Source organism: Apium graveolens, chromosome 9, assembly GCF_009905375.1.
Source record: "Apium graveolens cultivar Ventura chromosome 9, ASM990537v1, whole genome shotgun sequence".
NCBI lineage: Eukaryota > Viridiplantae > Streptophyta > Magnoliopsida > Apiales > Apiaceae > Apium > Apium graveolens.
Genome location: NC_133655.1, coordinates 221,436,273 through 221,580,451, shown reverse-complemented (window position 1 = coordinate 221,580,451; position 144,179 = coordinate 221,436,273). Strand labels below are relative to the sequence as shown.

Genomic DNA, 144,179 nt, shown 5'->3' with positions numbered 1-144,179 from the left:
TGTAGGGAAACAGAAAGAATCTTTGGTACTTGGATAGTGGTTGTTCAAGACACATGACTGGTGATTCTACCCTGCTCACAGAGTTCAAGGAGAGAGCTGACCCGAGTATTACTTTTGGAGATGACAGCAAGGGTTATACTGTGGGATATGGCTTGATTTCAAAGGACAATGTCATCATTGAGGAGGTTGCCTTAGTGGATGGTCTCAAACACAACTTGTTGAGTATCAGCCAACTTTGCGATAAAGGCAATTCAGTAACCTTCAACTCAGAAGCCTGTTTGTGACTAACAAAAGGAGCAACAAAGTGGTTCTCACTGGTGTGAGGAAAGGAAATGTGTACCTAGATGATTTCAACTCATCTAATGCAGAATCTATTACTCGTCTTCTCAGTAAAGCAAGTCAGGATAAAAGTTGGCTATGGCACAGGAAGCTATCCCATCTAAACTTCAAGACCATGAATGAGCTAGTAAAGAAAGAACTGGTTAGAGGCATTCCTCTAGTGGAGTTTTCTAAGGATGGATTGTGTGATGCCTGCCAAAAGGGAAAGCAGATCAAAGCATCATTCAGAAAGAAACTTGATTCAACAATTAAAGAACCTTTGCAACTGCTACACATAGATTTATTTGGACCAGTCAATGTGTTGTCCATCTCAAGAAAAAGATTTTTCCTAGTAATTTTAGATGATTTCTCAAAGTTCACCTGAACATATTTCCTAAAGTCTAAAGATGAGGCTAGTGAAATCATCATCAATCACATAAGGCAAGTCAATAATCATCCTGATTTCAAGGTTAGAAGAATCTGGAGTGACAATGGAACTGAGTGTTGGGAACCACGGACTTAGGGTGTTACTACGTTTTACGATAAAGATTACGAAAAGAGGATTACCTTGTTAATGGTTGATTCCACGCTCTTCTATTGTATTCCCAAATTCCCTTGAGCGAAGTGTAGCCTCCGTCTTCTCAACTTATCCTCTCTTCTTGCTCCTTGGTGGCTACAATATGTTTTCACACAATTCCAAGCAAGAAGAGAATAAAAATATATATAGGCTACAATAGGGACCATGGATAATTAGGTTGGGCCTTCTAATTACATCTTGAGCCTAGCCCAATGTAATTAAATATTAATTCAATCCACTAAAGAATTGCACTACCTTTTCTAATACCGTAATTTAATTAATTCGGTTCCAATATTATTTGCTTATTAAATTCCCCATATTTAAAATATCATATGTCCATTAATTAAATAAATTACTAATAATTTATTTAATTAATATCTTTTATCCTTGATCATCCACTCAACCTTTATTTAATTATGCCAGAATAAATTCCACCTGCAGGGTTTCACATAATTAAATCTTTTTGAGCTTTCAAGGGGACATCATTAACCCGAATATTATCAGGACATGGATTCCTTCAATAAATAATATCCACCATGTATATAATTCCATCACCCAAAATATAATGATATAATTCAAAAGAATTATTTCATATATAAATCAAAGCATGTAAATAATATACACATGTCAATTACTATTTCCGGATTAAGAACCTAAGCATTAATAATAACATAGAATCTTAGTTCTCCTTCTTAATCAGTATTAAGGGAACAATTCTAAATTTGATCCTGTTCAATATACACAAAGTATACTAGTATTATTTATTAGTCAATATAAACTAATCTAAATAATACTACAGCCATACCAGTGGATTGTCCAACACCACCTGTGCTGTGAACCTTATTATATTATATAACCGTATTTAACAATCTAATATTCTGTATCCCATTTGATACTAGATTGTTCACAATATATAATATTAGACAACATATAAACATTCAAATGATTCTCAAATAAACTGGCCAGAAATAAATGTACATACTTCAAATAAATATTTTCAGTATACACTAACAATCTCCCACTTATACTCAAAATATTCTATGTGTACATCAGTGTTTATTTAATCCACTATTACATAAAAATCTATGTGTCCATCCATCTGACTCCTATCGCTTCCACATGCTTATCAAAAACCTTGGTTGGCAAGCTCTTTGTGAAAGGATCTGCTCGGTTGTCTTTTGATGATATGTGAGCCACAACTATATCCCCTCGCTTTATGATTCCTCGTATGAGATGATACTTACGTTCAATATGTTTAGCTGCTTTGTGGTCTCGCGGTTCCTTTGAATTTGCCACATCACCAGTATTATCACAATACATCGTCAAGCTCCTAGGCAAATTAGGTACCACATCTAAGTCCAAAAAGAAGTTCCTGATCCATACAACCTCCTTGGCAGCCTCAGAGGCCGCCACGTACTCGGCCTCCATGATGGAGTCTGCAATGCATTTCTGCTTTACACTCCTCCATATAACGGCTCCACCTCCCAAAGTAAAAACATATCCCGAGGTTGATTTCCTCTTATCCCTATCTGATTGGAAATCTGAATCAGTATATCCCAAAGGAAATAGATCTGAGGCCTTGTAAATTAACATATACTCCTTAGTCCTTCTCAGGTACTTGAGTATAGTTTTTACTGCACTCCAATGTTCCTGACCTGGGTTCGACTGATATCTACTAACCATGCCTACAGCAAAGCAGATGTCAGGCCTCGTACATAACATAGCATACATTAAGCTTCCACATGCTGAAGCATAAGGAACTACTTTCATGCTCTCTATATCCTTAGGTGTCGAAGGACACTGCTTCTTAGATAGAGCAACTCCATGCTTAAAAGGTAGAAAACCTTTCTTGGAGTTCTGCATGTTAAAACGAGCTAATACTTCATCAATGTAGGGCTCTTGAGATAAAGCCAACATCCTTTTCTTGCGATCCCTTATAACTTTGATCCCAAGGATGTATGCCGCTTCACCTAAGTCCTTCATGTCAAATTGTTTAAACAACCATGCCTTTACTGATGACAACATCTCAACATTATTTCCAATGAGTAAAATATCATCTACATATAGTACTAGAAAAACCACTGCATTACCTTCACTTCTCTTATACACGCACGATTCGCTTGGACTTTGATCAAATCCATATGACCGGACTGCCTGATCAAAACGAATATTCAAGTCACTAGAAGCTTGTTTAAGTCCATAAATAGACCTCTTAAGCTTACATACCAGATGCTCTTGGCCTTCCTTAATGAATCCTTTTGGTTGCTGCATATAGATGGTTTCTTCAAGACTTCCATTAAGAAAAGCTGTCTTGACATCCATTTGCCAAATCTCATAATCGAGATGAGCTGCTATAGATAAAAGAATACGGATTGACTTAAGCATGACTACCGGTGAAAAGGTTTCCTCATAATCGATACCTTCTTTCTGAGTATACCCTTTTGCAACAAGTCTTGCTTTCCAGGCTTTCACCTTTTTATCTAATCCCCTCTTTTTCTTGTAGATCCACTTACATCCAATAGGTTTTATACCTTTGGGTGGTTCCACGAGCTCCCAGACCTGATTAGAATACATTGATTCTATCTCAGATTCCATCGCCTTTTACCAAAGATCTGCATCTTTGTCTTATGCCGCCTCTTCGTATGTACGGGGATCATCATCATGTTCACCAGAGACCAAGTCTGAAGAATCACCCAAAAACATGAATCTATCAGGCTCTTGAACAACCCTCCCACTACGACGAGGCACTGGTGCGGTATTAGTGATAGGTTGTACATTATATTATGGTTGTTCTACTTGTACTACAGCTTCATGGGTATTATTTGTCCCTCCCACTAGTTCCTCTAAAACGACACTACTCATGGGTTTGTGATTCATTATATATTCCTCCTCTAAGAATCTTGCATTGGTGCTAACAATGACATCCCGATTCTTCGGACTATAAAATAAATATCCTTTCGTTCCCATGGGGTAGCCTACAAACAACCTTACTTCTGTACGAGATTCTAACTTAGTCGCGTTCTTGTTCAGCACATGTACTGGACAACCCCATATTCGAATATGTCTTAGACTCGGTTTATCCCCGGTCCACAATTCTAAGGGGGTTTTAGGAACCGACTTAGAAGGTACTAAGTTCAGAAGATAAGCTGCTGTCTCTAAGGCATGTCCCCAAAATGAGTTGGGTAAATCCGAATAACTCATCATCGATCTAACACTCTCTAAAAGAGTCCGGTTCCTTCTCTCTGCTACACCGTTCTGCTGGGGTGTGCCTGGTGCAGTTAACTGGGATTCTATCACATTTTCTGATAAATATTCCCTAAATTCTCCAAGCAAGTATTCGCCACCACGATCTGATCGTATTGACTTGATACTTTTATTAAGCCGCTTCTCCGTTTTAGCTTTGTACTCTTAGAACTTATCAAAGCACTCAGACTTACGGTGCAACAAATAAACGTACCCATATCTAGAATAATCATCAATGAAAGTGACGAAATATTCATAACCACCTCTTGCTTGGATATTCATGGGTCCACATAAATCAGAGTGAACCAATGCTAACAGTTGTTTGGCTCTATTCCCTTTTGCCTTGAAAGGCCTATTAGTCATTTTACCTTCCAAGCAGGATTCACAAACTGGAAATGGCTCCACTGCCAATGAGCTTAAAGGCCCGTCTACTACCAGTCTTTGAATCCTCCTCAAGTTAATATGACCTAATCTTAAGTGCCAAAGATATGTTTGGTTCAAACTAGAAGGTTCCTTTCTTTTAGTAGAGTTAGAAGATGTGTTGTTCAATTCCCTAAATTGCAGTTGCAGTGCAGGTTGACTAGGATTAATTATATACAAATTGTCTTGCAATGTACCAGAACATATAATTCGTTTATTCATCATAATAGAAACATTACGATCCAAACAAACATTATAACCATCCAAAGCAAGTTTAGAAACCGAAATTAAATTCCTTCTAAAAGAAGGTACATAAAGACAATTGTTCAAAACCAAAATCCTATCAGAACCAAAAGATAAATGAATAACTCCTACTGCAACTACTGCTACTTTCGTAGCATCTCCCATGAACACGTATATCTCACCATCTCTAAGCATTCTGGATAGTTGGAACCCCTGCATAGAATTACAAACATGATCAGTGGCTCCTGTATCTACACACCAAGTGCTCGTAGATATAGCCGCTATAAATGTTTCTATAACTAGAGAAAGAGACATACCAATATTGTTTGTCTTCTTAGGAAGAGGACAATCCTGTTTCCAGTGACCTGACTGTTTGCATCTGAAGCACTTTCCCTTAGGCTTTTCCACACCACCCTGAACTCCCACTGCCTTCACAGCTTTCTGTGTCTGAGCCTTTTTCTTCTTCTTAATACCTTTCGGCTTAGAGGAAGAACCTTTCTCAGCCACATTCACTTGAACACTCTGCCGAAATAATCCTTCAGCTGCCTGAAGTTCTGTCAGCAGTTCCGCGAGACTATACTGCCTCTTGTTCATGTTGTAATTCAAGCGGAACTGCTCAAAACTCTTGGACAAGCTCATAAGGATAATGTCAATCTGGGTTTCCCCGTCAAGTTCAGCACCAAAGATCTCTATCTCATTCAGATGCGACATCATCTTGAGAACATGATCCCTTACAAGTGTGCCTTCAGCCATCTGAGTGTTCATTAAAGCCTTCATGGCTACTTGCCTAGCAGCCCTATTCTGATCTCCAAAAAGTTCTTTGAGATTAAAGAGCATATCCGAAGCAGTGGCCATAGACTGATGCTGATACTGCAAAACACCCGACATTGCTGCCAGAATGTAACATCGCGACATCTCATCAGCCTTAATCTATCGTTTATAATACTCTTTCTCATCTTCAGGAGCATTAGCAGCAGGCTGTTCAGGCTTGGGTTCATAAGTGTAAAACTTGTACTCCTCAGCAGTCAACACAATGTCCAAATTTCGTTTCAATTCAATATAGTTAGGTCCGGTAAGTTTGTTATCCTTTAGTATGGTGAATAGTGGATTAAAACCCATTTTATCCTGAGAATCATGCATAAAAACATCACATAGATAAGGGTGCATTAATTATTAAGATCTAAATTATTAAAATTTAATGCACTAACATCTAAACACCATAAGCTTCTGGTACGCCACGATGTGTGACATGTATACCACCTAATTTTGTTTAAATGTTACTTCGGTCCTATTACTAAACAATATGCCACATTGGGGTGGACTATATTATTTTTCATAGGTAAGTGTATTCCATCATCAAATCTTAAATTATTCGAAATCTATGGAACTTGGTACGCCACGATGGGTGGCGTGTATACCTTCCAATATTCGTAATTTTGCCTTGAATAGAATAATTCAATTCAATATTCATCAATGGTTTGATTTCCAGGTAGTGGAGGAGTCACATCGGTCTCGCTTAAAACCCACAGCCTTACAAGTTCGATGAACCCGTTTTTGACAAAATCGCCCCAAATCAGAAATAAAGAAAATCCGTATTTATTCCTTTCAAAATTTATTAATTTAAGAAGTTTGTTCTAGTAATTTCTATAACATTCTAGACACCACAAATTACATGCCAAGATGGGTGACGTATATATAATTTATATTCGTCTTTATGTTAAATTACCTACAACCAATAATGGAGACCATGGGATTTAATTTCATATTAATTCCCTCTCCCACTTAGATTTTTTTTATTAAAATTGAGGAATTTTAAAATTAAATGGGGCCCTATGTTGTTATAATTATGTCTAATCATGCATTCAAAATACACACATAATTTTAGCAACATATAACATTTAATTAAAGCAATAAATAAATTTTATGTCCATGTCGTCCTAATTAAGTTAAACATACAATTTTAAAAGAATTACACACATAATTAACGACACACATAATTAATAAATTAAAGCAATAATTAAAATTTAATGGAAAAAATTAAAATAAATTTTCCACTATTATGACCCTTGAAAAAAAATCCAGCTCTAAAAAAAAAATCTGCCCCAAGCGCGCCCCGACGCCCCCAGCAGCCCCAGTAGTCCCAGCTGCCGCAGCAGCCCCAGCAGCCGCAGTAGCCCCAACAGCCCCAGCAGCCCCAGCAGCAGCCCCAGCAGTCCCAGCTGCTGCAGCGGCCGCAGCGCGCGCGCCTGTTGCTTTTCTGTGAGTTTTGTTTTGATTTTGTTCGATCCAAACATCAACAGCAGCCTCTTGTAATCGCACAGCGGAACAAAAAACTACCGGAATTGATTTCTGATCGCACATAACTATTACAAAATACCCGGAACAATTACAAAAAAAATTAGATCTAATACAAAACTAATTTTGTAAAATCTATTCTAACACGATCAACCCTCGTGTAAATTACAACCACGATTAAACCACGTGGAAACCAAAACAAAAATTAACCACGATTAAACCACGTGGGATCCAAACACATAATTAAAATATACATGGCCATAATAGTGGATTAACAACCTGCATCAAAACCAATACAAGCAAAACACTATATACACGCATATATAATTACGACATGGACATTATATCATAAAACGTAGAACCCATTACCAGGCTCTTGATACCAATTGTTGGGAACCACGGACTTAGGGTGTTACTACGTTTTACGATAAAGATTACGAAAAGAGGATTACCTTGTTAATGGTTGATTCCACGCTCTTCTATTGTATTCCCAAATTCCCTTGAGCGAAGTGTGGCCTCTGTCTTCTCAAGTTATCCTCTCTTCTTGCTCCTTGGTGGCTACAATATGTTTTCACACAATTCCAAGCAAGAAGAGAATAAGAATATATATAGGCTACAATAGGGACCATGGATAATTAGGTTGGGCCTTCTAATTACATCTTGAGCCTAGCCCAATGTAATTAAATATTAATTCAATCCACTAAAGAATTAATATTTGCACTACCTTTCCTAATACCGTAATTTAATTAATTCGGTTCCAATATTATTTGCTTATTAAATTCCCCATATTTAAAATATCATATGTCCATTAATTAAATAAATTACTGATAATTTATTTAATTAATATCTTTTATCCTTGATCATCCACTCAACCTTTATTTAATTATGCCAGAATAAATTCCACCTGCAGGGTTTCACATAATTAAATCTTTTTGAGCTTTCAAGGGGACATCATTAACCCGAATATTATCAGGACATGGATTCCTTCAATAAATAATATCCACCATGTATATAATTCCATCACCCAAAATATAATGATATAATTCAAAAGAATTATTTCATATATAAATCAAAGCATGTAAATAATATACACGTGTCAATTACTATTTCCGGATTAAGAACCTAAGCATTAATAATAACATAGAATCTTAGTTCTCCTTCTTAATCAGTATTAAGGGAACAATTCTAAATTTGATCCTGTTCAATATACACAAAGTATACTAGTAATATTTATTAGTCAATATAAACTAATCTAAATAATACTACAGCCATACCAGTGGATTGTCCAACACCACCTGTGCTGTGAACCTTATTATATTATATAACCGTATTTAACAATCTAATATTCTGTATCCCATTTGATACTAGATTGTTCACAATATATAATATTAGACAACATGTAAACATTCAAATGATTCTCAAATAAACTGGCCAGAAATAAATGTACATACTTCAAATAAATATTTTTATTATACACTAACACTGAGTTCAAGAATTCTGTCATGAGAGCATTTTGTGAGGAAAATGAGATTCTGCATGAGTTTTCAGCAGCAAGAACTCCACAACAGAATGGAGTAGTGGAAAGGAAGAATAGATCACTTATTGAAGCTGCCAAGACAATGCTTGAAGAATCTAAACTGCCAACATATTTCTGGGCTGAAGCTGTAAATACTGCATGCTACACTCATAATATTTCCCTGGTTAATCAAGCAAGATGCATGAGTCCCTATCAATTGTTCAAGAACAAGAAGCCAACTCTAAATTTTCTTCATGTCTTTGGCTGCAAATGCTATATTCTGAGAAATCAAACTGATCAAAATGGGAAGTTTGATGTTAAAGCAGATGAAGCAATTTTTTTTGGATATGCTGTTGGTAAAGCATATAGAGTCTACAATCTAAGAACCAACATTGTTGTGGAATCAATACATGTTGTGTTTGATGATAAAAAGATTGAAGGACTGCAAGATGGAGACTACCATGAGAGCCTAAAATTTAACAATATGGAGATGGTTAGTGATGACAGTGATGATGAAAGTGATCCAAAACAGTATCAAAGGATAATGCAGAAAAATCCACTACCAATGAAGCACAAAACTCAACATCTGTCGAGTTGCATAATGCTTCATCCGTCGGGAGATAACCAGCTTCATCCGTCGGTACTCTAAATTCATCATCCGTCGGGTTATCAAGAGAAGCTGGAAATCAGAATAGATCACCTATAGAAAGTTCCCCTTTCTCAAATCAAAGATCCACAAACTCAGGGGGAGTTTCTAACAATCAAAACTCAATCACACATCAAGACAACAATGATGCCTCTTCATCTAGAGCTAATCTACCTCAACAAAGGAAATGGTCAAAAGATCACCCATTTGAGCTCATAATTGGTGATGTTTCTTCTAGAGTTCAAACCAGGAGAGCAACTCAAGAAGAATGTCTATACAACAGCTTTCTTTTCAAGGAAGAACCAAAGAAGGTAGAAGAAGCTTTGTTGGGTCCTGATTGGATTTTAGCTATGCAGGAGGAGCTAAACCAATTTGAAAGGAATAATGTATGGAAGCTGGTGCCCAAGCCTAAAGGAAAGATTCCAATATACACTAAATGGGTATTCAGAAACAAGATGGATGAGAATGGCATAATAGTCAGGAACAAAGCCAGATTGGTTGCTAAGGGTTATTGTCAACAAGAAGGAATATATTTTGATGAAACATTTGCTTCTGTTGTAAGACTTGAGTGCCTTTCTGAATGGAGATTTGGAGGAGGAAGTCTATGTCAGTCAACCTCCCGGTTTTGAAGATCCAAATTTTCTAGAACATGTCTATTATCTTTTGAAAGCACTTTATGGATTGAAGCAAGCACCTAGAGCCTGGTATGACACCTTATCAAAGTTCCTTTTAGAAAATCATTTCAAAAGAGGTACTGTAGATAAAACTTTATTCTTTAGAAATGTTAATGGCTCTAGTATACTTGTTCAAATTTATGTAGATGACATTATTTTTGGCTCTACAGATGAGAAACTTTGCAAAAAGTTTGCCAAATTGATGCAAAGTAAGTATGAAATGAGTATGATGGGAGAACTAACTTACTTTCTTGGTTTGCAAGTTAAGAAAGTTAGTGATGGAATATTTATTAGTCAAACTAAATATATTTTTAATCTTTTAAAGAAGTTTGATCTAATGGATTGCACATCTGCAAAAACTCCCATGGCCACTGCAACTAAACTTGAATTAAACACTACCGAAAAGTCTGTGGATATTTCAAGTTATAGGGGCATGGTTGGCTCATTTCTGTACTTAATAGCTAGTAGACCAGATATACTATTTGCTATATGTTTATATGCTAGATTTCAGGCTGATCCTAGAGAATCTCACTTAGTAGCTATTAAGAGAATTTTCAGATATCTCAAGGGAACACCAAAACTTGGCATTTGGTACCATGGAGATTCTGGTTTTGATCTAACTGGTTATTCAGATGCAGATTATGCAGGTTGTAGAATTGATAGAAAAAGTACAAAATGAACCTGTCAATTTCTAGGAAACAAGCTTGTGTCCTGGTTCAGTAAAAAGCAAAATTCAGTTTCTACTTCTACAGCTGAATACATTGCTGCTGGCAGTTGCTGTGCATAAATTTTATGGATGAAAAATCAATTGCTAGATTATGGTCTGCAAGTTAAAAGGATTCCTATTTTCTGTAATAACACAAGTGCAATTGCCATCACTGAAAATCCAGTACAACATTCAAGGACAAAGCACATAGACATCAAGTACCACTTCATAATGGAACATGTAATGAATGGTACTAAGGAACTACATTTTGTTCCAAGTGAGAAGCAGCTTGCAGATATTTTTACCAAACCATTGGATGAATCCACCTTTTCAAGGTTGGTAAGTGAATTAGGTATGCTCAATTATTCTTAAATCTTTATGAGATAATTTGCAAGTTGTAATGCAGCCAGAAATTTAATTGATTTTTCAGTCTTGGATGAAATTTTGGCTAAGTCAAAATTTACATCTCGACGGATGATCTTTATCCATCGAGTTTGATCATCCGTCGGTATACAATTTGCTAATAAAAATCAATTATTTTTTTGAAATATTTTATGACTCGACGGATAACAGTTTATACTCATCCGTTGAATTGTCTTAATCTTAACCGTTAATTCCCTGAACATTATCCATCGAGTATACTTACAGTTTGTAAGCATAACACGACGGATAATGGGTGGAATTTTTACAATTTATTTTTAAACGGCTATTATAGGCAATTTTCATTGGTTACTTTATTTTAATTTATTATTTTTAATAGTTATTTTTGAGATAGTATAAAAGCTTATTTCATTTTTATTGCTTTTCTTTTATCATTCTCAAATCAACTGCTCCAATTTCTTTCTCTTTCAAAGCACTTACTCTCTCTCTTCAAGCTCTTATTCTCTAACAATGGCGCCCGTTGTCAAGATTATGTCTCAAACTGGGTTTATTTATGAGAAGAACAATTTCACTGCACTAGTAAACAAGGAGATTCAGCAATCTGGTGACTATCACAAGATGATGGACTTTGTGAAGAATTGCAAGCTTAGCTATGCCATGCTGGAATCACCCACGCTCTTTTGTGAAGTTGTTGAAGAGATGTGGACCACTGCTAGATACAACTCAACAGATAAGACAATCAGACTCACCAATAAAGGTAAGGAATTCTGTATCACTAGTGATGTTATAAAAGCATGTTTCAAGATTCCTGATAATACAGTGACCTCACCACACACTGACACTGACATAATCAATATGCTTAATTCCATGAACTATGCTCTTTCTACTTCTAAGTTAAGTGACATTAGGAGATTGGGTCTTAGGAAATAATGGAGTTTTATGTGTGATGTAGTGACAAAGGTCTTTTCAGGTAAAATCAGTAATTTTGATTCAGTCAATATCTCGGTGCTTAACATGCTCTACATGCTAGTTACAGATAGGTTCTATAAGTTTAGTGACCTTGTTTTATTTGAGTTGGGATTCAAACTAGGAGAATTAAATAAGAGATGTAAGAATGTGTATTATGCTAGATTCTTTATGATGTTAGCTAACCACCTCTCTGAGGGAGTTGTGCTTGAGAACCCTAACAACAAATTAGATTGTTGGGTTCAAGAGAGGAGGATCATTGCAGATTTGAACAGGGCCAGTCATCACAAGGAGGTGTGATAAGTGGCATTTTATACCACTTAGAACGTCTTAAAATGGCTTAAATTGGTGTCTTGAAATCAAGTATTTTGTGTATTTGATGCGTTTTTCTAGTGTTTATGCATTTCAGGGTATTAGTTGCATTTCGGGGGAGGAATCATCAAGAATAAGCCTTGGCATGTGTTCACCATTGCGAAAGGAAAGAAAGGGCAGATTACGGTGAAGAAACGGAGCAAAATCAGATTTTTTCCAGTAGAGGTCTGAGCGCCCGCTCAGCATTGCTGAGCGGCCGTGCAGCAAGCTGAGCGCCCGCTCAGCTATGCTGAGCGGCCGCGCAGGGTCGGGAAAAAAGATATATTATTTAAGGACTTCTACTTCTGTTTGGTTTCCACTTCTATGTAATCTGAGTTTTATGGGACTATTATATAAGTAGATTTGAGACGTTTTTCACAAGGAGGGATTGAAGAAGATCGTGTTTTTACGCAAGGAGCGAAAGAGATAAGGAAGAAGACCGATTTAGCATACTGCAACGAAGAGGAAGCATATCTTCTTGTGATTCTTGTTTCGTTGTAACGTTGGATGATAGTTTTCTTGCTTTGAACTTATTTACTCTTGTGACGTACTCTGTTTTAATATAATTAGTTTAGTTATTATTTTCTTGTGTTTGTTTATCATAATTTTATATGAACCCATGATGACGATAAGTGCTATTATGGGCTAATCATGATCATGGGGTTGCAACGGATTTATTATGGAATTCTTTAGTTAATTGTTTAATACTTTAGTGTGTGATGATTGTATGATATCTAGTATTGGTTGTGCGTAGTCATCTTATGTGCGTCGCGAACATATAAGATAGGGTGTTAATCTCTTGTGAAGCGACGGTGGATCTTGAGATTTAGAACTTGCCATACTAGCATAGGTTCATGTACGTTGTATATGATTAGTGGGTAACTCTAACAGTTTTATTTGCCCTATGTAATCAAAATGAATAACTTGTGCTTAAATCGTTGTGTTGTCAATTTCCGTAGACATATAGGAACTCAACATAATTGATGACTATTCAACTTCTATCTTAATTGTGGATGCTTGGTAGAATGGTATTAGTACAATGAAAGTTGGCTTTTATCAGTTTCGTGTTATTCGATTAATATCATCACTGTCACATGCTAAAGGTAATAACAATGACTATTGAAGGAAGTAATAATGAAATTGTGATCTCATGAGGGTTTTATTATTGATAAATTGAAGTGTTAGTTAAGTGATTAATTAAGTAGTTAATTGTAGTTAATATTTAATCAACAATTTTAAGTGTTAGTGTCTTAACATTGAGAAGTAATCATACATTGGTGAGTGAGTTTAATTAGACAATAATTTAGTCGGAGTCTCTGTGGGAACGAACTAGAAAGTATTCTATATTACTTGCGAACGCGTATACTTGCGTGAATATTAGTGCGTGATTTCGCCCTAACAAGTTTTTGGCGCCGCTGCTGGGGACTCGGCGTATTTGTTTAGTTTATGTACTTACCATCATTGGTCATTAGGACTCAGTGATTAGGACGTAGTAGTTAATTAAGATTTTCGGTTGTGTTTCAGGTACTTTAGCAAGCGTTTATGCAAACTCGTTCTCGTTCTCGCAAGAGGACTTTAGATACAGCTGAGGAGACAGACGAAGTTCTTGATATTCCGGAGAAGTTAGATTTTGAGGATTCGGATTCAGGAACTGAGCAGAAAGAACCAGTAAACATGGGAGATCGTATTGTTCAAGCTGATCCAGCTCTTATGGATTTTTCTCGGCCTAAAATTGATGACATTCAGTCAAGCATCCTTCATCCGGCTATTCAAGCTAACACCTTTGAAATCAAGCCGGGCACTATTCAGATGGCGCAAAATTCTGTTTCTTTTGGAGGAGTGGCAACTGAAGACCCCAACATGCACATACGGAATTTTGTCGAGATCTGCAGCACTTTTAAGTACAATGGCGTGACTGATGAGGCTATCAAGTTGAGGCTTTTCCCATTCTCACTGAGGGACAAGGCTAAAGACTGGTTACATTCTGAACCAGCTGGGTCCATCACTACGTGGCAAGATCTTGCGCAAAAGTTTCTGGTGAAGTTTTATCCGATGGCAAAGACTGCTGCTATGAGGAGTGCTCTTACTCAGTTTGTGCAGCAACCTACAGAATCTATGTGCGAGGCTTGGGAACGCTACAAGGAAATGTTGAGAAAATGTCCACATCATGGAATGCCGGATTGGATGGTGATCACTGGTTTCTATAATGGTTTGGGGGCCCAATCTCGGCCCATGCTTGATGCAGCAGCTGGAGGCGCCTTATGGGCTAAAAGCTATACTGAGGCGTATAATCTTATAGAGACGATGACTGTAAATGAGCATCAAAACCCAACTCAGAGAATGACGTCAGGCAAGGTAGCAGGTATTCTGGAAGTTGATGCAGCCACCGCTATTGCAGCCCAGCTCCAAGCGCTATCAATGAAGGTTGATTCTCTGGCTACATATGGAGTTAATCAAATAGCTATGGTTTGTGAGCTTTGTGCAGGTTCTCATGCTACGGATCAGTGTTCTCTTGTCAACGAATCTGTTCAGTATGTGAATAACTATCAGCGACAACAGCAGCCTGTGCCAGTAACCTATCATCCTAACAACAGAAATCATCCAAATTTCAGCTGGGGAAATAATCAGAATGCTATTCAGCCACCATATCAGCAAGGAGTGAGTAAACAGTTTAACCCACCTGGATTCCAGCAACCACAGCAGTATGCTACAAGGCAATCATATCCTCAACAGGGAAGTACAGCTGCACCTACTAGTGCTGATTTTGAGGAACTTAAGCTGTTATGCAAGAGTCAGGCGGTTTCTATCAAGACCTTGGAAAATCAAATCGGTCAATTAGCCAATGCAGTGCTCAATCGTCAACCTGGCACCCTTTCCAGTGACACGGAAGTACCAGGCAGGAAGGAAGCTAAAGAGCAAGTCAAGGCTATTACCTTAAGGTCTGGAAAAGTTGCTGATGCTGAAAAGGCAAAAGAAGGAGAAGCTGAAATTAGAGATGAAGAATCTAAGCAAAAGGAGAAAGCGGCGGAACCAAGGAAGACTACTGTTGAACACACTCTGCCTGAGGCTAATACAGAGGAGAAACAGCTCTATCCTCCACCACCTTTTCCTAAGAGATTGCAGCAACAAAAGCTGGATAGACAGTTCGGGAAGTTTCTGGAGGTGTTCAAGAAACTTCACATCAATATACCTTTCGCTGAGGTTCTGGAGCAAATGCCTAGTTATGCGAAGTTTATGAAGACTATTCTTTCAAGGAAGGTGAAACTGGATGACCTTGAAACCGTTGCTCTCACGGAAGAATGCAGCGCTGTTCTGCAGCAAAAGTTACCACCAAAACTGAAAGATCCAGGAAGCTTCACCATACCTTGCACCATTGGCAATCTGACTTTTGACAAGTGCCTTTGTGATTTGGGAGCAAGCATTAATCTGATGCCGTTGTCGATCTTTAAAAAGCTGGATCTGCCTGATCCAAAACCCACATACATGTCGCTACTATTGGCTGATCGTTCCATTACTTACCCAAGGGGCATAGTGGAGGATGTGCTCATCAAGGTGGATAAGCTCTTCTTTCCTGCAGATTTTGTTATTCTGGATTTTGAGGAAGATAAGAAGATTTCCATAATCTTGGGAAGGCCTTTCTTGGCTACTGGCCGTACCTTGATAGATATGCAAAAAGGTGAACTTACTATGCGGGTACAAGATCAGGATGTGACCTTCAACGTATTCAAGGCAATGAAATTCCCTACAGAAGATGAGGAGTGCTTAAAAGTGGATGTGATTGATTCTGCGGTTACTTCGGAACTCGATCGCATGCTAATGTCTGATGCATTGGAAAAGGCCTTAGTGGGGGATTTTGACAGCGATGATGAAGATGGCAACGAGCAATTACAATATCTGAACACTTCTCCCTAGAAGCGAAAGCTGGACATACCGTTTGAATCTCTTGGTACTTCTGACCTTAAGAATGCTGAAGGAAAGCTCAAACCATCAATAGAGGAAGCACCTACCTTGGAGCTCAAGCCATTACCTGAACACTTGAGGTATGCTTTTTTAGGTAATTCATCTACGTTACCTGTTATTATTTCATCTGACCTTTCAGGTAGTGAGGAAGACAAGCTCTTAAAGATTTTGAGAGAACTCAAATCGGCTATTGGATGGACCATAGCAGACATCAAGGGGATAAGTCCTTCATATTGTATGCATAAAATTCTGCTAGAGGAAGGTAGTAAGCCAACTGTGGAACAACAGCGAAGACTGAATCCTATCATGAAGGAGGTGGTGAAGAAAGAAATTCTGAAATGGCTAGATGCAGGCATCATTTATCCTATTTCTGACAGCTCGTGGGTGAGCCCCGTACAATGTGTACCTAAGAAAGGAGGTATCACTGTGGTCGCAAATGAAAAGAATGAGCTCATCCCCACTCGAACAGTTACAGGATGGAGAGTATGCATGGATTATAGAAAATTGAACAAAGCCACAAGGAAGGATCACTTCCCTCTTCCATTTATTGATCAGATGCTTGACAGGTTGGTGGGTCATGAGTATTTTTGTCTTCTGGATGGTTATTCAGGGTATAATCAGATTTGTATTGCACCAGAGGATCAGGAAAAGACTACCTTCACTTGTCCATTTGGCACATTTGCTTTTCGCAGAATTTCGTTTGGGTTATGTGGCGCCCCGACCACTTTTCAGAGATGTATGATGGCTATATTCTCTGACATGATTGGAAATAATGTCGAAGTGTTCATGGACGACTTCTCCGTCTTTGGACATTCATATGATGAATGTTTGAATAATCTGCGCGCCGTACTCAAAAGATGCGTGGAAACTAATTTGGTGCTCAATTGGGAGAAATGTCATTTTATGGCGCGTGAAGACATTATTCTTGGGCATAAGGTCTCTAACAAGGGTCTGGAGGTGGACAAGGCCAAGGTGGGAGTCATTGAAAATCTTCCCCCACCTAATTCTGTGAAAGGAATCCGTAGTTTTCTCGGTCATGCGGGTTTTTATCGGCGATTCATCAAGGACTTTTCAAAGATATCTAAGCCGTTGTGCAATTTGCTTGAGAAAGATGTGCTTTTCAAATTTGATGATGAATGTTTGGTAGCATTCGAGACTCTCAAGAAGAGTTTGATCACTGCACCAGTTATTACAGCACCAGATTGGACAGAACCGTTTGAGATGATGTGTGATGCGAGTGATTATGCGGTAGGTGCAGTTCTGGGACAGCGCAAGAAAAATCTCTTCCATGTGGTCTACTATGCAAGTAAGACTTTAAATGGGGCCCAATTGAACTACACCACTACTGAGAAGGAGCTTTTAGCTATAGTCTTTGGTTTCGAGAAATTTCGATCTTATCTACTTGGTACGAAAGTAACAGTATTCACTGATCATGCGGCTATTCGCTATCTAGTTTCCAAGAAGGATTCGAAGCCGAGACTCATTCGTTGGGTGCTTTTACTTCAGGAATTTGAGTTAGAGATCAAGGATAGGAAAGGTACTGAGAATCAAGTAGCTGACCATCTCTCTAGGTTGGAGAATCACGATTCTACTTCACAAGATAGGATGTTAATCAATGAATCTTTTCCGGATGAGCAGTTGTTCACAGTTCAGGAGGAAGAACCATGGTTTGCAGATATTGTAAACTATCTCGTCAGCAATGTAATGCCTCCTAATTTAACATCCGCTCAAAAGAAGAAGTTTCTGCATGAGGTGAAGTGGTATATGTGGGATGAACCATATTTGTTTAGGCAGGGAGCTGACCAGATCATCAGGAGATGTATCCCGTTCTGTGAGACGGAGGGGATATTACGAGACTGCCATTCCACGATTTATGGTGGACACTATGGTGGTGAGAAGACGGCAGCTCGTATTCTGCAAGCAGGTTTTTTTTGGCCTACTTTGTTCAAGGATGCTCATCAGTTTGTTTTAAGGTGTGATCGTTGCCAAAGAGTGGGAAATTTGACAAAGAAGAATGAGATGCCATTAAATGTGATGCTTGAAGTCGAGGTCTTTGATGTTTGGGGAATCGATTTCATGGGGCCTTTTATCTCGTCTTGCAATAATCAATACATCTTGCTGGCAGTCGATTATGTCTCAAAATGGGTAGAAGTTAAAGCTTTACCGACAAATGATGCAAAGGCAGTGCTAAATTTTCTTCATAAGCAAATTTTCACAAGGTTTGGAACACCTCGGGTAATCATAAGTGATGAAGGATCGCATTTCTGCAACCGTAAGTTCACTTCTATGATGCAGCGTTATAATGTGAATTATCGAGTAGCTACTGCCTATCATCCGCAAACAAATGGTCAAGCGGAAGTGTCTAACAGAGAGATAAAGCGCATTCTAGAGAAGGTTGTTTGATGTCAAGGAAGGATTGGTCTTTAAAGCTCGATGAAGCTGTTTGGGATTACAGAACAGCATACAAAACTCCACTTGGTATGTCACCGTTTCAGTTGGTGTACGGTAAGGGATGTCATCTACCTGCGGAGCTTGAGCATAAGGCTTACTGGGCATTGAAGAAGTTGAACCTGGATTTAGATGCAGCTGGTAAGAAAAGAATGCTTCAGCTTAATGAACTTGATGAATTTCGACTTCAAGCGTACGAGAATAACAAAATGTATAAGGAAAAGGTGAAGAGGTGGCACGATAGGAAGCTACATCCTAAGTTATTTGTGCCAGGGCAACAAGTTCTCTTATTCAACTCTCGGCTCTGACTTTTTCCTGGGAAGTTGAAATCAAGGCGGTCTGGACCTTTTATTGTCAAAACTGTGTTTCCACATGGAGCGGTGGAAATTTTTGAGAATGATCCGGACCAAGCATTCAAGGTTAACGGTCAGCGGTTGAAGCACTACCATGGGGACATGGGAAACCGAGAAGTGGTTAGTGCCATTTTGTTGACTACTTGAGAAGGGTACAAAACGTCAAGCTAATGACGAAAAAGAAGCGCTGGTGGGAGGCAACCCATGATTTGTTGTTACAGGAACCCTTAGAAGTTAATAACCTATCCAAAAACACAAAAAAAATCAGAAAACAGGGGCTGGAATTTTTTTTTTCCAGTGACCCCCTGAGCGCCCGCTCAGCATTGCTGAGCGACCGCTCAGCAAGCTGAGCGCCCGCTCAGCTTTGCTGAGCGACCGCGCAGCAAGCTGAGCGCCCGCTCAGCTTTGCTGAGTGACCGCGCAGCAAGCTGAGCGCCCGCTTAGCTTTGCTGAGCGACCGCTCAGGGGTCGAGTACCAGAATTTTTTTTACAGTTCAGAAAAAAAAACAGTTGTAGCCCATAAACCCACGATTTGTTCCAACTACCCCATCATTTTAACCCTTAAGTCCCAAACCCTAATCTAATCCACACCCTATATATACATACACCTATCCTACATATCTCCCATAAAATTCCTACACTTAAACTCTCTCCCAAACACCAAAACTCAGTTCTTACATATTTTTTTTCATGAATCAATGGCACCCAAGAGAGCACGCACTATTGACAGCAGCAGCACTGTTCCTACTGCTGATTCATCGAGGGGTACTGCTGCAAGGCCTCGGTTAACTGACAGAGCTGCGGAGAAGGAGTACACTAGGCTTTTGGGGAAGCCGATTTTCAAGGAGAGAGGGTTTTTACCATCTGGGAGGGATGGTGAGTTGCTGCCCATGATTGCAGAGAAGGGGTGGATAGCTTTCTGCGAGTCGCCCGAAGCAGTGCCGATGAGTGTGGTTCGCGAGTTCTATGCGAACGCGAAGGCCGAAAAGAATGGGTTTTCTGTGGTCCGAGGGCTGACAGTTGATTATCACCCTGCGGCGATTCGCCGTGTGATTGGACAACGAGAGAGGAAGCCCGAGGAGGAGAACCGGAATGAAAAGACTGCTGAGGACTTTGACTTGGATTTGATTTGTACGACTCTCTGTCGACCGGGCACGGTTTGGACCTTCAGGACCGGCACTAATGAGTATCGTCACTTTCCGGCGATCGCCATGAACAGGTATGCCCGTGCATGGAATGCATTTATTTGTGCTAATATTTTGCCTTTTTCGCATGCACACGAGGTCACAGTTGAGAGAGCACGGTTGTTGTGGGGAATTCTGAATGAGGAGTACTATGTGGACCTTGGTGAGTTCATCTACCAAGGAATTCTGAAGTTTTTGAGGGGGGCGAAGCATATGAACATCCCTTATGCATCCACGGTTACGAAGCTATGCCAAGCAGTGGGAGTGAACTGGCCGGCTCATGAGCAGTTACAGTTGCCGGCAGCTCCGATTGATTCTGGCACTCTGAATGGGATGCAGGAGTGGACCGGTGGTGAGCCTGAGGAGCATGGACTGGGTTATCATCTTCCAGGAGGGCGTCCAGCACGAGGTGCTACTATGGCTAGGCCAGGGCGTGATGAGGCTGGTTCTTCGAGAGCTCCGGAGGGTGCTGGGTTGGCTGATGCTCAGTATAGGAGGCTTTCACGGCGGATGGATGCCATGTATGAGACGCAGAGCAGGTTTGCTCAGGAGCTCACCCTTGCGTTAGGGACTGCTTTTCGGGGCCTTGGAGCTAATAGCCAGTGGCCAGTTTTTGGTGAGGACTCTGCATACCCGCCGCCTGATACTCCACCCACTGAGGGTGATGATGATGACTCCGAGTAGGTATACCCTGTGTTCCTTTCTACTACCTTCACTGAGGACAGTGAAGATTTTAAGTTTGGGGGTGGTAGTCAAGGAATATTGTGTGTGTATCATATAGCTGCATATTCATGATAGTTTAGTTCATATAGTTGCATAATTTATGCCATATAGTTTCTTTTTTGTTATGTATGTCATGTAGCTCATGCATTTACCATGATCCCTTTTGTAATGATTTATCGACTGAATTGTGATATTGATGCGAGTGTAGTGATAGCATTAAAGTGATATTAAGTCGTGTAGGTTGATATGCATGCTAGAAACACTTGTAATTCCACTAAGTCTTAGAGAATGCGTAAGGGCTAGATTGTTGTTAGGATTTGGTTGTTTTCGAGGTCAATCTACTTATTATGCTTAGAATTCGATAATAGGTTCTTAGTGATAAAGGCATGAAAAAGAAAAAAAAAATTTGGAGAAAAAAAATGGAATTTGTTGCTAGTTGTGGCTAGGCGTCAAATGGCTAGTAGCCGGCTCGCATATGGTGCGAGTAGTCTAGGGTTGAGCAAGATGGAGCGAAACGCACTTGCTCAGAAGTTATTACTAAAAAAAAGAAAAAAAAAGGAAAAAAAATTAGTTTATGCATAATTGATCTAGAGTGGGCTCTTTGGTATTCGAGTTATTAAGTTCTTAGGGGACTCTGTGCCTAGTGACCTAAGGCTTTTAGATTCTGGGATCCGCTAACCTAACGCTCGTTACATGGATACCATTGTATAAGTCTTTTGTGGACCTCACTCATTGCACGGTCAAATAAGCATTTGAGTTGTGAATAAAAAGCACGATTCCGTAATAAGCTCCAGAATTCTTGTAGTGTTGTATATCACTTTGTGCCTAGAATTTTTTATTCTTTGTATAATCATTGGATTGCCTTGAGGATAGTCTAGTCATAATAATTGGTCTAGTTCCGAAGCATATCTGTTAAGCATTTGCACACACCACGTTTCTGGCTGTATGTCCGTTTGCATGAGTTTATTGATCTTTAGTTGTGTAACTGCATTCGTTGAGATGTTGCAATTTGGTTGGTTAATCGTAGTAAGGGGGATCGCTGCATTTTCATATAGATTGCATTCATGCATGTTTTTTTATTTGTTTTTGAGTCTGTGACGCTTGAGGACAAGCATCGATTTAAGTTTGAGGGTGTGATAAGTGGCATTTTATACCACTTAGAACGTCTTAAAATGGCTTAAATTGGTGTCTTGAAATCAAGTATTTTGTGTATTTGATGCGTTTTTCTAGTGTTTATGCATTTCAGGGTATTAGTTGCATTTCGGGGGAGGAATCATCAAGAATAAGCCTTGGCATGTGTTCACCATTGCGAAAGGAAAGAAATGGGCAGATTACGGCGAAGAAACGGAGCAAAATCAGATTTTTTCCAGTAGAGGTCTGAGCGCCCGCTCAGCATTGCTGAGCGGCCGTGCAGCAAGCTTAGCACCCACTCAGCTATGCTGAGCGGCCGCGCAGGGTCGGGAAAAAAGATATATTATTTCAGGACTTCTACTTCTGTTTGGTTTCCACTTCTATGAAATCTGAGTTTTATGGGACTATTATATAAGTAGATTTGAGACGTTTTTCACAAGGGGGGATTGAAGAAGATCGTGTTTTTATGCAAGGAGCGAAGGAGATAAGGAAGAAGACCGATTTAGCACACTGCAACAAAGAGGAAGCATATCTTCTTGTGATTCTTGTTTCGTTGTAACGTTGGATGATAGTTTTCTTACTTTGAACTTATTTACTCTTGTGACGTACTCTGTTTTAATATAATTAGTTTAGTTATTATTTTCTTGTGTTTGTTTATCATGATTTCATATGAACCCATGATGACGATAAGTGCTATTATGGGCTAATCATGATCATGGGGTTGCAACAGATTTATTATGGAATTCTTTAGTTAATTGTTTAATACTTTAGTGTGTGATGATTGTATGATATCTAGTATTGGTTGTGCGTAGTCGTCTTATGTGCGTCGCGAACATATAAGATAGGGTGTTAATCTCTTGTGAAGCGACGGTGGATCTTGAGATTTAGAACTTGCCATACTAGCATAGGTTCATGTACGTTGTATATGATTAGTGGGTAACTCTAACAGTTTTATTTGCCCTATGTAATCAAAAGGAATAACTTGTGCTTAAATTGTTGTGTTGTCAATTTCTGTAGACATATAGGAACTCAACATAATTGATGACTATTCAACTTCTATCTTAATTGTGGATGCTTGGTAGAATGGTATTAGTACAATGAAAGTTGGCTTTTATCAGTTTCGTGTTATTCGATTAATATCATCACTGTCACATGCTAAAGGTAATAACAATGGCTATTGAAGGAAGTAATAATTAAGTTGTGATCTCATGAGTGTTTTATTATTGATAAATTGAAGTGTTAGTTAAGTGATTAATTAAGTAGTTAATTGTAGTTAATATTTAATCAACAATTTTAAGTGTTAGTGTCTTAACATTGAGAAGTAATCATACATTGGTGAGTGAGTTTAATTAGACAATAATTTAGTCAGAGTCTCTGTGGGAACGAACTAGAAAGTATTCTATATTACTTGCGAACGCGTATACTTGCGTGAATATTAGTGCGTGATTTCGCCCTAACAAGGTGCCACTGTTCTATTTCCCTGCAATGGAAGCACCTCAGGTAAGTGAGGTAAGTTCATCTATCCCTGCTATTCCAACCTCACAAGTTTTTTTGAGTTCCAGTGTAGCTATGACAACTGTGTCAATAACCCAACAGTTGCCTACCTAAGCTACCAAACCAGCAAAAATTTCTAAATCCAAATCAAAGAAAACCCCCTCTGGTATCTCTCAAAAGATGCCAGTTGCAAAATCCACCAAAACCAAAGAGGGGAGTGTGCAGGTGGGTAAGGAAGGTGAGGGAAGGGATGAACATAAAAGAAACCCTAAGGATAAGGATGGAGAGTTGAGTGGTTCCCAGCCTAGCCACACTACAGTTTCCCAACAAACTGTAGTGCTTAAAAAGGATGAAAGCTCATTTCTAGTTACATCCTCCCAAAAGGATGTAGCTATTGAACAAAGCTCTCAACCAAGAGCACATGTCAAGAGGTTTAGGGACACAAGCTCACCCCAAACTTATGCCAGAAAGAAGAAATCTAAAACCCTTGGGGATGCACAGGGTACACACACTGTGCAAACTGGTGCTAAAGACACAGTCACTGCACCTTCACAAATTCAGTTTGATGTGGCTCCAATAAATGTGGAGACACGACCAAAATCTTTAGTAATAGAAGCACCTAAAACACCAAACCCACCCACAAACTCTCTGGATGTGGATATGATAAACACATCAATTCCTGATTTCCCTTCTTTAACTTTGTTGGGGAAGCCAAAATCTAGTGCAAGTGAGCATCATCTTTTAGATGATTTGTTGGCTCACTTGCCAATTCCTTCAGGAACTGTTGAATCATCTGTGCCCAAAATATCATCAATCAGCACAGAGTCCATAATAGTTTCTATTCCAAGTTCATTCATTTATACTCTCTCGATGGATATTGCTCATCCGTCGAGTAGTGACTATATCCCGACGGATAAGCTTAACAGCAGTTATCCGTCGATTAGCAAAATCACTAACCCGATGGATATTCCTTATCCGTCGAGTGTCTTTGCACCACCTCAAACTTCATTTATTTCAAGTGTAGAAGAATTAGTGGTTGTACAGTCACTATTAGATTGAGAGAGAAAAGTGTTTTGAGTGAGAGTCTGGGTTGCTCCCAGGAAAAAGGAGAGGAAATGAGTGAAACTATGCAGTCCATTTCTTCAGGACTGGAAAAAGAGAGTGAGAGGAGTCCCACCTTAGATGGTGAAGGTGAGGGTGTGAGGGCGGGGAGCCAGGGTGAGACCCTGATGCAACAAAAGAGAGAAAACGAGAGAAATGCAAGTACTGGAGCTATAAGGATGTATGTCATTGCTAGTGAGTCAATGAATATCTAGGATGTAGACAGAGAGGGACTATCTCAGCAACCTCAAGCTGTTATAGATTCCACCTTCCTTGATGCTGAGGCATTTACTCACCCTGTTCCAGCTTATCAACTTCTAGCTGAACAGGGCAATGACAATGCAGAAAGGATGCTCAATCTGGTGCATACCACACAGTCTATGCTAAGAGCTAAGGATGCCATCACAGCTTTTCCCTCTACAGCTGGTGATGTGGATTATGAGACTGGTGGTTCAGCTGATTTCTTTGGTGATGGAAGTGGGGATAGTGAAGATGAAGCAATGGACATAGGGGGAGAATTAGGTTCCAGTTCAAGATCAGGTATGCCATCATGGGCATTTTCAAAGCACTGCGATGAGCACTACTTCAAGATAACCCTGATCCAACTAATCAATCAGACAAATACTGCTCTTCAAACCACTACAAATGCCAGCACCAAGAAGCTCCTTCAGGCACATCTAGCCTCTCCGCAACTTCAACAAATTCAAGGCTTCCAACATGCTAAGGATGTAAACACCATCAAGGGTGATATTGAGGAGATGAAGAAGGCCATTTCAGAAAAGATGGATTCTAAGATTCCAGAAGCTATAATGGTTGACATCAAGAGGAATTAAGGAAAAATTCTGATCTTCCAACCAAGATAGATGCCTTGGATACAAGAATGTCAGCCATGGAAGCATCTTTAACAGCCATTCATCTTCATCAAGTCCAACAGACAGATTTACTTCAAAAACTGGTTGCTGCTCAAACCTCCTCCTCTGCTCAACTTGATGATAACAAAAAGGGGGAGAAAGGACCAAGTGAGGGGGAGAGGCTTCAAATTCAAATCAGTAATGTAATTATGCCTTCAATTACTATCTCAAAGCCACAAGTTACATACATTATAGATCTGATAAATGCAGCAGCAGCCAACATTAGAGCAGCTGAAATGAAGCAGTTGAAACCAATCAACTGGGAGAAGATTGATGAGGATATACAAAGGAAATTTGGGCTAGTAAAGAAGCCAGAAAAGTCAGCCATCCATCACTCTCAAATCAAGCAGATTTCTGTGAATGAGATGAGCATGAACTATCTGGAAAGGGGACAGTCATCCTGCATCAAATCTCCAAAGGATGAAATAATTCTGAAACCAAGGGTGAACTATCCAAAATCATCATTGAAGAACCATTTGGATACTGGGTATGAGACACCTAAGCCTGATGAGAAGAAACTTCTGTCAAGGTCAATTGCCTTCTACAAGGATCCTGTTGATTTAGCTTTAAAAAGAAGAATTGCTAAAGTTTTCAGGAATGGGAAAGAAATCTGTGTGGTAGCTGGACATCCTCAATTTGCTCAGGCAAAGAGAGAAGAAAAGGCAAGATTGAAGCAAGAAAAGAAGCAAGCTATTCTAGATGCTAAAAAGGCTAAGCAAAAGAAAGAGAAAACTGCTATCTTGGCCAAGCTACAAGCTGTGAAACCAACACAACAGATTCCTTCTCAGCCATATGGAATCACTGAATCTCAAGACCCACAGAAACAAGTTCAACAAGAACAGAAGAAATCTCTAAGAATCAAGGAATTGGCTAAAAGAACCAAAAGGAAAGTGGACATTGTTGATAAGGAATTGGAGAATGAGTTTCCCAAGGAATCCACTCAAGCATCAAAACCCTCTGTGGTATTTGAAGATATCAAGATGGTGGATCCTTACATGAACATTCATAGTGAACCTATTGTGCCTAAGGATGAACCAATAGAATGTGAGAACATACCAATTCCTGACTTCAATTTGCAAATCCTTAACAAGACAAAGAGAACAAAGTCAAGAGCAGTCAAGAAAGTGAAGTTGTCACCTCTCAAATCCAAATCTTTAGTCAAAGCTCAATCTAAAGTTAATAAGGGAGATTAAATGTACTTGTGTGACATCAAGGATTTATTTGATCTAAATCTCTATCTAGATGAACTAGAAGAAGTAAGAGGGATTGATGCATACAGAAACCTACCTGAAATGCTAGTTTTCAAGTACAAGGGAGGAAAGGAGATTCAATGGCCACTTCACAGGATCCTTCAAGAAAGCCAATATGTACTAATTAAGGCTTATTCATCATTCAAGAAGAATTTTGGGTTCAATGTCACTGCAAGAAGATTGGTTCTAAAGAAGATTGAAGAACTAAGGAGTGTTAGAGCTAAAGATGCACTCTCAAAGACTCTAATTATCCCTTACACAGGGAGAAGAGTGCATTTAAGGCCCTACTGGTTGATGGAGTTCATGGATGATAAAGGAGTGAGAAGATTTTTCAGATTAGAAGACCAACTGAGCATCTCTAGCAATGAAACTCTCTTGAAAATGCAAGAAAAGCTAAATCTCTCAGAATCTGATGAACTGGAATTCCACAGACAGCTCCAAAATCAGATTGAAGAAAACAACAGAAAGCTTGGAAAGAGATCCAGACCTTCAAGGAACTAGATAAATCTGCTCAGGCTAGAGGAGCATCTTGAAAATGACTGTGAGCAAAACTTTGTACATTTTGTTAATTGAAACACTTTACAGTTTTATCTATCTACTTTCAAAGTTATATTTTTAGGGTGTTTTGCTATCATCGAGTATCTCTTAATTTATGGCTATAATTCCAGTAGACATAAATTGGGGGAGATTGTTGTGTATATGTTGTGAACTTGATGATTTCATTAACAAAACACCTTGGTAGATTTTATTTAGTGAAAATGTAGCACTCGACGGATGAGGATTATAGTCCCGAAGGATGACTCAATATAGTCTCGAAGGATGATGATTTATTATCCATCGAGTGAGTAGCTTATGTAACAATAAGTCTGTTGCACATTTCTGCATACACATTGTTTAGAATATATAGTAGTACTTAAGTCATGTTGACTTTAACTAGATATGAAGAATAGGTTGATTAATTGTACATAGATGATGTCTTATAATTCTACATAAATAAAATAAAGTCTAGTGCCTGATTGCTACCCGACAGATAAACAACAATGAATTCGACGGATGATCAACAACCCGACGGATAATTAACTCGACGGATGATCATGAACCCGACAGATAAAGAATTCAAATATCTGTTGACAGTGACAACACAGTCACATGCGTCGAGTGTATGCAAATGGAATGTGGTAGCCTATTCAACTGGGTTTTCGAGAACAAAGAAGCATTGCCATTTTCATGCTATTATGAAGATATTCAAAGATGTTGTAATAGAGTAATGAAGTATCATTGTAATAGACTCGATAGTTTTTGTTTTATTATCTTGTCTTATTGCTTTGTAGTCTTGGTGATATATAAACCAAGAAGCAGCATATAGAACAACCAACAAAATAAACTAAGCAACCAAGAGAGAAACATTTGTAAGCTGAATTCTCGGTATTTCTCTGTATTCTTAGTTGTTCATTTTGTAAGCAGCTGTGAGCTTTTTGCATACAGAGTTCTCTCGATATATATTATATATTTCTGGTGGAATCATTCAAATCCACCAGAAAGTTTTTAAAGACTCTTGTTTTTAATTACTTGTGTTTTAATTCATTTTAAGTGATTATTCCGCATTCTGCTAATCAATTCACACTGATATATATAATTGAGTTAGGACAATCTTTATTCAAGGAAAAGTTTCAAGAATTCCATTCAACCCCCCCTTCTGTAATTCTTTTATATTGTTAAGGGACTAACACTCTGAATTTGGAATTTCGGGATCAAAACTTGGACCAGCAGCATCCATCACCATGTTATACATCAGGTTATCATTATCTCTTCCACCTTTTCTATTCGAGTAATGTGGGGAGGATTGCTCTCCCCTTTGTATGGCTCTCCATGTCGATCCCACACATAATAATCTCTTACAAACCCTTTCTTCATTAAATGCAATTTTACTGTCTCCACATTTCAGAATTTTCCATTCTCACACTTGAAATATGGATACTGAATATTTGTCCCATTCATAGACTCTTCTCAAGATATAACATATTCCATAAAGCTTTCCAAGTTATTTATAAACGCCGAAGTTAAATATCCTCCACTATCAATTCTTTGATACATCCAACCTCGATCCATTTTTAACTTTTCAATAACCTAAAAAACATTCATAAATAAAATATTTATACATGTACGTATTTCATTTTTTAAAAAGTGAGCATGAAATAAAAAAGGCCGTCGCCTGTTTATAGAATTGGGCCTAGTGATACATAAACAATATTTATTTAATCTAAATATGAATCAGACTTACACAACCATAGCCCAATCTCCCCTCCAAAAACTTGCTAAACTGAGTTTTTTATAAAAATAAAGTTAAAATTGAATAGCACATCACTGATGAGTAGAGTAACGTTAACAACATAAAAAACATGTGTACTACTATATTAAAAAATCAGGAAACTACCATTATCATCTATACATGCAAGCATAAATATATTTTGACAAATGACCTTGGGGGCGAGACATATATAAACAAAGACTTAGATTACAAAACTTAGGACATGACAAAAATATGTAATTAAAATTAATTACAAGCTAAAATACATAATGTAAAGAAAATATTTACTATTCAAGAATCTCAAAACACAAGTTAATTAATGAAAATAATAAAATGAAACTTACCTTAATATTTTACAAAGAGATCTGTCGTGTTAATTGCTTAGGAGATTTTGAAGAAGATGAGAAAAGTGTATGAAGTATTTTGATACTTGAATAAAAGGTTAGGAAATCAGAGAAGCAGCTCAACTACTTCTTTTACTAACGGGTAGGTTGTTAAAATTAAATGTGAGGCTTGCATTTAATAACGGAATAATAACGGATGTAATTTTAATCGATCTAGTTTTGTAACGACTTAGCAACGTATTACTAATGGAACATATTCCGTTTCATTAGCAAATATCTGATGATATTCCGTTGGCAATTCGTTACTAATTCGTTGCAATTTCGTTACTATTTCATTAGAAAATATCTGATGGTAATCAGTTAACAATTCTGTTGATAGACCTTTGATAGATTTGCGCAGGTCTTTTCCTGCTTATTTTGCCAACAAAATTTTCCATTAGTAGATATCTATTAATGTTTCGTTGGGCATTCGTTACTATTGTTTTGATTTTCAATACAGTGCATTCTGTTAGTAATTTGTTACTAATTTGCAACATAATGTTTTCCGTTATAAAATTCTATTGGCATTATTAGAAACTCTTGTTGTGTCTCCTCCCAGTACTCAAAAGATAATTTTAGGGGCGAGGCCGTGAGAGTAAGGATATGATTGAGTTCCAAACCCTGAAATCATGTTAAGTTAATTCCAAAACCTCAAAATGTTACAAGGATGATATAATATGATTTTGCATTATATCTTTATCAAACATCCTAAAATCTCAAACAGAAACCTATGTACAGGTTAATCAAAATAAACACAATACTTTTCAAATTAATATCGCAAGTTCAATGAAATTTTACTCACAAAATGGAAATATAGCACATTTGTTAACAATGAAATCAAAATATGCAAACTAAAAAACAAATATGTAGTAATATTTGAAGAAACTCCCCCGATGTTACCACCAATAGTCTCATTAGACCGAGCCAAATCGCCACGTAAACCATTCACCGAGTCCTTCTGATTCATCCCTTTAAAATTAGACCACAACCTACTTGCAAGGGAAAATGTCGAGAGAGTAGTTAAAGCAATCTAGAGCCTGTGAGCTCCGAAAACTAGTGGAATAATGGTCTAGAAGAGCCTGAGCTTGGGTAGGAGCCCTAAGTAAACTATACTTGTCCATCTTGGCCTCCAGGACCAGCCTATTACAAGATCGATCACAACAGTAACCCATAATGGAACTGAACATATTAATATGTTGACGAATGTTTCGATTATTGTTGGCTTGTTAACGAAATTTATAATATTTTCTTTGAAATTCTCCATTATAAATTTAGTATTGATCTCCATCCGTTTATGTGTAATGTATTATTGGGAGACATTAGAGAGAGAGATGTTGAGAGAGAGTTTGAAAATGGTGATCTAAAGAGAGAGAGTGAGAATGGAGGAGGAGTGTAACGTGGCGAAGCGTGTGTGTGTTAAATTTCAAGGCGTGCGTTTGAGTGAACGTGAGGGAAGTATTTGAGTATTTGGGTTTATGATTATGGGTGTGTAGAATACGCGGTCAATGGGAGAGTGGGAGTGAAGGTGAGGAGGAGTAAGTTGATAAGGATCACATATTTGAAGTACTTTTACATGTTTTGGATCAGACCCAAACTATCTGTACACTCTAATAAATTAGGATCGGTTTTTCGGTGGTGTGTGTCCATCAATTTCCCTAAAATACAATAGTAAGAAAGTGTGTTGAGTGTTGCTTTATAGTTAAGAAAGTGGTTGTAGTTATGATGAAAAATTCAATGGAGGGTGAGGGTGCTTTAATGAGAAAAGAAAGTGATAGGATAAGAAGGAAATCTAATGAAAAGTCTGCAGAAAATCTAGTGAGTTGTCTGTGGAAAATTTGACCTTAATGAAGATAAGAGATATCTCCAACAAAAAGATAAGATAAGATATGTTGTTGAGAAATATTTAGAGTTTCTAAATTATATCTCCAACAAAAAGATAAGATAATGTGTGTAGCATAATAAGTTAAGATATTAAAAATTTTGATTAAAATTTTTATACTATCTAAAATGATTATTACAATTTCAAAATTTAAGATATTAAAAATTATCGTTAGAAATATTTATACTATCTTTTATGATTATTACAATTTCATAATTGAAGATATTAAAAATTTTAATTAGAAAAATTTACGCTTCCTTTTATGATTAATACAATTCCATAATTTAAGATATTAAAAATTTTAATTAGTGAAATTTATACCATCTTTTATGATTATTACAATTTCATAATTTGAAGATATTAAAATTTTAATTAGAAAAATTTATACTATCTTTTATGATTATTAAAATTTCATAATTTAAGATGTTGAATTTTTTTATTAATTTTTTTTTATATTATCTCAAATGATTATTACAATTTTAGAATTTAAGATATTAAAAATTATCATTAAAAATATTTATACTATCTAAACTGATTATTAGAATTTTATAATTTAAGATATTAAAAATTTTAATTAGAAAAATTTACACTATCTTTTTTTATTATTACAATTTTATAACTTAAGATATTGAAAAAATTTATACTATCTCAAATGATTATTAGATCTTTAGAATTTAAAATATTAAAAATTATCATTACAAACATTTATTCTAGCAGAATTTTCGAACAATTTTGTAAAATATTAGAATATTTGTCAAAAAAATGAACTTCACACCACTTCAAGTGGCGTCAGGCGGTGTGTGGATAAGGATACATAGTACTAGTAGCCACTTGAAGTGGCGTAGTACCCCTAATTCTCTTTTAAGACGACATCGTATACACATTTTATCTAACCCTTCTCACCATTTTACAAAACAAACACCCATTACAGAGTATAGCCGCTTGACAAACAAAAGTATAGCCGCGGCCTGCATTCCGCCGTACTCCTCCTCCTGTTCATGCCACTTCAATTGGCGACAAAATCGAAGGTTCTCTTCTCTTCGTATCTCTACTTTTCCATTTGCTTGAATTTTATGAAGTTTTAATTTACTATAAATGATATGAAACTTTAATTTGCTTTAATTTGAAAATTAGACATCTTTCAATTCATGTCCGATGAAGTAGAATCAGAGATAACATTTACAGAAACCTGGGTATAGTAATTAGATGTTGTTAAGTAGATGTTATTCATTTCTTTTGGATAGTTCTATGAAGATTAATATTGAGTCGCTAATTATACTCTTCCTTTCGACATGTTTGTGTTTTATTTGGTTTGTTGGGTTGTTTTGTGCTATTTAATATTATGATTATTGTGGATTAATTTTGGATGAGAATGGAATTGACAGATTGTGTATATTATAGACTTTATGTTATGTTCTTTGGGGAAATATTTTTAAGCTTATGTAGAAGTAGATTTGGTGCTTTGCTTCAAATTTGCTGCAATATGGAAGAATTAACACTTAAGGTTAAAGGGAATAAAATTTAGTAAGCAAATTTGTTTGGATCATACAAATAAATTAGTAATTTGAGTTCATATTTTAAAACTAATCGAAGAAGACTATACAATTAGAGTTCATATTTTAAAACTTCAATACAATCCATGAGTAGTCATTTCAAATTAATCAAAGAAGAAAGCATGTGACCTTTGCTGTAATTCAGACATACAACAGACTATAAATCACTGATAAAAGTAATTCAGACACGCAACAGACTATTCATGACCTTTGCTGTAATTCAGACACGCAATAAGATACAAATCACTCATATAAGTAACCACTGAAATCTTATCTTCAACAACAAGAATTTTAAATTGCATGTTCAATCTTTATTCACGTGCTAAAGTGACTATACAATTACAGTGATTTTTTCAAACTTCAATACAAACAGTGAGCAGTCATTTCAAATTATTTGAAGAAAAATGCATGTGACTTCTGCTTTAATTTAGATAAAATATTGAAAATGAATCAAATGGATAAGATGTCAATCAAAAGGGATGACCACAAAATCTGATGGGAAAAGATGTGAATCCAAAGGGATAAGGCTGCCTTAAATGTTTTCCTATAAATACCAGTTTCCAATTATCATATTTCAAATTAATTGAAGAAGAAATCATGTGACCTTTGATGTAGTTCAGACTTTCAATTATTCATGACAATGTAACGCAAATTGTTTCCGTAATTTTGAAATAGTTTATCACAAAGTGATGTGACAAAACTAATCCGTGATAAAGTATATCAAAAGATTTAGAAACAATGCTGACATTGCTTGCATACCACCAAGAAATTGATGATGTGATAATATAGAAAAATTTATCGACAAATAAACTTCAGGGGCTACGTCGCAAATCCAAATGTATTCGAACTTGCATGTGACTTAGCATACACTATAAATGATAATAGTAACCACTGCAAAATCACTGATAAAAGTAACCACTGAAATCTTATCAACAACAACAAGTGATGTAAAATCTTTATTCATATGTTGAAGTGACTATACAATTACAGTGAATTTTTTTACAGAATGACCAAAAATTCTAAGGGGATAAGTAGTGAATCCAAAGGGATTTCGACTTGCATGTGACTTAGCATATACTATAAATGATAAAAGTTACCACTACAAAATTACTGATAAAAGTAACCACTGAAATCTTATCAACAACAACAAGCAATTTCAAATTGCATGTTCAATCTTTATTCACGTGCTAAAGTGACTATACAATTATAGCGATTTTTTTTCAAACTTCAAAACACACAGTGAGCAGTCAATTCAAATTAATTGAAGAAAAATGCATGTGACTTCTGCTTTAATTCAGATAACATATTGAAAATTGAATTAATCGGATAAGATGTCAATCAAAAGGGATGACCACAAAATCTGATGGGATAAAATGTGAATTCAAAGGGATAAGGTTTCCTTAAATATTTTCCTACAAATACCAGTTTCCAATTGTCACTTCTAACATAAGTTTATAATTTCATTCACATTCTTAACCATTAATGTGATGGACAGGCAAGAAATGTGCTTTTGTGGTGTGGAACTTGAGATATCTAATATATGGACCGATGAATATGCCGATAGGCCTTGGGAGCGGTGTGTTAGCCAGACATGTGCTTACTTTATTTGGTTCGATTATCCGCTGACAGGCCGTGCTTTGGAAGCTGTTCACCAGATTTACAAGGAGATGGACCTGAAACACTATGACATGAAGATGAAATTGTGGGCATATTATTAGGAGAAGTTGGTTGCGATTCGTACTCAGGTGGTTAATGTTGGTGGTTTCCACTTCCCGCACATTCTCAATATTACTTCCAAAGCACAGCCTGTCAGTGGCTCATCGAGCCAACAAAGTAAGCACACGTCTGGCTAACACACCGCTCCCAACGCCTACCGATATATTCACCCGCCCACATATTAGATATCTCAGGTTCCATACCATAAAAGCACATTTCTTGCCTTTCCATCGCAACAATGGTTAAGATAAATGTGAATAAGATTATAAACTTATGTTAGAAATGACAATTGGAAACTGGTATTTATAGGCAAATATTTAAGGCAACCTTATCCCTTTGGATTCATATCTTATCCCATCATATTTTATGGTCATCCCCTTTGATTGACATCTTATCCCTTTGATTCAATTTTCAATATGTAATCTGAATTAAAACAGAAGTTACATGCATCCTTCTTCGATTAATTTGAATTGACTACTCACTGTATGTATTGAAGTTTGAAAAAAAATCATTGTAATTGTATAGTCACTTTAGCACGTGAATAAAAATTGAACTTGCAATTTGAAATTACTTGCTGTTGTTGATAAGATTTCAGTGGTTACTTTTGTTAATGTTTGTACCCTAGAAACAACACTATAATGTTTTAGGTTAAGACATTTGGATTATTAAAGTTTATGTTCTATCGATTAGTCCCTTTATAATTTATTATGTCTTAATTTACTGCGATGTAAATATTAGATTAATAAATTTCATTAGAATATAATAGAAATTCTGTATCTCTAAGTACGTGACTTAGAAATGAGATTATGAGAATAGTATCAATATTCTTAAAGGTCCCTAGTCGAGTATTATTATTAAGGGACAATAATAAAGCATTAAGATTAGTGTGTTTGTTGACTAATGATCACATCTCATTGATCATAGGTATGGTGATACTAAAGTCAAAACACAGGCACATGTATTAGATACATGGTGCTGGATTGACCCGTTGTGAGTTACTACATGTTTATAGTGTCATAAGTTATTCTCAGAGTGATAATGATGTAATGGTCCACAGACCTGAAGTCATTATATTTCTATACGAGAATTAATATACTTTGATTCCATTAAAAGTTATCCTTGACCGGGTAATGATAAAAATGGACATAGGGTATATTATGAATCGTATGAGAAATATGAATGATCTAGATGAAATTTAACCCTCATATTTTAGGAGTGATATTATTGGCCTCTTGTGTGAGCTAGACTATGAAATGCGTGGCCACGCTCGAATGTTGATTTGAAATGATAGTCTACTCATTAATCAAGGAAACTTGGATTAAACTAAGATGAGGATGACACATTACATGCCTCTAGTTTAATCTATAACATTTGGTTAAAAGGATTATATTACATTGTACATTATCACGAAAGGTTTAATCGAATCACCGATTTAATTATTATTACTTGGAAAGCAATGATGTGTTACTAGATGCCGCTCATTGTTTATAATTTTAATATGATATATTAAAATCATTGTCAACATAATAATAACCTACAGGGTTACACACAAAGAACGCTTGAAGAAGAAATAATTTAAATTATGAATTTAAATTAAATAAGTAATTTTTTTTATTTATGGTATCAATTAAGTATGACTTAATTAAATAAATAAATAAAATAGAGAAATTACTTAAACTAATTCTGAAATAAGTTATTAATTAATTAAGTATGACTTAATTAAATAATAAATTGGGATTTCAGATTAGTATTAATTATATATAGATTATAATTAGAAAAGTCATTTTTCTCTCTCTATAAACTCTTTGAGGGCTGATTTATATACAAGGATACATGGTTTTGCAAAACCCTAGCTGTTAAAGGAGAAGGAGGAAGAGATGGAGTTTTCGGGTGCTTGTACACATCAATCTTTCAAGAAAACCGTTCGTGTGGATACCGTAAAGCATAGATCGCGAGAGTGGGATACATGGTGATTCAACAAGCTTTGGAACTTCATTAATTCTCCATTAATGAACTCTTAAAGCTTCTTTAAGGTAATGATTCTTACTGCGAACTAAGTATCTATTTTCGCATGGAACCTCCCTCTGATTTCGATTATATTCTGATTTTAATTTAATTCTACATCATTTTCGTTGCGTATATGTGCTCAAAACCCTTCAAAAGTGTTTAATTCATTTTTTTGATATACAACCATGTACGTGATTCACCATGTATTGATGTTGATATAATATGTATATATATGTATGGTTTGAATATACGATATTTATGCGGGTTGTATAATCATATGATCATTATATAATCTGTATGTATAGTGATATATACATGATTTATGTTTATTCATATTATGAGAATCGTACTAGATAGGGATTCTAAATCAGATGTTGCAGATTCTCTGAAATCTGGGTCTGGTGTTCGATTTTCGCAAACATATACCCTATTCGATAGGGAATCGAGCGTCTGAACAAAACTGATAGCTAAATCTATCATCGACTCACTCATCTGTAAGGCATTTGATGTCGTTTACTTCCTGTAAACAACGATTTAATATTTTCAAAATTTGATTATGATTTTTCTGATTTTTTTCGTATTTTATTTTTATGATTAGATCATGATGAGTATGATATGTTAAGATCAGATTATGTTTTCTAACATGTTTTTATGTGTTAATTAAGCATGGTGGATAGTTATGGCTTATGACCTTAGGTTAATGTTTTTTTTTAAAAATACGGCTTGCATGTCGTTTGAGCTTGTAATTATAAATCTCGAATGTAACTCGAGTTCTTCTTGTAAGTTCATTAGATTAGTTTTTATATTTCATTCTTGTAATGTACATGAAGACATGAATATTTAATATCAAGGAAGGGTGATCTCACATATAGGCCATCCAAGGAAGCAATACAAGAAAGAGACAACTCAAGAAAGAAAACATGTAATAGTTAGCTTGTATTTATTTTCCACCTTAAATTGACCTAGATATTTATCATTAGCTTGATAAAGATCACATCGGATGGAGCCCTAACCAACCATGTTTACTTAATTGCACTTTAATATGTATGCTCATATGATGAATGTACAGTTGAACCTCAATTAAGTAATAATCGTTAAAGTAATAACCTCGTTAAAATATTATTTTTTCCGGTCCCAGCATAATGGACATAGTGTATTTTTACTCCCGATAAAGTAATAAACTCGCTAAGGTAATATTTTTTCTCGGTTCCAACCCTATTACTTTAAAGAGGTTTAACTGTATGTGTAGAGTAGTTCAATGATGCATGCTTAATTAGATTAAGGATGCATGTATTCGATACGACAGCCATATCATGCTTGCTAAACAAGATAAAATCTGTAATGATTTAAGATTTTAAAATTAACAAACGATTATGAGATTCTCGTGTTTATGAAACATGAAATAAAATACTAATCTTCTTTATTTCCGACATGGGGCGATTTTATCAAAAGCGGGTTCACTGAACTTGTAAGGTTGTGAGTTTTAAGCGAGACCGTCATGACTCCCTCACTACCTTGAAATCAAACCATTGACAAATATTGATTTGAAGTATTTTATTCAAGGAAAAATTGGGAATCTCTTTATGATGGGATCATGATCATTTTAAAATTAACAAAACCATAAAGTTAATATTAAGTTGATCAAATGCCTTCCAATGAGTCCAACGCGTTAATCCATATATCGATAATGAGTGGGTTCACCAAAGCGAAGTACTTCCACCTATCGTGGGAGATGTGTTGAAGTATATTAATACTTTTTGACTATTGAGTTTGACTTATCTAAGTTACTACAATATGATTGTGAACTTAGAGTCATAAAATTTTGGCGAGATTTATTAGATAAATATGAACAAATGTTGTTCCACCAAGCTATCCAAGAGTTATATAGTTGATATAATTGACAAATATTGTCTACCTAAATAATCATGTTTTAGGAGAAAAGCCAAAGCTGACCTAACGCATGGTAACATATGGATCTTGTCTCACTAGAAAGGATATAGAAGATATCCTTTCCGAATTAATAGTTAGGGCTATTGATTTGATAAAAATAGTGGGAGATATATATTGTAAATTTTTATGAATAATAAGTTAAACATAATTTAATGATCATCTGTAGACTAATTCATTTTATACACTTTAATATTATAGATATCAAATGACAAATAACACAAATAACTTTTTTATATAATAGTCCTTGAGAAGCACAAGCTGACATGAAAATAATTTCCTCAACTGACATGGGAACTTGAGGATTGTCCTCCGGTTCAAGGATGTCACTCAAACCCCTCCCTTATTTTTTCTAGCTGAGAATAAAACATGTGTTGAATAAAATGCTTACCAGAAGCAAATTGATTATGCAACTGATGTTTCATGTCTCATGCTTGTAATTATGTGTGCTGAGCTTTAGAAGAAACAAGAGCATAGTGATGCTTATGATGTGATTGAGCACCTTCAAAGGATGTTTGAAGGATAGGCTCGTCATAAGGATTTGACAATAATAAGGCACTATATATTTACATTAATGGGAGAATGTATCCGGTTGGACCACATATTCTAAAGATGATAGGTATACATGCCTTGATATTTTAGGTTTCAATAATGGTCTAGAGACTTAGCTTGATTTGACCAAATAATCTTTGAACAACTTATATTCTCAGTTTGTTAAGAAAAAAAGGAATGAGATAAACAAAACAGTTACTTAGTTGTTAGACATGTTTAAAACTGCTAAAAACAACACGGTAAAGGCATGAACTACGTCCATATTGATGGTGTACACATGGAATGCAAATGGGAAAGGAAAGTGGACATGCAAGGTTAAGTTTTGATTTTATTCAGTGCCAAACCAAAGTCCAATCCCAAGGGGGCTTTTGAAGCCTATTAGCGGTGTTGCTAAAGAAGATAATTGTCACTTCTATGGTAATAACCGGATGATTAGAAGTTAAATTGTCATTTAGAAGATCTAAAGAAGAAGACCAAAAATGGTCAAGCTTCAGGTATCAGGTTAGAATTTGAGCAAAAGTTGTTGCTCTAGTTGGAGGAAATCGGTGCCTAATTTTGCTCATAAGTCAAAGTTGAGAACTTGGTAAATTGTTATTATGTGCCTTCTTTTAGCGGAAAAATATATCAATTTCTTGTAAGGAAAATAAAGATATTTCATTTTAATAAATAAATAACAGTTATTTATTCTATTTCAATGATAAGACTTGTAATGTTGCACAATTAGTTAACAATTTATATATTCTACGATGACTCAAATCAAACATCACCTCTAGCATTGTTGTTTAGGCCATATTAATGAGAAATGCATTTCTGAGTTACATACAGATGGATACTTGTATAGGTTTGATTTTGATCATATAAAAGATGCGAACTTTGTCTCATTGGCAAAATGACTAAAGCTTCTTTTACCTGATCAGGTGAAAGGGCCACCATACGCTTAGGACTTATACATAATGATGTATGTGGTCGAATGCGTATGATAGCAAGGGGTGGCTTATACTACTTCATAACATTTACTGATGATTTCAGTAGATATGGATATGTGGTTCTTATGAAGAACAAATCCGATTCTTTTCAAATGTTCAAAGAATATAAGGTCGAATTAGAAAAGCGAACATGGGAAAGTATAAAAGTTTTACGATCAGATCGTGGATGAGAATACTTAAGCCTCAAATTTAAGAGTTTCTTGAAGGAGTATGATAATGTATCACAACTTACTCCTTCTGGAACACCTCAATATAATAGAGATTCTGAGAGGTGAAATCGTACGTTGTTGGACATGGTGCGATTGATGATAAGTCAAACGGATCTTTCAATCAGTTTTTTGGGTTATGCTCTAGATTCGGCTTCATATACACTTAATCGAGTTTTCGACAAAAGTGGTTCAAAAGGCTCCATATGAGATATGGACTAAGAAATGTCATAGCATGTCATTTATAAAAATTTGGGGATGTGATGCGGTAGTGAAATGTTTATCCTCTGACAAGCTTGGACCAAAGTTAGATAGATGCTATTTTGTGGGATACCCAAGTGAGACTTAGGCGATGATACCTATATATTATGGATCAAGATCTATAGAGATAGATTTAAGAAATTAATTGACCTAGTCGGAGAACATACATTGATATAGTATTCCATCATTTTAGGATGCAGGAGATAAAGAAATGATATGTTTCGATGTCTCATGGGATAGTGATCTCAAAAGATAATTGCCCCCTAAATCATTAGATAATAAGGGCCATTTGAGAAAGTTCCATATGCTTCAATAATTGGATCTATAATGTGTACAATGATATGTATTTATCCTGATATTCCGTATGCTTTGAGCATGACGAGCAGATACCAGTCTAATCCATGTGAGGGTCACTGGATAGTTTTTAAGAATATTCTTAAGTACTTAAAGAGGACTAAAGATTTATTTTTGGTGTATGGAGAAGATAGGGAATTAGTTGTAAATAATTACACTGATGCTAGTTTCTGAACCTAATTTTTGGACAGACAAGGATGATTATGTGTCTATGTCTATTTTGTGTTTTGTCTAAATCTAAGTGATGTTAGCTGGAATAGTTCACAGCAAGAACATTGATGATTCTATAATGGAAGCCGGATATATTGATGCTTTCGAAACAACCAAGAAGACTGTTTAGGCATGTCCTTGGGCGATATCACCTTATTAATGAGATTAATGATCAAGGAGATATAAATGTAAAGTGCATAATAATGATAATATGCAGACCCACTAACTAAGGTTTTGTCACAGCAAAAGCACGATGGTCATACTAGTTCCACGAGTATTAGATACATGGGTGATTGGCTCTAGTGCAAGTGGGAGATTGTTAGTGTTTGTGCCCTAGAGACAACACTATAATGTTTTAGATTAAGTCATTTGGATTATTAAAGTTTATAATCGATTATTTCCTTTATAATTTAATATGTCTTAATATACTGCGATGTAAATATTAAATTAATAAATGTCCTTGAAATATGATGAATTCTATATCTCTAAGTACGTAACTTAGAAATAAGATTATGAGAATGGTATCAATATTCTTAAAGGTCCCTAGTCGAGTATTATTATTAAGGGACAATAATAATGCATTAATACTAGTGTGTTTGTTGACTGATGATCACATCTCATTCATCATAGGTATGGTGATACTAAAGTCAAAACACATGCACATATATTAGATACATGGTGCTGGATTGACCCATTGTGAGATACTACATGTTTATAGTGTCATAAATTATTCTCACAGTGATAATGATGTAATGGTCCTTAGACCCGAAGTTATTATATTTCTATATGAGAATTAATATACTTTGATTTCATTAAAAGTTATCCTTGACCGAGTAATGATAAAAGTGGACATTAAGTATATTATGAATCATATGAAAAATATGAATGATCTAGATGAGATTCAACCCTCCTATTTTAGGAGTGATAATATTGGCCTCTTGTGTGAGCTAGACTATGAAATGCGTGGCCACACTCAAATATTGATTTGATATGATAGTCTACTCATTGATCAAGGAAACTTGGAATAAACTAAGATAATGATGACACATTACATGCCTCTAGTTTAATCTATAATATTTGGTTAAAGGGATTATATTACATTGTACATTATCACGAAAGATTTAATCGAATACCTATTTAATTATTATTACTTGGGTTGCAATGATGTGTTACTAGATGCCTCTCATTGTTTATAATTTTAATATGATATATTAAAATTATTGTCAACATAATAATAACCTACAAGGTCACACACAAAGAACACCTGAAGGAGAAATAATTTAAATTATGAATTTAAATTAAATACATAATTTATTTTATTTATGATATTAATTAAGTAAATAAATAAAATAGAGAAATTACTTAAACTAATTCTGAAATAAGTTATTAATTAATTAAGTATGACTTAATTAAATAATAAATTGGGATTTCAGATTAGTATTAATTATAATTAGATTATAATTAGAAAACTTATTATTCTCTCTATATAAACTCTTTGAGGGCTGATTTATATACAAGGATACATGGTTTTACAAAACCCTAGCCATTCAAGGAGATGGAGGAAGAGAGGTAGAGATGGAGTTTTCGGGTGCTAGTACACATCAATCCTTCAAGAAAACCATTCGTGTGGATACTGTGATGCGTTGATCGCGAGAGCGGGATACATGGTGATTCAACAAGGTTTGGAACTTCATTAATTATCCATTAATGAACTCTTAAAGCTTCTTTAAGGTAAAGATTCTTACTACGAATTAAATATCTATTTTCACATGGATCCTCCCTCTGGTTTGATGTTATTCTTATTTTAATCTAATTTTACATCATTTCCATTGCGTTTATGTGCTCGAAACCCTTCAACTTTTACCAGTAATTTTGTAGTGGTTACTTTTATCATTTATAGTATATGCTAAGTCACATGCAAGTGAAAATCCCTTTGGATTCACTGCTTATCCCCTTAGAATTTTTGGTCATTCGGTGAAAAAATTCACTTGCATAGTCACTTCAACACGCGAATAAAGATTTTACATCGCTTACTGTTAGGTCACACACACTGTAGAGGGGGTGAATACAGTGTATAGCACAATCAAATCGAACTTTAATAACTCAAGTAACAGAAAATAAACTTTATTCAAAATAATAAACTCTGTTACAGTATGGAACTGTCCTCTCTCAGTGATGAACAAATATCACGAGAGCTGCTAGGGTTACAATGAATAATCTTCTCGATAATGATAACACTTATAGTGTAAACCCTATGTCTGTGTTTATATACTACATAATTACAAGATAATCGATAATTGATATGAAATATAAGTTTGCTTCCTAAAATATATCAATCAGATATCTTTTCTTCCAAGTATTCTATTCTTCATAGAATTCCTTCTTCATGCATATCTCTTCTTATATTTGTCTCGATCTTCTCTTCCTGTAAATCAGCTGCCTTCCTTATCTGAAAGTTTCCTTTAAGTCCTGATATTATCTTCTGATAAATATCTCCTGAACCTTAAGTACTGATGACTTAAGTTCTGACTTCAGTATAAGTGCTGATTTCAGTTAAGTACTGATTTGTCCTGTTTAAGTAAGATCTGAAAACTAAACATAAATCACATTAGTCATGACATTATCAAATATATCTAACAATCTCCCCCAACTTATAAATTAGCATAATACACAAGTTAACATATATTTGATTATGTCAAAAACATTAAGTACAAATGCATGAGAATTTGACTAGATAACTACAACTTACAGTCCTTAAAGCTTTACCAACTTTAACTTCTGATAACAACTTCAATCTTTATACATATCAGAATTTGAGCAGTTGTAGATCTTGACTTGGCTTCATCTTCTGATCTCTCTGATGTCAGGAGTTGTTCTGAGATAGTTCTTTAACAAACATCTCTCAGCATATCTGAGTTCATCAATCATCCTCCTTTTAGCATCTTTAAGTTCTGCAGAATCTTCACCAGTTTGAAAGATTGCAGCCCTGAGATCATTAATTTTAGCTTTCTTTATGTCCTGATCCAGTCTGATCAAATACGCCTTGTCAGACTCAAGATTGAATTCCACAGCCTTGTAACCCAGAAAGGTAGTTATAATCTTAGCAGAGTTAGGCTTCATCTCAACAATATCACCCTTGTGATCTCTGTACTTTGGAAGATATGTGATGTCAGACTTAACAGAATAAAGCCGTTTCTGTCTCTGAATTTGATTCTTCAAATAGTTTGCAGCACTTTCTGTTATTTTGTCATTCACTTGAAGTAAGAATAATACATGTTCCAATTCTTCAAAATACTTCAGTGGAATGGCATTTTCCCTTATATGATAAACCCTACCATCTGTCTTGAAGTACAACAAGATGTGTTCTTTCTAGTAGGTATGGTAAACCATCTGTACAGATTCTAGTTGATTCAATCTTTCAGGAGTTGCTCCAATACCTGGTTCACTTAAGGAAGTTGGATCATTGGTTGTATTCTGTATTCTTCTTTCATCAGCACTACCCAATCCAGTTTTATCTCTTGCTTTCTTTCCAGTAACTACTCTTGCTTCAAAACCACTTGCAGCAGTCTTCAAAGGTTGAGTCTTTTTGGCTTTGGTGAATCCTGGTAGGAGTATCTTTGAAGGTTTAACACGAGCAATGTCAGAGGTTTCCTTTGATTTATCTTCTGATATCAAGTTAACTTGAGCTATGTCAGAGGTTACTTGCTTCTTTAAGATATCAGAACTAACTCTATCTTTACTCTGAACAACTTGAGCCATGTCAGAGGTTGTCTTAGAAATTTTTCTTGAAGTCAGAGCAAGATCAGCATCTTCAACAATAATTTCTTCATCCACAGGAGGCACATATACCTTGATAGGTTCACCAACTTTCTCTTTGCCCTTAGACCTTGGATCTATCTGCAATTGTGATTTAGCCTTGGTTACTTCAGGATTTGTTCTTTCTTTTATCACAATGCCTTTGACTTTTGGAAGTTTCTTTTACCAACAGAAGCTTCAGATTTAGATTTGACTTTTTCTGACTTAAGTCTAGCTTCTTCTTCCATCAGACTTTCCAAGTCCATTCCTGGATTCTCCTTAAGAAATAACTGTCTTGATAATTCTTCATCAAGTTCCAAAAGTTCATCAGAACTTATCCTTTTACCAGTAGCAGAAGTAATTCTTTTTCCAATATCAAAACTTTTCCTATGACTTGTTGTTTCAACTCTTCTTGATGAGAAACTTCTACCTTGACCATGACCTCCACCCATTCCAGAGTTTCCCTAGTCATCTTTTTCATCATCCTTCCCCTTCAGTGTCTAATCAGTTTTGCATTTGGACTTAATTACTTTCTCCCCCTTTTTGGCATCAGCAGGTAATAGAAGAGAGACAAGCAAGTCCACTGAAGCTTGGATTTCATCGAGTTGAGATTGCTGAGAAGCTTGATTTTTCAAAATATCATCAATCTGAGACTGTTGCTTCTCTTGGGTCTTCTCAATGTAAGCAACTCTGTTAAAGGTGGGTTGAAAGAAACTTTTCTTTTCAAGTTTCTAAACTGTTTCTTGCTTGAGTAATTCTTCCTGAATTTTATGTAACTCTGCATGAGTTGTTGAGTGGAGACCTTGAAGATGTCTAGCACTCAATGCAGTGACTCGAAGTTGTGTCTTGAAATCATTAACTTCTGATTTCTCAGTATTAGATTTTACAGCTACAAACTTAACAGGTTTTAACTTGGGCTTTTGTTTATCAACTATAGGCTTAATATCTACAGTTCCTTTATCATTCTTATCATCTCCATAACCTAAGCCCTCTTTCCAGTTTTCACTACTTAACAAATTATGAGTTGTTCTGCCAGAGTTAGTCCAAGTCTTGATAATCTCTCTTTCCTTTTCTAACTCAGCTTTTAGAGATTCATTCATTTTAAGCACTTCATCCCTAACATAGAAAGCATCATCTCTATCTTTCTGAGTTTGATGGAACATGACTAAATCTTTTTCTAAATAATCATTCCTCTTTTTGCAAGCAAGATTTTCAGAAGTTAATCTTTCACAAGTTAAAGTTTGATCTCTATAACTAATGAATATGGTTTTAAGATATCTTCTCAACTCAATAATATCATCAGTATGAAAGGCATAAGTAGTTTGAGGTACCTTTAACTCAGCAGCTTCAGAACTGCTTTCAACACTTTCCATATCAGAACTTATACTTTTACCAGTATCAGAACTTATTCTTCTCCCAGTATCAGAACTTGTTCCTATACTTGTAATTCTAGCTTTACTTGATGAAAATCTTTTACCTTGACCTTGACCTCTACCCTTATCAGAGTTTCCCTGGTCATCATTTCCATCATCCTTTCCCTTCAGTGTCTGAATAGATTTGCATTTGGACTTAATCACTTTCTCCCCCTTTTTGGCATCAGCAGGTAAAAGAAGAGAGACAATCAATTCCACTGAGGATTGGATCTCATTGAGTTGAGTTTGCTGAGAAGCTTGATTCTTTAGAATTTCAGAAATCTGAGCTTGTTGCTTCTCCTGAATTTTCTCAATGTTGGCAATTTTGTCAAAGGTTGGCTTGAAAAAAAATTTCTTTTCAAGTTTGGTATTCATATCTTGCTGGATCAAGGTTTCTTGAATTTTATTCACCTTGGCATGAGTTGTTGAGTGTTGACCTTGAAGGTGCCTAGTACTTAATGCAGTAACTCTTAGCTGTGCCTTGAAATCATCATTTAACAGCATTTCATCAGCTTTTTCCAGATGCTCAACAAGAATCTTTCCAGAAGGAACAAAACTAACTGTGTTCCATTCCTTAGTCCACTCCTGTCCTCTAGGAGTTTCCCTCCAAGGTACTGGTGCTTCCTTAACAAACTTCTTGATTAGATCAGTTTTATTAAATGTTTGTTGAGGTGCATGTCCTGATGGACCAGCTGCATCAGCATCTAAATTAGCAGCAATTTCACCAGTAATATTCTCATTGGCAGCATCAGAACTTATAGATCCTGCAGGATCAGCATCCTCTGATAAAATAGCAGTATGTGAGGCTATAGAGGCTTCAACATCATCCTCTAAATTCTAATCTGCAGCCAGGTTCTGATCAACATCCAAAATTGGTGTTGTTAGTGGAGTGAATTGAATTGGTAGAGCTTCCAAGTACAAAACCTCAGGCATAATCAAGTTATAAATATCAATTTCAGCACTTGTACCTAGTTCTTCAGTATGTACTGGATCAACTATAGGTGACATAGGAGGTGTAGGTATTTTGTCTTGAGCAGTTTCTGGTTGTGCAGAAGGAAGTGATTCAATAACAATTGGTTTTGTTGAGATCAGAGATTCCTGATCCCCTTCCTTAGCTGCTTCCACTACATCCTCTGAATCTGACTCAACTATGTCCCTGTGAGCTCTCTGTTTCTTTAATTTCTTCAAAGGTGGAGACACTGTAGGAGCTTTATCATTAGAATTTAATTTTCTAAGCCTTTTGAGGGGCCTAGAACTCCTAGTTATAGTATCTTTCTGAGAAGAAACCTTCTCAGCTTCTACAACAACAGGTTCTGATATTGGAACCTGTTCCTCAGTTGTTTTCTCAAAACATCAAAATTTAATCAAAATATTCATCACAAAATAAAATTAAAAATCGATGAAGTAAAGATTAATAAATTGCAATTAAACATGCACAGTCACATAATTTGAGAAACAAAGAACAAATCTTGCAATTAAAGAAAATTTCATTGATATATCAGATGATTACATTTGATGAAATTTAGCAATAACATGCAAAAAGTATAAGATAGTCCTATTCTACGATTCTTAACATCAACAGCCTTAGTCCTAGTCTAAGAAGCCTGACAAAGCTGATGGTGAAGAGAAATGGATGGATGACAATTAATTCTTCTTCCTACTTTCAATAAAGAGAATATCAAGACGAATGATTTGCTCCTGCTGTTTAAGATTACGAAGATGAACTTCTCTTTGGAAAGAGAACATATCATTTTTAATGTTCTCTGGAAGTTGAATCCAGATGACAAATGGAATGTAGTTGAGGATATGAAGTCGGAATTCCATTTCGAAAGATAGTCACAGTTTCTGTGCCATAACAGTAATACCAACTAAAATGTGCCATTTTTTGAGAGAAATGAACAGATGTGGTTTTACTGATGAATGATCAGTCATTTAAATAGGCAATGGAATACTAAGGGACGCGAGGACTGGTTAAAAATTACAAGTAAAAATAATGACCCCTCGACTCCCTAGACTGATGTGTAATAAAAACAGTCAGTAAAAGATCTAAAGCCAGAGTTAATGGGCACGGGATAGAATAACAATTACTGTGCGCATGCAGGTTTTCAAGACATACACGCTAACCACTAACCCATAATGATTATGACGGTTTTATCTCACATTAACCAATATTCTGTAAAAATATTATCGTTCAAGTAATGACCAAAAATAAACCAAGTAAATAAATACTGGCACGTCAGCATCATAACTTGATTATTATCAGGATTTAAAAGTCATCAGAATATGGCTTCTTAACTCGAAAAGTGAATATTTATTCCTGTAATTCTTCACACAAATATTGATATGGTTTCATCAGAACTTAATCATCAGAACTTGTCCTCAGAATTTATGCAATCTGACACATCAATTGTTCATCTAAAACAACATTTATCACCACAGTAATTTTCATCATTCATATGGAGTGTAAGTGTGTGCATTAAGCTAAATATCAAACAAAGAGTAAAGTCTGATTCACTTCGATACATCTTAGAAATAAGGCATAACTAAGAACTTTGCTTAAAATCTGTCATTGTTCTGACGCCTACTATTGAATGAGGTCATACATGAGTCCACCTCAACTGTTTTGTGCTCATTTTATGCATCTTTTGAAATTTCATTTTATAGTGGCTTCTCAGTGTAAGTGAGTCACGACTGCTTATCAGAATTTATGCTGCTATTAGAATATTTCTCCAGTAATCATAGAGTGTGAAAAGTCACCAAGAAATTTTTTTGCTTTTCTAATGCATATTACTTAATACCAGCAATGCACTTGGGTCTTCCCTTCCACATTTTTACTCTAGATCTCAAAGGAGTACTTGATGTTTATTTCTTTTCTTTTTCTTTTTCTTTTTCTTTTGATAAGTGAGGCTTATGAGCACTTAGTACATCCATCAGATTTACTAACATCAGCTTAATAGAGTAAACTATTCTAGTTTTTGACTTAGTAATAAGATACACAAAGTAAACTTAACTAAGCTCAATATCAGAATTTGCTTGTGTTAAAAGATTTCCACATAAATAATTACTTCAAACATGGGATCTTTAGTATATTAAAGACTACTAGGTCAACATCTAGCACAATTATCCTCATTGGATTGAATAGTCACAGAAACATTCATATCACTATCAGAGTTTAGAAATTCACATCAGACAATAATCAGCACTTAAGCAAATTTCAATTTAAGCACAGTATACACAAAGATAGTAATATCTGCAAATACTGATCATAAAATCTGATGTATCAGAACATAAACTAAGCAGATTTAGAGAAAGAACCTGAAACCATTCCAAGTTCATTTACCAGTCTTGTAAAAGTAACTTCATATAGTGGTTTTGTGAAGATATCTGCTTGTCGTTGATCTGTTCGAACAAAATGCAATTCCACTGTACCTTCGTCCACATGTTCCCTTATGAAGTGATACCTAATGCTGATGTGCTTTGTCATTGAGTGTTAAACTGGATTACCTGTCATAACAATAGCACTTTGATTATCACAGTAAATAGGGATTTTAGAAAATTCTAACCCATAATCCAGTAAATCTTCATCCAAAGAATCTGTGCACAACAGCTTCCTGCAGCAATGTATTCTGCTTCTGCAGTTGATGTGGAAATTGACTTCTGTTTCTTGCTAAACCAAGAAACCAATCTGCCTCCAAGAAATTGGCAGCTTCCACTTGTGCTTTTCCTGTCAATTTTGCACCCTGCAAAATCTGCATCTGAGTAACCTATTAACTTAAATTCTGATTCTCTAGGATACCACAATCCCAGATCAGTTGTACCCTTAAGGTACTTGAAAATTCTTTTCATAGTTGTCAAGTGAGGTTCTCTTGGTAACATACATGATATCAGGTCTACTTGCAATTAGATAGAGTAGAGAGCCAATCATACCTCTGTAATCAGTAATATCTACAGACTTACCAGTATCCTTAACCAACTTTGTTACAGTGGCCATATAAGTGGATGCACTTGAACAATCTTGCATTCCAAACTTTTTCAACAAATTCGTGGTGTACTTAGATTGACAAATAAAAGTTCCTTCTTTATTCTGCTTAACTTGAAGGCCCAGAAAATAGTTAAGTTCTCCCATCATACTCATTTGATATCTTGACTGCATCAGGTTGGCAAACTTCTTACAAAGTCTGTCATTTGTAGAACCAAAAATGATATCATCAACATATATTTGCATTAAAAGTAAGTCCTTTCCATGGTTGAGGTAGAACAGTGTTTTGTCAATAGTCCCTCTGTTAAATCCACTTTCCAAAAGAAACTGAGCTAAAGTCTCATACCATGCTCTTGGAGCTTGCTTAAGGCAATAAAGTGCTTTATCAAGCTTGTAGACATGATTGGGAAATTTGGGATCTACAAAGCCTGGAGGTTGTTCAACATATACCTCTTCTTCCAATTCTTCATTGAGAAAAGCACTTTTCACATCCATTTAAAAGACTTTAAACTTCTTGTGAGCAGCATAGGCCAAAAATATCCTTATGGCTTCCAATCTAGCAACTGGTGCAAATATTTCATCATAATCAATTCCCTCTTGTTGAGAGTATCCTTTTGCAACCAGCCTTGCTTTATTCCTTGTAATTATGCCATCACTATCAGTTTTGTTTCTGAACACCCACTTTGTATCAACAACAGACCTGTTCTTTGGTCTTGGCACTAGGGTCCATACTTTATTTCTTTCAAATTCATTTAACTCTTCCTGTATTGCTTGCACCCAATCAGCATCCTAAAGAGCTTTTTCCACTTTCTTTGGTTCAGTCTGAGAAAGAAAAGAATGATAGATAAATTCATTTGATGTAGCTGTTCTAGTTCTGACACCTGCATCAGGATTTCCAATAATTAAGTCAGGTGTATGTGCTTTTGTCCACTTCCTTGCAGATGGAAGGTTATTTCTAGAACTGGATGCTCCCCCATGATCCATGCTGTCTCCATCAACATTTTCTCGATGCTCCCCCTGAAATTATGCTCTCTGAGTTGGATCCTTCAGAATTTGATTTTCCAGAAATATCAGAACATGAGTTTCCAGAATTATCAGAACTTGGCCCATCAGAACTTGAAGAGCCTGTTGTAGGTTCTGATACTTCTTGAGATGTGGTTGGATCTTCAATATGCTCCCCCTGGATAGGTGCATTTTCCTTTGGCGTAGTCACCACAGTTTCAATAACATCAGAGTTTAATCCATCAGAGTTTGCAGTATCAGGATTTAGACTGTCAGGATTAGACTGTCAGGATTTACAGAATCAGAATTTAAAACTTTATTTTCGAATCTCAGCTGATCATGATCATTGAAATCTTCAAGTCCAGTAATTTTCTTATCATCAAAAGAGACATTGATAGATTCCATGACAACCTTTGTTCTTAAATTGTAGACTCTGAAGGCTTTTGTGGAAAGCGGATATCCAACAAAAATTCCTTCATCAGCTTTTAGATCAAATTTGAATAGCTGTTCAGGATGAGTTTTAAGAACAAAACACTTGCATCCAAATATATGAAAGCACTTCAGATTTGGCTTCTTTTTCTTCACCATCTCATATGGTGTTTTTTCCATGCTTGTTGATTTGTATTGCATTCTGAGTAAAATAAGCAGTCTGCACAGCTTCAGCCCAAAAGTAGGTTGGTATCTTTGCTTCATAAAGCATAGTTCGTGTAGCTTCAATAAGAGTTCTATTCTTTCTTTCAACAACTCCATTTTGCTGTGGAGTTCCAGGAGCAGAGAATTCCTGCTTTATTCTATGGTTTTTACAGAACTCTTCCATAATCAAATTCTTGAACTTCGTGCCATTATCACTCCTAATGATTTTCACAGAGTCTTTGACCAATTTATCCAGTTGTTTGACATTATCAATCAAGATAGATGCAGTTTCATTTTTTATGTGCAAGAAATACACCCATGTGTATCTGGTGAACTCATCCACTATGACCATACCATATTTCTTCTTTGCAATAGACATGACATTAACTGGACCAAATAGATCAACATGTAGTAGGTGATAAGGCTCAAGAATTGATGATTCAGTCTTACTCTTGAATGAAGATTTTCTTTGTTTTGCCTTCTAACAAGAATCACAAAGGCCATCAGGAGCAAATACTGATTTTGCCAGTCCTCTCACAAGATCTTTCTTGACTAGTTCATTTATATTGTTGAAATTTAAATGAGAGAGTTTCTTGTGCCAATCCCAGCTTTCTTCAATTGATGCTCTACTTAACAGACAAATTGCAGAACCATCAGTACTTGTTGAAATCTTGGTTTCATTAATGTTACCATGCCTGTATCCTTTCAAGAAAACTTTGCCTGTAGATTTGCTTACAACTTCACAGTGTTCTTCAAAGAAATCCACATGATAACCTCTGTCATAGATTTGACTAACACTCAACAAATTGTGTTTAAGTCCTGAGACCAGAGCTACTTTTTTAATGATGACATTCCCAAGATTGATATTGCCATATCCCAGAGTTTTTACCATATTGCCATCTCCATAAGAAACACCTGGGCCAGCTTTCTCCACAAAGTCTGATAGCAGGGCTTTATTTCCAGTCATATGTCCTGAACATCCACTGTTCAGAACTAGGATGTTTTTCCTGTTGCCCTGCAATCACAAAGACCCCTAATGATTAGTTTTAAGGACCCAGACTTGCTTGGATCCTTTGGCCTTATTAAGTTTGTTAACATTTGCAGCGGATTTAACATCAGAGTTTATGTTAACAGTTTTCTTATCAGAATTTGCAATATCAGACTTTGTATCAGAACTTACACTAGAAGGAATAATGCTAACTTTCTTTAAAGAAGGTTTTATTTGATAATAATCATAGTACAAACTATAATATTCCTTACAAGTATAAATGGAATACCATAAACTACCACAATGAAAACAAGGATTTTGTGGCTTATATCTAACAAACTGACTCTTAACTCCTGACTTTGAGGGTAAGGAGTTTATGTTCTTATTCTTCATGCAAAAAGAAGCCAGATGGTTAGAATTTCCACAGTTATGACATGTTTTTCTAGGAGCATTAGGAACAGGCTTATAATTGTTACTTTTGTTCAAACCTTCCTTTTCATTCCTATTTTTCCTAGGTGGCTTTACCTTGTTTACATTTTTAACCTGTTTCAGCTTATGCTTAAGCTGCTTCTTAGTCATTAAGCCTATATTAAATTCAGTTGGCTTATCCTGTTTCGGTTTGTCAGAAGTTAATTTCTCCTTAACTTCTGATTTCTCGATATCAGACTTTGCAGTTACAAACTTAACAGGCTTTACCTTTGGTTTTTGTTTAACAACTATAGGCTCAGTTTCTACAGTTCCCTTACTGTTCTTATCATCTCCATAACCTATGCCCTTTTTCCAGTTTCCACTACTAAGAATATCCTGAGTTGCTTTATCAGAGTTAGTCCAAATCCTGATAATCTCTCTTTCCTTTTCTAACTCAGTTTTTAGAGATTCATTCATTTTTAGCACTTTATCCCTAACATAAAAGGCATCATCTCTATTTTTTCTGAGTTTGATGGAACATGACTAACTCTTTTTCTAAATAATCATTCCTCTTTTTATAAGCAAGATTTTCAGAAGTTAATCTTTCACATGTTAAAGTTTGAACTTTATAACTAATGAACATGGTTTTAAGATATCTTCTCAACTCAGTAATATCATCAGTATGAAAGGCATAAGTAGTTTGAGGTACCTTTATGTCAGCAGTATCAGAACTGCTATTAGCATTTGCCATCAAGGCATAGTTTTCCTCATCCTCAGAATCTGAAGCATCTGACCAGCTTTTCTTCTTTGTGACAAGTGCCTTGCCTTTGTCACTTTTCCATTTTCTGCAATCAGGAGATTTGTGGCCTTTCCCACCACAGTTGTAGCATTTAACATTTGAGTAATCTCCTCTGACATACTTTCCTCCTTTGCCTTCAGATTTTCTGAAACCTTTCTTGTCAGAACTTGCACCTTTCCTGGAAGACTTCTTTCCTCTCCTGAATTTCCTGTATGCAATCTTTGTGATTCCTTTCACCATAAGAGCACACAGCTTCATTATCTCTTCATCAGGGTCCATCTCAGGTATACTTTCAGTTTCTGAGTCATCATCACTATCAGAACTTGATGACTCAGTATCAGACTTGTGATACGAGCCTTTCCCTTGCCTTTCCTTGAGGCAGCTTCTTTGGGAATTTTCTCCTCAGCCACAAAAGCAACTGTCCTTGACTTTCTTCCATTCCTCTTACTTCTTTGTTTCATCTCAAGTTTATGAGTCTTGAGCATTCCATAAATTTCATCAAGAGTTGTTTCTTCAAAATTATAGTTGTCTCTTATTATTGTGGCCTTGAAATCCCACTTTTCAGGAAGAGCTAACAGGAATTTAAGATTTGAATCTTCAATATCATATTCCTTGTCCACTAGTGACAAGTCATTCAAGAGTTTGACAAATCTATCATATAAATCAGTTAATGACTCATCAGGCTTTGAGTCAAAGTGCTCATACTCTTGAGTGAGTATAGTCTTCCTGTTCTACTTGATTGAATCAGTTCCCTGACACCATATTTCTAAATCATCCCATATCTCTTTTGCAGTCTTGCATTGAATTACCCTGTTTGACATGACATTATCAAGGGCATTATGCAACAAGTGTCTTACCTTTGCATCCTTTGCAATCGATGAGATATCTTCAGCAATGTAATCACTTTTCTCCTTTGGTACAGACTTTGCTGGCTGACCTGCAACTTCCACAAAGAGTTTGGTTGGCATATGTGGTCCTTCATTAATCTTGTCTAGATATTCTGGATCTGTAGCTTCCAGAAACATAGTCATCTTCACTTTCCATATGGGATACTCAGAAGGTTTCAACATGGGAACTCTTATAGTCTCTTATCGACTATGGATTATGGTTTTTGGAGGTTCTTCAATTTTGGTGGGCTTGGTTGGAGTTTCTGTTTTAGACATGATTGTTTTTGGATCTTAAACTGTATGTGTGTTAACAGATCTGCTCTGATACCACTTGTTAGGTCACACATATTGTAGAAGGGGATTGAATACAGTGTTTACTACAATCAAATCGAACTAATGAACACAAGTAACAAAACACAGATTTTATTCAACACAATAAACTCTGTTACAATATGGAACTGTCCTCTCTCAGTGATGAACAAATTATCACGAGAGCTACTAGGGTTACAAAGAATAATAACTTCGACTAAGATAACACGTATAGTGTAAACCCTATGCATGTGTTTATATACTACACATTTACAAGATAATGTTCTAATTGATATTGAATATAATTCTGCTTCCTAAAATATATCAACTAGTTATCTTTTCTTCCAAGTATTCTATTCTTCATAAAATTCTTTCTTCATGCATATTTCTTACTGTCTTAGTCTCAATCTTCTTTCCTTTCAATCGGCCGCCTGCCTTATCTGAAAGTCACCTTAAGTCCTGATATTATCTCCTGATAAATATCTTCTGATAACTTAAGTTCTGATATCTTAAGTTCTGTCTTCAGTATAAGTGCTGATTTCCAGTTAAGTACTGATTTGTCCTGTTAAGTAAGATCTAAAAACTAAACATAAATCATATTAGCCATGACATCACAAATATATCTAACATATCTTAACTCTAAAATTGTAGTAATCATTTGAGATAGTATGAAATTTTTTAATAAAATTTTCCATATATTAAATTATGAAATTGTAATAATCATAAAATATAGTATAAATTTTTCTAATTAAAATTTTTAATATCTTCAATTATGAATTTGTAATAATCATAAAAAATGGCATAAATTTCACTAATTTAAAAATTTTAATATCTTAAATTATGAAATTGTATTAATCATAAAAGGAAACATAAATTTTTCTAATTAAAACTTTTAATATCTTCAATTATGAAATTATAATAATCATACAAGACAGTAGAATTGTTTCTAATGATAATTTTTAATATCTTAAATTCTAAAATTGTAATAATCATTTGAGATAATATAAAATTTTTTAATCAAAATTTTTAATATCTTAACTTATTATGCTATATATTTCGAAAATCTAAAAATTTCTCAACAGCACATCTTATCTTATCTTTCTGTTGGAGATATCTCTTATCTTCATTATGGTCAGATTTTCTGTAGACAACTCATTAGATTTTCTGCAGACTTTTCATCAGATTTCCTTCCTATCCTATCACTTTCTTTTCTCATTAAAGCACCCTTACCCTCTGTTGCATTTTTTCATCATAACTACAAAAACTTTCTTAACTACAAAGCAACATTCAACACACTTTCTTATTGTTGTATTTCAGGAAAATGGATGGTTTCGTGCATGTAAATTTCTTTTGGGGTGGAAAAATTATTCGAGATAAGGGCAATATCTTTTAGATATATTTGATAATGTCATGTATAATATGACTTGTGTTTAGTTTTCAGATCTTATCTAACTGGACAAATCAATACTTAACTGGAAATCAGCACTAATACTGAAGACAGAACTTAAGTTATCACAAATTAAGTTATCAGAAGATATTTATCAGGAGATAATATCAGGACTTAAGATGACTTTCAGATAAGACAGGCGGCTGATTGAAAGGAAAGAAGATCGAGACTAAGACAGAAGTAAATATGCATGAAGAAAGAATTCTATGAAGAATAGAATACTTGGAAGAAAAGATAACTAGTAGATATATTTTAGGAAGCAGAATTATATTCCATATCAATTAGAACATTATCTTGTAACTGTGTAGTATATAAACACATGCATAGGGTTTACACTAAAAGTGTTATCATTATCGAAGTTATTATTCTTTGTAACCCTAACAGCTCTCGTGATAATTTGTTCATCACTGAGAGAGGATAGTTCCATATTTCAACAGAGTTTATTGTGTTGAATAAAGTCTATTTTCTGTTACTTGAGTTCTTATATTCGATTTGATTGTAGTAAACACTGTATTCAACCCCCTTCTACAGTGTGTGTGACCTAACAAGTGGTATCAGAGCTATCTGTTAACACACAAACAGTTTAAGATCCAAAAACAATCATGTTTGAAGAAGAAACTCCAACCAAGCCCACCAAAACTGAAGAACCTCCAAAAACCATAACCTATAGTCGATATGAGACTATAAGAGTTCCCATGTTGAAACCGTCTGAGTATTCCATATGGAAAGTGAAGATGGCTATATTTCTGGAAGCTACAGATCCAGAATATCTCGACATGATTTATGAAGGACCACATATGCCAACCAAACTCTCTGTGGAAGTTGCAGGTCAGCCAGCAAAGTCTGTACCAAAGGAGAAAAGTGATTACACTACTGAAGATATCTCATCGATTACGAAGGATGCAAAGGTAAGATACTTGCTGCATAGTGCCATTGATAATGTCATGTCAAACAGGGTAATTCAATGCAAAACTGCAAAAGAGATATGGGATGCTTTGGAAACAAGGTGTCAGGGAACTGATTCAATCAAGAAGAACAGGAAGACTATACTCACTCAAGAGTATGAGCACTTTGACTCAAAGCCTGATGAGTCATTAACTGATTTATATGACAGAATTGTCAAACTCTTTAATAATTTGTCACTAGTTGACAAAGAGTATGATATTGAAGATTCAAATCTTAAATTCCTGTTAGCTCTTCCTGAAAGATGGGATTTGAAGGCCACAATAATAAGAGATAACTACAATCTTGATGAAACAACTCTTGATGAAATTTATGGGATGCTCAAGACTCATGAACTTGAGATGGAACAAAGAAGCAAGAGGAATGGAAGAAAGTCAAGGACAATTGCTTTTGTGGATGAGGAGGAAAGTCCCAAAGTTGCTGCCTTAAAGAAAGGAAAGGGCAAGGCTCTCATCACAAAGTCTGATACTGAGTCATCAAGTTCTGATAGTGATGATGACTCAGAAACTGAAAGTATACCTGAGATGGACCCTGATGAGAAGATGAAGAAGTTGTGTGCTCTTATGGTGAAAGGAATCACACATATTGCATACAGGAAATTCAGGAGAGGAAAGAAGTTTTCCAGGAAAGGTGCAAGTTCTGATAAGAAAGGTTTCAGAAAATCTGAAGGAAAAGGAGGAAAGTCTGACAGAGGAGATTACTCAAATGTTAAATGCTACAACTATGGTGAGAAAGGCCACATATCTCCAGATTGCAGAAAAGGGAAAAGTGACAAAGACAAGGCTCTTATCACAAAGAAGAAAAGCTGGTCAGATGCTTCAGATTCTGAGGATGAGGAAAACTATGCCTTGATGGCAAATACTGAAAGCAGTTCTGATACTGCCGACTTAAAGGTACCTCAAACTACTTATGTCTTTCATACTGATGATATTACTGAGTTGAGAAGATATCTTAAAACCATGTTCATTAGTTATAAAGATCAAACTTTAACATGTGAAAGATTAACTTCTGAAAATCTTGCTTATAAAAAGAGGAATGATTATTTAGAAAAAGAGTTAGTCATGTTCCATCAAACTCAGAAAGATAGAGATGATGCCTTTTATGTTAGGGATGAAGTGCTAAAAATGAATGAATCTCTAAAAACTGAGTTAGAAAAGGAAAGAGAGATTATCAGGACTTGGACTAACTCTGGTAGAACAACTTAGGATATTCTTAGTAGTGGAAACTGGAAAGAGGGCTTAGGTTATGGAGATGATAAGAACAGTAAGGGAACTGTAGAAACTGAGCCTATAGTTGTTAAACAAAAACCAAAGGTAAATCCTGTTAAGTTTATAACTGCAAAGTCTGATATTGAGAAATCAGAAGTTAAGGAGAAATTAACTTCTGAAAAACCGAAATAGGATAAGCCAACTGAAGTTAACATAGGCTTAATGATGAAGAAGCAGCTTAAGCATAAGCTGAAACAGGTTAAAAATGTAAACAAGGTAAAGCCACCTAGGAAAAATAAGAATGGAAAAGAAGGTGTGAACAAAAGTAACAATTATAAGCCTGTTCCTAATGCACCTAGAAAAACATGTCATAACTGTGGAAACTCTAACCATCTGGCTTCTTTTTGCAGGAAGAATAAGAATATAAACTCCTTACCTTCAAAATCAGGAGTTAAGAGTCAGTCTGTTAGATACAAGCCACAAAATCCTTGTTTTCATTGTGGTAGTTTATGGCATTCCATTTATACTTGTAAGGAATATCATAGTTTGTACTATGATTATTATCAAATAAAACCTTCTTTAAAGAAAGTTAGCATTATCCCTTCTAGTGTAAGTTCTGGCGCAAAGTCTGATAAGAAAACTGTTAACATAAACTCTGATGCTAAATCCGCTGCAAATGTTAACAAACTTAAAAAGGCCAAAGGATCCAAGCAAGTCTGGGTCCTAAAAACTAATCATTAGTGGTCTTTGTGATTGTAGGGCAACTGAAGAATATCCTAGTTCTGGACAGTGGATGTTCAGGATATATGACTGGAAATAAAGCCCTGCTATCAGACTTTATGGAGAAAGCTGGCCCAGGCATTTCTTATGGAGATGGAAACATTGGAAAAACACTGGGATATGGCAATATCAATCTTGGGAATATCATCATTGAAAAAGTAACTCTGGTCTCAGGACTTAAACACAATCTGCTGAGTGTGGGTCAAATCTGTGACAGAGGTTATCATGTGGATTTCTTTGAAGAACACTGTGAAGTTGTAAGAACATCTACAGGAAAAGTTGTTCTGAAAGGATACAGGCATGGTAACATTTATAAAGCCAAGCTTTCAATAAGTACTGATGGTTCTGCAATCTGTCTGTTAAGTAGAACATCAATTGAAGAAAGTTGGGATTGGCACAAGAAACTATCACATTTAAATTTCAACAATATAAATGAACTAGTCAAGAAAGATCTTGTGAGAGGACTGCCAAAATTAGTATTTGCTCCTGATGGCCTTTGTGATTCATGTCAGAAGGCAAAACAAAGAAAATCTTCATTCAAGAGCAAGACTGAATCATCAATTCTTGAGCCTTATCACCTACTACATGTTGATCTATTTGGTCCAGTGAATGTCATGTCTATTGCAAAGAAGAAATATGCTATGGTCATAGTGGATGAGTTCACCAGATACACATGGATGTATTTCTTGCACAAAAAAAGCGAAACTGCATCTATCTTGATTGATCATGTCAAACAACTGGATAAATTGGTCAAAGATTCTGTAAAGATCATAAGAAGTGATAATGGCACTGAGTTCAAGAATTTGATCATGGAAGAGTTCTGCAAAGACCATGGAATAAAGCAGGAATTTTCTGCTCCTGGAACTCCACAGCAAAATGGAGTTGTTGAAAGAAAGAATAGAACTCTTATTGAAGCTGCACGAACTATGCTTGATGAAGCAAAGTTTCCAACCTACTTTTGGGTGGAAGCTGTGCAGACTACTTATTTTACTCAGAATGCAACACTTATCAACAAGCATGGAAAAACACCATATGAGATGGTGAAGAAAAAGAATCCAAATCTGAAGTATTTTCATGTATTTGGATGCAAGTGTTTTGTTCTAAAAACTCATCCCGAACAGCTATCCAAATTTGATCTAAAAGCTGATGAAGGAATTTTTGTTGGATATCCACTTTCCACAAAAGCTTTCAGAGTCTACAATTTAAGAACAAGGGTTGTCATGGAATCTATCAATGTCTTTTTTGATGATAAGAAGATGACTGGACTTGAAGATTTCAATGATCATGATCAGCTAAGATTCGAAAATGAAGTTCTAAATTCTGATTCTGTAAATCCTGACAGTCTAAATCCTGATATTGCAAACTCTGATGGATTAAACTCTGATGTCATTGAAACTGTGGTGACTATGCCTAAGGAAGATGCACCTGTGCAGTGGGAGCATACTGAAGATCCAACCACATCTCAAGAAGCATCAGAATCTACAACAAGCTCTTCAAGTTCTGATTCGTCAAGTTCTGATGGGCCAAGTTTTGATAATTCTAGAAACTTAAACTCTGATATTTCTGGAAACTCTAATTCTGAAGGATCCAACTCAGATATCATAATTCCAGGGGGAGCATCATAAAATGTTGATGGAGACAACATGGATCATGGGGGAGCATCCAGTTCTAGAGAAAACCTTCCATTTGCAAGGAAGTGGACTAAAGCACATACACCTGACTTAATTATTGGAAATCCTGATGCAGGTGTCAGAACTAGAACAGCTACATCAAATAAATGTCTCTATCATTCTTTTCTTTCTCAGACTGAACCAAAGAAAGTGGAAGAAGCTCTTCAAGATGCTGATTGGGTGCAAGCAATGCAGGAAGAGTTAAATGAATTTGAAAGAAATAAAGTCTGGACCCTAGTGCCAAGACCAAAGAACAAATCTATTGTTGGTACAAAGTGGGTGTTCAGAAACAAAACTGACATTGATGGCATAATTACAAGGAATAAAGCAAGGTTGGTTGCAAAAGGATACTCTCAACAGGAGGGAATTGATTATGATGAAACATTTGCACCAGTTGCTAGATTGGAAGCCATAAGGATATTTTTGGCTTATGCCGCTCTCAAGAAGTTTAAAGTCTTTCAAATGGATGCGAAAAGTGCTTTTCTTAACGGAGAATTGGAAGAGGAAGTATATGTTGAACAAACTCCAAGCTTTGTAGATTCCAAATTTCCCAATCATGTCTACAGGCTTGATAAAGCACTTTATGGCCTTAAGCAATCTCCAAGAGCATGGTATGAGACTTTAGCTCAATTTCTTCTGGAAAGTGGATTTAACAGAGGGACTATTGACAAAACACTGGTCTACCTAAACCATGGAAAGGACTTACTTTTGGTGCAAATATATGTTGATGATATCATTTTTGGTTCTACAAATGACAGACTTTGTAAGAAGTTTTCCAAGCTGATGCAGTCAAGATATCAAATGAGTATGATGGGAGAACTTAACTATTTTCTGGGCCTTCAAGTTAAGCAGAATGAAGAAGGAACTTTTATTTGTCAATCTAAGTACACCAGAAATTTGTTTAAGAAATTTGGAATGCAAGATTGTTCAAGTGCATCCACTCATATGGCCACTGCAACAAAATTGGATAAGGATACTGGTAAATCAGTAGATATTACTGATTACAGAGGTATGATTGGTTCACTACTCTATCTAACTGCAAGTAGACCTGATATCATGTATGCTACCTATCTTTGTGCAAGATTTCAAGCAGATCCAAGAGAACCTCACTTAACAGCTGTGAAAAGAATTTTCAAGTACCTTAAGGGTACAGCTGATCTGGGATTGTGGTACCCTAGAGAATCAGAATTTAAGCTAATAGGTTACTCATATGCAGATTTTGCAAGATGCAAAATTGACAGGAAAAGCACAAGTGGAAGCTGCCAACTTCTTGGAGGCAGATTGGTTTCTTGGTTTAGCAAGAAACAGAAGTCAATTTCCACAACAACTGCAGAAGCAGAATACATTACTGCAGGAAGCTATTGTGCACATATTCTTTGGATGAAGAATCAGTTACTGGATTATGGGTACCACTTCATACGGGAACATGTGGATGAAGGTACAGTGGAATTGCATTTTGTTCCAACAGATCAACAACCAACAGATATCTTCACAAAACCACTGTGTGAAGCTACTTTTATGAGATTGGTAAATGAACTTGGAATGGTTTCAGGTTCTTTCTCTAAATCTGCTTAGTTTATGTTTTGATACATCAGACTTTATGATCAGTATTTACAGATATTACTATCTTTGTATATTCTGTGCTTAAATTGAAAATTGCTTTAGTGCCGATTGTTGTCTGATATGAATTTCTAAACTTTGATAGTGATATGAATGTTTCTGTGACTATTCAATCCAATGAGGATAACTGTGCTAGATGCTGACCTAGTAGTCTTTAATATACTAAAAATCCCGTGTTTGAAGTAATTGTTTATGTGGAAATCTTTTAACACAAGCAAATTCTGATATTGAGCTTAGTTAAATTTACTTTGTCTATCTTATTACTAAGTTCAAAACTAGAATAAATGCTTCTTATCTGTTAAGTTCTGATGTTAGTATATCTGATGGATGTACTAAGTGCTGATAAACCTCACTTATCAAAAGAAAAAGAAAAGAAAAGAAATAAATATCAGCTACTCCTTTGATATCTAGAGTAAAAATGTGGAAGGGAAGACCCAAGTGCATTGCTGGTATTAAGTAATATGCATTAGAAAAGCAAAATAAAATTTTCTTGGTGACTTTTCACACTCTATGATTACTGGAGAAATACTCTGATAACAACATACATTCTGATAAGCAGTCGTGACTCACTTACACTAAGAAGCCACTGTAAAATGGAATTTCAAAAGATGCATAAAATGAGCACAAAACAGTTGAGGTGGACTCATGCATGAACTCATTCTAAAGTAGACTTCAGAATAATGACATATTTTGAGCAAATTTCTTAGTTATGCCTTATTTCTAAGATGTACTGAAGTGAATCAGACTTTACTCTTTGTCTGATATTTAGCTTAATGCACAGACTTACACTCCATATGAATGATGAGAATTACTGTGGTGATAAATGTTGTTTTAGATGAACAGTCTATGTGTTAGAATGCATAAATTCTGAGGACAAGTTCTGATGGAAGTTCTGATGATTAAGTTCTGATGTAACCATACCAGTATTTATGTGAAGAATTACAGGAATACACATTCACTTTTCGAGTTAAGGAGCCATATTATGAGACTTTTTAATCCTGATAATAATCAAGTTTTGATGCTGACGTGGCAGTATTTATTTACTTGGTTTATTTTTGGTCATTACTTGAACAATAATATTTTTACAGAATATTGGTTAATGTGAGATAAAACAGTCATAATCATTATGGGTTAGTGGTTAGCGTGTATATCTTGAAAAACTGCATGCGCACAGTAATTATTATTATATCCCGTGCCCATTAACTCTGGCTTTAGATCTTTTACTGACTGTTAATATTACACATCAGTCTAGGGAGTCGAGGGGTCATTATTTTTACTTGTAATTTTTAACCAGTCCTCGCGTCCCTTAATATTCCATTGCCTATTTAAATGACTGATCATTCATCAGTAAAACCACATCTATTCCTTTCTCTCAAACAATGGCACATTTTAGTTGGTATTACTCTTATGGTACAGAAACTGTGACTATCTTTCGAAATGGAATTCCGACTTCATATTCTATCAACAACATTCCATTTGTCATCTGGATTCAACTTCCAGAGAACATTAAAAATGATATGTTATCTTTCCAAAGAGAAGCTCATCTTCGTATTCTTAAATATCAGGAGCAAATCATTCGTCTTGATGTTCTCTTTGTTGAAAGTAGGAAGAAGAATTAGTTGTCATCCATCCGTTTCTCTTCATCGTCAGCTTTGTCAGTCTTCTTAGACTAGGACTAGGGTTGTTGATGTTAAGAATCGTAGAATAGGACTATCTTGTAATTTTTGCATGTAATTGCTAAATTTCATCAAATGTAATCATCTGATATATCAATGAAATTTTCTTTAATTGCAAGATTTGTTCTTTGTTTCTCAAATTATGTGATTGTGCATGTTTAATTGCAATTTATTAATCTTTACTTCATCGACTTTTAATTTTATTTTATGATGAATGTTTTGATTAAATTCTGTTGATTTGAGGAAACAACTGAGGAACAGGTTCCAATATCAGAACATGTTGTTGTAGAAGCTTAAAAGGTTTCTTCTCAGAAAGATACTGTAACTGGGAGTTCTAGGCCCCTTAAAAGGCTTAGAAAGTTAAATTCTGATGATAAAGCTCCTACAGTGTCTCCACCGTTGAAGAAATTAAAGAAACAGAGAGCTCACAGGGACATAGTTGAGTCAGATTCAGAGGATATAGTGGAAGCAGCTTAGGAAGGGGATCAGGAATCTCTGATCTCAACATAACCAATTGTTATTGAATCACTTCCTTCTGCACAACAAGAAACTGCTCAAGACAGCATACCTACACCTCCTATGTCACCTATAGTTGATCCAGTACATACTGAAGAACCAGGTACAAGTGCTGAAATTGATATTTATAACTTGATTATGCCTGAGGTTTTGTACTTGGAAGCTCCACCAATTCAACTCACTCCACCAACAACATCAATTTTGGATGTTGATCAGAACCTGGCTGCAGATCAGAATTTAGAGGATGATGTTGAAGCCTCTATAGCCTCACATACTGCTATTTTATCAGAGGATGCTGATCCTGCAGGATCTACAAGTTCTGATGCTGCCAATGAAGAAGAAACTACTGGTGAAGCTGCTGCTAATTTAGATGTTGATGCAGTTGGTCCATCAGGACATGCACCTCAACAAACAGTTAATAAAGCTGATTTAGTCAAGAAGTTTATTACAGGGGAAGCACCAGTACCATGGAGTGAAACTCCTAGAGGAAAGGAGTGGACTAAGGAATGGAACACAGTTAGTTTTGTTCCTTCTGAAAAGATTCTTACTGAGCATCTGGCAAAAGCTGATGAAATGTTGTTAAATGATGATTTCAAGGCACAACTGAGAGTTACTGCATTGAGTACTAGGCACCTCAGGGTCAACACTCGAAAACTCATGCCAATGTGAATAAAATTCAAGAAACCTTGATCCAACAAGATATGAATGTGAAACTTGAAAATAACAAATTTTTCAAGCCAGCCTTTGACAGAATTGCCTACATTGAGAAAACTCAGGAGAAGCAACAAATTCAAATTGATGAAATTCTGAAGAATCAAGCTTCTCACCAAAATCAACTCAATGAGATCCAATCCTCAGTGGAATTACTTGTATCTCTTCTTTTACCTGCTGATGCCAAAAAGGGGGAGAAAGTGATTAAGTCCAAATGCAACTCTATTCAGACACTGAAAGGAAAGGATGATGAAAATGATGACCAGGGAAACTCAAACAAGGGTAGAGGTCAAGGTCAAGGCAAAGGATTTTCATCAAGTAAAGCTAGAATTACAAGTCAAGGAACAAGTTCTGATACTGGGAGAAGAATAAGTTCTGATACTGGTAAAAGGATAAGTTCTGGTGAACATCTGGAACTTGATGAAGAAATTTCAAAGCAGTTATTTCTTAAAGAAAATCCAGGAATGGACTTTGAGAGTCTAAAGGAAGAAGAAGCTAGACTCAAAGCAGAAGGTGTCAAGACAAAATCTAAAGCTTCTGTTGTTGAAAAGAAATTTCCAAAACCTAAGGGTATTGTGATAAAGGAAAGAACAGATTCTGAGGTAATCAAAGCCAAATCACAAGTGGAAATTGATCCAAGGTCCAAGGGCAAAGAAAAAGTTGATGAACCTGTGAAGGTTTATATGCCAGTCATGGATGAAGAAATAACTGATGATGAAGAAGATGCTAATCTTACTCTGATGCATAAGAAGATTTTTCAAACAACCTCTGACATGGCTCATGTTGTTCAGAATCAAGATGTAGTAAGTTCTTATATGACAGTGAAGCAAGCAACCTCTAACATAGCTCAAGTTGGCTTGATATCAGAAGATAAAGAAAAGGAAACCTCTGACATTGCTCATGTTAAACCTTCAAAGATACTCCTACCAGGATTCACCAAAGCTAAACAGGCTCAACCTTTGAAGACTACAACAAGTGGATTTGAAGCAAGAGTTGTTACAGGAAAGGAAGCAAGAGATAAATCTAGATTGGGTAGTCTGATAAAAGAAGAGTACATAACACTACCAATGATCCAACTTCCTTAAGTGAACCAGGTGTTGGAGCAACTCCTGAAAGATTGAATCGACTTGAATCTATACAAATGGTTTACCATACCTTTTTGAAAGAACATATCTTGTTATATTTTATGACAGATGGAAGGGTATACCAGATTAGGCAGAATGCTATACCACTGAAGTATTTTGAGGAACTGGAACATGTTCTATTCCTACTTTAAGTGAAAGACAGATTAACAGATAGTGTTGCAGGTTATTTAAAATCTCAAATTCAAAGACAGAAGAAGCTTTATTCTATAAAGTCTGACAGCACATACTGTCCCAAGTACAGAGATCACAAATGTGATATTGTCGAAATGAAACCTAACTCTGCTAAGATCATAACTACTTTTCTGGGTTATAAGGTTGTGGAATTCAATCTAGAGTCTGACAAAGCATATCTGATCAGACTAGATCAGGAGATAAGAAAAGCTAAGATAAATGATCTCAAAGCAGCTATTTTTCAAACTGGTGAAGATACGGCTGAATTGATAGATGCTAAAAGGAGGATGGTCAATGAACTTGAATATGCTGAGAGATGTTTGTTGAAGAACTATCTCAGAACAACTCCTGATATCAAAGAGATCAGAAATTGAAGCCAAGTCAAAGATCTACAACTGCTTAAATTCTGAAGTGTATACAGACTGAAGCTGTTATCAGAAGTTAAAGATGGTAAAGCTGAAAGGACTGTAAGTTGTAGTTATCTAGTCAAATTCTCATGCATTTGTACTTAATGTTTTTGACATCATCAAATATCTGTTGAACTTGTATATTATGTTAATTTACAAGTTGGGGGAGATTGTTAGATATATTTGATAATGTCATGTATAATATAATTTGTGTTTAGTTTTCAGATCTTATCTAACAGGAAAAATCAGTACTTAGCTGGAAATCTGCACTTATACTGAAGACAAAACTTAAGATATCAGAACTTAAGTTACCAGAACTTAAGCTATCAGAAGATATTTATCAGGAAATAATATCAGGACTTAAGATGACTTTCAGATAAGACAGGCGGCTGATTGAAAGGAAAGAAGATCGAGACTAAGACAGAAAGAAATATGCATGAAGAAGGAATTCTATGAAGAATAGAATACTTGGAAGAAAAGATAACTAATTGATATATTTTAGGAAGCAGAATTATATTCCATATCAATTAGAACATTATCTTGTAACTGTGTAGTATATAAATACAGGCATAGGGTTTACACTAAAAGTGTTATCATTATTGAAGTTATTATTCTTTATAACCCTAGCAGCTCTCGTGATAATTTGTTCATCACTGAGAGAAGACAGTTCCATATTGTAACAGAGTTTATTGTGTTGAATAAAATCTATTTTCTGTTACTTGAGTTCTTATATTCGATTTGATTATAGCAAACACTGTATTCAACCCCCTTCTACAGTGTGTGTGACCCAACAATATCCATTATTCATTTGATCCTAAAAAGATGCAGTATATTACACCTAGAACCACATATGATGAGCTTACAAATGTTGTGTATGATTTAATGCAAATCAATCCTCATTATTGGAATTTGAAGATGTGTTTCAAGTATCCTCGCTTAGGAAAATTCAACCTTGTTGAAGGTTTTTATCTTGGCGATACCAATTGTGATGGTAATATCACAGTGATGTTAAGGATTCCTGAGAATATGCTTAATGGATGTGGTGATGTTTCATTGTTTATTGAAGCTGAGCATATACATAACGACGAGCCCTACTCGTTTCAACAAAATTGGGGGTCACAAACTTCGCAGACACATTTAGAAGCAGAAAATTGGGGATCTCAGTACCCTGCATACCCTTCCAGTGGTTGGTCAAATCAAGTATTTCAAGGCTATGGAGGAGGGAGTAGTCAGTAGCGTGTGTATGAAGAGGAGTTTACTCAACAAACCTATAGAAGGGGTGCGGGGGGTCTACTCAACAAGGTGGATACGAAAGGGAGTTTAGCCAAGAAAGTGGAGGATATGAGGGGGTTTCAACCAACAAGGTGACTATAGAAGGGAGTTTACTCAAAATTATAGAGGGTATGAAGGTGGTTCCAGTCAATAAGGTGGAAGGGGTAATGATGATATGAATATCTCTCCAGCGAGGAATGTAGTAACAAGAAGTGCGGGTAAGCAGTTATCCCTTACTGAAACTGATTTTCAAGGGTGGGAGGCAAAAGACGATGATGAATCTAGTGATGACCTTTTTGAGCCATACGATGAAGATGAAGATTTGGATAGTGAGGATGAGGAAGGAAATTCTAATAGGGGGAACAAGTTACTAGGGTAGTTGTCCCTCATCATCATGTTGCTAGGGTGCCATAGTTTGTCACCGAGAAATACACAGCTCATACAGTGGATAATCGTAACGACATGTATCTTAATTGTGATGAAGATCATGTGGACCTCTATCGTAAATGTTTATTTCCTAACAAAGACAACCTCATCAATGTAATTAGGAAGATTCATATAGCGACTGATAGGAACTATGTTGTGATGAAAAGTAATAAGTCTAAGTTATCAGTAAAGTGCACGGAAACGGGTTGTAATTGGAGGTTAACGGCTTCGAAAAAGAATACACATGGATGTTTTGAGATAACTGTTATTAAAGATCAACATGTTTGCGCGGTTAATTGACCATTACAGGATCACATAAAATTATCTGCAAGAATGATTTCGAAGCTTGTCAAACCACTTATAAGTGAATTTGTTGCATAATTCAATACCAATTTTAGTTGTGAAATGTTAAATATGTTATTTCTATTCTTTGTGGGATTATTTTAGATGCATTTCATGATTGACTATCACAAGTCATAGAGACTCCTGAAATAGCAATAAAATTGATTTTTCCACTTGCCATCAATGAATACAACCACCAAGTTAATCACAACAAAGCATGGAGAGGGAAACAAATAACAATTGAGGAAGTATATGGCATCTGGGCTACAACGTATGAAAATATTCCAATGTTCTTCGCAGCAATCTTAACGGCTAATCCCGGAACTACTGTTGAGATTGATGTTGTTCCTCCTTCTGAAGGACGAGGTATGTCTGTTTGCAAGCATATTTTGGTGTCTCAAAGCAATGATGGATGGGTGGAAACATGCACGACCAATCATTTCAATTGACGGAACCTTCTTGAAGGGAAAATATATATGAAAGATACTTGTTGCTATGGGTGTCAATTCAAATAACCACCTTTCTCCTATGTGTTATACGTTGGTAGATGAGGAGATGCATGACAATTGGTCTTGGTTTTTGAAATTTTACGGAGACGTGTGCCAACAAAGAGTCGGTGTATGCATAATTTCAGACCGTGCATCAAGCATTGTCACTGCAATGAGAGATGGCCATAATGGATTCGTTGAGCTGTTGCGCATTCATATGTTTTGCCTCTTCCACGTCAGAAGCAACTTCAGTTCGAAGTTTCCCGATGGTGAATTATGAAAGTTGATGTGGAAAGCTGAAAGTACCACGCAAGTATAGAAATATGAAGCCTGTATGAAGAGTATTGGTGAGATATTCCCTCCGACGGAATATCTTCGCAGAATACTGAACGAAAAGTGGACATTGTGTTACGACACAAATTGTTATCGTTACGGTCAAACTACCACAAACATTATGGAAGGGTTCAATCAAAACATACGTCGAGCTCGTTTCCTTCCGGTTACAGCAATGATGGAGTATCTATTCTACAAGAATGTAATAATTCGGGACACACATTGAAATATTATTGAGGATAACATGCAAAGAGGGGAAGAATTATGTTTATGTTCATCATCTATGCTTTCTAAGATTGAGACCAAGGCTACCGCACACAAGGTCACAACTTATAGTCGTATGCAAGTGATGTTCAGTGTACGTACACATCAATACATGTTCAAAGGTGGGGTAAAGGGAGGAAATACGTAAGTTGTTAAGCTAAAAGAGCGTAGTTGCATGTGCAAAAAATGGGCAACACATCATATGTCGTGCTCTCATGCAGTTGCAGGATGTATGAAAAATAGCGTTCAGTGGAAACATCTCATTGAACCTTGCCACTAAAACCAAGAACAACAGAAGTTGTATATGCCATTAATATATCCACTAAAACCAACTGAATATTGGAACTAACAATTACCCCTAAAATGGAAAATATATGGTAAGTTGGTGGCCGATGAGTCCCTAAAGAGGAAGAAGAAAAAATACGGTGAAAAGGGGCAATCCGTGAGAATAAGAATGGAGATGGATGTTTCACATTCGTCCAATAAATGCAGCGCCTGGCATCAAGAAGGTCACACAAAACGGAGTAAGAAATATCCATTACGCCCGACTACACAAATGTGATCTTGTAATTTTCCCTATCATTTTAATTTTATTTTTACGTCAATTTATAAGGTGGATGTACACAAAAGTACATTACAAAGTCTTAAATTAATGCAAATTCAATTTTAAACACCCTTATAATAACATAACATCAAAACAACATACTAACATCCCTTCCAACATATTGTGAAATTGCGCTAAACAACACGTCTTGTACAAAACAACTACAATAATTGAGTACCCACCATGAATCCTGGACTTATCATATTTCGCATGATCTCGTTAGCCTTGGTTTCAAATTAATAATCTAGATTCTCATTAAGGATAATCTAAATCAACAAGAAATTAAATAAATTCATTATTTAAGGGAATAAAATGTTTTCAACTTTTAAAAAAAAGTAACAGAATAAACTCGACTTGTCAACTTTTAAAAAAGTAAAGTCGACTTGTCAAATGATTTTACAAAGTTCATAGCACGTTGTTGAGGACTGTCATGCTGCATGACTATAGCCTTTTGTTTTGGTATTCTTACACTATATGCTTCACATTGTACTACACAATTTCATAAGCACCTTGTCCATCATTCCCACTCATGTTATTTACAACAATATCTAGTTGTGGTCCATGAATGCATTGAACATGCCATGTGCGAATCTTTTCACAAATATGAAAAGTTAAAATAAGTATTGTATGTACTTAAAGGAACTGCACATGTCATAAATTCACAGGAGTAGTCACATGTAAATTTTTTAAATGATTTGACAACTCAACTTTTGTTCTCAAATCAACGACACAAATGAATACTTTTATTTTTAAAATTATTGCCCCAATAACATAAAATATTTTCACTACTTAACTACACAATTTAATATAACATTTTATCAATGTAAAATTTTGCATATAAATATCTGCAAAACTATAAGTCATCAAATAAATTTCCCCTTTTATAGTATTACATTTTCCAAATTTTGAGAGTGCTACACTCGGGTCATGGACAAGGGACACGTAAGTTCTGATATTGGTAATAACGGGGAAGTTAATTGGTATAAATGGACCGAATATCAGGAACCTACTGAAGCTCAACGAGCAGAAATATGTGTCGTCAAGAAATTCATTAGAAGAATGCGAGGTATAAGGGTCGCACAAGGGTATGTCGTCCGTGACAATGAACAATTTGTTGGCTATGGGGAAATGCACTTGAAGTTTATGAAATGAACGATCGAGTAGGAAGAAAACATTAATAAGACTTTCAAATATGGTCACATTTTAAAGGAGGAACATGACTATGAGTTAAAGCAAATGTGTCGACACTACCACTTCATGGAGGACGAGCTTGAGATGAAGAAAAGGGAGTACGAGGATGTAGTCGCAAGGTGTAGGGCTGAAAAGATACGTGAAGAGGACCAATAGTGGGATAAAAAATATACGAAATATATTGTCAAACTTGAGGATTTTTCTCAAGGCCGCAATGATGCTGGTATGGCTACAACCATTTGTCATAGCACTCAGGACCCCTACCCGTGGCCATCGCGTGATACTCGGTCGAGTAGGTACACCTCGACCCATAGATATGGGGAGGGAGGTCATATGCATACATCCCCACATATACAAGAGGATGAGGATGTAGATGATGAGATTGCTAACGAGATTGCGGATTCAGAGTTTGATCAGTATGTAGTTAATCTTGCGGATGACTAAATTATTTTTAGCTTATTTCATTATCCCCTATTTGGTTGCAATGTATTTTTCTCATTCTATGTTTACTTATTCAATTTTCACTTGTAATGTAGTTTGTTCCCCATTTCAATAAAAAATGCACTCGTCATTACATTTATTTGTCTACAACAATATAGAAACTTTTGTACCAATTGTGATAATATTCTCAAAGTTCATGCAATAATGTTATTAAGCTACCCTGTTCGGGGGTTGAAACACTATCTCCGTTATTGATAAAAAAATACTTTTTTCATACATCCATGAAAATGGCTTTCGGGAACACAATATTAAATACCTACCACGACACCTTCTTTGGAGGTAGGAAAATCATATATATATATATATATATATTTAATTAAAATAAATACCCACTTCAAACAGATTTACAACACTTGTGAAATATGAAAAAATTAATGTAAAAAATTATTTTTTAATTTTTATGTACAACCCAAAAGTTCACTCTTCGTTATACTTGTTTAAATTTTATTCTAAGAAATCATTTTGGGTGTTATCAAATATATCTTCATTAAATTTTTTTCCTAATTTTTTTATGTCAAATGGAAGTATTATATTTTTACTGCAATATTAGGAAAAAACAAAATTATATTATAAAGATATATTATATTTCTTAATCATCTCAAAACCCTTGTTGAACATTAATTTTAAGTTTGAGGATCGGTTGAGTTTGGCAACAGGGGAAACGAAAAAAAAAAGAAAAGCAAACAACGTCACTTCAAGTGGCGCAACATAACCCCAACACCACTTCAAGTGACGTAGTGGACCATTTTTCTTAGTTTTGCAAACAATGACTTCAATTGTCCCATAAATACAACGAAGCCCGTGTTCAAAACCATACACACTATGGTTTTAGAATTATGTGACCTGGGACTGATTCTTAACTCCTTCACTTGTAGCAATGATGTGAAAGGTGCAAAGAGCCAAGTGCCAACCATCATTATAACAGAAGTTTAGAATTTATTTTTTTTGACGAAATGTGGATGTTTATATCAGTAAATCATTCAGAATACAATCCTTAACATTGATCGGAACAGACCTCCAATCAAAAGTATGATCATGATACATATGTGACACTCGAGCAAGTTCGTAAGCCAACATATTCGCAGACCGCTTAATAAAATACAACTTAAAGTTATTATGCTGATAAACTATTCCTCTGCAAGCTTCAATTACCATGTCAAACCTCGATCTCATGGGTGTGCTACTCCTGATTAGCTGAATAACCACCATACAATCAGACTCTATAGTAATCGAACTTCACCCCATCTCCATTGCCCAGCTCAACGCCTCTTTAATAGTCATATCTTCCACCAACGTTGGATTCATAATATCTGGACTACATATCGACTTTTCCAAGATTAAATGGCTATCATGGTTGCGAGCAACAATACCAACACCTGTCATTCCAAGGTTTTGAAAAATAGAAGCATCCAGTGTGATCTTTACTATATCATGTTGTGGCTTGACCCAGGTTGTATCCCCATCTCCTTCGATTGTAGGGATGAGAGGCACTGAATATCCTCTACTCTGAGCCGCATTCCACTGTGAAAGATACTCCCATGCTTTTGCAACTATTCTGAAAACTGTCCATCTTTTGTTATGCCAAACCAGATCATTACGAGACCTCCAAATTGATCAACACAGTGTTAATATTTTCGCCTTATTATTCTTAGACTATCCCTCCAAAATTCTAGCTAACCAATCTGTAAATTCCAGAGCTCCATCAACATTTGTGCCAGCTTTAAAGACTTTCCAACATGCCTTCGCAACTTTATACTGAACTAAGATATGCATAATGGTCTCTGCAGCTTCATTATAAACTGGGCACATGTTGTTGACGCGCACATGTTTGGTTTGAAGTTGCACCAGAGTAGGTAAACGAAACGTAGAGGCTCTCCAGATTAAATTCATAACCCGAGGTGGTGCTTTAATATTCCAGATGGAATTCCATAAATCACTATTATTTCCCTCATTCCAGGCCCCCTTCTGCTGTTGAATTAACCTATAGGCACTTTTGACAGAGTAGTGCCCTGTATGCTCCAGATTCCAGTAGAGAATATCTTTATCCAACTCATGCTCAATCACCATATTCAAGATGGCTTAACGATCTCTATCCTCAAAAATATCGAGCAAGATTTCCCGGTCCCAATCTTTAGTGTCTACCTTAAACAAAGACGCCACATTTTGATTGAGTAAAGCTGGTGAGGTAGATTCTATATACAGATTGCTTTGTTCATGTAACCAAGGCTGATTTAAAATTTGGATGTCCACCCCATTACCAATTCTCCAACTTGACCCTGCAGAGATGACTTTCCTTGCTTCACAAATGCTTCTCCATATGAAACTTGGGCTACTTCCAAGATCAGCATTCAAGAAATCACCATTTGCATAATATTTGGCCTTATACACCTGAACTACTAGGCTCTCCGGATTGGTAAGAAGTCTCCAACATTATTTCCCCAATGTGGCTATATTGAAATCTCGAAGACACCTGAACCCTAAACCCCCTGAAAGCTTATGCTTTGACATTCTTTCCCACGACATCCATCCAATTTTTGAGTTATTTTCTGATTGGAATTCCAGAAAAACTTTTCCATACAACCCTCAATATCTTTTATCAGATCAGCTGGGAGTAAAAAGACATTCATAGCATACGAGGGAAGGACTTGAGCTACCATTTTAATCAGAATCTCCTTGGTTGGTCGAGATATTTTCTTTTCGTTCCAACTTTGCACACTAGCTTTCACCTTGTCCTTTAGATACCCGAAGATGATCGACTTATTACGGCCTAAAATATTGGGCAAACCCAAATATTTCGAAGAAGAATCAGCTTCCGATATTTAAAGTTTTTGACAAACCAGGTTTTTATTGTAGTCAATCACATTAGCACTGAAAAAACTGATGACTTATTTCTATTAATTCTTTGGCCTAAAGCATTCTCGTATGTATTCAGCAATTCCACTACTTTGTTAGCTTCCTCTGTATCTGCCTTGCAATAGATATAGTTGTCATCCGCAAATAACATGTGACTTATTACAGGAGCTTTCCTACAAATTTGAACACCATGCAGCCATTTTTGCCGTTCATACTTCTTAAGAAGAGTTGTTAAACCTTCCGCACACACAATAAATAGATAGGGAGACAGTGGGTCTCCCTGTCTCAAACCTCGAGTTGGAACTATTGGACCAAGAGTATGCTCACCTTGCACAATGTTGTACTCGACTGTCGAAACATATTGAATGATTAAATGTGTTCACCAAGTACTAAATCTCATGGCAAGTAAGATGTCTAGTAAAAACTTCCACTCAATCCTATCGTAGGCCTTCGACATATCTAGCTTGAGTGCCATGAACCCTTCCTTACCAAATTTCTTTCTTTTTAAATAATGCATAACCTCGAACGAGATCATGATATTATCCGTGATTAACCGACCTGGCAAGAAGGCAATTTGAATGGCTGAAATACTCGTATTCAGAATTTTCTTAAGCCGATTGGCCATCACTTTTGTGACAATCTTCATCACAACATTGCATAAAGCAATTGGTCGTAAATCAGTTAAAAAGGACGAGTGCCTCTTCTTTGGAATTAAAAAGCAATTATCTCCAATTACTCCAGTCATGAAGAAGTTTCGTGTCAAACAAACCACATCATTTTCTACTATCTTCCAATTCTTTGAAAGAATGCTGGGGTCATGCCATCTGGCCCTGGTGCTTTATCAAGATGTATGTGAAAGACCGCATCTTGAACCTCCTCATCAGAAATAGGCCTGAGTAACTCTGCATTCTGTTGCTCTGTCACAACCTTACTAATGCAACTCAACACTTCATCTGTATGGGTAGTACCGGCTGTAAATAGTTTTTGAAAATAATTTTGAATCATGTCTTCCAACCCCTCGTTCCACTCAACCCAATCTCATGCCTCCGATTTCAATCTTTGGATATGATTGTTACGCTTTTTTTTGTTACACGAAGCATGAAAATACTTCGTATTTTTATCACCTTCTTGCAACCAAAGTTGTTTCGACCTCTGCCTCCAAAATATTTCTTTCTGGTCAAGAATGAGGTGCAACTGTTTCTTCGTACTCTCATAATCATCCATGGATTGAGTATCTCGTTTTTGTCTTAGGGCCTTCAGCTTAATTTTACACTCTTTTATACGCTTGCCAAAACAGCTCGTTATCTCTCTTCCCCATATGTCTAGACTTTCATCACATTTCTTGACCTTCTGACTAACACTGTAGTGTATATCCTCCTCCCACCGATCTTTAATTATCTGAAAATATGTAGGGTCAGTCAGCCAGGCATTCTCAAAATGAGAATGTCGTTGCTTCTTACCTCTTGTCTGTTGCTCTGGGATTAAGAGAAGCGGGCTATGATCCGAGGGAGACCCCTCCAAGTTATAAACTTTCGCCATTTGATATAGCGTACTCCATTGCATATTGACCAAGATCCTATCTAACCCAAATTTCGATTCAGTTCTCAGTATTTTTTCCCCGTTCCCAAGTATATTGATGCCCGATAATATCAAGATCGTGTAGCTTAGCATCCAACAAACACTCATTGAAGCCTTCAATTAAATTATTAGGATAAGCTGCTCCTCCTCTTTTATCAGCCTGAGAAGTTACATTATTGAAGTCCCCAATCAAACACCAGGGTAAATTGGCATCACGGGATAAGTTGCGCAAAAGCTCTCAGGTTTTGAATCTTTGAGTTCTCGATGGTTTCCCATATATACCTGTTAGTCGCCACTCCTTGTTGTCTCCCATGTTGATCGAAATATCTATGTGGTTTTAAGAAAAACTTAGCAGCGTGACCTTCTCCGCATCTTGCCAAAACATGGCTATACCCCCACTCTTTCCTTGAGGTTCAACTGCGATGAAACCTTCAAAATTCAATTTACTACAAAGATCTTCCATCTTCTTATAACTACTGATTGTTTCACTCAAAAAATAAATGATGGTTTCTCTGATCGGGTTACGTCTTTAAGGAACTGAACTTTTCCAGGTGAACCCATGCCCTGACAATTCCAAGCTAAAACATTCATAATGAATGGCGGGTGCAACCCCGCCGATAACTCGTTTTTTGAACTCTGTGCCTCTCCCTCTTGTGTTTCCATGTCAGTAAACTGGTTATGGGCTATGCATGGATTTTGGTCCTAGGCCAATGTGTCCAATGTCATTCTACGTCTTTTAGGGTCCGAAACAAGAAGGCTATCCGGCCCACCAAATTCTCCCTCATTGAGCAGATTTGAATTATTATCACTTGGTTGATACTTATCATTCTGTTTACTTCCCATAATAATCTCTGAAATTTCGCCCTTAGCATTACTGGTGGTTTGAGTCACAATCCCTGAAATATTGCTAAGTTGTTCCTTTTGTGCCGCAATTTCAGGACTTGCCTTATCTTCATCATTTCCTTCCTTCTCGCTGGAATATCTCGCCTGAGTTCTCCCCCCCACTACGTAGCCACTTAGCATCCATAGTATGTGTCCTCCTTCTTGGATCAACACGAAGCCACGTTCTATATGGCTTTTCAATACTTTCCAGAGGTGTTTCGAAAATACGATCACAAAATCTCTCTCCATGCCCTATCATTCCACAAATAAAGCAGAATGTAGGTATAGCTTCATACTTAAATTTCACCCAACATCATTCTTTTTCTGACTTCCTGAGCTTCATTCTTCGCTTAATTGGGATATCTAACGGTATGGACACACGTATACACAAGAAATCTCTCTAAACTCAAGTAAAATTATTAGAATCCCATCAATATAAGTGCCAATATAATTGCCAATGTCTTTTGCCCCTCATTGGGACATGAAACCTGCAATCATATCATGAAGTTGGACCCATAATTCAATGTTCTTAATTTAAACCATCCTGGGATTGTCACCTTCTTTAATTCGATGCAGGACCAAATGGAAACGACCAAACGTCCATGGACTCTCCTCTATGACCCTTTTGATATCAAGTTCATGATAGAACTGGAACATAAATTTGGTTAAATCCAACTGCTTAATATACACACCTTTCCGGGCCTCCACAAGGCAGCCATTTTGTGTTTCATAGCTTGAAAGTCAATAGTGGAATCCGTCAAGAATTTTCCCACAAGACACCAACGTAAATCTATTTCACTAAGATCCTCAGCGTCATTCTCATAGTTAAGGCCCCCTATTCTACATCAAATCGATTTGTATTAACGCAAAGGCTTCTTCCATTTCCTGCAGACTGATTTTTGGTTTGTCCATGCTCAAGATTGTAATAATCCAGAGAAATAGATATGAAGAAAAGAAATAAGGCTAATAATTGAAGATAGGTTAAATCAAAATACGAAGAAGTGACCTTCACTTCACGTAACCTCACATGTCAGATTACAAGACAGTTAGCAGAGATATCAGCCCAGAAGTTTAGAATTTGTCACTTGAAAATTGATGAATTCTTACGAGATTAATCACCTATCATATTATAACTTCTTCAAATACAAATTTCTCTCTGCCAAAGTTGAGCAACATAGACTGAACTAAACCAAACATATCATATTATACTTCTGGCTTTGACACCAAAAGTGAGTTAGTTCTACTAGATAAATTAAACAGACAGTTTCTGGGTAGAGAAACAACTGCATAGAGCACTGAAGGACATTCATGCAACAGGAGCAGCATACACGTCAACATGTGCACAGATTGCAGAGAGTTTTACCAAACTCACTGTAGTCAATGAATTTGTACATAACATGCTCAAACTCAAACACTTATCACCATAGTATATATAAATGAGCTTTTATCTAAGACAAAAAAAACATGCGTTTTTTTATTATTAGATCGAAAATGACATTGTTTATTTTAAGAATCATAATACATTTATTTGTCCCCAATCAATCAATCATATACAACTAGTTTCTGATAGCCGTCGCCAGAAATGGCAGCCTTCATAACAGCTTCAGGATTGGAAAGCCCCCTTTCTTCCAAGAATATAGTCAACAGATTCTTTGAAAACCCACTAAGCAGAGCGACTCCGTTCTGTGTGGCTTTGACTGGCGTTGCAGAAGATTGCCTCAGATTCCAAAATACAATGTCAGGCACTTTTTTATAACCTTGTTCCCTATATTTCCTCTGGATCACCATGTAATCAGTCTCCCACGGATGCAAACATGCTTGATCAAACTCCATATCACTGAAAACAAACACCCTCTTTATCATTTGCTCTTCACTCAGATTTGCAGCAACAGCAACCTGCAGTATTTGATCAAAAACTTTCTGAAAATTTGTATTCATACCCCATTTCATTCCCTTAACAAATTCACACTTCTCCCGGAGATTGCTTCCTTTAATCATTTGAAGTTCTGGGTTAGAGCTAAATGTAATCAGCTGCCCTTTCCAAGGCTCGTCGCTTAGCTCAGAAACTAATAAACCAAGGGCAATAGAAACTTCCATCGGTGTACCTGCCATACTTCCCGACACATCACTCACTGCAATACTATTTGTTAGTTTGCCTTTCTTCAACATATCATCCACCATTCTTTTCCATTGTAGCTCAGCAACCGTCTCTTGTCCATCACTATAACCATCCAAACAAGACCTAATTATATCATGTGGAAGCAATGCCCCAGCTGCAATCTTAGCTTTCCCTTGTTTCACATCCTCAAGATACTTGCTAAACCTTTCTTTATCATGATCCATAAAAATATCAGTATAAGTCTTCATAGCTACAGAAGCAACTCTTTTGTAAGGAAGAGAGCCCCACTTTCTTGCACTCATATAAACCTCAGGCAACTTAAGCGCCTCACGAAGCGGAACAAGGACTTGTTTCCTTAACCTATCTCTAACAGCAAACACATACTCATCATCCCCAATACCTTCGTATTCGGGGTAAAGTTCCAGAGGGAATAGCTTCTTTGCAATACTAGCACATATTAAAGTGTACCTATCATATGACGAATCAATTGTGGGACACCACTTCCCGGCCAAACTAATATTATTGGTCTTACCCAAACTCAACCACTCCATATCTGCTCTAAGTAGATCCGCAAAAAGAGTTGAAACACTCTCATGCAAGAATTGATAATTGATATCGTTATTAAACATATCCATAGCTTTCGTGGCCTTTGCAGCCTGATTTTCCTTCCTCAGCTGACTAGCCCTTTGTTTATCTTCCATCATCTTCGCCTTATTGTTTTCAATCCGCACTTCTTTTGAAATTAAATCCCTGATCAGTTTTTTCTCTAACTTCCTAATATCATTCTCCTTTCTCTTTCTCGAATCCAGCTTAAATTCAACATCCTTATAAACACCTTTTACACCCCTGCCTTTTGCATTCTTCTTCTCTTTCCATTCCCTTTTAAGTATGGCTCTTGCATCAGGACCTTGGAGTAACCTAAACAAGATCTCCAAAAAATCTTTAAAGTAACCAAACAAGGCGTAAACATGGACATTACATGCTAAAGTTTTGGGGTGATGTTTGTGTAGCCAAAGCGCCGCAGTGTAAAAGCCTTCTTTATCAGATTTGCCGGTTCCTCTAATACCTCGAAGATTGCAAATGAGTTTAAGGGTGGTGAGTGGATCATGAGACCATGAGGCTTCCAGACGTTGAATCAGCTGAAACGACGGAGTGCTGGGGACTACATGGAAAAAGAAGTCAAGGCAAGGATTTCCGGAAGACAAGTATGTGGCAGAGTTGTTTTCAGTCAAGCCCATCATTGGTTGGTTAAATCCTGTTTTCAGCGCGTTAATAAAATCCATGGCAAAAAAATGCTGTGTGATTAAAATGGGGATTCAACAGGGAAGAGTTTGAGGCTTAATGTAAATTGAGAAGTGGAGTTGACTTGGATGAGATGCTATGAGATCAATATATGCACGACATTATACTTGGAGACCAAGTATTTTGGACTGGCGATGACAGGCGAATTAAACTACTGTTTCGTTGTTTACCAAGTAACCTTGATGTTTCATGTTAGCATTAAAATATTAGTATTACGTCATTGACTTAATCTGGTTTAGTTCTAAACCAAGATATAATTTTTGTTGTTAATAGAGAACTTACTTTCCACCTTCCTTGGCAAAACCATTTCCAGACTATCTATAGTAAAGTTAGAATATAAAATGAATAGCTTAAATTTGAATTGGTGCTATAACCAAAATGTAGAATGAAGATTAGTCTTGCTTGCTATCTGTAGAAAAGAGAAAAATGAAGTCTAAGTTCTCTTCTAGCAAAATTCACTATGTCTATGTCAAAATATGACAATAGCGTAAATATTTTACTACTAGCTCTAGATTTGTTCTCCAGGATAGCAACAATGATCTTTGGTTCTAATTTCTAAAATATAGCATCTTGTTTAGATATGTCTGTGCATTGGATACAACATCAGGGATTCAATAAGTTATAAATCTGGTTTCATATTTTTCTTTATAGCACCGGTTTTAGTACTGCATTGGTATGCTCGAAGAAAAAAATAGATTGGCTACAAATAAAAGTACTAAGTTCTAACCAAAAAGGACATTCTTCTTGCGTAATGCAAAACTAGTGTTTTGGATTAAATTGACAGGGTAAAGATTATGGAAATGAAAGGGTCGGGAAGGCCATGCATGGTTCCTCGGTGTTTCTACGGATCCAGATTGTTGTTATTAGACTCTACAATATAATTTGTTAATTTACCTCTACTTAACATAACATCCACAATCTCGTTCCATTGCAGCTCTGCAGCAGTCCATTTTTTCCTCACGAACAAGACACGATTATAGTATGTTGAACTGAAGTAATGCATTAATTGCAACCTTGGATTTGCCCTGTTTCACATTTTCAAAATACTCTTTGAATTTTTTTCTGTCATGATTTTTTAAATATCATCGTGTACTTGTTCATCAGTTCATGGCAACAGATAAAACTCTGTGGTAAGAAAACTCCATTCCTTTCCACTGACATAGACTTGAGGAAACTTGAGTGCCTGGTGAAGTGACACCAGAGTAAGAGATTCCCGTGGATTTTTTTTTTTTTGGCAATGCTTGTACATATTAAATACCATTAAATTTTAATAAACTTTTTACCTCTTGCGACCGTATTAAATTAGTTAATAAACTTTTTACCTCTTTTGTTTACTTTAAGGATTTGACGGAGATCTTGTTCCGTATTCTTCAAGGCCCCGATGCCAGAACTCTTCTTAAAAGCGAGTGGAAATCGAAGAAGCCTATGAAAGGGAGAGGTTCTAAGGGTGTTTGTAGGGATGTGAAGTTTAAGCCAGATTCAAATGAGCAAAAAGAGAAGAAACTGAAGGCTGTGATTTCGAAAGAAGTAAGGATTGAGGCGAATAAGGCCAAAGTGATTGAAGAGAAACTAAGGGCTAGTAAGTTGAGGAAGGAGAAAATGGCTGAAAGAGTTAAGAAAGCTATGGATATGTTTAATAATGATGTGAAGTATCGGTTCTTGCACGAAAGTGTTTCGACTCTTTTTTGCAGATTTACTAAAGGCGGATGTGGAGTGGTTGAATCTGAAAAAGCCTAAGAATATTAGTTTGGCTGGGAAGTGGTGTCCCTCAATTGATTCGTCGTATGATAAGCATACATTGATATGCACTAGCATTGCTAAGAAACTGTTTCCAAGGAAACTCTATCCGGAGTATGAAGCGATTGGGGATGATCAGTATGTCATGGCACTTCAAAACAGATTGAGGAAACAGGTCCTTGTTCCACTTCAGGAGGCGCTTAAGTTGCCTGAAATTTATATGTGTACACAGAAGTGGGACTCTCTTCCTTACAGTAGAGTTGCTTCTGTTGCTATGAAGACCTACACTGATATTTTTATGGATCATGATAAGAAAAGATTTAGCAAGTATCTCGAGGATGTGAAACAAGGGAAAGAAAAGATTGCATCTGGGGCACTATTTCCGCATGACATAATCAGGTCTTGTTTAGCCCGTAGTAGTGATGGACAGGAGATTGTTGCAGAGCTGCAATGGAATGGAATGGTGGATGATATGCTGAACAAAGGCAAACTTACAAATTCTCTTGCGATTTCTGATGTGTCAGGAAGTATGTTTTCGGGGCTTCCAAAAAATATGGAAGGAACGCCATTGGAAGTTTCTGTTGCGCTTGGTTTATTAGTTTCTGAGCTAAGTGAAGAGCCTTGGAAAGGACAGCTGATCACTTTTAGCTGGAAGCTAGAACTTCACGTGATTCAAGGTAGCAGTCTTAGGGAAAAGTGTGAATTTATTAAGAGAAAGCAGTGAAATGTAAATACAGATTTCCAAAAGGTCTTTGATAAAAGATTAGAGGTTGCTGTTGAAGCAAAGCTGAGTGAAGAGCAAATGGTAAAGAGGTTGTTTGTTTTCAGTGATATGGAGTTTGACGAAGCATCTCTGCATCCGTGGGAAACTGATTACATGGTGATTCAGAGGAAATTTAGAGAAAAGGGGTTTGAAAAAGTGCCTGACATTGTGTTTTGGAACCTGAGGAACTCTTCTGCAACACCTGTCAAAGCTACGGAAAAGGGTGTGGCTCTGCTTAGTGGTTTTTCAAGGAATTTGTTAAATCTCTTCCTGGAAGAAGGGGGGAATATGAATCCTGAAGCTGTGATGAAGGCTGCCATATCTGGTGACGACTATGAGAAACTAGTTTTATATGACTGATAAATAATTGAGGACAGATATGTGTTTTAGCATTATTAAACTATATAGCATGTTTTTTAATATCTGTTTTTTGAATCTTAGGATTTTCCTTGATAAATAAAAGCATTTGGTTTTGGCTCAAGTAGAAACTCCTATATCATATTTATGCTATGGCAACAACTGTTTGAGTTTCAGCATCTTACTTTGGAGGTTTGGCTAAAGTTAATTTTGATATATCTCCTGGAATCAACATTTAACACCCAACTTTTAAGTACTTGGAATTATTGTATATTTGGATGGTTTTTTGTTTGTAATTCTGTTTGGTAAGTGGACTTTGAGTTAATGTGATGCTTTGAGCTAGTTCTTATCGATTTACTGCAAGATTTATTAATCAACATTCTATGTGGATTGCCTGAGAAAGATTTAATCTTTCTGATGCATTTCTATTTCAATATATAGTCCACTCGACCACAATATCAAAAACTTGCAGTTGCAGAAATAGTGTAAGTGATGTAGACATGTTGGGAACATAAATACTCTATGTTATAAGCAGTTTGCATGCTCAGAATGTAAATTAGGATCAATTGGTGTAGGTGTTTTTGATTTCTGACCCTTTTCGAGATCTGGTTAAGATATAGAGAATTTTCTTTTTCCTTTACCCCTGTTCTTGTAAAATTGGAAAACCAAGATTGTCCTGTCTAAGATATGAAATATACAGTATAAATAAACTGAGCATTGAGTCATTAACCTCAAAATATCACATTGAAATAAATAGACTGACTCAATGTTCAGGGTGATGATGTTCTGGTGATTTTCAGGGCATTGTTATCTTATGTATCTGTTTTATCTCGTCTCGTGCATTAAAACAGTTGGATGATTCTGAAATAAAAGAGGAGAAAGATGACCAGTGGGACTGAATATTAATAGGAAATATCTTATGCTCCTGTTTTTTCCTTCTAATTGTCATTTTACTTATCTTTTCTGTGAATTTCCGCTTTGGATGCTTCAAAACGGTTTACATTGTTTTATATTACTGTGTTAATTTTTGGTCTTTAATTTTAATGGCATTATTTTTACGAACTAAATGTTGGCTGGATCCACCATCTCTTTGGTGTACAGCTGATGGATAATTTCACAAATTGTACTGGCAAGGTTGATTTTGCAGAGCTCTCTAGCTAAGAGACTGCTTGGTTTTTGTTTAAACACATTAACTTTCCGAAAGCAATTTTTGGCTTGTCCAGGACTTCCACGGGGATGGCTTTTGACAAGTCCTGGGACTGGGACTGCTTACAAAGAGAATTGGAAGTGCTAATTTCGGGATGGATATAGTCTGTTTCTCGTTAAATTACCATCATATAGCTCAGTTCTGATGCATATATAAATATAATATAGGAGATAGCAGTCTCATTTAACCTGTCTAGATGACCCGGAAGAGTGCATTTTGACAATTTCTTGTTAGCATTTTCATGTCTTGAGAGACTATCAAAGGTCAACTTTTTGCTACTGGGAGAAGATAGATTTATCCAATTAACGATAACTAGACATCAATATAGTTAGTCACATATTCATAGATAAACTCTTTACCATAAATGAAAGCCACTATCACAGCTTGCGGATTGCAATTAGTACTGCTTTCGTATTTTAATCATCATCCATATCCTCCATTTCACAAATTTTACCAGCACCTTTAAGGATTGGTGATGGCACTTACTGAATATGAATCCTTAATTTCACAAATAAATGTGCATATAGGCCTGGTTATCTGTTTCTAAGAGCCTGATACAGCTTCAGGAATATCTTGATTGCATGCAAGGTCAATGCATGAGAAAACCTATGCTTAAACCATTATATCAATTAAATTCACAGGTTCCATGGACCAAGTATTATGCGCAGTAACACTGCAGGAAGATTTGGAATGCAGTAACAATGAAGAACACATGGCAAAAATTTAAAAGAACAACATAATTATACATAAAAATGAATTTGTGATCTTAATCATGTGCATCTAATTTTTGATACTCATAGCGGGAAATGACCTTTTCCTAGGGCTAAATTTCTTGTCCTCTTCCCGGAATATATTCATCAAATTCTTTAAATATCCTCTAAACCATACCCACTCCATTATGTGTTGTTGCAGATGAAACCCTGAGGTTCCAAAACAAGATATTGGGGACTCTCTCCTATCGACTTTCCTTGGATTTTTTCAGAATCACCATGTAATGAGTCTCCCATGGATACTCCAATGTTTGATCAAAATCCTTGTCACTTTAAAATATCATCCACCATCTGCTTCCATTGCTTCTTCTGTTTTTTTTTTAAAGATTTTATAAATGTATCAGACTAATCTTTGAATTAATTTCAAAGCTAAATCTTATTTTTAAGTTCAACAATTAATTTATTTTATTGCCCAGTGAATGTTGGCACCATGTCAATTATGCATTTGAAATCATACAAGTTCTGTTAAATATCGATATTAATAAGATAGTGGGAGGAGCCGTTATTTTTATAATTACTTAATTCCAGGTGTTAGTCGTAAAATATGTACATTTTAAATTAATAGGCCATTCATTTCATAATGTCGCTCGATTAATGTTGATCTGTTCTGTTCTGTGATTAATGGAGGATAAAACTCAGCGGAGTATTTGTTATTTTGTTTACTTCATAGAAAGTGTTTTAAATAATTTACTGTTCACAGTAACCAAAGATTAAATTAAGAGAAAAAAGGGGGAAATACAGATTTAGGAATAGACATGGGGTTGAAGATGACATAGTACTGATCTTACTCGTTTGGATTCTTCTTTGTCAGCTCGCCGATATCCAAGCCCGGGTGCTTACTCTCTCTCTCTCTCTCTCTCTCTCTCTCTCTCTCTCTCTCTCTCTCTCTCTCTCCTTCCCCTTAATTCCTTGATTCACTGTATATTTGTCTGTGTGCCTATCTACACGTGTAATATTACAATTTCTTATTTACCAGAAACCTTTGGTTGTTATTGCAACAAAGTGATAGGAGCATAATATGAATTTATCAGAATTGTTGTTAAAGTTTTGAATTATTGTGGTTAGGAGTGTGCGTAAATATCCAAAGCATCGGAAGTTAAATCTAGTTTAAGGCAGGGTTAGTGAATTAAATTGAATTGAATTGAATTGCGGGGAAGGGATGAAGAGCAGTAGTTCAGGAGGAAGAACATGGCAATCGACAACAACAGTGTCATCTTCGGGTAAGAGAATACAAAAGGAAATGAGTGAACTTAACTTGGACCCACCTCCTCACTCTTCTGCTGGCCCTAAAGGCGATAATCTTTATCACTGGGTTGCTACCCTCATTGCCCCTTCAGGTACCTCTACAACTATCATCATCCATTAACACATTCAATCTTTTTTTGTTGCGTGAGAGTGGGTCGGTGATTTCAGATGTGTATCAGTAGGCTTTACATCTATTATTAAGTTATGTGTTTGCTTGATAAAAAAGAGCAAACTTCGAGTGATGCTCTACTTTACCTTGCCTTAGCTTCTACTATCAACTGCAATACTATTTTTTTCTTTTATAATGTTTCTTTTATTACTCCCCAATAACTTTAACTTTTAGGTTGGTAGATTTGGAAATTGGTTAATTTTGACAAGGCAACCACCCATATTGTATCTAGTTATGAATGTTGTGAATCATCAACTATAATCGTGCTTAAAATGAATATGAATTCCTCATATTTGATTAGTTTGCTCCTATCCCGCAATTGCCGAGCTGGGCAGAATTTTCCCACTTATTGAATGGTACTCATTCTTTCGCATCACGAATGTCATTTCATGCATGCCTTAACATCAAAGGATCATTGTAGGAATCAATTCTAAACCACGCAGGTTTTATGTTTCATAGCTCAAGCATAGTTTAGAGTTATTTTATACTGAAAAATATTGAAGGTTTAAAATCATAAAAGCATCATTCTTTCCAACTGACCTTATGATATTCATCTGCTTCTAGTTGTTAGATTATGATATTTCTTGAGCTTAACTCTAAATGATGACAAATTAAAATTTTCATCCATCTTTTTGTTGTATGAATATTCATGAAGCTTACACTTTACCTTTTGGATATTATATGTTACATTATATTGGCTACATCTTTAGATTTCATTGTTGGTTGCAGGAACACCTTATCAGGGGGGAATATTTTTTCTTGACATAACATTTCCGAATGATTATCCCTTCAGACCCCCCAAGGTATGTACATTTGTATATCAGAACATTGTATACATTAGTGCTTTTTAAAACTCATTAAACAATGTCGTTTGTGGGGGGTCCTCAAATGAGCAAAATCTTTCTTAGTGGTTTATTAGATTATGCAAGAGTTGGATTATGTAATATTGGCCATCCTACCATAGGCCTGGTGAATTATATATGTCATGTCATTTTTTTATTTTCCTTTTATGCGTGTTAATTCTAAATTCAGAACTACAGGTGGTATTCAAAACTCGCATCTACCACTGCAATGTTGATTCAGGCGGCAATGTTGGTTTGGATATTCTGAAGGATAGCTGGAGCCCTGCTTTAACAATTTCAAAAGTTTTGCTAGCATTAAGATCGATTTTCACAAATCCTGATCCCTGTATGTATTTTTTCTCTATTTCGAAGTGATATCTTGTTTCAGTGGTTAAGATTATGGAAGCAAAATACATGTTATAGCTATAAGTAGGACCTCTTCTTGTTCAGCGAGGAAATGATTGGTGTAGCTTCTTATTTAGGCGATGTTTATAATTTAAAATTTGGGAAGTTTCTTCTTTAGTATATACATATATACCAAGCAAATTAGGGTCTCATTATCATAATTAGTCACGTTATTCCCACAGGTTTTATATTCAGATTGCAAACACTCTTTATGATGGCCAGGAAGGGTCTAAGTGAATGAAACTAGTATTTGCTTTTGCCTTCAACTAGTATTTCCTTTGCCACTAAGATTACCAATAAATCCTGATCCGAGTCAACACAGAAGTTGGTCCAAGACCTAATCTTTAGCATTAATAAAGGATTTACTTTGCTTGGAGCAAGTGGACCAGAAGTCTATAAGGTAACCTAAATAAACTTTTAAATAGTTTGAGCGTGAAATATAGTAACTTTTAAGGAGGTGTATTAAGGAATATGTGCGGTGCATCAATATTTACGGGTGTGATGATCAAAACACCAACTGTATTGGTTCTTTTCTTTAAATTTGTGCCTCTTGCAAACTTAAAATATAGAAATTACATTAATTCTTGCAGATAAACCTCTTGTTCCTGGTATCGCTCACTTGTACTTGGAAGATAAAGCTAAACATAATGAATTAGCTGCAGAATGGACGCGGCGATTTGCAAGGTAACGAAGAAGAATCTGGTAAGAGAGACATTTTAGGTTAAGGCACTTTGTTCAGGGCACTTCAGTTCCCTTGTGTTCTTGGGCACTATGTGTAAGATACTGCTGATGTTTGCACCTTTTGACTCATAATTTTTACTACTATCTATCGAATAGAATGCTTTTAACTGGTTTGAGCTTGAGAACTCCTATCTGTATTATAGTTTGATTTATAGTATCCATTTTCTTTGCTGTTCAATTTATTGGTATTTATGTACGGTCCTTTTGAAGTTCACAAACAATTTACTCGTTTTGGTTATGTTTGGATGATACAGCTATGTGAATTTTAGATTTAAGTTTCTGAAGTTGTTTTGACTTGTGTGTATATAAGAAAATAGCTTAATTTTGTAAGAACTCGCAAGAGAAAGTTATTGACTTGGTAAAACCAATGGATCTTTCTAACAAACATGATTGAGTATAACAATGTAATAATTATAATTTGTGAAAGATATTAAAATTGAAGTCGTTATTTTTGGTTACTCAAGGCCATGATGAAAGAACCGTTATCATAAATTCATATGGTAATGGAAATTGAAGAACTCATCGGAGGGTAGATGTGTTTAAGGTGTTAGTAGTGATGTGAAGTTTGATTTGTATCCAAGAATGAAGAAGGGGAAGTAAGTAATTAAGCTATTATTCCGGAAACATTAAGCTATTATCCAATAACATTTTTATTTATTTTGGTCGAGAAAGTGGAGTCCCCTGATTTATTTTAAATCTGAAAACAAGAAAAATTATATTATAACTCAAGAAAACAAGAAAGATTATAACGGACTAAATAATATTCCTTTTTTTTAAAAAAAGTAAACTAACATATTCTATTCGAAAATAAATTACATAAAAAATGTTTTAATCTTAAATTAATTGGGGAGTTATTCTCAAAAAATTAATTGGGGAGTTAATTTTACAAGACAAGCAATTAGCAAAAGAAAGATAATAAATTATTAGCCAAACGTTAACTAATCCTAATTATATGACGGTGCAGGTGCTCCTAATTATACTTGGCCTCCAAGTAGAATTTTTGTATATATATTTGGATCATACATGATCTGATACTAAACCAAAACCCTCATCTCCAATCAATTATCTACTTATCTACCCTAAAATCCCTTCTCGACTGTTGAATCCACATACATCTAAATATTTGGCTATGGAGTTCGTTAACGCACTAAGAACTGGATTCAACGTAGCCCCTCCGATGATGGGCTTGACTCAAAACAATTCCGCAACGTACTTGTCTTCTTGCAATCCATGTCTTGATTTCTTCTTCCATGTTGTCCCTGACACGCCCTCGTATCAACTAGTCCAACGTCTCGAAACCTCGTGGTCTCGTGATCCACTCACCACTCTTAAACTCATATGTAATTTACGTGGCGTTAGAGGCACCGGAAAATCTGATAAAGAAGGGTTTTACACTGCTGCATTATGGCTCCACAAACATCATCCTAAAACCCTAGCATGCAATGCGCATGTTTACGCCTCGTTTGGTTACTTTAAGGATTTGATGGAGATCTTGTTTCGTCTTCTCCAAGGCGCTGATGCAAGGGCTAGACTTAAAAGTGAATGGAAATCGAGGAAGCCTTTGAAAGGGAGAGGTTCTATTGGTGTTTGTAGGGATGTCAAGTTTAAGTCGGGTTGGAGAAAGAGGAAGGAGAAGAAACTCAAGTCTTTGATTCCGAGAGAAGTGAGGATTGAAGCGAATAAGGCGCAAGCTATGGATGATAAACATAGGGCTAGTCAGTTGAGGAAGGAGAAACAGGCTGAAAGAGTAAAGAAGCATATGGACATGTACAATACCGATGCCAATTATCGGTTCTTGCATGAAAGTGTTTCTACTCTTTTTGCGGATTTACTTAAGGCGGATGTGGAGTGGTTGAATTTGAAGAAGGCTAAAAGTATTAGTTTGGCTGGTAAGTGGTGTCCCTCAATTGATTCGTCATATGATAAGTACACAATGATATGTGCTAGTATCGCTAAAAAACTGTTTCCAAGGGAAATCTACCCGGAGTAAGAAGGGATTGGGGAGGATCGGTATATTTTAGCAGTGAGAGATAGGTTGAGGAAACAAGTGCTTGTTCCACTTCATGAGGCGCTTAAGTTGCCTGAGGTTTATATGAGTGCACAGAAGTGGGATTCCCTTCCTTACAAAAGAGTTGCTTCTGTAGCTATGAAGACTTACACTGATATTTTTATGGATCATGATAAGGAAAGGTTTAGCAAGTATCTTGAGGATGTGAAGCAAGGAAAAGCAAAGATTGCATCGGGGGCATTGCTTCCACATGATATAATTAAGTCTTGTTTGGCCCGTGATACTGATGGACAAGAGATGGTTGCGGAGCTGCAGTGGAAAGGAATGGTGGATGATATGTTGAATAAAGGAAAGCTTAAAAATTGTATTGCAGTTAGTGATGTGTCAGGAAGTATGGAAGGAACACCGATGGAAGTTTCTGTTGCCCGTGGTTTATTAGTTTCTGAGCTAAGTGATGAGCCTTGGAAAGGACAGCTGATTACCTTCAGCTCTAACCCAGAACTTCATGTAGTTAAAGGGAACAATCTCCGGGAGAAATGTGAATTTATTAAGGAAATGGACTGGAATATGAACACTGATTTTCAGAAGGTTTTTGATAAAATACTGAAGGTTGCTCTGGATGCAAAGCTGACCGAAGAGCAAATGATAAAGAGGGTATTTGTTTTCAGTGATATGGAGTTTGATCTGGCATCTCTGCGTCCTTGGGAGACTGATTACATGGTGATTCAGAGGAAATTCAGGGAAAAGGGGTATGTAAAAGTGCCTGACATTGTGTTCTGGAATCTCAGTGAATCTTCTGCAACACCTGTCAAAGCTACGGAAAAAGGGGTGGCTCTGGTTAGTGGGTTCTCTAAGAATTTGCTGACTATCTTCTTGGAAGAAGGGGGAGATATGAATCCTGAAGCTGTGATGAAGGCTGCCATTTCCGGTGACGACTATGAGAAACTAGTTTTATATGATTGATTGATTGATCGAGGACAGAGATGTGTGTTTTGGGTTTTCCAACTATGTAATGTGTTTTTCAAACTCTGTTATCTAAATTGATTAGGATTTTGTTTAATAAATAAAAAAGATTTGGTTTCGGGCTAAACGTAAACTCCTATATCATGGTGATTAATGTTTGAGTTAGAGAATTGAATATGTATGTGTAAAAATGTTTGTGCATATCTATCTGCAAAGGAACAGTTTATACACATGTTAATGGCCTTGTTAGATGGATGTCAAGGTAGTACAACTAGAACATAGCATACTGGTGTAGTATGAGTCCCTATCTTTCCGGACTGTTTCCAAAGTCCCGTTCGTTCAAGTAATTAAACAGAAGATAGCATGCATAAGGCATCTGCATTTAACCCTTGTAGTTTCCTGCCCCAGAGGCTATATTACAGAATCCAAAAGGTAATCCATAACAATGTTGTTATGACTCTGAAGTCTATATAATTTGGGTGTTATAAGAGTTTAGAAGGATTGATTTTGCTCCACTATCTTTAGATGAACGTACACAACTACAATTCTATAATACAATTAAATAAAACTATTTAGCTAAAATGTTATAAAATTGGCTGCGTGAACAAGTGATATGTACTTGAAAGTAAATACTAAACATCCTATGGCATGTAAGAAGTGTATTTATGAAACGTAATATACTTGAAACCATTAAACTATTGGATGCTGCAAAACTTTTCCTAGTTAAGATTTCACTAAACAAATTGTAGAATTTACATCTCTTCTCAATTAATCATATACAACTAGTTTCTGATACTCGTCGCCAGAAATGGTAGCCTCCATCACAATCTCTGGATTAATATCTCCTCCTCCTCTCAGGAAAAGACTCAACAAATTCTTTGAAAATCCACTAAGCATATAGCAACTCCATTTTGTGTGGTTGTGACAGGTGTTGAAAACGAATCCCTGAGGTTCCCGAACATGATATCAGGCACTCTCTCATAGCCATTTTCCTTGAATTTCTTCTGAATCACCATGTAATCTGTCTCCCACGGATTCTTTAATGCTTTGTCAAATTCCATATCACTAAAAACAAACACCGTCTTAATCATTAGATCTTCACTCAGCTTTGCAGCTACAGCAACCTTCAAAATTTCATCAAAACCTTCTGAAAATATGTATTTCCACCCCAATCCATTTTTCTAATAAATTCACTCTTTTCAAGGAGACTATTTCCTTCAATTAAATGAAGCTGTGCATACTCGCTAAAAGTAATAACATGTCCCTTCCAGGGTTCTTCACTTAGCTCAGAAATTAACAGACCAAGTACAATCGAGACTTTCACTGGAATTCCTAACATACTTCCCGAGACATCAGAAACTGCAATACAATTTGTTAATCTACCATTCTGTAACATATCATTCACCATCATTTTCCATTGCAGCTCAGCAACAGTCATTTGTTCCTCTGTGTCACCATACAGACAAGACTCAATTATATCATGAGGAAGTAAAGCTCCGGCTGCAATCTTTGCTTTTTCCTTGTTTTACATTCTGAAGGTACTCATCGAACCTTCTTTTGTCATGATTTCTGAAAAAAATTGTGTAATTCGTCATGGCGACTGACAGATGATACTCTGTTGTAAGGAGTTGAACTACATTCCCTTGCACTCATATACACCTCTGGCAACTTGAGTGCGTGGCACCAATACATGTTTCCTCAACCTGTCTCTCACTCGATACACGTAGTGAACATCCTCAATTCCTTCATACTCGGGGTAAGATTCTCGAGAAAATACTTAGCAATGCTTGCAGAGATTAATGTGTATTTATCATACAAACACCATTCCCAGCTAAACTAAAATTATTTGTGATCCCCGATTTCAAGCATTCCGTATCCGCCTTCAACAGATTTGCAAAAAGAGCTGAAAACTGGTAATTTACATCAGTATTGTACATTTCAAGTGCCTTCTTTGATCTCTCTAGCTGTTTCTGCTTTCTCAAATTCCTAGCCCTCTGCTGGTTTTCCATCACTTTGACCTTATTTGCTCGAATCCTTACATCTCTTGGGACCTGGGCCCTCTTTTTCCTTGTATATGTTGACAGATATCTGCAATTAGTGCGCTGCGCTGCGTTCTTCGAGATTTGAAGTGAAGTGCCCTTTGTAGAGCTCTTGCTTTTGAACCCTTCCCGGCTTCCCATTCTTTCTTCATCAATGACCGGGCATCAGGGCCTTCGAGTAATCTAAACATGATCTCTAACAAATCTTTTAAGCAGCCAAAAGAGGCATAAACTTCAACATTGGAAGCTAGGCTAGGCTTCTGGGGTGGTGTTTGTGAAGCCAAAGTGCAGCAGTGTAAGAGCCTTCCCTATCATTCTTTCCAGTGCCTCTGACACCTCTGAGATTGCAGATTAGTTTCAGAGTGGTGAGTGGATCATGAGCCCATGATGACTCAAGTCGATTAACAAGCTGAGAGGGAGGCGTATCAGGGACAAGGCAAGGAGTACCAGAAGACAAGTGGCTGAATGGTTCTCTGTAAATCCCATTAGTCGGTGTTGTCGACTCACTGGAAACCTGGACCGCAGTCCTATTTTCCTTGATTTTCGACGTCTAGGGACCTTTGGGTTATTTTTTGGAGGCTGTAGTGCAGTAGTGGATGAGGATGGCTTTTTCTTGGAGACAACTGGTGGGTTCTTCGACCTTATAGTCGAGGAGGTGAGGATTTCTTTCAAATTTTTCAACGGTGCAGCTTTAAAATTCATGACGTTCTACAAGGGCCTTGTTGAAGGGATTTAGAAAAGTAATAAAGTGTGTGTAGTTTATGTGTTAGAATGAGGATGCTAATTCAGCTAAAGGATCATAAAAGGCCTATTTATAGAACACAATTGTTCTTGGTGTCCAATATTAGAGTGCATAAGATAGATAGTGGTTAAGTTAGAAATTAGTTAAGGGTAGATTACACATTTAATCTAGTTGAGAGTTAGTTACTTCCCGCCTAAAAGTTTGTTCTTGTAAACTTGTATATAACTCAAAACAATCTGTACATTTTATTCATTCAATACAATTTTCATTTTTCACATTGGAAATTCTACATGGTATCAGAGTTATGATCTCTGTTTCTTTAGTTTGTTACATCTATTTTCGCCATTAAAGCTTCAAACAAGTTTTTTGTTTCATTCTTGTTTTTCGTTCTTTCAGTAGTAAAGTTCAGTGTTTCTATTTGCAAAAATCATTCTACTGGTTGTTGATAGTAATCATAGTAAAATTGATTGAATTCGATCATTTTACGATCATTTTCTTTTTCTATCAATCTCTCTCTGTGCGACATTTCATCAAACACTATGTCTACATTGACGGATAATTCTACAGATGCTACAAAAACTCCAGAATCTGATCTTGAAAGTTCATATCAGTCAGTTGCTTTGGATGGGAGTCATCCATTATATCTACATCCTTCAGATCATCCTGGTCAAGTTCTTGTTGTTACTAGTGTCTTGAATGGTGAAAACTTCAATGAATGGAAAAGATCGATGTCTCTTGCACTTTCAGCGAAGAATAAGCTTGGTTTTGTTACTAGAAAATGCAAGGTTCCTTCTGAATCATCTTCTTATTTTGCACATTGGCAGCGTTGCAATGATATGATAATTACTTGGCTTCTTAACTCTGTTGTTCCTGAGATTCGTTCTAGTCTTGTTTACATTGCTCTTGCTAGTGATGTTTGGGATGATATCAATATGCGTTTCTCTCAGAGTAATGGTCCACGCGTTTTTGAGTTGAAAAAGGCTTTAAGCTCTCTTGCACAAGAAAATCTTACTATTTCTGGATATTACACAAAATTTAAGATGCTTTGGGATGATCTGCTTCAAGCATCTAGTATTCCTAAGTGTGTATGTGTCTGTCTCTGTAAAGCTAAGAAGCAACAGGAACAATCTGAAGAGGTTATGAAAGTTACTCAATTTTTGATGGGATTAAATGAAGTTTACACTAATATTCGTGGTCAACTCCTTATGATGAATCATATCCCTCCACTAACAACTGTTTTGTCACTATTGCAACAAGAAGAACGCAAGAGAAATTATGTAACTCTGTCAAACACTACTGTTGAGTCAGCTGCTCTTATGAGTAAAGCTAGGTTTCCTAGATCTGATTTCAAGAAAACTGATGTTAAGAGGCCTGATGGAAGGAGGTTTAATTTGGAGTGCACTTATTGTCATGGAAAGAATCATACTAAGGATCGTTGTTTTCATTTGATTGGTTTTCCCCCAAGGAATAAGCAAAATGTTGCTCCTGCTAAGGCTAATCATCAGGAGAACAATTTTGTTGCTCAAATTGCTGCTTCATCCACAGTGCCAACCTCTACTGACAAAGTTGAAAGCTCTGCTGGTCCTGAAAACTCTGTTGTAAATTGTTTGTCTGATATTCAGTATCAACAGTTGTTGAATCTTCTAAATCAAAGCCAATTGTCTCAAACAAACTTTGAACCACCTCAATCAGGTACTATGTCTCATTTCTGTTCATATCTGACTTCTGTATGCCTTGTTAATTGACATGCCTCTAGAGATTGGATTCTTGATTCAGGGGCAACAGACCACATTACATGTTGTCATGATTTGCTCTCTGATCTTCTTGCTTGTGATATTGATATATGTTTGCCTAATGGAGAGTTTACAGAGGTTAAACTTAAAGGAACTATAGTGTTAACATCTGAACTTACTCTTTATGTTGTTCTTTTGGTACCTAGTTTCCAATTCAACTTGATTTCTGTCAGTAAACTGACTTTTTCTGTGTCTTGCACACTTCAATTTTTGTCTCATCTGTGTGTTATTCAGGACTGTACAATGAAGAAAACGTTGGGGATTGGTAAACTCCAAGGTTCACTGTTCAAGTTACTTCTACCAACTTCATCACAATTCACTTCTCTGTTTCCTCAAGTTTCAGCTCACTGTAATGCTGCTCATTTAGACACTTCAAAACTTTGGCATTCTAGATTAGGTCACATACATTTTCCTGTAATGGAGAAGATTAGTTCTATTGCTACTCAAGTTGAAACCTGTAGTTTTATTCCTTGTGATGTTTGTCATTTTTCTAAACAAATCAGGTCTCCTTTTCCAGCTAGTACTAGTCATTCTACTGAACCTTTTCATTTGTTATATTGTGATTTTTGGGGGCCTTACAAGTATAAGACATATTTTACTTGTAATTCTTTTCTTACTATAGTGGATGACTGTAGTAGATGTACCTGGACCTTCTTGATATCAAATAAATCTCAAGTATTCTCAATTTTTTCTAATTTTCTGATTCACGTTAAGAATCATTTCAAAGCCTCAGTTAAAATTGTGAGATTTGATAATGGCTCAGAATTATTTAATATAGATCTTACAAAATTGTTTCAGTCTTATGGAATTGATCATCAAAGTTCTTGTGTTGAGACTCCTAACAGAATGGGAGGGCTGAAAGAAAACACAGACATCTTCTTTCTGTTGCAAGAGCTCTCAAATTCAATTCAAAAGTTTCAATTCATCATTGGGGAGATTGTTTACTCACTGCCACTTATATCATAAACAGAACTCCATCTAAAATCTTAAACAACTTATTTCCTTATGAAATACTTTTTCATAAACCACCTCTCTATGATCATATGAGAGTATTTGGTTATCTTGCATATGCTTCTACCTTGTCTAAGAGAGCATATAAATTTGCTCCAAGAGCAACTAAATGTGTGTTCATTGGATATCCTCTACAAACTCATTAATATTGAAACAGGTCATAAGTTTGTGTCTACAGATGTTGCCTTTTATGAGAATATTTTTCCCTATACTACATCTGTTTCTATTACTTCAACCATGTTTCCTTCAGATTCTTCTTTTATTGATGATTTAGTATTGTCAAATATTCCATCTTCTGCACACACTGAGCTGGAACATCAGCATTCTCCTTCTATTTCACATGATTCACATCATTCTCATGATAATTCACCTTCTGCTAATTCTCATCTTGATAATTCTCATGATTCTGATAACACTGATCATATATCTTCTTCTGATAGTGGTTCTGCTACAGTATTACCTATACCTGAGCAAAGTTCTAGACCTATTAGAGTAAAACAGTTACCAGTTAAGTTCTCAGATTATACAGGTCTTCCAATAATTCTTAATAAGACTTGTGCCACAACTGTTACATATCCACTTCATATTGTTGATTTCGTGCAAGGTTTTACACCAACTTATCAGGCTTTTGTAGCAAATTCCACTGTCATTCCTGAACCCTTATTTTATTCTCAAGCTATAAAAGATTCTAACTGGTGTAAAGCAATGCAGTTAGAACTGAATGCTTTGGAAGCCAATAATACTTGGCAAATTACTTCTCTTCCTCCTGGCAAGAAGGCAGTGGGTTGTAAATGGATTTATAAAGTCAAGTATAAATCTGATGGTACTTTGGAAAGATATAAAGCCAGATTGGTGGCTCAAGGTTTTACACAGACTGCAGGAGTGGATTATTTTCAAACCTTTGCACCAGTAGCTAAAATGGCCACTGTCAGACTGGTACTATCCATTGCTGCTATTCAAAACTGGAATATTAATTAGTTGGACATTACCAATGCTTTTTTAAATGGAGACCTTCATGAAGAAGTGTACATGAGATTGCCTCCAGGTGTGCCTATTCCTGCTTCTTTTGTTGGCACTAATCCTGTCTACAAACTGATTAAATCTATCTATGGTCTAAGACAGTCCCCAAGAGAGTGGTTTGATAAGTTTTCTGATGTTGTTATCCAATTTGGTTTTACACAATCAAAGGGAGATACTTCTATGTTTTATCTACATTCAGTTACTTCAGTTACAGTATTGATGGTTTATATTGATGACATAATACTGACTAGTTTATGTGTCAAGCAAATTGGAAAGATAAAAGAGTTTCTTGCTTCTAAGTTCAAACTGAAAGATTTAGGACACTTGAACTATTTTCTTGGACTTGAAATAACAAGGTCTTCAGAAGGCATATATATACATCAAAGGAAGTATGCAATTAATTTGATGGAGAATACAGGTCTATTAGCTGCAAAACCAAGTGATATAACCATGGAAGCTCAACATAATCTCCAGTCTAATTATGGAACAGCTTTGCCTGATGCTATGCAATACAGAAGATTGGTTGGGCAGTTGATTTATTTGATAATTACCAGACCATACATTTCTTATCCAGTGCATATATTGAGTCAGTTTATAGCTACACCAACAGATGTTCATTGGAAGGCTGCACTGAAATTAGTAAGGTACATAAAGGGTAATCCAGACCAAGGTCTGTTTTTATCAGCTAAAAGTCCATTAAAATTGAAAGCTTTTTGTGATGTTGATTGGGCTACATGTCCTATGACTAGAAGATCATTGTCTGGATACTGTGTCACGTTAGGAGATTCACTTATTTCATGGAAATGCAAAAAGCAGAATGCAGTAGCAAGATCTTCTGCAGAGGCAGAATACAGAGCTTTGACAACTACACTATGTGAAATCACTTGGTTATACAATCTACTCAAAGAAATACATTTCAAGATTCCTACACCAGTTCCTATGTATTGTGATAATACATCTGCAATTCACATAGCTGAAAATCCAGTTCTGTATGAGAGGACAAAGCATATCGAGCTGGACTGCCATTTCATCAGAGATAAAGTCAAGGAAGGGTTGGTGCAACCTGTGTACTTGTCTACCAAACAGCAACCAGTTGATCTACTTACTAAACCTCTGACAGCTGCAAGACTAACGTATTTATTGAGCAAATTGGGAGTTCGAAACATGTTCAGACCTGCCAATTTGAAGGAGGGTATTAGACTGCATAAGATAGATAGTGGTTAAGTTAGAAATTAGTTAAGGGTAGATTAGACATTTAATCTAGTTGAGAGTTAGTTACTTCCCGCCTAAAAATTTGTTCTTGTAAATTACAAAAGGCCTTGTCCATCAAACCCTCCTCAGCCTCTGTTACTAACCCTAAATATATTCTCTCTTTCTGTTAAATTTACATCCAAGTCTCACAAACCGATTTAGCCATGACATCTAACCAACCAATGATGGGTTTGACTGAAAACAACTCTGCCACATACTTGTCTTCCGGCAATCCATGCCTTGATTTCTTCTTCCATGTTGTCCCTGATACCCCGTCTGATAAACTAATCCAACGTCTCGAAACCTCGTGGTCTCATGATCCACTTACCACTCTTAAACTCATCTGCAATCTCCGCGGCGTTAGAGGCACTGGCAAGTCTGATAAAGAAGGATTTTACACTGCTGCATTATGGCTACACAAACATCATCCTAAAACCCTAGCATGCAATGCACATGTTTATGCCTCGTTCGGCTACTTCAAGGATTTGATGGAGATCTTGTTTCGGTTGCTCCAAGGCCCAGACGTAAGAGCTCTGGTTAAAGAACAACCGAAATCATATAAGTCATCGGAAGGTAGGGCCGTTAAAGGTGTGCGTAGGAATCTACGGTCAATTAATCTGGATTCGAGTAAGAAGGAGAAGAAACAGAAGGCTGTGATTCCGAAAGATGAAAGGACTGAAGCCAATAAGGCCAAAGTGATGGAAGAAAAACAAAGGGCTAGTGATTTGAGGAAAGAGAAAAGAGCTGAAAGATTTAAGAAAGCTATGGATATGTATAATAATGATGTGAATTATCAGTTCTTGCATGAAAGTGTTTCGACTCTTTTTGCTGATTTACTCAAGGCAGATATGGAGTGGTTAAATTTGAAACAACCTAAGAATATCAGTTTGGCTGGGAAGTGGTGTCCTACAATTGATTCTTCGTATGATAAGCATACATTGATATGTGCCAGTATTGCCAAGAAATTGTTTCCAAGGGAAACTCACCGAGAGTATGAAGGAATTGAGGAAGATCAGTATGTCATGGCAGTCAAAAACAGGTTGAGGAAACAAGTCCTTGTTCCACTTCACGAGGCGCTTAAGTTGCCTGAGGTTTATATGAGTGCAAATAAGTGGGACTCCCTTCCTTACAAAAGAGTTGCTTCTGTTGCTATGAAGACCTACACTGATATTTTTATGAATCATGATAAAGAAAGGTTTAGCAAGTATCTGGAGGATGTGAAAGAAGGGAAGTTGAAAATTGCATCTGGGGCATTGTTTCCACATGATATAATTAAGTCTTGTTTGGCCAGTTGTAGTGATGGACAAGAGATCATTGCGGAGCTTCAATGGCAAGGAATGGTGGATGATATGCTGAACAAAGGCAAAATTACGAATTCTCTTGCAATTTCTGATGTGTCAGGAAGTATGGAAGGATGGCCAGTTGAAGTTTCCGTTGCCAAGTGAAGAGCCTTGGAAAGGACAGCTGATTACTTTTAGCTGTGAGCCAGAGCTTCACGTGGTTAATGGTAGCAGTCTCCGGGAGAAGTGTGAATTTGTTAAGGATATGGAGTGGGATATAAATACGGATTTGCAAAAGGTCTTTGATAAAATATTAAATATTGCTGTTGATGCAAAGCTGAGTGAAGAGCAAATGGTAAAGAGGTTGTTTGTTTTCAGCGATATGGAATTTGACCAAGCATCTCTGCATCCGTGGGAGACTGATTACATGGTGATTCAGAGGAAATTTAGGGAAAAGGGTTATGAAAAAGTGCCTGACATTGTGTTTTGGAACCTTAGGGACTCTTCTGCAACACCTGTCAAAGCAACACAAAATGGGGTGGCTCTGCTTGGTGGATTCTCAAAGAATTTGCTAACTCTTTTCTTGGAAGAAGGGGAGGATATGAATCCAGAGTCTGTGATGAAGGTTGCAATTTCTGGCGAAGACTATCAGAAACTAGTTTTATACGATTGATTAAGGACAAGCATATTTATTAGGTTCTAGAATTATTTGATATATTCCTCAAATTTTCTTTTCTGAATCTTAGGATTTTCTATAAGTTGAAACATTTGATATTGTCTCAAATATAAACTCCTATATTATTTTTGCATATTGTGGCGATGACTGTTTGATTATGTTACATATGTAACTGTGTTTTAGCAATAGTTATCTACTTATCTGCACTGGAAACACATGTATAACTGGTGTCCTGCATTGCTTTATATTCTCTCCACTGAAATATTTTGGGTTTAGGGAAGTTGTAAGTTTTGTGACTTTTGTCCCATAACCCATGATTTTCAATTGCAATATCTTAAAGAAAAGTATGAGATTCTGAAAACTTAGTTTAGAGGATTCTGTAAGGCTGAAATAGACAATGTAAGGCTTAAAAACACCTAGCATTTGTTAAGTTTTCCTCGTGTTTCTACCGACCCAGATAGTTGTTAAGATGGTTAAAATCATTTGTGTGTTTTGCCTTGTGCTGGTGCTTCTTGATGTTTGTAAGCTAGTTTTCTTAATGGTACATATCTGCATTACTTCATGCTCCTTTGTCTCTCTCTGGTGTACAGCGGGTGGAGAAGTTAACAAATTGAACTCCCAGGGATGATTTTACAGAGCTCTCCAGTTAGAGGAACTGTTTCTTTACAAAATTTTACTTTGATTTTCTATGCAGGTCTGGACTTTACCTGCATTGTAAATGAAAGATTTAATACAAGGCTTTGTGGGATATCATTTTGAGGTCAGGTGCATTAACCTTTTATCATTTGCATAGAATAACTTTAAAAGTAAAAATGACTAAATGACCGGGACACAGAGATGCAGTCCATGGTTGGTCAGATAATTAGTTTAATGTGTAGAATTTAGATCTTGTAAAAATCTGTGAAATTTAGTTTCTTAATGCCTAAAGGCCCTCGACCTGCAAACGAACTACAGAGACACAGGCTTCATAGGCGCAGTAAACTGAAATGCGCATAGCAGTCCTTTGCAAGTCACAATATTGTATTATGGAGTTGGAAGTAGGAAATGGAGTCGCAAGTTGCCAAGATATTGACTTGTCATTAATGTCTTAATAATATAAACTCTCAAGAACCAAGCCTCGACTTCCCCTGACATGTTCATGAAACGTACATCATGCAAATTTTACAGATTTGAGAACCTGGTTCCCATGAATTTATGCAAATTACTCGTGAATTTCAGTACTTACCTAGTCCTCAGAACCTCAACCTCACACATAAATTTCATCTATTTTAATTTGTTGGTTCTGTGAGTGAAGGTTAGAGCAGAATGACATAAAAAGGTCTCTGTTACACATTATTTTAAAACATTCAACTTTTGTAACATTACCAAACAACACTTGTACAGACTGCAGTAAGAACTCCAGAAATTATTCTGAAACATATGGGATTTACTATTAATACAGAAATGATAAGGCATTCAGTTCATGTTTTGTTTTTGCTAAATGTACTCGGTTCATGTTTAGATTAGCCCTTGAAATCTTCACAAATGAAACTCTACATTATGATTGGTTGGAGTGAATGAAATAGGAAGGATTGAATAAAATCGGTATTATGGTAAATTTATCCTTCATCTTTTTTGTTCACTCTTCCCTGAAATCATTTTTTAAACTTGAGTTTGTTCACAAGTTTTCACTACATTCCTTCCTCATCCTCCACCTCAACCAAACAACACATTAGAGCTTGGATTCAAATTACTGCTCTCTGCTATATACCCCAGCTGAGCCTGAGCTAAATGAAGATCAAATACAATTCAATGACACCAGATCCGTCCTCCAAATAGCAGAATAAATTTACGTTAATCACACTCCACAGGGTAGCTTAACAACAGAAAATGCACTACCAAAGAATATATTTTTTAGTGCAGAAGGGAGAAAAGTTAACATCCGTAAATAACTAATTTTGCAGGGGACATGACCAACAGGGAGAGACTGGTTCAGGGGACAGATAAGGAGTGGTTGATGACAGTGAAATAAACGAACTCTCTGATGTGCATAATACTAATGAGAACATACACACTTGAAAAGAAGAAAACATCAAAAGCCCTTTAAAGGAATTATAATCTACAGGGTCAAAGTGATAGACCTCCAGTTAATTGCCTATGTGAGTTCAGATATCATAATACTGTATTCGGTATTCTTATGAGTCAAATATTGAGTAACATCAAGCATGTAGATTGTATGTAAGATAGATTACTTGTTCATACAAAATATCATGAGCTTCCATCCGATTACTCTGCAAAAGTGCTCATATGGAGCAGAAACATACAACAAGATGTGACCAGCTGAAGCATGTGATGCACATTTTAAAATGAAGCTATAGTGAAAATTGTTAATCATGATCAGGATTATTGTGCAATAATATCACATACAACCAGTCTTCTTTCTGAAAACAGTTATTATAGGCATCAAACTCATATGGTGAGAGATCAAGGTATATATATGACACTAGAATTAAATGTGCTGAATAACATAGATGTTACGAAATTATCAATCACAAAGATGTACCAAAACAGATTTGTCTCGACACCTGAATATTCTTGAGTATGTCAAATAGATTAATGAACCAAAACCTTTGACTTGAAGAAATTAGGGTTTTCTAATTAAGCCCTCACTTAATGACTTGAGTATGTCGTTCCTTGTTGAGCAATTGTTCTCTTCACTTCAAAAATGGCTTTGTGATAACTGATAAAGTTTGAAATGATCATAAACCGAGAACAAAGCCATCTCAAGATTGGCCTCTGCTTTTTATGAAAGTCTTCTTTTCCTTGGCTAGCTATTTTCACACTGTTGTTGGTGAGTCGTTCTCTTGGTCATGTGTTTTGGCCCCCCTGTAACAATTTTTCCAGTGTAGGAAGTTGTTAGATTGGCAGATGTTTTAAATAAGACGCCACTCATTAATTGAAAATAGCACATACAAGAACAACAGTCTGCAGTCTTGTGTGATGAAGAGGAGAAAAGCCCTCAGCAATCCTCTGGCTTTGCCTTGCTCAACTAGACTAAAACTCTGGCCAAGTATTAAGTGTAATTCTATAAACATATTGATAAAGGGATAATAATTTGTAATTCTGGTCTAAAGGGACTGTGAGTAATTTCAGTATGACTTATCAGACTCCTTAAAGTAACTCCTAAACCCATGAATATGTCAATATTAAACCACAACTCAAGACAAACCATAATCCATGTAGTTATGTTATGAGAACAAACTTTTGTATTCAAGCAAACAAAATTAATAATGATTTCATGGTTGTAGGATAGTCCCAATGGGAGAGAAATAAGATTAATCACGAACACCACATTCTTATAAAACTAATATTTTTTATTCAAGGAGTTTTACATCCGCAGGAACCTTTAAATAGGAATTGAGAAAACAACTTAAGCATCGCATAAAATATTAGAACACAATTAAGCATTAAAGGATTCTCGAAATCAATCGTATACAACTAAGTTTTGATACTCATCTCCGGCAATGACTGCCTCCAACACAAGCTCGGGATTTATTTCCCCTCCTCCACGCAAGAAGAGTGTCAGCAAATTCTTTGAATATCCACTAAGCATGGCCACTCCATTTTCTGTGGCTTTTACAGGTGTTGCTGACGAATTTCTGAGGTTCCAAAACACAATATTGGGCACTCTCTCATAACCATTTTTCTTGAATTTCTTCTGGATCACCATATAATCCGTCTCCCACGGATTATTTGATGCTTTATCAAATTCCATATCACTAAAAACAAACACTGTCTTTATCATTTGATCTTCCCTCAGCTTTGCATTAACAGCAACCTCCAATATCTTATCGAAAACCTTCTGAAAATTTGTGTTCATACCCCATGCCATCTTCCTGATAAATGTACTCTTTTCCGGGAGACTACTTCCTTTAATTAAGTGAAGCTGGGGATTTGCGCTAAAAGTGATAACATGTCCCTTCCAAGGCTCTTCGCTTAATTCAGAAACTAACAAACCAAGTGCAACTGAAACCTCCATTGGAGTTCCACTCATACTTCCTGAGACATCAGACACTGCAATACAATTTGTTAATTTCCCTTTCTTTAACATATTTTCCACCATCCCATTCCATTGGAGTTCTGCAACAGTCTTTTGCCCCTCGGTGCCACCCAAACAAGACTTAAGGATATCATGTGGAAGCAATGCTCCGGATGCAATCTTTGCTTTCCCTTCTTTAACTTTCTCAATATACTTGTTGAATCTTACTTTATCACGATCCATGAAAATATCAGTGTAATTTGTCATAGCAACAGATGCAACTCTGTTATAAGGAAGATACCTCCACTTTTTGGCACTCATATAAACCTCGGGTAACCTCAGAGCCCTGTGGAGTGGCACCAATACTTGTTTCCTCAACCTGTCTCTAACTCTACTCACGTACTGAGCATCCACAAGTCCTTCATACTCGGGGTAAAGTTCACGTGGAAAAACTTTCCTGGCAATGGTAGCACATATTAAGGTGTACTTATCATACGACGAATCAATTGTAGGACACCACTTTCCAGCTAAACTAATATCCGTTGCCTTACCAGAATTCAAGAGCTCCATGTCTGCCTTCAACAGATCTGCAAAAAAAGTTGCAATCTGATCATGCAAGAACCGATAATTCATATCAGTTCTATACAACTCCTGCACTTTCTTTGCTCTTGCCATCTGTTTCTTTCTTCTCAAAAACCTAGCATTTTCTTTCTCTCTCATCATTTTAGCCTCATTTCTTTTAATCCTTACTTCTCTAGGCAGCTGAGCCCTCCATCTCTTTCTTATCATTTCCTTCTCTTGCATATCATTCTTCTCTTTTGGAGGCATCCACAGATAATCTAGATCTAGCCATCTCAATGAACGTCTCCGTCCTCTTGCTGAATATAATTTGGTTTGCCATTCTCGTTTTAGTTGTGACCGGGCATCAGGACCTTGAATTATCCTAAACAAAATCTCTAGCAAATCCTTGAAGTAGCCAAAAGTAGCATAAATGTGGACATTAGAAGCTAGAGTCTGGGGGTGGTGCTTATGAAGCCATAGCGCAGCAGTGTAAAAGCCTTCTTTATCAGTTTTTCCTGTGCCTCTGACGCCTCGGAGATTACAGATGAGTTTCAGAGTAGTCAGAGGATCATGATTCCATGACGATTCCAAACGCTTGACTAGCTGAGACGGTGGAGTATTAGGGACTACATGGAAGAAGAAGTCGAGGCACGGGTTGCCCGATGACAAGTAAGTGGCAGAGTTGTTTGAAGTATACCCCATCAGTGAGTATAAGCCTTTGAATCTGGTGCTCAATAAACTGCTTTCTGGGAGTCCGGACGGAGTGCTCGTTCGACGTCTTATTGTCCTTCTGCGTGTGTTTCTGGCTCCCATTGCCCTATTTCTAGAGCTCACAGTAGTGGAGGACTGATTTCTTCTAGAAACCATAAGTCGATTTCTCGAGGCTGGAGGCTGGTTTTCAGAGCTTGCAGAGGTAGAGGATTCATTTTTCTTGGTAACTTTAGTAGGTTTTATCTGTTGGTTTTCGGGTTGGATGGAGCTAGAGGCAGGGACTTGAGGCAACTCTTTCAACAGGGCGTTTCTGAAATCCATGGCTGAGGCCTGGAAGATATTTAAATGTGAGTTATAGAGAGGCTGAGAGAGTGATCAGAATGACATGTTGAAAAGATGAAGATGGTATTGTTGTTATGTAGTAGGACTAAAATGCTTAATTTATTTACAAATTGTTTCTTGATGGCCAAGTTGTTTGTTATGTGGATTACTCCATACACAGCTGCAAGGAGTTAATTTAGGGCGGTTACGAGATATTTTACATTAATTACAATTCCTTTTTATTTCATATATAATCGTTACTTTCTAACTAGGAATTAGGGATCTTCTTATAGACAGCCTTTCTAGAATCTTCCATCAATTAAGAAAAAAATATTTTTTTAAATAATAAATCGAAGTTGAGTTGAATATAAATTTGTTTATAACATTATTCCTCCGTGCGCTTAGCATCTCTAACACACATACAAGATACAACCGAGTTTAATATCCGTATATAAATTGTACTATTACCCTTTAATCACTTTGTACAAGAATGTTGAGATTAATTAATACTTACAAATAAAATACCACACATTATAATTTTGTCATTAAGAAATCACATAACTAAGTTAGGAGAGCGCCTTCTTGTATCCAGAACTGATTTCATGCTGAGGCGTCAAGAAAAGCATCATCAACATTGGTCATCTCTTGCACCATGTTCTTCGATGAAGGTAATCCTGCAACGATGCTCTTTTCAATGCCACATTCGTTGGTTCCTCTACTAATTTTGAAGTATCCATCCTGACATTTAAAACATTTTGGTAATTTAATATCAATAATTTTATTCCATTAATTTGCAAGATTTTGTTCAATCTAAGTAACACAGGTACTTACATCACCCCAGCTTCTATTCCATTGATTTGCAAGAAGCTGCATAGAGGAGGAAGCAATTGCTCTTGCCATATCAATAATAGCTCTTTAATTCAAATGACGGAATATTTGTTTAAGAACACATTTACATACCCAATAGTCTTCTCCCTCATCTGTGGTTCCCCATCCAATTAGTTTGACGGCATGGCCACCCATTTCAGAACCTGTGATGTGCTTGTAAACTCCAGACTTGTAATAAGCAAAATCCTGTGTCCAACAAAAATGAAGATATAATAAGATTGCTAATAAGATTACATAGACTCTGCTTTCTCTTCTTTTTTTTCTCTGGAAACCATTTTAAAGAAATAGTCTAAACTGAAGCACATAACGAGTTTATGTTTCTACTTCCATATCAAAACATGCTCACTTCCTGGCTAATCAATTATGCCGGCAAAAACAGTACACTGAGTTAACATGCAAAGGGAAGACCTAAAACAAAATCATAATTACTTTTTAAGATATCAATTATAGTAGCCCTATACTTGTCTCCTTGAATTATAAAAGACTAGTTACTATATCTAACTTTAACCTGTAAAAGCTTTTAGACACCAGCATAACTTTTTTTTGTATAACTAAGCCCGTACAATTTTATTTTTTTTCCTTCTATCCTACATTTCTACTCCTACTGGTCTAATAAAGAATCTATTTCTATTATGGACACTAACTACACATGAAATGTGTATACCCACATTATAATAAATGAAATTGTAAAACTACTACCTAGTTAAGCCAAAAGTACATTGCAATTTGCATCTATTTGAATGAAAAAATTTCATCTTTTTGAACGGAAAACCATGGTAGTTACAGTACATTAAATGCATCAGTCCGCATTCTTTACTTTCATTCCTTTCCACATTGCATCCTTCATGTCAGATACTGTTAACTATGCTTCACCTTTAAAGGACGCGTAGTAAACTTTTTTTAATTGCAACTGATTCCTATCAGTTCCAAATCATACAGAAGGGGAGGAAGAAAAAGAGCCAAGGGCATAGTAAACTTTCTTTACTCTTTCTATTTTATTACTTGTTCTATCAGTAACTTACATTAATGTCCTTCGGATTCTTGGACAGGAGTCGGTGTAAAGAAAGTTGATGGATGGCAACAGGTTGGACGAAAAAGATGCAAAACGAAGTGTAATGAAAGTCTAGGTAAGAATACCGATCATGAGTCTAAAAGTACTGTAACTTAAGTAATTATTGGTTGATATAGAGGCATGCAAACTGAAACTTATTCCAAGTTAAAAGAAAGGGTAATATAACAACTTAAGCTACATCAAGTGCAAAGAATTACCCAACCCCACTCACTACCCTCAAAAATTAAATGGATTGCTCATTACAATTAAAGATGATCCATACCAGCTCAATTTTAGATTAAAACTTTCTTCCTAAACCTGCTAAAAATATTTATCCATGAAAAACTAGATATTTCCCTCTCTCCTTTTAATAAATCTTACTAATTACTGTGTAAGTTCTTAGGATAGTATGTTTATCTATGATGCTTCAGGTGTTGAGCTCTTTGTTTCTTAATTTATTTTGGTGATTTTGTTCTGTAATATAGGAGTTTTTGAATTTCCATCTAAAGAATGGAATGAAGAGTACTAGCTATTAGATTTACCTCGTATACAGTAAAAGAGACTTCAACAGGTCCATTCTTATAAACTTCTGTCATGATATTGCTGGGATCATGATGGACCTTATAGGCACTAACACTGAAGTGTTTTGATTTCTTCCAGAGCACGTTTTTACCTACACATTGTCTCTTGCACTTTGGCGTGGGATATCCAGGCTCACAACCAGGGTGTGAGCAGCCAGTTTGATCAAAGTAGGGGTCACACTGCAAGGAGAAAAATCATTAAGCCTTCAGGAGTACACAATAGTTGCTACCAACTATACATTTAAAAGCAACAGCAGCAAAAACAGTAATATAAATGTGCAATTAATGTATATTATCATTATGAAACTCAATTTACCTCTTCCGTGACTACCCCAGAGCGCTTGAAGTACCGCCATGCAGCGATAGGATACCCGCCATTACAGCCAAACCCACACAAGAAGCCACAACATGATAAGAGGTCATTAACAGATAGAGAGATATTCTGCCACAAAAATTGATGTTATGCACATATATTGGTAAACTTGAGAAGATAACACACCAACCCTTGTGTTTATGAAGTGTGAACTTACCATGTCAAATTGGATGCAAAACCGGTCAGATAATGATTCCACAGCAGCAAAAGCCCAGCAAGAGCCACAGTGTCCCTGATAAATAATATACGTGTAACTAATTATTCTATGAAATAAAGTACAGGGCTAATAAAATGAAGTATACAAAGATATAGATGAGTTGTGTTACCTGATCTTTTGGTATACAACATTCCAGCCATAAGGAGGAACAAAATGCATTAGCTCCTGTTGGAAGATATACAGACACATTAAATTATCAATTATATATTAAATTGTGACTGACCAAGTATATTTCCAATGGTGCTACATTTTGGCCAAGCAGTCCTTGCATCAAATTGATTAGGTAACCTTAGTCTTTCTGAATGTATCTTAACAGGAATGCTTTGTAGATCACCAGGTGGTGTTGGTTTAACGCCGAGGAGATGCTTAAACTGAGATACCTGAGATCAAATGTAAATGGATGTAACAGAAGTTCGTGTAGTTATTAATTAAGTCGGAAAGGCCCCTCAAAGGAGGAAATGGCCAGTGGAGCTTTGGAACAAAGACAAGGGCGATGAGAAAAGTGGAATTGGTCGATGGATGGAAATGGGAATAGTGAATCTTTAAATACGCTTGAATTTCAGGACGACCGAAATTCAGTTTTTAATAATGTAAATGTGTACGGTAGAAGCTAAGCAGCACATATAGCAAGGATCCTATCGTGGTCATATTGTCCACAAGCTAAAAATGTGTCTCCAAAACTTAGAGGTATCAGCCATGTAAAATGGACAGCAGAATGAAGTGAAGTAACTGTCTATTTTATGTAACAAACAGCAAAGATGAGATTATCTATTTGTAAATTGTAATAATATAGAACATGCAGAAATAGACCATTTTAACCTATATTCATGAAAGCCTTTAAGACTTGGAAGAAAGTAGTATGCCAATTATAAAGCTTACAGTGTAGTTTGAGAATCGATTATTCATGGAAGCTTTCCATCCAGCTTTTGGATTGCGGTTGATTAATTCAACTACTGATTCCTGCTTGGCCATATGACAAACAAAATCCTACTATATAATATTCATTTTTCTATAACAATGTCATGTTAGTATGTTACACTGGCAAAGTACCTGAAGAATACTGGATTCCAAATTTGGCAATGGCGCTGACACTGATGCAACAAACTGCATATAATAATTTTGAAAATATGAAGTGAAAGATGGAAACAATGTTTTGTTTTGCTGCCATGGAACAAAATATATACTGCAAGAGAATGGTCTTTTATAAACACACTGAAATCTGAATGATGGTCGGTCATGAGATCGGTAAGGTGGTTAATGATTCATTTAAATCTATAGCTACTTAATAATCAGCAATTGTCTGTTAGCATCTTATAGTTAATCATACGTCAGTATCTCACAACACAAAACTCACAGACAATTCTGGAAGAGACAAATTACTTTTAGATGGCTGTTGAACTGCATATTTAGAAACTGATTTCCTCCACTGCATTTTATTGCGAGGAGCTCGAGTTCTGTTTTAATTTACTTCTAAAAGCCTATTGAGATTTCTAATTCTACTAAATTTTAGGCGTATTAAAATATACGACTAACTGAATTTACTGCATCGTTGTTCTAGTAAACATGGTCTGGGACTGGGTAGGCTAAACTACCAAAAATTCTAGCTCTAGTCTTGAAAAGTTAGAGTTTGTACCATTTAATTCCCAAAATAATCTTAATTCTATTTTATCAAAATTTCTTGCTGAAGTGTTTATGATGTAGGACAGTTTTGGGGTCATTTCAAGGTCATGATGGATCGCAAGAAGGTAATGTTAGAAAATGGAAATTTTAGGACACATGTAATATGTGTTCTTGATGTAATTTCCGGATAATAACAAGTGGAGGTTGTTTCTTGCTATAAGGACATCAACTTTCATATTCGGATCTAAGACATTTTCTTAGTGAAATCCATGTAGAAATAAGAGCAAGAATGCTTATTTGTATAAGAGTTGTTTCGGTTTTAGCTGAGAAACATATTGTGAAATTTATGCAATGTTCAGGGCCTGAGGCTAGAGGTTTAGGGCCTGATGATGTGCTGAAATAAGTTTCTGCAATGTTCAGGGCCTGAGGCTGGTGCTCAGGACCTGAACTGGAAAGCCAATTGCTAAAACTATATAAACATGTTTTGTATAAATAAGTATATTATATATTAATATTTGAGTGAGGATTATAATTTTTTAATAATAATAATAATTGGACTCTTATACAATATATAATAGATCAGATTACATACGTTACTTTTGTAGAGAAGAGCAAAAGGTGAAGCGTGTGAAAATCTGAGGAGTGAGATCGATTTGGGTAAAAATAGAGAGAAACCCTAGAACATCATCTCTCTGGCTCTCTCCCACATATACTTACATAAATTGATTGATTTTCTTGGTGAATTGAGATACTGGTCTTTGTTGAGCATTCTCGTGTCTGTGAACGGATCGCTCTGAGCTGTTTTATCATGTAAGTGATATTGCGGCAACCCATCACAGCGTAAATGGGGAAATAGTCTCTTTAAGAACAGTCAAGTTTTCTCAAGGGCTTGGCGACTCAGCTGATTCTCTAATTCAGATAAATCTTCATAGAACTAAGTGATTTTCTCTAATTTCTTGTCAATTCAGTCTCTAATTATATATTGTTTGTGCCTCCTTGTTTGTTTTGTTACTTGGTTGAATTTGTGTGCTCTTGTTAATTTGTGATATATAAATGTCACAATGTTGCGCGTGTAGTAATATTCCCAACAGGTAACACTAAAAGAACATGGTTGTCACCGAATAGGAGTAGATACGATCATGCTAGTGCATAATTGCATGATCATTCCCAAAAATGAAAAACATAACGATAGCTTTTAGGATACACAATGCTATGATGTAACATATGATATCAATCAATTGAATTAAAAACCCTAAGAGGTTTCTCTTATCTTTTCTTGTGAATTCAAGAACTCCTTATGAATTCAAGGTTTTTAGAGATTTCTCGTGTAATAGTTCGAGCCCTTATCAAGGAATATTGCTTTCTTTCCTTATGCTTCTGCTCTATGCCAAGTGGTATCAGAGCAAGGATTTTACCTCGTTCTACGATGACTAGGAGGCACAATCGAAAGTTCCAACGACGGTGATCAAGAGGCTGATAACACATGCTAACACACGGGAAATTGAAAAGTTGGGTCAGTCTATGACAAGATTAGAGTCGTTGTTTCAACATTTGCTCAACAATTGAAGCAACCAAAATCATAATCATCATCAAACACGAAGAGCGGAAAAAGTAACTGAAACTGATTATTTTAATGTTTGGGAGGTTGAAGAAGAACATATTGGATTTGAAAAACTGGAGCACAACCAACCTCGTAACGATTACAAGATTCGGCCTTATATTTCACTGTTCCATTAGAATAATAATATAAAATCTTGAAAAGGACCTTCCTCTAACACCCTGATATTTTGGAGTGACTGGTCCCTTAACATATCAAACATATCAGAGCTCTGGCAGGAGAACTCAGGTTCGACTTCCTGCCACCCCCAATATTTTTCACAATTTATCATGGATTAGAAAGACAGATTATTGCCCCAAAAATGGGCATTCGTAATCCACTATTCGACCCATAAATGGGGTCCATAATTGGATCTTCCTCTTACATCTTGAGATTTTAGAGTGACTTGGTTCCTTAACATGTTCCATGGAAGGGAGGTTAGGGATTGCGGATTTCATAGACTCGATTTCGAAGGTTGAGCAATTGAAATTGTCTATCGAAGCAAAAATCTTACTCAAACTCAAGTTCGAATATGAGTTGTAGTTGAATTCGAACCCATTTATCGAGTCGGGTTCAAATGTTTGATTCAAAATATAGTCTTGCCTTCAACTCGGATTTGGCTGGAGTTCAGTAACTTATTACTTTTGGTAATCTTTATGTGTTTATGACTTCGTGTTAACAAATTTATCTATTTAACTATTAATTTACTATTCTTTATGGTTAGATTTTAATGTTTTGTATTTTCTAAATTACTTAACTACAACTAAATTATTAAATATCAAAGTGAACCATGACCATCGATATGTAAATCTCAAACTAACCACTATCTTTTAAATTCAAATAAACTTTGACGAATGATCTTCTAACTCTGGCAAATTATGATCACCAAATTGTAATTTACACTTCTTATTTTTTTGAAAAAAACAAGTACGCCTTATAATAGTTCAACAGATATGGCACTAATTATAGCTATCAAAAAATATAAATAAGACCAAGACAAAAAGAGGATACTTGAAGTGAATTAATATAATTTTACACAAAAATGTAAGAATGTTAATTTGAAACTGTAGAATCAGTAAGTGTAAAAAAAATGAAAGAAATTACAATTGCAGAAGTATTAAGAAACAGGAGTTGAAAAGAAACCTGAAGATGAAAGGAAAAGAGAGGCAGGAGAAGGAAAATAGAAGGCAAGTAAAGGCCAGATGACACTGCCTTTGCCATCGATGGAAGTCAAAGTGAACACAACACAGATGTTATTTCTACCCACAGCCACCACCGGTACTAGCAGAATTTAATTGCGATCAAATTCAAATAATTCTATTTTGCTGGGCCCGTCCTTTTTCTAAATATCCGGTCCCCGTTTTATAATTTAAAAATATAATAAATTAGAGAGACTAATGATAGCTCCTGAAAAGTAGACCCGGCACGACACATGAAAACGGTAGGAAACGACACGAATAATTAGTGTTTGGATTCGAAAATTTGGTACACGAACACGAAAAAACAAGAATATAATTAGTATCGGTTTTGGGTTTCCAATATAGGTACACGACACGGAACGAAAATACACATAACAAATAAATAATTTAATTTTTAAAAATATATAATATACATATATATACTAAATACCAAATGTGAATTTTACCTATTCTAAATAACATATATATAATTATAATAACTAATATATAATTTATTATTTTTTTATTACGCGAGTGAGCACCATTTAATTATATATTGCATTTTTTAACGACTTAATATTTTTCGTATATAATCCATGTACTTTAGTGTACTAAAACGGGTAAACACGAATATATTAGTTTCGGGTTAATGTCACCAAATTGGTACACGAATGTAAATCTGGGTCGGGTTTGGATTTAAGATTTGGTACACGAAAATATGAAAGTACACGGAACGTTTGTACACGACAACGGAACGTTGCTAGGTTTGCCGAAAAGCATTACAAAAATGGTTTCTAATTCAATTCTTAAATATAATTAAAAAAAATTAGCCTCCTAACAATTTAAGACATCTCCCTTATGATAATATTTATAATTCTTTTTATTTAATATTTATTATTAAAAATATATCTGATTTGTGAATATATAATATAAAAGATGAGATATTGATCCGTAGAGTTTATAATAAAATATTAGTTAATTGGAAGAGGAGGCAATTACTTAATATTAAGGAATGATTGAGTGATATTAGCGATTTTATAATCCATCCGTACGTTTCAATTTAAGAGTTTAAAAGAAAACATGTTTTTGTCTGGTTGACTGGTTAACACCTTCCTAAAAAATATGCTAACATTTTCCAAAATAAAGTTTAATCAAATATAATGTTATTAATAAAATAAATCAAGTATCTAATATAACTAAAAATTTTATGAATTTTTATTCAACTTAATATCTAATTGCACTCAACTTCTTTCTTACCTCTTTTATAAAAAAAAATATTTGAATCGCAAAATTAATAATAAGTTTGAAAAAAATAAGATTAAATAATTTATATTAAAATTAATATCATAAATTTCAAAAACTTATTTATTTTATTTCATAATTTTCCTTTTATAACAAAAAGTAAATATAATAATAATAATAATATGATAATAAATATTAGAATTAAATCATGCATCGCACATGTTATATGTTATTTTAAGCGTAATAGGCTATTTTAAACGTAATAGGTTACGATTAGTTGTTTGGTTAATATCTTCCTAAAAAATAGCTAACATGACTTTCAAAAATATTACTAATACTAAAAATAAAATAAAAAACATGTATCTTTGACTCTTTTAAAATTAATTCAAATTATAATTCTCTCCGAGTCGAATACCAAATAATCCCATAATCAATTAATTCTTAATAGTTAATAGTTAATACACATGAGATGAACACAAATGCTATATTTGAAAATTAAATTAAAAATACATGAAACTGAAAAAAACACAAAACTTGCATTTTCTTACGGTCTTACATAGGCCATGAAATAGGATTCCTTACGTTGAAATAGGATTTCTTATGTTTAAGAAACACATATAACTTAAAAATAAATGTTTTCAAATTAAAAAAAATTGAGTTTAGGATTTGTACACTAAAATTTTAGTTATAAAATAAAAAATTTATGGTGTAAGTATTAAAATATGAGTAGTTATGTCACATTTTTAATATCTTTTGATTTTAAAATATAGTATTGATATGTGATGGTATTATTAAATTTTAAATAAAATATATTATAATCATTATATTCAATATGAACAATATTCTAAAATTTAATATTTTAAATATCCAAATTTTAATCGGTCAAAAGTATAATAAAAAAAATATATGTATTATTAATTTCAATAATACATAATTATATTTATTTATCTTTGATGATTATTTTATTTTTACAAAAGTTATTATATACATAATAATAATATTATGTTATAATCGGCCCGTGCATCGCACGGGTTATAGGCTAATAATTATTAATCATGATATATAAAATACCATGTATACGTATGTGTATATATATATATGTGATATTTGGCACGAGGGCAGAGACGTTATTACTAAAGTTCAGTTGCTGTATAAGGGTAGCGGCTGCGGGTTACCTACGATAAAAAAAGAAGAAGTTAAACATCAACATGGTCAGTTAATTTAATCAAAAACCATATATTTGTTTAATATAATATAAAAGAAGAGATAGTGATCCGTATAGTTTATAATAAAATATTAGTTAATTGGAAGAGGAGGCAATTACTTAATATTAAGGAATGATTGAGTGATATTAGCGATTTTATAATCCATCCTTACGTTTCAATTTAAGAGTTTAAATAGCAATACTACTTGCTACTCTATATTATACTATTATAAGCGAAATATGGTTTTGTTTGGTTGGTTGGTTAACACCTTCCTAAAAATTATGCTAACATTTTTCAAAATAAAGCTTAATCAAATATAATGTTATTAAAAAATTAAATCAAGTATCTAATATAACTAAAAAATTTATGAATTTTTATCCAACTTAATATATAATTGCACTCAACTTCTTTCTTACATCTTTTATAAAAAAAATATTTGAATCGCAAAATTAATAATAAGTTTGAAAAAAATAAGATTAAATAATTTATATTAAAATTAATATCATAAATTTCAAAAACTTATTTATTTTATTTCATAATTTACCTTTTATAACAAAAAGTAAATATAATAATAATAATAATATGATAATAAATATTAAAATTAAATCATGCATCACACATGTTATATGTTATTTTAAGCGTAATAGGCTATTTTAAACGTAATAGGTTACAATTAGTTGTTTGGTTAATATCTTCCTAAAAAATAGTTAACATGACTTTCAAAAATATTACTAATATTAAAAATAAAAAAACGTGTATCTTTGACTCTTTTAAAATTAATTCAAATTATAATTCTCTCCGAGTCGAATACCAAATAATCTCATAATCAATTAATTCTTAATAGTTAATACACATGAGATGAACACAAATGCTATATTTGAAAATTTAATTAAAAATACATGAAACTGAAAAACACACAAAACTTGCATTCTCTTACACAGGAGCATGATATAGGATTCCTTACGTTGAAATAGGATTTCTTATGTTTAAGAAACACATATAACTTAAAAATGAATGTTTTCAAAGTAAAAAAAAATCGAGTTTAGGATTTGTACACTAAAATTTTAGTTATAAAATAAAAAATTTATGGTGTAAGTATTAAAATATGAGTAGTTATGTCACATTTTTAATATCTTTCGATTTTAAAATATAGTATTGATATGTGATGGTATTATTAAATTTTAAAATAAATATATTATAATCGTTATATTCAATATGAACAATATTCTAAAATTTAATATTTTAAATATCTAAATTTTAATCGGTCAAAAGTATAATAAAAAATTTATATGTATTATTAATTTCAATAATACATAATTATATTTATTTATCTTTTATGATTAGTTTATTTTTACAAAAGTTATTATATATATAATAATATTATGTTATAATCAGCCCGTGCATCGCACGAGTTATAGACTAGTAATTATTATTTATGATATATCAAATACCATACATACGTGTGTGTATATATATATGTGATATTTGGTATGAGGGCAGAGACGTTATTACTAAAGTTGAGCTGCTGTATAAGGGTAGCGGCTGCGGGTTACCTACGATAAAAAAAGAAGAAGTTAAACATCAAAATGGTCAGCTAATTTAATCAAAAACCATATATTTGTTTAATCATCAAAATTAACGGATCTTTAAAGTCATTTTAAATATCAAACAAATACCTTAAAAAATTTGTTCGATAATTTATTTATTTTTTTTATCGTAGATAACCCGCAGCCGCTACCCTTTGGGTGCGTACTGGGTAAACCCTACGGACTCACGCAATAGCCTACAAACCACGTGAACCAAGGTAAACCGCATTTAAGCGATTCGAGAGGCATAATCATAAATTCTCCTCTCGTGGGATTCGAACCTATGAACAAGAGGATAGTTTTCGTCTCTTTAACCAACTGAGCCAAGCCTTGCGGGCAATTTGTTCGATAATTAAAAATTATTTTATGGAGTTCTGTATATTTTTCTTGAACCTTATTACAACAAAATGAAAATGTATGAATTATAATATTTTAGACAATATAATAAGATTTTAAAAATTTTATCCACTATTTATTTTTACTTTTATAGTCTTTTTTATTTAAATGAAAATAATTAGTTTATAAAATTTTAAAAATCTCATGATATCATCTAGTAGGATTTGATAACTTTTCATTTGGTCGTAATAAGATTAAAGAAAATTGTTTAGAACTCCATAAAATAATTTTTAATTCTATATCACATATTTTGAGATATATATTTGATAATTATTTCGATTTTAGTAATTCAAATAATATCTCATTAATTTTGATAATTAAACTGATATATATCTTGAGTTAAGTGACTACTTTCATATTTAATCCATAAAATAAATAAATCTGCGGTCCAGGACATTGGTGGCGCAAATTAGATTCAACCTGCGTCATATGCAGATTAAAGAGGTAAGCCCAGTCCAGTAAGCATTGTGGATTATTTTTTCCTTCAGTGTTCTAGAATACGAAAATTAGAATTCGTTTATAAATTTATGTTGTAGTAATTAATGATTATCAATCAAAATAACTAATCAAACTATTAATTGGATATATTCCAAAATTAGAATAATATTTAAATTTTTTAAGCATAATATATTATATTAATAACAATATGTAGTGATCAATTGGATACTAAAATCGAATCGATAAAATATCTTATATGATAATTAATCAGAAAATTAATGATATAAAATGAGTGATTTTTAGAAGCATGCATGAGTTTGTTGACAGGGAGATAATTAAAATGCAAATAAGCCTTGTCAACCAGTATCTATTATAAGTTAAAGATTCTACTCCAGAGATTAAGATATAAGGCTATAGGAATATTATAAGTTTTGTAGTAGTATTCCTCGATCGCAAACAAGTCCTAAAGTAAACTTGACGAGATTAAATATTCTACAAAATAAGCAAAGGAAAGTTGAACAGATTGACGGACCAAAACTTGACATTACCATTTCATTCTACACGCTAAACTTTGTCCTCTGCTGACTTCTATTGCTTTGGTGCCCGCGAGCACAAGTTTGAAAAATCCCACAACTTTCGAGTAGTTTGATTATTGTGTTCAACTTACGTAAACAAAAGATCGATCAGGCGAATTTTCTATAATTGTCTTCCTAATATTTATATATTTACATAAATCTTATACGATAATAGTTAAAACACTACAATAATCATTTTTGGGCTTATTTATACAAATTATTGTATATATCAGAATTATTGGTACATACACAAATTAGAGTATCTAAATAATCAAGTGGACTTGAAGAAAATGTACAAACCCTTCGCACTGAAAGTGTTGATGAGAGGAAGTTAATGCGTGGAAGTTGGAACCCCCTCGTTTCTGCCTCTTCCTATAAAATAATAATTTCTAAATTGCCTAATTTTGATCAAGTCATCAATTAAATAATTTTCTTCAAATGAGCATCACACGTATTGAATTTTAATTTGAACGCATATTTATACACACTTGATCCTATATAAATAACAAAGAAAGTTACTATTTATACATTACATATTATCATTTGTGGAAAAATTTGAATTTTTCTTTTTTAAAATTTCTAACATTTCTCGTAAAACATATATACATTGCTCGTGTAATTCATGCATATGTATGTGTGGATTGATTATTCAAATTATGGACTATGTCCAAGTCATAAACATAAATGGTGGGAAAGAAATACTGACATGCATCGACTTTATAGTTTGCCCATGCCATGACTTGGAAGGTTTAACATAATTTTAGAAATATGTTTCCCGGAAAGGACTCATGCATATGTCTCTTGTCTGGATACATATAAATGCACCTTTGTAGCTACCACATTAGCACTACTCATAACCCATTTCCTTCACTTCATTCTACCTTAAGTATTTACTATCGACGAAATATATATTCAGGAGATCGAGGTGTAATAACTTTAAGCACTTTCTGTACTAACAACAAAAATGGCGTTTCTGATGGAGAATAGCTTCAAGATTTCATGCATCACTGTCTTCACAATTATGTTGACATTAACTCCTTATATTCAAAGTGCAAACGGTATGAGGCCTTTAGGCGAATACAGGAAATGGCTCAAGGAGTTGCCAGTTCCGGTACTTTTGGAGTCACTGCCAAGGGGTCCGGTGCCACCATCGTCCGCTGTTACCTGCACACACATCCCTGGCGGCAAGACGACGGGACATTGTACATTGGGAGAAATGAACATGGCTGGCCGTTTTGCTCCTCCTCCACCAGTGTTTCCCACCCATGTCAAAGCTGCATGATCATGAGGAAGTACTGGGGTTTACTAGCTAGTTCTTAATTATATATTCATACTGGCATTCAATATTAAATATACATAGATTTGTTTATCTGATTTTAAGTGGAGTAGAATTTATTTACTATGTATTATATTCCATTATCTGTTGAAGCGAATAGAGAGCAATATATTTAGTCATGCATGGTTTATTATTGTTGGTCCATATGAATAAATTTAAATTGTATTTTATTTTATATATTTTGTAATTTATAAAATTGATTTTGTAACTTCTTCAATAATAATAGAGAGTGTTTGTATAGCTCATTATTATTGAGGTTACGTATTGATTTGAGATGTAAGTTATATATTGGGTACTCTTGTATAAGGAGTCTTGGACATCTTTTTTTATAAAAACCAAAAATAATATAGCAAATTTCATATTTTTTTACATTACTCTTAGAGCTCTAGTTTCCGAGAGATCGAAAGTCGTGTTCTTTCGGTTCATAGAAGGTGAATCTTTTTGTACTTAACGTCATCTTTATTCGTTGCATTTAGGGGTGTTCAAAAAATCAGTCAAACCGTGAATCCGGATCGGATCATGCTAATCCAAACCAGGAAAAACCGAAACCGCTAAAGCCGTATTTAATGATTCGGTAAACCGGACTGTTTACGTATAAATGGTTTGATTATGTTTTCCAATAAATTAAAACCTTTTAAATCAAACTGGACCTTTATATAATAATATGTAAAAAATCTAGTATATACCTATAAGTTATAATTATAAATTATGCTTTTGTGTACGCGGGTGTATATCATATTAAAAACATCAAATTAATTTTTAAATAAAAATTTGAGTTAATTATTAATATATATGTTTTGGTTATACTCTAATCCATATATTTAGTATTATTTATAAATTAAATTAAAGTATATGAAAATCATATGTAAACTAAATATTTATATATATATATCATAATACTTATATGTAATATATAATATTGGTATATAATAATTTTTAGATTACATTTACTTAAATAACTGTTGGTCGTAAGTTTAACAAAAATGAAATAATGATAAATAATTAAGTTCCTACCGTTGTTCGAAACCGAACAAATCCGTTATTTTATAGTCCGGTTTGGTTTGGTCTCGATATTTAACTGGTCTGGTTTGGTTTTGATTTTCAAAAAACCGTTCTTATTGGTTCGGTTTGAAAAAATAAGAATCGGGCCCAAACTAATCCGTGAATACGCTTAGTTGTATCCTTGGAGACAGAAGTCATAACACCTTCAAGCACCACGAGGAAATGGACTTATTTGTTTTAAGGAGATCGTGATTTTCACGTGACTCGAATATTTATGGTATTTTTGTTATTATAATATTGATTTCAAGAATATTTTTTGAACTATACTCCCTACAAGTTTAAAATAGATAATCATAATTCATAATTCATTATGTAAGTTAGTTTAATACATTAACTAATTTGTGTGATTCTTTTTTGGGAGTATGGTAATTTTTTGATTTGCGAATGATATATTTTATGGATATCATTATGAATCACCATGGTTTAACTCTGTGCCTATATGTTGCAACTTGCCTCGTATCAATATCAATATATTCTTAATATTTTCTAGCATTGGATTTTTCAAATTACACAATTTACCCTTCCTTAATTAATAACTTCCGTCTTATGTCCTTTTTTGTCCATAAAATTTATAGTTGGAGCATCCATATATATTGACGGGTTAACCCTCCCACAACTTATTTTACACTAATAATACTGTATTTACGCTTGTTAGGTCACACACACTGTAGAGGGGGGTGAATACAGTGTATAATACAATCAAATCGAACTTTAATATATTAAGTAACAGAAAACAAACTTTATTGAAATAATAAACTCTGTTACAGTATGGAACTGTTACCTCTCAGTGATGAACAAATATCACGAGAGCTGCTAGGGTTACAATAAATAATCTTCTCGAATATGATAACACTTATAGTGTAAACCCTATATCTGTGTTTATATACTACTCAGTTACAAGATAATCGCTAATTGATATGGAATATAATTCTGCTTCCTAAAATATATCAATCAGATATTTTTTCTTCCAAGTATTCCATTCTTCACGAAACTCCTTCTTCATGCATATCTCTTCTTATGTTTATCTCGATCTTCTTTCCTTTAATCAGCTACTGTCCTTATCTGAACGTCCTTCAGCACTTAAGTTCTGATATCTAACTTCTGATGATTATCTCCTGATAATATAAGTACTGATATCCTTAAGTCCTGACTTCCAGTATAAGTACTGATTAATGGTTAAGTACTGACTTGTCCTGTTAAGTAAGATCTGAAATCTAAACATAAATCATATTAGCCATGACATTATCAAATATATCTAACAACGCTCTTTTTAACATGATTCATGGGTTGACCCGGATTTTGTATACAGTCTGTCATCCACATGTTCCCTTATGAAGTGGTACCTGATGCTGATGTGCTTTGTCATAGAGTGTTGAACTGGATTACCTGTCATAGCAATAGCACTTTGATTATCACAGTAAATAGGGATTTTGAAATATGTTAACCCATAATCCAGTAACTGATTCTTCATCCAAAGAATCTGTGCACAACAACTTCCTGCAGCAATATACTCTACTTCTGCAGTTGATGTGGAAATTGACTTTTGTTTCTTACTGAACCAAGAAACCAATCTGCCTCCAAGGAATTGGCAGCTTCCACTTGTGCTTTTCCTGTCGATTTTGCAACCTGCAAAATCTGCATCTGAGTAACCTATTAGTTTAAAATCCGATTCTCTAGGATACCACAATCCCAGATCAGCTGTTCCTTTAAGATACTTAAAAATTCTTTACACAGCTGTTAAGTGAGGTTCTCTTGGATCTGCTTGAAATCTTGCACAAAGACAGGTAGCATACATGATATCAGGTCTACTAGCAGTTAGATAGAGTAGAGAGCCAATCATACCTCTGTAATCAGCAATATCTACTGATTTACCAGTATCCTTATCCAGTTTTGTTGCAGTGGCCATGTGAGTATATGCACTTGAACAATCTTGCATTCCAAATTTCTTCAGCAAGTTTCTGGTGTACTTAGTTTGACAAATAAAAGTGCCTTCTTCATTCTTCTTGACTTAAAGGCCCAGAAAATAGCTAAGTTCCCCCATCATACTCATCTGATATTTTGACTGCATCAGTTTGGAAAACTTCTTGCAAAGTCTGTCATTTGTAGACCCAAAATGATATCATCAACATAAATCTGGACCAGAAGTAAGTCCTTTCCATGGTTGAAGTAGAACAGTATTTTATCTATTGTTCCTCTGTTGAATCCACTTTCCAGAAGAAACTGAGCTAAAGTCTCATACCATGCCCTAGGAGCTTGCTTAATTCCATAAAATGCTTTATCAAGCCTGTAGACATAATCTGGATGTTTGGAATCTACAAAGCCTGGAGGTTGTTCAACATATACTTCCTCCTCCAATTCTCCATTGAGAAAAGCACTTTTCACATCCATTTGAAAGACAGTAAACTTTTTGTGAGCAGCATAAGCCAAAAATATCCTTATGGCTTCTAACCTAGCAACTGGTGCAAATCTTTCATCATAATCAACTCCCTCCTGTTGAGAATATCCTTTTGCAACCAGCCTTGCCTTATTCCTTGTAATTATGCCATCACTGTCAGTTTTGTTTCTGAATACCCACTTTGTACCAACAACAGATCTATTCTTTGGTCTTGGCATTAGGGTCTAGACTTTGTTTCTTTCAAATTCATTCAACTCTTCCTGCATTGCTTGCACCCAATCAGCATCTTGAAGAGCTTCTTCCACTTTCTTTGGCTCATTTTGAGAGAGAAAAGAATTGTAAAGACATTCATTTGAAGTACATGTTCTAGTTCTGACACCTGCATCAGGATTTCCAATTATCAAATCAGGTGTATGTGATTTTGTCCACTTCCTTGCAGATGGAAGGTTTTCTCTAGAACTGGATGCTCTCCCATGATCCATGCTGTCTTCATTTTCATTTTCTGATGCTCCCCCTGAAACTATGCTCTCTGAGTTGGATTCTTCAGAATTTAGATTTTCAGCACTGGCAGAACTTGGCTTATCAGAACTTGACGAATCAGAACTTGAAGAGCCAGATGTATGTTCTGATGTTTCTTGAGATGTGGTAAGATCTTGAGTATGCCCCCCCTGCATAAGTGCATCTTCCTTTGACGTAGTCACCACAGTTTCAATAACGTCAGAGTTTAATCCATCAGAGTTTACAGTATCAGGACTTAGACTGTCAGGATTTTCAGTATCAGAAATTGAGTCTTCATTTTCAAATCTCAGCTGATCATGGTCAATGAAATCTTCAAGACCAGTAATCTTCTTGTCATCAAAAGAGACATTGATAGATTCCATGACCACTTTTGTTCTCAAATTATGGACTCTGAAGGCTTTTGTGGAAAGTGGATATCCAACAAAGATTCCTTCATCAGCTTTTAGATCAAACTTGGATAGCTGTTCAGGATGAGTCTTGAGAACAAAATACTTGCATCCAAATACATGAAAGTATTTCAGATTTGGCTTCTTTTTCTTCACCATCTCATATGGTGTTTTTCCATGCTTGTTAATGAGTGTTGCATTTTGAGTAAAACAAGCAGTCTGCACAGCTTCAGCCCAGAAATAGGTTGGAAGCTTTGCTTCTTCAAGCATTGTACGTGCAGCTTCAATGAGAGTTCTATTCTTCCTTTCAACAACTCCATTTTACTGTGGAGTTCCAGGAGCAGAAAATTCCTACTTTATTCCATGGTTTTTGCAGAACTCTTTCATTATCAAATTCTTGAACTCAGTGCCATTATCACTCCTTAAAATTTTCACAGAATCTTTGAACAATTTATCCAGATGTTTGACATGATCAATCAAGATAGATGCAGTTTCACTTTTTGTGTGTAAGAAATACACCCATGTGTATCTGGTGAACTCATCCACTATGACCAACGCATATTTCTTCTTTGCAATAGGCATGACATTCACTGGACCAAATAGATCAACATTTAGTAGATGATAAGGATCAAGAATTGATGATTCAGTCTTGCTCCTAAAAGAAGATTTTCTTTGTTTGGCTTTCTGACAGGAATCACAAAGGCCATCAGGAGCAAATACTGACTTTGGCAGTCCTCTCACAAGATTTTTCTTGACCAGTTCATTTATATTGTTGAAATTTAAATGAGAGAGTTTCTGGTGCCAATTCCAGCTTTCTTCAATTGATGCTCTACTCATCAGACAAATTACAGAACCATCAGTACTTGTTGAAAGCTTAGCTTCATAAATATTACCACGCCTGTATCCTTTCAGAACAACTTTGCCTTTAGATTTACTCACAATTTCACAGTGTTCTTTAAAGAAATCAACATGATAACCTCTGTCACAGATTTGACTTATACTCAGCAGATTGTGTTTAAGTCCTGAGACCAGAGCTACTTCTTTAATTATGACATTTCCAAGATTGATATTGCCATATCCCAATGTTTTTCCAATGTTGCCATCTCCATAAGAAACACTTGGGCCAGCTTTCTCCACAAAGTCTGATAGCAGGGCCTTATTTCCAGTCATATGTCCTGAACATCCACTGTCCAGAACTAGAATATTTTTTCTGTTGCCCTGCAATCACAAAGACCACTAATTATTAGTTTTAAGGATCCAGACTTGCTTGGATCCTTTGGCCTTATTAAGTTTGTTAACATTTGCAGCGGATTTAGCATCAGAGTTTATGTTAACATTTTTCTTATCAGAACTTACACTATCAGACTTTGAATTAGAATTTACACTAGAAGGAACAATTGAAACTTTCTTCAAAGAAGGTTTTATTTGATAATAATCATAGTACAAACTATGATATTCCTTACAAGTATAAATGGAATGCCATAAACTACCACAATGAAAACAAGGATTTTGTGGTTTGTATCTAATAGACTGACTCTTAACTCCTAATTTTGAAGGTAAGGAGTTAATATTCTTATTCTTCCTGCAAAAAGAAGCCAGATGGTTAGAACTTCCACAGTTATGACATATTTTCCTAGGAGCATCAGGAACAAGTTTATAATCATTACTTTTATTCACACCTTCCTTTCCATTCCTATTTTTCCTAGGTGATTTTACCTTGTTTGCATTCTTAACATCTTTCAGCTTATGCTTAAGCTGCTTCTTTGTCATTAAGCCTATGTTCCCTTCAGCTGTCTTTTCCTGTTTTAGTTTGTCAGAAGTTAATTCCTTTTTAACTTCTGATTTATCATTTTCAGACTTTACAGTTACAAACTTAACAGGTTTTAACTTTGGCTTTTGCTTAACAACAGGCTTAATTTCTTCAGTTCCTTTATCATTCTTATCTTCTCCATAACCTAAGCCCTCTTTCCAGTTTCCACTACTTAGCAAATTTTGAGTTGTTTTGCCAGAGTTAGTCCAAGTTCTGATAATCTCTCTTTCCTTTTCTAACTCAGTTTTTAGAGATTCATTCATTTTTAGCACTTCATCCCTAACATAAAAATCATCATCTCTATCCTTCTGAGTTTGATGGAACATGACTAACTCTTTTTCTAAGAAATCATTTCTTTTCTTAAAAGCAAGATTTTCAGAAGCTAATCTTTCACATGTTAAAGTTTGATCTCTATAACTAACAAACATGGTTTTAAGATATCTTCTCAACTCATTAATAACATCAGTATGAAAAGCATAAGTAGTCTGAGGTACCTTTATTTCAGCAGCTTCAGAACTGCTCTCAGCACTTTCTTTATCAGCATTTGCCATCAATGCATAGTTCTCCTCACTTTCAGAGTCTGAGGTGTCTGTCCAGCTTTTCTGCTTTGTGACAAGAGCCTTGCCTTTGTCACCCTTTGCCTTCTTGCAATCAGGAGATATGTGGCCTTTCTCACCACAGTTATAACATTTAACATTTGTATAATCTCCTCTGTCAGACTTTCCTCCTCTGCCTTCAGATCTTCTGAAATTCTTCTTATCAGAACATATGCCTTTCCTGGAAAACTTCTTTCCTTTCCTGAACTTCCTGTATGCAATCTTTGTGATTCCTTTCACCATAAGAGCAGACAGCTTCATCATCTCCTCATCAGCATCAGTCTCAGGCAAGCTTTCGGAATCTGAGTCATCATCACTTTCAGAACTTGATGACTCAGTTTCAGACTTTATGAAAAGAGCTTTACCCTTGTCTTTCCTTGAGGAAGCTGCTTTGGGGGATTCTTCTTCAGCCTTAAGAGCAACTGTCCTTGACTTTCCTCATTTCCTCTTGCTTCTTTGTTCCATCTCAAGTTCATGAGTCTTGAGCATTCCATAGATTTCATCAAGAGTTGTTTCATCAAGATTGTAGTTGTCTCTTATTGTCGTTGCCTTCAAATCCCAGCATTCAGGAAGAGCTAATAGGAATTTAAGGTTTGAATCTTCAAGATCATACTCTTTATCAACCAATGACAAATCATTCAAAAGTTTGACAAATCTATCATATAAATCATTCAATGACTCATTAGTCTTTGAGTCAAAATGTTCATACTCTTGAGTGAGTATTGTCTTCCTGTTCTTCTTAATTATGTCAGTTCCCTGACACCTTGTTTCCAGAGCATCCCATATCTCCTTAGCAGTCTTGCAGTTGATTACCCTGTTTGACATTACATTATCAATGGCACTATGCAGTAAGTGTCGTACCTTAGCATCCTTAGCAATTGATGCTATATCTTCAGTAGTATAATCACTCTTCTCCTTTGGTACGGTCTTTGGTGCTTCACCTGCAACTGCAACAGCGAGCTTGGTTGGTTTGTGAGGCCCTTCCTTGATTCTATCAAGGTATTCTGGATCTGTTGCTTCCAGGAACATGGTCATCCTTACCTTCCATATGGGATATTCAGATGGTCTCAGTATGGGAACTCTAATAGTCTCATACTGACTTTGAATTTGTGTCTTTGGAGGTTCTTCAGTTTTGGTAGGCTTAGTTGGAGTTTCTGTGTCAGACATGATTGTGTTTGGATCTTTAACTGTATGTGTGTTAACAGATTAGCTCTGATACCACTTGTTAGGTCACACACACTGTAGAGGGGGTGAATACAGTGTATAATACAATCAAATCGAACTTTAATATATTAAGTAACAGAAAACAAACTTTATTGAAACAATAAACTCTGTTACAGTATGGAACTGTTACCTCTCAGTGATGAACAAATATCACGAGAGCTGCTAGGGTTACAATAAATAATCTTCTCGAATATGATAACACTTATAGTGTAAACCCTATATCCGTGTTTATATACTACACAGTTAGAAGATAATCGCTAATTGATATGGAATATAATTCTGCTTCTTAAAATATATCAATCAGATATCTTTTCTTCCAAGTATTTCATTCTTCACGGAACTCCTTCTTTATGCATATCTCTTCTTATGTTTATCTCGATCTTCTTTCCTTTAATCAGCTACTGTCCTTATCTGAACGTCCTTCAGTACTTAAGTTCTGATATCTAACTTCTGATGATTATCTCCTGATAATATAAGTACTGATATCCTTAAGTCCTGACTTCTAGTATAAGTACTGATTAATGGTAAAGTACTGACTTGTCCTGTTAAGTAAGATCTGAAATCTAAACATAAATCATATTAGCCATGACATTATCAAATATATCTAACAACGCTCTTTTTAACATGATTCATGGGTTGACCCGGATTTTGTATACAGTCTGTCATACTCATTGTTGCATCCACAGATCGACCACATAATTGGGGTACTGATCTTAACTACCGCCTAATCTTCGGCCACTCTGCATCAGGAAAATTTGAATTTCAATCCATCGGATTTTTCACACGAACATGGAAACCCCGGAGTCCATGCTTTATCCCCAACAATGAACATCCAAAATCAGGTACCTGTTTCATCTTTTATCTCATCAACTATTCTTATTTCATCTTTTATCTTCCTAATCCGCTGATATATTGAATAATTATATTTTAAGTGGTATCCAATATTTATCCAATCAGGTTAGTACAATTATTGTTTCTTTTGTCATGTATAGTGTTATATTATTTTTTTGTATATATTTTTGAGTTTTGTCGTTTAATCCATACAGTCCTATGTGAAATTAACAGGTCGGAGTCAAGCTTCACTTGATCCACACTCTCCGTATTCATCAAAAAAGGGGGTACTATGTTTTTGTAAACATAATTATTTCATTTATGCGAATTTGTGTACATTGATGTCGCTCCCTCTTCGTCAGAAAAGGGTAAGTTACATACAGCTACGCGTTTATGCATGGGAATGCTGATCATGTTTTAAAAAATTATTTTGAATGTCGGTTTAATTCACTTATGCATAGTGTTATTTATGTTATATTGCAGGTATGGACGTAAGTTCTTTTCGGCCACAAAGCAAGTCGTGGATCATTATCACGATTTTAAGTAAGTTATTTAATTTGTTAGTATATTCTGTAAAATTATGGAGGTGTTAATTATGGAGGTGTTAACATGATTATTGTTAACATGATTTTAGACTATATAATTTAAGACGTTAACATGTATTTATCTCTGTTGAAGGTATTGGAGTGCGGAGTCTTTTATCCCGACTTATCCAATATACTCCATCAATTAAAAAGAATAAAATTATGTTTCAGATGCTTTGCATCCAAGATAAAACCAATTACCTATCGCAATAAATAGAACCAGACTATCAAGAGAGGTAATCATTTTACTTCTTTAGAATCTATCCAAGAAAATGAGATTATGTTATTAATTTATTAGGCTTTAGGTGAACCTGGAAAATTGTATGGTTAAAATGTCCCAGCTCTAGTTCAGTGACATTTTTTCTCATTTACATTTTATAATGTCAATTCGATCTAGTTTTTCTCATATTAATGTCTGAATGTTTAGTCTATAAATTAATTAAGAAAGTAGTAATTTAGTAGTAATCATTTATAAAAGTATAATGCTTTTCATTTATTAAAGTATAATCAACCTAAAATTTAAGTGGAAAATTGAAGTGATCTAAATTATGTATTAGCCTGAGGCTTGAAACTTTGTTCTACTATTGAATTAAACTTATCAGAATCTGTGACGATAAAAGGCAAAAGTGCGGGTGTTATTCAAACAAATGTCAACTCTCTTTTTATTACCCGATACACTATTAGGATTCTAGCTACTAATTTTGTAAGTATACTCTTTTTAAATAATGAATTTGGTGTGTTTATCATGATATCTTAGCTGAATAGATTTAACTCAGCTACCCAACACTATCTGTAAGGTCACGGAAAAAGGCTATATTAAGCTAGAAGGGGGGTTGAATAGCTTAATTACCAATTTAAAATTATTATGGTATTTTAAAATAATTTATCCTTTTTTTAAACTTTATCGAGTAGTTAAACAGTTTAGATGTGTGGAAAATAAAGTGCAAGGAAAGAAAATATCACACGACGATTTTATCCTTGTTCGCGATTGCGCAACCTCTAATAGATTCGCTCACCCCTACGTCCAGTCCCCGAGCTCATCTCCCGGACTTGGGATTTTCCCTTATAATAAACTCGCTCCTTTAGTAGGCGGAGAAGCTTTTACATCTTTACAAATATTTATCTTGGTGCATAACACACGGGTCACCACCTCAAAATAAATGTAATACCTACACAACTTATCTCAGACAATATCTCCCCTCTAGTTCTTCAAAGTTGATGTAGAACCCTTGTGTAGACTTGGCTTCCTTAGCTTTTGTCGGTCTTGGATCTTAGTGTTCCGGTCTTGGGTCTTTTCTCTTCTTCACGGTGCAAATACTACTAACTCCCCGTTAGTACGTATAGGACTTGGGTCTTAGAACGAGAATCACCTCACGCCACTTCACCTCACTACAAAACTAATAAGACAATCCACAAAACAAAACATATAGAGAAAAGATGGGTTGAACTTGTATGTTACGGTATTAACCCACAAGATAATATAATATTCAATTAAGAATATAAAATATCAACTATGCATACTTGACTTGAGATATAGAATAATATGTCAAGTATACTTTCATTTACTCCGTCTTTATAGAATATATGTTTATCAGAGTAATATATGAAGTCTTTTATATATATAAGTAATATAGCTTATGACTTCTTTAGTATTCTTCTTCGTTTGATTATGTATTTATAAATCGAAGAATACTTTAGTTATAATCTCGGAATTGTAACTTATCCTTTTTAAGCTCGTAGGCTTAAGGATTTTAGTATACTTATATTTTGACAATTATATAGCCAAAATATACTTTTAAATTTATACACAATTTATAGGTTCTTTATAAGCCAAGATCGAGATAAAAGAAGTGCAAGTAATTGAATTTCGATCTTCTTCTTTATATGTTTCTTTTTAAAGATCAAGTACTTATTCGAATTTCGAGTTCAAAACTTTGTTCTATTTTCTTTAAGAACCTTCTTTATAGGAGATCTAGTATTAGAGCTTGAGATGAAGTAGAGAAATTAAGTACAAAGCTCAAATAAAAGAAACTCAAGGAAGAAGCTAAAAATTACCACTTTTGGAAAACGGTCGGAAAAGTTCGCCGGAAAAATTTGCCGGAGGTTCGGCTATGAACTAATCGTTATCGTGGGGTTCTAACGGATTTACTTATGGATTTCTATAGTTAATTTGTTTCGATATCTTAGTGCGTGGTGACCGTATGATATCCTAGTATTGGTTGTGCTTATTCATCTTATGAGAGTCGCGAACTTATAAGATAGCGTGTTAATCTCTATTGAAGCGACAGTGAATTTAGAGATTTAGAACTTGCCATGCTAGCATAGATTCATGTAATTGTTATGCATGATTTGTAGGTAATTTTAACCATCTTACTTGCCCTATGTAATCACGATGGATAACTTGTGCATTAAACCTTTATGTTGTCAAATTTTATAGACATATAGGGTCTCAATATAATTGGTGTCTATTCTGTTAGATATATTTGATAATGTCATGGCTAATATGTTTTATGTTTAGATTTCAGATCTTATTTGAACAGAACAAATCAGTACTTAACTGATCAGTACTTATACTGGAAGTCAGAACTTAAGGTACTGGAAGTCAGAACTTAAGGGATATCAGTACTTATGTTATCAGGAGATAGATATCAGAACTTAAGTGCTGAAGGACGATCAGATAAGGACAGTAGCTGATTAAAGTTAAGAAGATCAAGATAAACATAAGAAGAGATATGCATGAAGAAGGAATTCCGTGAAGAATGGAATACTTGGAATATAAGATATCTGATTGATATATTTTAGGAAGCAGAATTATATTCCATATCAATTAGCGAATATCTTGTAACTGTGTAGTATATAAACACAGAAATAGAGTTTACACTAGAGGTGTTATCATTATCGAGAATATTATTTATTATAACTCTAGAAGCTCTCGTGATATTTTGTTCATCACTGAGAGATAACAGTTCCAGATTGTAACAGAGTTTATTGTTTAAATAAAGTTTGTTTTCTGTTACATAAGTTCTTGAAGTTTGATTTGATTGTAATAAACACTGTATTCACCCCCTCTACAGTGAAAGTGTGACCTAACAAGTGGTATCAGAGCTATCTGTTAACACACATACAGTTAAAGATCCAAACACAATCATGTCTGACACAGAAACTCCAACTAAGCCTACCAAAACTGAGGAATCATCAAAGATATCAACTCAGAGTCGATATGAGACTATCAGAGTTCCCATATTGAGACCATCTGAATATCCCATATGGAAGGTAAGGATGACCATGTTTCTGGAAGCAACAGATCCAGAATACCTTGATAGAATCAGGGAAGGGCCTCACAAACCTACCAAGCTCGCTGTTGTAGTTGCAGGTGAAGCAGCAATGACCGTACCAAAGGAAAAGACTGATTACACTGCTGAAGATATAGCATCTACTGCTAAGGATGCCAAGGTACGTCACTTATTGCATAGTGCCATTGATAATGTAATGTCAAATAGGGTAATCAACTGCAAGACTGCTAAGGAGATATGGGATGCACTGGAGACAAGGTGTCAAGGAACTGAAACAGTTAAGAAGAACAGGAAGACAATACTCACTCAAGAGTATGAACACTTTGACTCTAGGACTAATGAGTCATTGACTGATGTATATGATAGATTTGTCAAACTCTTGAATGACTTGTCATTAGTAAATAAGGAGTATGATCTTGAAGATACAAACCTCAAATTCCTGTTAGCTCTTCCTGAATGTTGGGATTTGAAGGCAACAACAATAAGAGACAACTACAATCTTGATGAAACAACTCTTGATGAAATCTATGGAATGCTCAAGACCCATGAACTTGAGATGGAACAAAGAAGCAAGAGAAAAGGAGGAAAGTCAAGGACAGTTGCTCTCAAGGTTGAAGAGGAATCCCCCAAACCACCTTCCTCAAAGAAAGATAAGGGTAAAGCTCTTATCATAAAATCTGATACTGAGTCATCAAGTTCTGAGAGTGATGATGACTCAGATTCTGAAAGCTTGCCTGAAACTGATGCTGATGAGGAGATGATGAAGCTGTGTGCTCTTATGGTGAAAGGAATCACAAAGATTGCATACAGGAAGTTCAGGAAGGGAAAGATGTTTTCCAGGAAAGGCATAAGTTCTGATAAGAAGAATTTCAGAAGATCTGAAGGAAAAGGAGGAAAGTCTGACAGAGGAGATTACGCTAATGTTAAATGTTATAATTGTGGTGAGAAAGGCCACATATCTCCTGATTGCAAGAAGACCAAGAATGACAAAGGCAAAGCTCTTGTCACAAAGCAGAAAAGCTGGACAGACACCTCAGACTCTGAAAGTGAGGAGAACTATGCATTGATGGCAAATGCTGATAAATCAAGTTCTGAGAGCAGTTCTGAAGCTGCTGAAACAGAGGTACCTCAGACTACTTATGCTTTTCATACTGATGATATTGATGAGTTGAGAAGATATCTTAAAACCATGTTTGTTAGTTATAGAGATCAAACTTTAACATGTGAAAGATTAACTTCTGAAAATCTTGCTTTTACGAAAAGAAATGATTTCTTAGAAAAAGAGTTAGTCATGTTTCATCAAACTCAGCAGGATAGAGATAATGCTTTTTATATTAGGGATGAAGTGCTAAAAATGAATGAATCTCTAAAAACTGAGTTAGAAAAGGAGAGAGAGATTATCAGAACTTGGACTAACTCTGGCAAAACAACTCAAAATTTGCTAAGCAGTGGAAACTGGAAAGAGGGTTTAGGCTATGGAGTAAATGAAAAAGGAACTGTAGAAATTAAGCCTGTTGATAAGCAAAAGCCGAAGTTAAAACCTGTTAAGTTTGTAACTGAAAAATCCGAAAATGAGAAATCAGAAGTTAAAAAGGAATTAGCTTCTGACAAACTAAAACAGGAAAAGACAGCTGAAGTTAACATAGGCTTAATGACGAAGAAGCAGCTTAAGCATAAGCTGAAAGATGTTAAGGATGCAAACAAGGTAAAATCACCTAGGAAAAACAGGAATGGAAAGGAAGGTGTGAATAAAAGCAATAACTATAAATCTGTTCCTGATGCTCCTAGGAAAGCATGTCATAACTGTGGAAGTTCTAACCATCTGGCTTCTTTTTGCAGGAAGAATAAGAATATTAACTCCTTATATACAAAGTCAGGAGTTAAGAGTCAGTCTGTTAGATACAAACCACAAAATCCTTGTTTTCATTGTGGTAGTTTATGGCATTCCATTTATACTTGTAAGGAATATCATAGTTTGTACTATGATTATTATCAAATAAAACCTTCTTTAAAGAAAGTTTCTGTTGTTCCTTCTAGTATAAGGTCTGATAAGAAAACTGTTAACATAAAATCTGATGTTAAATCCGCTGCAAATGTTAACAAACCTAAAAAGGCCAAAGGATCCAAGCAAGTCTGGGTCCTTAAAACTAATAATTAGTGGTCTTTTTGATTGCAGGGCAACAGAAAAAAATATTCTAGTTCTGGACAGTGGATGTTCAGGACATATGACTGGAAATAAGGCCCTGCTATCAGACTTTGTGGAGAAAGCTGGCCCAGGTGTTTCTTATGGAGATGGCAACATTGGAAAAACCTTGGGATATGGCAATATCAATCTTGGGAATGTCATTATTAAAGATGTAGCTCTGGTCTCAGGACTTAAACACAACTTACTGAGTATAAGTCAAATCTGTGACAGAGGTTATCATGTTGATTTCTTTGCAGAACATTGTGAAATAGTTAGTAAATCTAAAGGAAAAATTGTTCTGAAGGGATTCAGGCGTGGTAACATTTATGAAGCTAAGCTTTCAACAAGTTCTGATGGTTCTGCAATCTGTTTAGTGAGTAGAGCCTCAACTGAAGAAAGCTGGAATTGGCACAAGAAACTCTCTCATTTAAACTTCAACAAGATAAATGAACTGATCAAGAAAGATCTTGTGAGAGGACTGCCAAAATCAGTGTTTGTTCCTGATGGTCTTTGTGACTCATGTCAGAAGGCTAAACAAAGAAAATCTTCGTTCAAGAGCAAGACTGAATCATCAATTCTTGAGCCTTACTATCTACTTCATGTTGATCTATTTGGTCCAGTGAATGTCATGTCTATTGCAAAGAAGAAATATGCGTTGGTCATAGTAGATGAGTTCACCAGATACACATGGGTGTATTTCTTGCACACAAAAAGTGAAACTGCATCTATCCTGATTGATCATGTCAAACATCTGGATAAATTGATCAAAGATTCTGTGAAAATTTTGAGGAGTGATAATGGCACTGAATTCAAGAATTTGATAATGGAAGAGTTCTGCAAAAATCATGGAATAAAGCAGGAATTTTCTGCTCCTGGAACTCCACAGCAAAATGGAGTTGTTGAAAGGAAGAATAGAACTCTAATTGAAGCTGCACGAACAATGTTTGAAGAAGCAAAGCTTCCAACCTATTTCTGGGCTGAAGCTGTGCAGACTGCTTATTTTACTCAAAATGCAACACTCATTAACAAGCATGGAAAAACACCATATGAGATGGTGAAGAACAAGAAGCCAAATCTCAAATACTTTCATGTATTTGGATGTAAGTGTTTTGTTCTCAAGACTCATCCTGAACAGCTATCCAAGTTTGATCTAAAAGCTGATGAGGGAATCTTTGTAGGATATTCACTTTCTACAAAAGCCTTCAGAGTCTATAATTTGAGAACAAAAGTGGTCATGGAATCTATCAATGTCTCTTTTGATGACAAGAAGATCACTGGACTTGAAGATTGCATTGATCATAATAAGCTGAGATTTGAAAATGAAGATTCATATTCTGATACCTCAAGTCCTGACAGTCTAAGTCCTGATACTGTAAATTCTGATGGATTAAACTCTGATGTTATTGAAACTGTGGTGACTACGTCAAAGGAAGATGCACCACTGCAGGGGGAGCATACTCAAGATTTTATCACATCTCAAGAAGCATCAGAACATACATCTGGCTTGTCAAATTCTGATTCGTCAAGTTCTGATAAGCCAAGTACTGACAGTGCTGAAAATCTAAATACTGAAGGATCCAACTCAGAGAGCATAGTTTCAGGGGGAGCATCAGAAAATGAAATCGAAGACAGCATGAATTATGGGGGAGCATCCAGTTCTAGAGAAAATCTTCCATCTGCAAGGAAGTGGACAAAATCACATACACCTGATTTAATAATTGGAAATCCTGAGGCAGGTGTCAGAACTAGAACAGGTACTTCGAATGAATGTCTTTACAATTCTTTTCTCTCTCAGACTGAGCCAAAGAAAGTGGAAGAAGCTCTTCAAGATGCTGATTGGGTGCAAGCAATGCAGGAAGAGTTGAATGAATTTGAAAGAAACAAAGTCTGGACCTTAGTGCCAAGACCCAAGAATAGATCGGTTGTTGGTACAAAGTGGGTATTCAGAAACAAAACTGACAGTGATGGCATAATTGTAAGGAACAAGGCAAGGCTGGTTGCAAAAGGATATTCTCAACAGGAGGGAATTGACTATGATGAAACATTTGCTCCAGTTGCTAGGTTAGAAGCCATAAGGATATTCATGGCTTATGCTGCTCACAAAAAGTTTACTGTCTTTCAAATGGATGTGAAAAGTGCTTTTCTCAATGGAGAATTGGAAGAGGAAGTATATGTTGAACAACCTCCAGGCTTTGTAGATTCCAAACATCCAGATTATGTCTACAGGCTTGATAAAGCACTTTATGGACTTAAGCAAGCTCCTAGAGCATGGTATGAGACTTTAGCTCAGTTTCTTCTGGAAAGTGGATTCAACAGAGGAACTATTGACAAAACATTGTTCTATCTCAACCATGGCAAGGACTTACTTTTGATCCAGATTTATGTTGATGATATCATTTTTGGGTCTCCAAATGACAAACTTTGCAAAAAGTTTGCCAATCTAATGCAGTCAAGATATCAGATGAGTATGATGGGAGAACTTAGTTATTTTCTGGGCCTTCAAGTCAAGCAGAGTGAAGAAGGAACTTTTATTTGTCAATCTAAGTACACCAGAAACTTGCTGAAAAAATTTGGAATGCAAGACTGTTCAAGTGCATCCACTCCCATGGCCACTGCAACAAAACTGGATAAGGATACTGGTAATTCAGTAGATATTACTGATTACAGAGGTTGCAAAATTGACAGGAAAAGCACAAGTGGAAGCTGCCAATTTCTTGGAGGCAGATTGGTTTCTTGGTATAGCAAGAAACAAAAGTCAATTTCCACATCAACTGCAGAAGCAGAGTATATTGCTGCAGGAAGCTGCTGTGCACAGATTCTCTGGATGAAGAATCAGTTACTGGATTATGGGTTAACATATTTCAAAATCCCTATTTACTGTGATAATCAAAGTGCTATTGCTATGACAGGTAATCCAGTTCAACACTCTATGACAAAGCACATCAGCATCAGGTACCATTTCATCAGGGAACATGTGGATGAAGGTACAGTGGAATTGCATTTTGTTCCCACAGATCAACAAGTAGCAGATATCTTCACAAAACCACTGTGTGAAGCTACCTTTTCAAATTTGGTAAATGAACTTGGAATGATTTCAGGTTCTTTCTCTAAATCTGCTTAAACTTGTTCTATGTTATCAGACTTTATGATCAGTATTTACAGAATTAATCTCTTTGTATATTCTGTGCATTAATTGATAAATGTCTTCAAGTACTGACTGTTGTCTGATATATGTGTCTAAACTCTGATAAGTGATATGTCTGTTTCAGTAACTATTCTATCCTATGAGGATAACTGTGCTAGATACTGACCTACTAGTCTTCAATAAACAAATGATCCCATGAAAGAAGTAGTTATTTATGTGGAAATCTTATGACACAAGCAAATTCTGATAACTGAGCTTAGTTAAGTTTACTTTGTATATCTTATTACTAAGTCACAAATTAGAATAATGCTACTCATCTGTTTAAGTTCTGATTCTAGTAAAACTGCTGAATGTACTAAGTGCTGATAAACCTCACTTATCAAAAGAAGAAGAACAAAAATCAAAGAATAATATCAGGTACTCCTTTGAGATCTAGAGTAAAAATGTGAAAGGGACGACCCAAGTGCATTGCTGGTATTAAGTAAATATGCATTAGAAAAGCAAAATATTTTCTTGGTGACTTTTCACACTCTATGATTACTGGAGAAATACTCTGATAATAGCATAAATTCTAATAAACAGTCGTGACTCACTTACACTGAGAAGCCTCTGTAAAATAGAATTTCAAAAGATGCATAAAATTAGCACAAAAACAGTAGAGGTGAACTCATGCATGAACTCATTTATCAGTAGGTTTCAGGATAATGACAGATCTTTAGCAAAATTTTAATTATGACTTACTTCTAAGATGTACTGAAGTAGATCAGACTTTACTCTTTGTCTGTTATTTAGCTTAATGCACACAAACATCACTCCATATGAATGATGAAATTTCTGTGGTGGTCTATGTTATTTTAGATAAACAGTCATTGTGTCACTTCTGCACAAACTCTGAGGACAAGTTCTAGTTACACGTTCTGATGATTAATTTCTGACGTTCATAACTAAGAACTTGTATGAGTATTTACTAAGATAGATATTCCTTGTTCGAGTTAAGACATTATGTTCTGATGACTGTTAAGTTCTGGTATAGGTCTAAGTTCTGATTTTTCAGTCTAACCCTTTACTTAACTTATTTGTGAGTAAAATTTGGTAACAGTCTCAGATTAATTTCGAAATGTTGAAGTGGAAGATTAATAGTCTATGGTTAAAACATAATGACACTCGTTCTTGAACAGTTCACTCTTGTTCCATGTGCACATTCTTTTTCCAATGACTGTTATTCTTTCTCAAAGTCTAGGGAGACGAGGTAGATTTAATTCTACCTGTCTGCATTCAATATCTTCGCGTCTCCTTGCATTCTCTTGCCTATATACACAGCCACTTCACATTAGTCTTTTCATCACACTTGTATCACAAATTCAGTCTTGTTTTTCATCACAAATGGCTGAATTTGGCTGGTTCTACAATTACGGTGATGAGACTGTGCATGTCTTTTTGAATGGAATTCCAACTTCCTTGAGTGAACCAGGTATTGGAGCAACTCCTGAGAGATTGAATCAACTAGAATCTGTACAGATGGTTTACCATACCTACTTGAAAGAATACATCATGTTGTATTTCATGACAGATGGTAGGGTTTATCATATAAGACAAAATGCCATTCCATTGAAGTATTTTGAAGAATTGGAGCATGTATTATTCTTACTTCAAGTGGATGACAGAATAACAGAGACTGCTGCAAACTACTTAAAGGAACAGATTCAGAGACAGAAAAGACTTTATTCTGTTAAGTCTGACAGCAGATATGTTCCAAAGTACAGAAATCACAATGGTGATATTGTTGATATGAAGCCTAATACTGCACAGATCAGAACATATCTTGGTATTAAGGGGCTTGAATTCAATCTAGAGTCTAACAAAGCTTATATCATAAGACTAGATCGGGAGTTGAGAAAAGCAAAGATTAATGATCTCAGAGCTGCAATATTTCAAACTGGTGAAGATACTGCAGAGCTTAAAGATGTCAAACGGAGGATGATTGATGAACTCAGATATGCTGAGAAATGTTTGTTGAAGAATTATCTCAGAACAACTCCTGACATCAGAGAGATTGGAAAATGATGAAGCCAAGTCGAAGATCTACAACTGCTTAAATTCTGATATTTATACAGGTTGAAGTTGTTATCAGAAGTTGAATTGGTAAAAACTTTAAGGACTGTAAGTTGTAGTTATCTTGTCTATTTCTCATGCATTTGTACTTAATGTTTTTGACATCATCAAATATCTGTTAAACTTGTATATTTTGTTAATTTACAAGTTGGGGGAGATTGTTAGATATATTTGATAATGTCATGGCTAATATGTTTTATGTTTAGATTTCAGATCTTATTTGAACAGAACAAATCAGTACTTAACTGATCAGTACTTATACTGGAAGTCAGAACTTAAGGTACTGGAAGTCAGAACTTAAGGGATATCAGTACTTATGTTATCAGGAGATAGATATCAGAACTTAAGTGCTGAAGGACGATCAGATAAGGACAGTAGCTGATTAAAGTTAAGAAGATCAAGATAAACATAAGAAGAGATATGCATGAAGAAGGAATTCCGTGAAGAATGGAATACTTGGAATAGAAGATATCTGATTGATATATTTTAGGAAGCAGAATTATATTCCATATCAATTAGCGAATATCTTGTAACTGTGTAGTATATAAACACAGAAATAGAGTTTACACTAGAGGTGTTATCATTATCGAGAATATTATTTATTATAACTCTAGAAGCTCTCGTGATATTTTGTTCATCACTGAGAGATAACAGTTCCAGATTGTAACAGAGTTTATTGTTTAAATAAAGTTTGTTTTCTGTTACATAAGTTCTTGAAGTTTGATTTGATTGTAATAAACACTGTATTCACCCCCTCTACAGTGAAAGTGTGACCTAACATATTCAGTTTTTATCTATTTTGTGGATGCCTGGTAGTAGGGTATTCGTACAATGAAAGTTGGCGCTTACTAGTTTCGTGTATTCTGATTAGTTGTCATCACCATTGCATGCTAAGGTTAAGAACAATGACTTTGAATGAAGTAGTAATGAAGTTAGAATCTCATGTTTGTGTCATATAAGTAATTCAACCTCAATTCTCTTAGTTAAAGTTAGTATAATCTCTTAGTTAATCAAATCCAAATTGTTATTTGTCTTAGCATTGAACAACAACCATATCATTGTTGCATAGGTGCATAGATTGAAGTTAACCTAAACCAGTCTCTGTGGGAATGAACTAGAAAGAATTCTATATTACTTGCGAACGCGTATACTTTCGTGTAATTTTAGCGCATGTTTTCATCCTAACAAGT

At 35.4% G+C, this 144,179-nt stretch overlaps 7 protein-coding genes, 2 long non-coding RNA genes, 1 other non-coding gene and 3 pseudogenes across 11 annotated transcripts; 8 read left to right on the top strand and 5 right to left on the bottom strand.

Moving 5' to 3' along the window:
* Positions 1-14,403: 14,403 nt before the first annotated feature.
* LOC141687789 (small nucleolar RNA R71) lies at positions 14,404-14,510 on the bottom strand. The gene has a single exon (XR_012561271.1). It is a non-coding gene; the product is annotated as a small nucleolar RNA R71 (small nucleolar RNA).
* A 17,805-nt stretch (positions 14,511-32,315) lies between these two features.
* On the top strand, positions 32,316-37,406 carry LOC141682662 (uncharacterized). Its single transcript, XR_012559886.1, has 3 exons — positions 32,316-32,489; positions 36,584-36,763; positions 37,118-37,406. It is a non-coding gene; the product is annotated as an uncharacterized LOC141682662 (long non-coding RNA).
* Positions 37,407-79,921: 42,515 nt separating this feature from the next.
* LOC141684801 (uncharacterized) lies at positions 79,922-82,216 on the bottom strand. The gene has a single exon (XM_074489929.1). The coding sequence runs from the start codon at positions 81,913-81,915 to the stop codon at positions 80,056-80,058; it is 1,860 nt and encodes a 619-aa protein (XP_074346030.1). The 5' UTR covers positions 81,916-82,216; the 3' UTR covers positions 79,922-80,055.
* A 672-nt stretch (positions 82,217-82,888) lies between these two features.
* Positions 82,889-84,819, top strand: LOC141687170 (uncharacterized; annotated as a pseudogene).
* A 2,618-nt stretch (positions 84,820-87,437) lies between these two features.
* On the top strand, positions 87,438-90,352 carry LOC141682544 (constitutive photomorphogenesis protein 10). Of its 2 annotated transcripts, XR_012559821.1 has the most exons (6): positions 87,438-87,600; positions 87,834-88,105; positions 88,912-88,985; positions 89,223-89,370; positions 89,612-89,829; positions 90,020-90,352. XR_012559821.1 is itself a non-coding variant. In XM_074487231.1 (5 exons), the coding sequence occupies exons 2-5, from the start codon at positions 87,928-87,930 to the stop codon at positions 90,115-90,117; spliced, it is 498 nt and encodes a 165-aa protein (XP_074343332.1). In that variant the 5' UTR covers positions 87,442-87,600; positions 87,834-87,927; the 3' UTR covers positions 90,118-90,352. The 2 variants fall into 2 exon arrangements, 1 of the variants encoding a protein (XP_074343332.1); XM_074487231.1 differs by lacking the exon at positions 89,612-89,829 and having other exon boundaries at positions 87,442-87,600.
* A 671-nt stretch (positions 90,353-91,023) lies between these two features.
* Positions 91,024-93,257, top strand: LOC141684736 (uncharacterized). The gene has a single exon (XM_074489840.1). The coding sequence runs from the start codon at positions 91,300-91,302 to the stop codon at positions 92,158-92,160; it is 861 nt and encodes a 286-aa protein (XP_074345941.1). The 5' UTR covers positions 91,024-91,299; the 3' UTR covers positions 92,161-93,257.
* Positions 92,263-93,141, top strand: LOC141685974 (uncharacterized). The gene has a single exon (XM_074491044.1). The coding sequence runs from the start codon at positions 92,263-92,265 to the stop codon at positions 93,139-93,141; it is 879 nt and encodes a 292-aa protein (XP_074347145.1).
* Positions 93,258-93,854: 597 nt separating the features above from the next.
* LOC141686945 (uncharacterized) lies at positions 93,855-95,763 on the bottom strand (annotated as a pseudogene).
* A 698-nt stretch (positions 95,764-96,461) lies between these two features.
* On the top strand, positions 96,462-100,970 carry LOC141685973 (uncharacterized). The gene is made up of 5 exons (XM_074491043.1): positions 96,462-97,614; positions 97,699-97,853; positions 97,950-98,172; positions 98,884-99,662; positions 99,705-100,970. Exons 1-5 carry the CDS (start codon positions 96,462-96,464, stop codon positions 100,968-100,970), a joined length of 3,576 nt encoding a protein of 1,191 aa, XP_074347144.1.
* Positions 100,971-101,182: 212 nt separating this feature from the next.
* LOC141683138 (uncharacterized) lies at positions 101,183-102,950 on the top strand (annotated as a pseudogene).
* A 3,328-nt stretch (positions 102,951-106,278) lies between these two features.
* LOC141683378 (uncharacterized) lies at positions 106,279-108,643 on the bottom strand. The gene has a single exon (XM_074488077.1). The coding sequence runs from the start codon at positions 108,562-108,564 to the stop codon at positions 106,417-106,419; it is 2,148 nt and encodes a 715-aa protein (XP_074344178.1). The 5' UTR covers positions 108,565-108,643; the 3' UTR covers positions 106,279-106,416.
* A 348-nt stretch (positions 108,644-108,991) lies between these two features.
* LOC141683380 (cathepsin B-like protease 3) lies at positions 108,992-116,205 on the bottom strand. Its single transcript, XM_074488078.1, has 10 exons — positions 116,035-116,205; positions 112,725-112,778; positions 112,554-112,634; positions 111,898-112,054; positions 111,615-111,694; positions 111,401-111,526; positions 111,046-111,264; positions 109,525-109,638; positions 109,396-109,431; positions 108,992-109,302 (listed from the first exon to the last, which is right to left on the bottom strand). The coding sequence occupies exons 1-10, from the start codon at positions 116,110-116,112 to the stop codon at positions 109,165-109,167; spliced, it is 1,083 nt and encodes a 360-aa protein (XP_074344179.1). The 5' UTR covers positions 116,113-116,205; the 3' UTR covers positions 108,992-109,164.
* Positions 116,206-131,546: 15,341 nt separating this feature from the next.
* On the top strand, positions 131,547-132,208 carry LOC141682686 (uncharacterized). Its single transcript, XR_012559910.1, has 3 exons — positions 131,547-131,681; positions 131,905-132,038; positions 132,154-132,208. It is a non-coding gene; the product is annotated as an uncharacterized LOC141682686 (long non-coding RNA).
* The last annotated feature ends 11,971 nt before the right edge of the window (positions 132,209-144,179 follow it).

Excerpts from the sequence above, each read along its gene's own strand:
- LOC141683378 (XM_074488077.1), bottom strand. The coding sequence starts at position 108,564 with ATGGATTTCAGAAACGCCCTGTTGAAAGAGTTGCCTCAAGTCCCTGCC.
- LOC141684801 (XM_074489929.1), bottom strand. The coding sequence starts at position 81,915 with ATGGATTTTATTAACGCGCTGAAAACAGGATTTAACCAACCAATGATG.
- LOC141682544 (XM_074487231.1), top strand. The coding sequence starts at position 87,928 with ATGAAGAGCAGTAGTTCAGGAGGAAGAACATGGCAATCGACAACAACA. Across the intron at positions 88,106-88,911 it reads TACCCTCATTGCCCCTTCAG|GAACACCTTATCAGGGGGGA; the intron begins GTACCTCTACAA and ends TGTTGGTTGCAG. Across the intron at positions 88,986-89,222 it reads ATCCCTTCAGACCCCCCAAG|GTGGTATTCAAAACTCGCAT; the intron begins GTATGTACATTT and ends TCAGAACTACAG.
- LOC141684736 (XM_074489840.1), top strand. The coding sequence starts at position 91,300 with ATGGAGTTCGTTAACGCACTAAGAACTGGATTCAACGTAGCCCCTCCG.
- LOC141685973 (XM_074491043.1), top strand. The coding sequence starts at position 96,462 with ATGTCTACATTGACGGATAATTCTACAGATGCTACAAAAACTCCAGAA. Across the intron at positions 97,615-97,698 it reads CTTTGAACCACCTCAATCAG|GGGCAACAGACCACATTACA; the intron begins GTACTATGTCTC and ends TTCTTGATTCAG. Across the intron at positions 97,854-97,949 it reads CTCTTTATGTTGTTCTTTTG|GACTGTACAATGAAGAAAAC; the intron begins GTACCTAGTTTC and ends TGTGTTATTCAG.
- LOC141685974 (XM_074491044.1), top strand. The coding sequence starts at position 92,263 with ATGAGTGCACAGAAGTGGGATTCCCTTCCTTACAAAAGAGTTGCTTCT.
- LOC141683380 (XM_074488078.1), bottom strand. The coding sequence starts at position 116,112 with ATGGCAAAGGCAGTGTCATCTGGCCTTTACTTGCCTTCTATTTTCCTT. Across the intron at positions 109,639-111,045 it reads TCTCTTTTACTGTATACGAG|GATTTTGCTTATTACAAGTC; the intron begins GTAAATCTAATA and ends TGTTGGACACAG. Across the intron at positions 109,432-109,524 it reads ATGAGGGAGAAGACTATTGG|CTTCTTGCAAATCAATGGAA; the intron begins GTATGTAAATGT and ends TCCTCTATGCAG.